General features: G+C 47.1%; 7 protein-coding genes and 1 pseudogene across 24 annotated transcripts; 7 read left to right on the forward strand and 1 right to left on the reverse strand.

The window, feature by feature from the left end:
* Window positions 1–2,725: 2,725 nt before the first annotated feature.
* Gripap1 (GRIP1 associated protein 1) lies at window positions 2,726–32,162 on the forward strand. 12 transcript variants are annotated; one of them, XM_036174165.1, is made up of 26 exons: window positions 2,726–2,800; window positions 4,734–4,800; window positions 4,940–5,001; window positions 7,009–7,035; window positions 7,766–7,873; window positions 11,319–11,469; window positions 12,343–12,527; window positions 12,720–12,767; window positions 13,376–13,407; window positions 13,502–13,549; window positions 13,671–13,770; window positions 16,254–16,331; window positions 16,541–16,633; window positions 17,319–17,453; window positions 22,630–22,725; window positions 22,989–23,201; window positions 23,332–23,445; window positions 24,452–24,529; window positions 24,635–24,730; window positions 24,853–24,909; window positions 24,995–25,094; window positions 26,151–26,281; window positions 29,012–29,134; window positions 29,277–29,370; window positions 30,402–30,556; window positions 31,598–32,162. In XM_036174165.1, the coding sequence occupies exons 1-26, from the start codon at window positions 2,759–2,761 to the stop codon at window positions 31,688–31,690; spliced, it is 2,526 nt and encodes an 841-aa protein (XP_036030058.1). In that variant the 5' UTR covers window positions 2,726–2,758; the 3' UTR covers window positions 31,691–32,162. The 12 variants fall into 12 exon arrangements, with proteins under 12 accessions (XP_036030058.1, XP_036030063.1, XP_036030062.1 ...); XM_036174161.1 differs by having other exon boundaries at window positions 2,734–2,800; window positions 4,892–5,001; window positions 16,212–16,331; XM_036174162.1 differs by having other exon boundaries at window positions 2,734–2,800; window positions 4,892–5,001.
* Window positions 21,261–21,602, forward strand: LOC118573789 (annotated as a pseudogene).
* A 3,092-nt stretch (window positions 32,163–35,254) lies between the features above and the next one.
* On the forward strand, window positions 35,255–48,025 carry Kcnd1 (potassium voltage-gated channel subfamily D member 1). The gene is made up of 6 exons (XM_036174564.1): window positions 35,255–36,531; window positions 42,449–42,611; window positions 42,708–42,791; window positions 42,878–42,976; window positions 43,871–44,121; window positions 46,616–48,025. Exons 1-6 carry the CDS (start codon window positions 35,411–35,413, stop codon window positions 46,842–46,844), a joined length of 1,947 nt encoding a protein of 648 aa, XP_036030457.1. The 5' UTR covers window positions 35,255–35,410; the 3' UTR covers window positions 46,845–48,025.
* A 2,982-nt stretch (window positions 48,026–51,007) lies between these two features.
* Window positions 51,008–83,738, forward strand: Otud5 (OTU deubiquitinase 5). 3 transcript variants are annotated; one of them, XM_036174329.1, is made up of 10 exons: window positions 51,009–52,119; window positions 52,249–52,361; window positions 64,022–64,115; window positions 75,521–75,585; window positions 75,677–75,833; window positions 75,932–76,080; window positions 80,490–80,693; window positions 82,031–82,232; window positions 82,316–82,429; window positions 82,688–83,738. In XM_036174329.1, exons 1-10 carry the CDS (start codon window positions 51,768–51,770, stop codon window positions 82,807–82,809), a joined length of 1,572 nt encoding a protein of 523 aa, XP_036030222.1. In that variant the 5' UTR covers window positions 51,009–51,767; the 3' UTR covers window positions 82,810–83,738. The 3 variants fall into 3 exon arrangements, with proteins under 3 accessions (XP_036030219.1, XP_036030221.1, XP_036030222.1); XM_036174326.1 differs by having other exon boundaries at window positions 51,008–52,361; XM_036174328.1 differs by having other exon boundaries at window positions 51,008–52,361; window positions 64,025–64,115.
* Window positions 83,739–87,116: 3,378 nt separating this feature from the next.
* Window positions 87,117–92,414, forward strand: Pim2 (Pim-2 proto-oncogene, serine/threonine kinase). Its single transcript, XM_036175465.1, has 6 exons — window positions 87,117–87,499; window positions 87,630–87,739; window positions 88,631–88,681; window positions 90,197–90,569; window positions 91,012–91,188; window positions 91,286–92,414. The coding sequence occupies exons 1-6, from the start codon at window positions 87,127–87,129 to the stop codon at window positions 91,447–91,449; spliced, it is 1,248 nt and encodes a 415-aa protein (XP_036031358.1). The 5' UTR covers window positions 87,117–87,126; the 3' UTR covers window positions 91,450–92,414.
* A 659-nt stretch (window positions 92,415–93,073) lies between these two features.
* Slc35a2 (solute carrier family 35 member A2) lies at window positions 93,074–104,807 on the forward strand. Of its 3 annotated transcripts, none has more exons than XR_004943730.1 (5): window positions 93,091–93,408; window positions 94,835–95,017; window positions 100,317–100,468; window positions 102,475–103,751; window positions 104,508–104,647. XR_004943730.1 is itself a non-coding variant. In XM_036175331.1 (5 exons), the coding sequence occupies exons 1-5, from the start codon at window positions 93,318–93,320 to the stop codon at window positions 104,533–104,535; spliced, it is 1,188 nt and encodes a 395-aa protein (XP_036031224.1). In that variant the 5' UTR covers window positions 93,091–93,317; the 3' UTR covers window positions 104,536–104,807. The 3 variants fall into 3 exon arrangements, 2 of the variants coding, with proteins under 2 accessions (XP_036031225.1, XP_036031224.1); XM_036175331.1 differs by having other exon boundaries at window positions 102,475–103,208; window positions 104,508–104,807; XM_036175332.1 differs by lacking the exon at window positions 104,508–104,647 and having other exon boundaries at window positions 93,074–93,408; window positions 103,065–104,343.
* Window positions 104,808–104,983: 176 nt separating this feature from the next.
* Pqbp1 (polyglutamine binding protein 1) lies at window positions 104,984–109,628 on the reverse strand. 3 transcript variants are annotated; one of them, XM_036175256.1, is made up of 8 exons: window positions 109,532–109,628; window positions 108,966–109,105; window positions 108,771–108,856; window positions 106,417–106,528; window positions 106,110–106,222; window positions 105,744–106,028; window positions 105,474–105,534; window positions 104,984–105,318 (listed from the first exon to the last, which is right to left on the reverse strand). In XM_036175256.1, the coding sequence occupies exons 3-8, from the start codon at window positions 108,835–108,837 to the stop codon at window positions 105,162–105,164; spliced, it is 795 nt and encodes a 264-aa protein (XP_036031149.1). In that variant the 5' UTR covers window positions 108,838–108,856; window positions 108,966–109,105; window positions 109,532–109,628; the 3' UTR covers window positions 104,984–105,161. The 3 variants fall into 3 exon arrangements, with proteins under 3 accessions (XP_036031149.1, XP_036031147.1, XP_036031148.1); XM_036175254.1 differs by having other exon boundaries at window positions 105,474–105,537; XM_036175255.1 differs by lacking the exon at window positions 108,966–109,105 and having other exon boundaries at window positions 105,474–105,537.
* Window positions 109,629–109,717: 89 nt separating this feature from the next.
* On the forward strand, window positions 109,718–117,823 carry Timm17b (translocase of inner mitochondrial membrane 17B). Its single transcript, XM_036175258.1, has 6 exons — window positions 109,718–109,819; window positions 111,439–111,538; window positions 114,599–114,662; window positions 117,032–117,160; window positions 117,240–117,350; window positions 117,447–117,823. Exons 1-6 carry the CDS (start codon window positions 109,794–109,796, stop codon window positions 117,533–117,535), a joined length of 519 nt encoding a protein of 172 aa, XP_036031151.1. The 5' UTR covers window positions 109,718–109,793; the 3' UTR covers window positions 117,536–117,823.
* The last annotated feature ends 6,024 nt before the right edge of the window (window positions 117,824–123,847 follow it).

Raw genomic sequence — 123,847 nt, forward strand, 5'->3', positions numbered from 1 at the left:
TGCCCTTTGCCTGCTTGCCCTCACCCCCCTAGCAAGTCCATTCCGTCACTGGTATCAGAGCCTCCTTCTTCAGGATTCCAGCATCTACTGAAGAACAGCTGACATATCCAGCCTCATGGACTGAGCAACTACTGGATTCTTGGATCTTCTGTTCATAGACAGCCATTGTTGGACTAGGTGGACCACAGCCTCTAAGACATTCTAATAAATCTGTTACTCTGGAGAACTCTAATACACAAGCTGAGAGAAAACATAAACTATATTACAGTAAAGCTTCAATAGCTTTAATGTACAAGAAACTCTTGAAACTTGAAGTGGGAGACCAAAAGCCAATACAGAGAATGGACAGACAATGTGAGGAAAGCCATATATTATATTATTTATTTCTGTTTGTTTATTTGTTTTGAAACATGGTCACACTCTATAGCATGGGATGGGGTGTGTGTGTGTGTGTGTGTGTGTGTGTGTGTGTGTGTGTGTGTGTTGCAGTTAGCAGAGTGGCTATTTAGCATGCACACATCCAAGGGTTTGAGTTTCTTTTTTTTTTTTTTTTTTTTTTTGGTTTTTCGAGACAGGGTTTCTCTGTGTAGTTTTGGAGCCTGTCCTGGACTAGCTCTGTAGTCCAGGCTGGCCTCAAACTCACAAAGATCTGCCTGCCTCTGCCTCCCGAGCGCTGGGATAAAAGGCGTGTGCCACCACTGCCTGGCAAGTGTTTGATTTTCATCACTGTCCAAAACCAAGCAAACAATGACGACACCACAAAAACCTCCATTAATTTTTATTGAGAAGTCCATACTCTTGGATGTGTACTGTCCCTTTTCTAGCCATCTTCTCCTCTCTCTCTCTCTCTCTCTCTCTCTCTCTCTCTCTCTCTCTGTGTGTGTGTGTGTGTGTGTGTGTGTGTGTGTTTGTGTGTGCTTAAATCTATGTTAAATCTGTTTCTTAATAAACTACAACTTTGCTTCAAAATAGGACATTAATGTCAGCTCAATAGAGCACTTGCCTAGTATGCAAGAGTCCTTGGGTTGTTCCCAGCAACACACACACACACACACACACACACACACACACACACACACACACACTATTAAAATGGCCCTTAAATATAAGGAAAAGATAATCACTCTCAAGAAGTAATAAAACATGAAGTAAGCCACACTAAAAGAATGGATAGCTCGGCGGTGGTGGCGTACACCTTTAATCCCAGCACTTGGGAGGCAGAGGCAGGTGGATCTCTGTGAGTTCCAGGCCAGCCTGGGCTACAAAGTGAGTTCCAGGACAGCAAGGACTAAACAGAGAAACCCTGTCTTTAAAAACCAAAACCAAAACCAAAACCAAAAAACAAAACACAAAAGGACTACATAGTATCTCATTTTATTTGTATGAAATTCTACTATAGACAAACTTACTCTATAAAACAGAAAGCTAAACAATGTTTCTCTGGCTGGGGATAGGGCTTGGAGGGTGGAGGGGTGGAACTTAACACAGAAGAACCTTTAAGGTGTGATGGAAGTGTTCTCTCTGTGTTGTGATGACATAGGTGTCTCAAAAGTCATAGGATGGTGGTACCCTTTAAAACGGCTGCATTTATATAGAGAGTCAGACAGCATATATCAATAAAATCCTTCCAATTACATGAGTCCTGCTTGAATATATTTCCTGCAGCAGGAAAATAATTTCATTTCTATGAGAAAATGCAACTAAACTGAGCGACCTTTTCTTTCAGATCCGAGGGGGTTAGGGTGCATTTAAATACTTGTTTCTGTTTTGGTTTCTGTGTTGGGAATCAAAACCAGAACCTTGTGCATGCTACCAAGCTCTCATCTATGGAGCTAGTTTTTGTATGTATGTATGTATGTATGTATGTATGTATGTATGTATCTATCTATCTATCTATCTATCTATCATTTATCTATCATCTATCTATGTATCTATCTATGTATCCATCCATCCATCCATCCATCCATGCATGCATGCATCCTCCATCTCTTTTCTTGGTTTTTCGAGACAGGGTTTCTCTGTGTAACTTTGCACCTTTCCTGGAACTCACGCTGTAGACCAGGCTGACCTCAAACTCACAGAGATCCACCTGGGGATTAAAGGCGTGCGCCACCACCGCCCGGCTTTGTTTTTATTTTTAATGGCATTTTCTGGGTCCTTTTTATTAACTGCTGTTCTTTCTTCTCGAAAACATTTAGCTTATCAATGACTAGATATTTTCTCTAATATGATATACATCACTGTGTTAATAAATTCATTGTCAGATCTTTAAAAAAAAATAAGGGTAGGTGGTCAAGGACTTTACGTGAGGCGGGATTCCCCTTTGGGGTCACCCGGAGGAGGGCCGGAACAAGCCCGGAGGAACCTTCCGCTTTCATTTCCACGGTTATTAAGTCACTTTCTCCTTAAAGGAGCATCGCGGAAGGGTGATTTTTTTTTTTTTTTTCTGTCGGAGGACTACTTCCCTACGGACGAGTCCACCCATGACACAGGGATAGCATAACGTCGCATAACAATGAGTAGTCTGTAAACGCTCAAAGGCCATAAAAGACGATTTACAATTTGGTGAAACATCAAAACAAAATTCTCCTGATCTTTAAGCATCATTCTCTTCTCTCCGTCTCTAAAACGCTGAACATTTGATTACGTTTCTCTCCCTTCATTCCCAGTCAGTGGTTCGCTCCGACCTTAGCACTGACAGGCCGCTCTAGCTGCGCCTGCGCACAAAGCTTGTGGGGGGGGGGGGGGGCAAAGGAATATGGCGCAAGCTCTGTCTGAAGAGGAGTTTCAACGAATGCAGGTGCCGCTCGACGTGGGCAAGACCACCCGGCTAGGAAAATGGGGGCGGGGTAGAGAGAGGTAGTGCTATAGGCGCTGAGGATTTGATTGCAATGGGCCTTGAGTATAAGGGGGTGGTCTGGAGAAGGGAAACCGAGGCTCTTAGCGGCGCCCCTATTGACTTCGAAGCTTCTATGTGGGTTCTGAAGGTTGGATTCTGTTATTCTTGTAGGGAACATAGAACGTCTTTAAGTAGGCGATACCTTTCCCAGTCCCGGGTTGGGGCGAAACCTTTGGGTCCATGTGTAAGGCATACCATTAACTGGTGATGATGTTAGACTTTGAAGGATGGGGATCCTGAGAAGAAAAATTATTTTGTGTGGAGAGAAAGGATGCGGGCATCTGGCCTTTTGCGTCATGTGTGTATGTGTGGGGAGGGGGGGTGATTTGATAGGGCAAGACCATGAACTGGTGGGAGGTGGAAAGTTTATGGGAGATACCACTAGGCCAGGGGAGTAGGGAAAGTCCATGGATCTATTCCCTAAAGTTGCTGTGCTATTGGTGGTAGTGCATCCTAAGAGGAAGGGGTATAGTTGTGTGGACTGGGGTGATTCCTTTCGATCTGGGGTGAAGAACATTCTGAGTGAGTAATACAGTTAACCCATGTTAGGGGAACAACCAGAGGATATAAAAGAATAATACTTTGGGATTTCAGGAGGGGAGCATCACTGGGTTTGGGGGAGTAGTCTGACCTGGTACTCAGACCTGTTGATTCTTTTCAGGGGCACCCTGAGAGGGAATGATAGCATTGCCCAATGAAGGGACACTTCATGAGAGAGCCTTAGTGGGAAAGACTGAAATGGGGCAACCCTAGAGTCCTGTTGGTTGGAGGCAGAAGAACTCTTGAGAGAGTAGAAGTAATTCTAGTTGCTCAGGAGCTAGGTGGCTTGATGAGGGACACTGAAGGTGTAAGAGTGAGATCAATGGGCCATAAACAGGGAAGACCACTGTAAATTGAAGAATATTCTGAATAAGATTAATTCAACTGGCCCACCCAAGGGTATTTGAGAGAGATTCTGAAGGGACATAGTGTCAACCCTATTGGATCATGACTAAGGGCATCTTGTGAAGAGTGGGTAGATACTTGAGCAAGAAAGATTTATTCCATTGGACCATGTGTGAGGAAAAAATATTGAGCTCTTTTGGAGAGGGACTTCAGTTGGCCTGGGATTTGGAGAGATGATATCTGAGTCCTGGGGAGAACAGGGCAAGAAAAATCCCCTAATAGCCAAGCCAGCCTTCTGATCTGGACCAAACCATTGTGGTGAGAGGGGTGGAGGCTGGTGCTTTGAGAGGGACATAAAAGTAGGGGTAGGGAACAGTGCATGGTTCTGAGAAGAATCAGCTTCAGGGCTCTACAAGGCTGGTAGATAAACATGCACTGTTTGAAGTGGCCCGTGCTGCACTTTCCATTACTTCTTGACTTAATGGGACTCTAACATGTTTTGAAAACCTTAGGAGTACTGCAGGACCTTGGGGGGAACATCCCCCGACTCATGAAAGTTGGGAAGGAAAAAGACCAAATTCTCTTTCCGTGAGAAAAAATTTGAAAGGCTTTCTGCCAAAGGGGCTTCCCTGTGTTCAGGGTGTTAAAGAGGTCATCCAAGATTATTTTATCCTGCATATATTGAGTCACAGGAACACATATGAACAGGAGCCCGACTATTCCAATACCCTTCAGTATGCTAATACCCTTCAGAGGCCCAGATGTGGGATGGATTAGTAGAGCAATGGGGGGGGGGGGGCCGTTGGAATGGAGCTGGACAGGGTGGAGCAACCAAGGAAACACCTAGGGGGTACCAGTCCAGTTTTTAGAGCTTGGGGGCTTGGGTGCCTCATGTGGGGGTAGGAATGCCTTCCTGATAAGTCTTTTTGTTTCTTGGCTTCTCCCAAAGACTCAGCTCCTGGAACTCCGGACAAATAACTACCAGCTTTCAGATGAACTTCGGAAAAATGGTGTTGGTGAGCCAAGAGAGTCTCATGAGATGGGGTGGTTTTTGGGGTATTGGAGGTAAAGGTTTTCCTTTAGAGGCCTGATAAGATGACCCTTCAGTTCCTTGTTACCACCTGAGGCTGAGCTTCCCTGCTTTCCCTGAACCAGAACTTGCCAGTCTTCGGCAGAAGGTCGCCTACCTGGATAAGGAGTTCAGCAAAGCTCAGAAGGTACCACCCTCCTCCTCCTCCTCCCCATCTATCCACCTCTTGCTTCCCTCTATCCATCTGACTCATTTCTCTCCCAGTGAACACCTACACTGAACCAGACCTAATGTTACATGCTGCTTTCTTACAGTCATTTGAAATTTTTTTCGCAGAAGTCTCTTCAGTTTGCTAATTTTAACCTAATCTTGCTTCTTTAATTTGTGTGTGTGTTTCTTTTGAGACAGGATCTTGCTGTGTAGCCCAGACTGGCCTTGAACTCTTGGTCATCCTGCCTCAGCCTCCCGAGTGCTGGGATTATAGGTGTATGCTGACATGCCTGGCTTTGCTTAAAATATTGATTTGTTTTAATTTATTCTTAATTCATTCTGATATCAATTGCTTATTCATTTTCATTCACTAAATTTTTTTGGGTGGTGCTACAGATCAAACCTAGGATCTCATGCATGCTAGGCAAGCTTTCCATGTTTGATCTTAGCTAAAAGGCTGAAAATTAACCTTTTTGTTGTTTATGAGATAGGGTCTCTTGAAGCCTAGGCTGCCCTTGTGTTTGCTGTGTAGCTGAAGATGGCCTTGAATTCCTGATCCTCCATTCCTCATTCTCCTGACTCCAACTCCCAAGTACTGGGATTACAGGGTTATGCCACCACACCTGGCTCTAAGCTGTCTCTGCTCTTGTGCTACATCGCCAGCTGTCATTCACTAACTTTGGCTTGAAAGGGGAATCCAGCTGTTTCCCAGGCTGGCCCCAAATTCTTGGCCTCACATTGGTCTCCTTCCTCAGCCTCTTAAGTAGCTGGATCTGTAGGCATGTACACCACATGTGGCTTCATTCATTGACCTTCAATTAGTCTTCCACTCATACTGCCTCCTTATGCTCCTACCTGTCTTGGTCCTGTTGGTGACATGAGATCAAGCCCACCTTTCAGATCCTTTAAAGATAAGGTAGAATAGAGCTAGCCTATCATGGCCCCCTAAGATAGTCTAGGTCTTTATTTTTATTCATCTTCATTGCTCTGTCCTCATGTATAATACAATGTTGCATATAGTCCATGCTGAATAAATACTTGTTGGATGAGGGGTTGGAGCTTAGCAGGTTAAGAGCACTGGCTGCTGTTGCAGAGAATCTGAGTTCCATCCTCAGTACTCAGATGGCAGCTCCCAAACGGGCTCTAACTGCACTTCTAGGAGATATGATGCCCCCTTCTAGTTTTCAAGAGCACTGCATGCACCCATACACACAAATTAACAATTTAAAACAATGTGGAGAGGCAGGCGGATCTCCGTGAGTTCGAGGCCAGCCTGGTCTACAGAGCAAGAGCCAGGACAGGCTCCAAAGCTACACAGAGAAACCCTGTCTAAAAAACCAAAAAAAAAAAAATGTGGAAGGGGAACCAACTCCATGAAGTTATGCTCTGACCTCCATGTTTAAGCTGTGCCACTGAAGTGTGTGTGTGTGTGTGTGTGCACACCCACAGTAATAATAAATAATAAATATATAAATGTTAATTTAAAATTCTTGTTGGGCGAATGATACTGTATTCAGATAATGCTGCAGTCAGGAAACTGGAGTTCTCGGCAGGGTATTGATTTCCAAAGCCTGACAATCTCTTTGGCTGCCAAGCAGAGGGACAGATGTTCCCAATAAGAGGGAAGCACTTTGAAGTGTTTGAACAGATGTAGAGATGAAGCCACAATTTACTAGCTTGGAGATCCAGGATATAAAGGGTTAAATTCTAGGACCCTATTTCCCCTCTCCCTCAAGCCCTCAAGAGCATAGAAGAAAGGAAGATTTTTTTGAGTGCTGTGGCACCAAAGTACCAGAATTCCCAGGCATTCTTCATTCCTTCTGCTGTTTCTGTGGCTTCCAGTTGTTATGCAAGTTCTGTGTTTAAACATGTTTCCATCCCCCAACACATCATTGCTCTCACTTAACACCTGCCGCGTGAGTCTCCGTAGCCCACAGAGGGTCCATTGCTGTTCACTTCAGCTCTCTTCCACCCTTCCTTTTAGGCACTAAGCAAGAGCAAGAAAGCTCAGGTAAGGGGGCCTCTGGTGGGTGAATATGTGTGCAAGACTGTCTTAGTGGGCATATTTCTGTTTGGTGGCATTGCACTGGCCTTTATCTGTGTACACCCATGTATCTGCAACTTCCTCACCGCTGTTCGTCTCTATGTCTTTGTTTTCCTGTGTTTGTCTCACACTCTGTATATTTTTTCTTGGTCCTCATGAATCTGTCTCCACCTCTGTTTCTTCTCTTCAACTTTCCCTTTGTCTCCCTTCCACCTGGTTTGGTCTCTTTCATTTCTCTTTTCTGCTTTTCTTTTCTATTTCCGACTTCTTGTTTCTCTTTTTTGCATTCTTCTATCTTCCTTGCTCATTGGCTCTCCTAAACCCCTCCTTCCCTCTTGTCTCTTTGCTATATTCTTTTCCTGTTGATACTGCTTTGTTCCTGTCTTGCTGCCTTTTCTTTCCCCTGATCCCCCTCTCATTCTGTCTTCTTTTCTCACCTCTCTGTCATTATTTCTCTTTCCCTCAACCCCTTGTCTATATCCCCCTTCCCATTTCTTCTCCCTGCTTTTCCACGTCTCTCTTGACCTCTCTGTCTCTGTCTTCTTCCCTGTATGTCTCTCTTCCTATGTATTGCCTCATTCTTCCTACCCTATCTGCTTCCTGCCCAATGCCATTTTTCTCCTTCTCTCTCCTTCTTTACCTACCTCCCCATCCTTTCTACCCCTGTTGGAGTCCTGGCCCATGTCTGCCACTGCAGGAAGTGGAGGTACTGCTGAGTGAAAATGAGATGCTGCAGGCAAAGCTGCACAGCCAGGAGGAGGACTTCCGTTTGCAGAACAGTACACTTATGGCCGAGTTCAGCAAGGTGCTGGTGCCCGGGATAGCTGAGGGGGGAAATGGGAATGGTGCACCTGTGTATGCATGGGCAAGAACCACCTAGGCCAAAAGCTCAGCAGCAGAGGGTGGACAGGGGCTGGCGCCGAGCACTGTCCATGGTGCTGAAACAGGCCTTAGCCTGTTGCTGGGGGCAGCAATTTGACAGGTGGGGCCAAACACTCATGGAATTAGATCCTTTGAGCCCTGAGTTCATTTGGTTCCTAAGCCACTCCTTTTATTTAATTCAAGTCTCCATTTGTATAATTTTGGGCTGGTGCTATGGAGCCCCAGTATGTTCTGGGGCTTTAAAGTTCTTATTGCTTACTATGGATGGAAAAGTATTTGATCTGCTCCCCTTTTCTTTCTCTTTCCTTCATCTGACATGAGTCTGGGGTTCCACTTCTTCCAGGTAATTCTTCCTGGATTGACTAATTCTATCTCCTTACTGGTTTTAATTTCCTGGCTGTTTCTAACCCTACTGGGCAGTTAGAGAGCTCATGATTTATTCTCCTACTAGTCTCCTGTATCCATGGTTGATCATTTTGTGAGTTCCAGTGTGTTTTAAGGAAAAATATGCTGTAGAAAAAATAATGTTATTTCCAAGGCTCCATCTGATGGGACTCTACTGCTTTAAAAAGAAGAGGAATGCAGTCCAACACATGTATACGATAAGAAATTGTCAGAAATAGCAAGGACAAACACACAAAGCCTTGGCATGTGACTTCACCGGCAGAATGAACTCCTGGGTTTGATCCCCAGCACTGTATAAACTGTGTGTGCTGGCACACTTGGGCAGTAGAGGCAGGACAGTCAGAAGCCTAAGATCATCCTTGGCCAGACTGAGCTACATTACAAATCAAAGAATAAAGAAAAATATTTAGAAAGCCAAAAACTTAAGACAAAATCCAGCAGAAGCCAATCTTTAAGCAGTTACAGTGCCAGGACAGATAGTTTAGCAGTCAGTGATTCTGAGTAAGGACTCTGGCTGTACCTTTTACTAACTTTGACTTTAAGCAAGTCACCTGGCCTCCTGTTTCTTGGTTCTCAAATGTTTAAAATGGAAATGGTGATGGTAGAGGCACCTGCCTCATAGGGCTTTTATGAGGATTCAGTGGGCGAATCTATGTAAGTCTCTTAAAGCCTCCTACATAGATAGTCTGAGCTATGGGAGTGTTCACTAATGACATTATCTCATTCGTTCATTTTCCCCGCTGAACTATGTCTTGACTTGTTTGTGGTGATGAAGATCTGACCCAGGGATGATGCATGCTAAGCATGTGTTCTCCCACTGTGCCACATTCCCATTCCTTTTCATACATAAGAAAATTATTAGCCAGCAGATGGCAGAGAACAAAAGAAGGTAAATGAGAAGGAAGTGTTTTATAACCAGGATCTTGGAATATGGCTCAGAGGAAGAGTGCCTGCTTAGTATGAAACATATTTGTATTCATTCTGTGTTTCATCCTCTGCTTCCACAGCCTTCTGATCTCCTTACTTCTAATTTTCTCTGCTGGTCCACTTCACTATTCCGCAGAAGTTATTCTGACCTCTAGATCTTATCCCACTTTCATTAATACCTTCTGCTATGAGCCCCTCTCCTTGGTCCCTGGAGCTTTCTGGGGGCTCTCATAACCGTTGGTAGTGTTTTTCTGCACCACCCTGGGCTCCTTCATAGTCTCCTTCCTACTCCTCTTGGTCCCTTATGGTCCTTACAGAAAGACCTGATGCTAGAGCCTGCCAAGAGATTTCATCAGCCCAGTTGTTCCTTTGACAATTAGTTAAAGGGACTGCTGTGGATTCTGTGTTCTGGAAATCAAGTTGTGAGCTGCACAGAATGCTCCTCACTCTTGGGGAACTTGCTGCTATAGTTTGCTTTCAATTGCTGTGATAAAACACTGACCAAAACCAATCTGGAGAGGAAAGAGTTTATTTGGCTTACAGTTCACAATCCATCATTGAGGGAAACCAAGTCAGGAACTGGAGGCAAGAACTGAAGCAGAGGCCATGGAGGGGATATCACTTATTAGCTGGCTCTCCATGGATCACTCAGCCTGCTTATCCACCAGACTTAACTACATACCAAGCTGATGGAGGCATTTTCTCAGTTGAGGTTTTTTTTTTTTTTTTTTTTTTTTCCCCCAGATGACCCTAGATTGTGTGAAGTTGACAAAAAAGATTGTCCAGAACACTGAGTAGGTGGGATGAGGTGGGGGTTTCTTCTATTCCTAGTCCCATTGGAATTGCTCTACATTATTCATTTACTTCTTACAATACAATTGTGAGATATTTTTAGTATCCCTTTTTAATGGATGAGGAAAATCGAGCCCCAGGGAAGTGAAGTAATTTGTCCTAAGATCACCCAGCTGGGGAATGATAGAGTAAGAATTCCTGTCCAAGAAGTCTAGTTTTGGACTCTGTTTTGTGATTCCATGTAACAAAATTAAATTTAGCCAGGCATGATGGTGGTACATGCCTGTAATCCCAGCATTTAGAAGACCGAGGTAAGATTTTTGTGTTCAAGACCTGCCTGGACTACATGGTGAGATTCTATCTTAAAAAACAACAACAACAACAAAAACCCCCACAAAATAAAATTAAGAAAACACCAACAACAAATAAATTTAATTGTGATTGATACTAGGTCAGAAATAAGTGAACAGAGAATGCTGTAGTAAAATACAAGAATTATTTTGTGTTGGCTAATCCTACTTTAAAGATGATATCTGAGTAGAGCAGTAAGATACATAGAAGCTAGTCAGGTGAAGAAATGATTGAAAGAAATGGTGTTATATCCTAGATAATAAAATAAGAAAAAAAATTGTGGGCCTCAGTAGTCTGATCTGAAAGTGAAGGCAGGGGATTGTCTTGTGAAACTATTATTTTAACCAGAATGTGAATGAACAGTGGGGCCTGCTGCATTTTATTCTCATGGCATACCTCTCCAAAGCTAAAGACTGGAAGTATAAAAACTGTAAGCTGTGTTCACTCTGGAAATGTCTTGCAAGCTGTCTGTGATGCCCCGGTTGAGAGGGACCAGGGTGGGAGTGGGGGACGGGTGTGTGTGTGTGTGTGTGTGTGTGTGTGTGTGTGTGTGTGTGTGTGTGTGTGTGTGTCAGCGGCTGTCCATGGTGCTTAACAGCTTCCATAGCAGCCTGAGGTCTTTGCATCTGAGAGGTTGGGAGTCGGCAAAGGGAAGGTTGTTCTCAGTATTCTCAACCTTTTGGACTTTGCTACTTAACAGATGTGTAAATTGGAAATTGTTTAATATCTTGGTGTCTCAGTGTCTGTATCCGCAATATATAAGAGGAACTGCTTTTTTTTGTGTGTGTGTGGCAATTTAATGAATTCTACACTGAGTGGCCGAGTGCTATTTGTGTTTTGGTGGGTACTGTTCTGATTTGCTATTTCTCTGTCATCTTTCTCCCCCTGCTCAGCTCTGCAGTCAGCTGGAGCAGCTGGAGCTGGAGAACCAACACCTGAAGGAAGGGGCTGCTGGAGCAGGAACTATTCAAGCCGGGGCTCATGTGGACGGGGAACTACTGCGGCTGCAGGCAGAGAACACAGCCTTGCAGAAGAACATGGCAGGTGCATGGAGGCCTTCCCCCATATAGGGACCTCACGTCTGGAGCAGAGCCAGCATGGATATGGTCCTCTTCTGAACTAGTGTGTGATTTTGCATTTTGGAGGGCAAGTCTAAACTTGCTCATCTACACAGTACTCGAGAATATTTGTACCAGAAAGGTGGAGCAATTTAAGAGGTTTCACTCTGCATTAGTTCAGTGTCTGGTTCTTCGCAAATCGTAGAGAACAGCAGAATGGATGTTGGAAAGGAGATAATGACTGAGCAGAGATAGAATATTGGAAAGATTCTGAGCCCCGATTGTCAATAGGGTCTGAGATGAAGGCAAAAAAGCAGCTTGATAGAGTGTGAGAAGGGTCTGACACAGGACCTTGGTGAGTAGCTGGGGCTTATGTGGTGGTGGGTTCTGGTTCCACGATCAGGAATGAGAGCAGGTACAATATGGGTAGGAACTAGGTCATATATGTAAATATGGTATGGAACATGGTAGATAAAATTTTAGAGGTTGGTGAGGCTTAAGAATTGTTTGTGACAGGCCTGAATGAAGCTTCACCTGTGGCAGGGTTCTGTGCAACCCGAGAGGCTGGAGGGTACATAGTTCTCCCTGTGTTTGAGACATAACAAGGGGCTTTAGAGACAGTTTCATTCATTATACGTTCTTTTTTCTTTCTTATTTGTATTTTTATGTATTAGTGCTCTGCGTGTATACCTGCATGCCAGAAGAGGGCATCAGATCCTATTATAGATGGTTGTGAGCCATCATGTGGTTGCTGGGAATTGAACTCAGGACCTATGGAAGAGCAGCCAGTGCTCTTAACCACTGAGCCATCTCTCCAGCTCCTCCCCCCACCATCATACATTCTTGTTCTACTCAACAGCACTGCAGGAGCGCTATGGGAAAGAGACTGTGAGATCTTCAGCTGCAAGTGAGGGCCAAGGGGATCCCCCAGGAGATGTACTCCCCCCTGCCCTGGCCCCCATGCCATTAGCAGAAGTGGAACTGAAATGGGAAATGGAGAAAGAAGAAAAGAAATTGCTCTGGGAACAGCTACAAGGCTTGGAGGTAAATTTGGGTCTCTTGGGCCTGGGATGCTGGGAGACAGCAGATGCCCTGCTCCTGCCTATGGGCCCACAGAGATGTCTGTGACATCACCATCTCATGGGCTAAAGGGAGGGGGAACGGGCAAAAGGAGAGGCCTTCCTCCATCCTTGCTGATAACAACTCCATCCCTTATCTCCCCCCCACCACCCGCAGAGCTCAAAGCAAGCTGAAACCTCCAGACTACAGGAGGAACTTGCTAAGGTGGGGTTTGCCACTGCCTGGCTTTCTCCCGACAGCAGAGGAGCATTGTGCATCCTCAGAGCTTCAATTTGATCACGTGTGAAATAGAGGCTCACAAGTCTCAGAGTTGCTTTTATTGTGGAATAAGCTAATGTGTTCTCATTCTACCTTGTGCATGGCAGGTCCCATCCCTTCTGTTTCCTCACAGCTTTGCCAATTCACCCATATAAGAATGCCCTTAGAACCTGGAGGCCCAGTGGTGAGACAGCCAATCAGGATCCTACTTTCCAGGCCTCCCCGCCTAGCTATTCTGTGATGTGGCCATTGGCCACTGCTTTGGGAACATAAATAATGGCCTTGGGAGTCCAAGGGAGCTAGCTGGAGATGGTGTTGCCGCTGCTAACTGGGCCATCAACTTGCTTAGCCCTTCTGAGACTTAGTAAATCAGACTTATAAAATCAGCAGCTCTCAGTTCTCAAGGATGTCCTGAGAATTCTGCAAGAATATCCTAAGTAAAATTCAACTTGTAGAAGGACTCAGTATGCAGTATCTGTAAATGTTATTGTTTATTTTATTTTGTCAATATTCTCATTATTATTTGTCTATACTGCTTCCTCTTTCTCCCTCAGCTCTCTGAGAAACTGAAAAAGAAACAGGAAAGGTATACTTTTCTTTGCCAGGGGTTTTGGGGCCTAGAGAGAAAGAGGGACGGACTTGCGGAAATAATGTATCTATGCCTGTCTCTCTCTGCCCAGTTTTTGCCGTCTGCAGACAGAGAAGGAGACATTATTTAATGATAGCAGGTAACGATTGGGGTTGTCAGTAGGTGGAAAAACAGAGACCATGCCCAGTCAAATTAACCAAAGACCACAGGTACAGTGATGGGAGACTGGGCCTAATGTACTCTATCCTTGACACCCCTAGAAACAAAATTGAAGAATTACAACAGCGGAAGGAAGCTGATCTCAAAGCCCAGTTGGCTCGCACCCAAAAGCTGCAGCAGGAACTTGAGGCTGCCAATCAGGTAATGGGGGCTGACTCTCAAGATTCTTGGAGTGGACAGTCTGGGGAGATATGAGGTCTTTAGAGACTGATTGGGATGTCTGAGATTTGCAAATATAGCAACCTGATAGATATGTGTAAGCCCTCTAAGAGCTAGAAAAGTGGGAACTCAGAAACCCAAGAGCCCTAGAAGTTGGGTTACGACTTTACATGAATCAGAGATCCTGAAGTGGGAGTCTAAGGACTCTGATTGTGTACCACAAATTTGTATGAGTCAGAACTTTCAATGGAGTCTGGGACCAGGAATTAGGGTGAATGTGAGCTGTGGAACTCTCCCAGTAGAAACTGGGTGATGCTGAGACCTTTCAAAGCCATGATATTGCTGGGCAGTGGTGGCGCACACTTTTAATCCCAGCACTCGGGAGGCAGAGGCAGATGGATCTCTGTGAGTTCGAGGCCAGCCCGGTCTACAGAGCTAGTCCAGGACAGGCTCCAAAGCTACAGAGAAATCCTGTCTCAAAAAACAAACAAACAAACAAACAAAAAGCCATGATATCAGCTAGGTGTAGGGGCACACTCCTTTAATCCCAGCACTTGGCAGGCAGAGGCAGGTGAATATCTGTGTGTTCAAGGCCAGCCAGAGATGTATAATGAGTCCCTGTTTCAAAATAATTTAAAAGCTGTGATATCAGTACATTGAAGACTCCTGGGGTTCAAAGACACAGGGGTTGAGTAGACACTGGACTTTCAAATATGGGGTAGTTGGAGCTGGAGGTAGAGTACAGTTGAGACCTTCAGGGTCTGGAAAGCTGTTTTGGTTCTATGATGTTAAGAAATGGGTTCAGCTGGGCAGTGATGGTGCATGCCTTTAATCCCAGCACTCGGGAGGCAGAGCCAGAGCTAGAGCCAGAGCCAGAGCCAGGCAGACCTGTGTGAGTTCAAGGCCAGCTGGGTCTACAGAGTGAGATCCAGGACAGGCACCAAAACTACACAGAGAAGCCCTGTCTCAAAAAACCAAAAGAAGGAGGAGGAGGAGGAGGAGGAGGAGGAGGAGGAGGAGGAGGAGGGGGTTCATGCTGGGCGTGATGGCACATGCCTTTAATCCCAGCACTTTGGAGGCAAAGACAGGTGGATCTCTGTGAATTTGAGGCCAGCCTGGTCTACAGAGTGAGTTCCAGAACTGGCTCTAAAGCAACACAGCAACCCTGTCTTGGAAAAAATTTTAGAAAGGGCCGGGCAGCAGTGGCACATGCCTATTGGTGAAATTATTAAGGCAACTCCATGTAGTTAAAAGGGAGGTTTATTTTGTGGGGTAACTCAAAAGTGAAGGGATAGGTAACAGGGTCTGGGAAAGGTGTAGCACAGTCCGGCGGTGTTCTCTGGAGAACTCTGCTCGGTCTACCTCCAGTGTCCAGGATCCAGGAACCAAGAGAGCCAGCACATCTAGATCGCGGGTCTTCAGGGTCCTCTCTCCACCCCGCCTTGTAGGCATGACAGTTACTGAAGCCTCAGTGGGGGTTGGAACTTCCCGATCAAAGCTGGAATGGCTACCCACTACACACGCCTTCAATCCCAGCACTCGGGAGGCAGAGCCAGGTGGATCTCTATGAGTTCGAGGCCAGCCTGGTCTACAGAGTGAGATCCAGGACAGGCACCAGAAGTACACAGAGAAACCTTGTCTCGAATAAAGAAAGAAAGAAAGGAGTGTGTTCATGTGGGGTAGGTGGTCTTGAGGTTCTGAGATCCTTGGTGAAAAGCTAAGACCTCCAAAGGCTAGAACAAAAGTTTACATGGGTATGAAGTTCCTGGGGATAAAGGCTGTCTGACTTTAAGGCATCTAAGTTTCCCCGGAGAGGAAGCAAGTCTGAAGTTTCTTGGAATGGAGGATATGGTAGTTTGTGGGGAGCAGGGCCCCTAAAAGATTGCAGTGTGAAGGCTGGAATAGATTCTGGATAAAATCCTCAGGAGCAGTTGGTGATCTAGGTCTAAAGATTCCCAGAGACAGGAAGCCAGAGTGGAAATGGAGATGGGTCAGTCTGAGGCTTCTTCAAGAGCTGGAAACTAGGAGGTCTGAGTTTGTGATCTTTATGGTCTGGGACTAGGCGTTTATCTGAAATAGGAGCCGGTTCCTAAGCTTGGGACATGGCGGTTAAGTATGTCAACAACTCCTGGTGGTTAGGGTCTGGTGATGGGTAAGAGTTACAGTCCCTGGGGGCTGAAAATCCTGGGGCTCCTCAGCTTGAATTTGGGTGGCTATGAGCCCCTCAGAAGCTAGGTTCAGGAACTTAGGTGTGTCAGAAATGCTCAGAGGCTGGCAGAGAGGGAGGGTCTGAGAGCCCTGTGCATAATAGCTTGGCATCTGGATGAACCTGAGATCTCTGAGAGCTAATTCAAGCCTCACAGGTGCCGAGAGCATGCTTTTAGGTGTTCATAGAGGGAGTCTGTCTATCTGTGTGCACCCAGGGAAGGATGAGGTCTGGAATGGGGTTACCTGACTTCCCACAGAGCTTGGCAGAGCTAAGAGATCAGCGACAGGGGGAGCGCCTGGAGCATGCGGCAGCATTACGGGCCCTACAAGATCAGGTATGTTGTACTTGGTGGGCTTGGGAGCTGGGCTTGAGGGTGGCAGCAGGCTGAGTTGGTATTTTATGGGCAAGCATGGCCCAAGGGGTCTTGCTTTTCCTAGTCCTGGTCTGTGTGTCTCTGTGTCTGTCTCCTTTCTTTCTTGGCTGCGGGTAGGTCCTGTCCCTCTGTTCTGGACCTGCTCTCACCTGTCGTGGGGGTGGGGCCAGGTGTCCATCCAGAGTGCAGATGCGCAGGAACAAGTGGAAGGGCTTTTGGCTGAGAACAATGCCTTGAGGACTAGCTTGGCTGCTCTGGAGCAGGTACAGGACACCTGGGAGCCCTTGCTGATCTCTTCCTGTTCCCTTTATCTCTCCCTGCTTTTGGTCCACATCTGGCCAGGGTGGTCTGGACCCTTTACTCTTCTGTAGTTTCTGTTTCTGTTCTTCCTTTCTGTTGGCTTCCAGCCTTCTTCTCCATCTATTCCTGCTTTGCTGGCATTCAAGTTTCTCTGTGATAAAGTGCATGAAATGTAATAATCTTAAGTGTGCATGCAGTGAATCCACTGTGTCTGTCTATTCATGTTCCTTTATAACTCTATGTAGCCACTTTCCAGAACAAGATACAGAGCATTTTTCAGTAGGCTAGAAGATCCATTTGCCCTTCTAGTCAGCATATTCTTAGAAGTAACCAGTATTCTGACCTTTAGTAACACAGATTCATGTTGCTTATTTTTTCATATAAGTGAAGTTGATGCTATTGTGTCCTTGCCTGCTTTCTGGTACTTCCATGTCTGTGAGCTTTATCAGTATGTAACATGGGTTCTTTTATCACTGCATAGTATTTTATTGCATGAATATTCCACTAACCTCCCTGCTTTTCTATTTTAAAATTTCTGTCTTTCTACCACATGCTTGTCTCTCTATCTCCCTGGAACTGGGAAGCCCAGGGGTTCCTGGGCATTAGGGTTCCCTGCACCCCATTTCCCACTATTACTACTTTCTCCAGATCCAGACGTCAAAGACACAAGAACTGAATATGCTTCGGGAACAGACCACTGAATTGGCAGCTGAGTTACAGCATCGGCAGGCTGAATATGAAGATCTTATGGGACAGAAAGATGACCTCAACTCCCAGCTCCAGGTGATGCTTCTGACCTGACTTGCAGTTTCCCGGTACTGGTGCAGTGAATTGTCCTTGAGGCATGGTGAAAAGTCTTTGGAGCCAGGGAGACCTGGATTCCTGGCTGGCTCCTTAACATCCTAGTATCTATATGTTCTGATATGGAGAATTTTACTTCTGCAAAACTGAGCTTCCTCAGTTAAAGTTTCCATTCTGGTATCATAATGTACAGATTGAATATCCTCATATGTAATATTTTTGTTTGCTTCAGATTTTGTCCCATTTGGGAATATTTGCATCTAATTACTGAGATATTTGGGGGAGGAAACCTAAATCTAAACATACCTTATGCATACAACCTGAAGGTAATTTTATAAAATATTTTTAGTGCTCCTGCTTTTTGTTTTGAGACAAGATGGAGCTCCCTATGTAGGCCTGGCTGTCCTAGTACTTGCTATTTAGACCAGGCTGGCCTTGAACTCACAGAATTCCTCCTGTCTCTGCCACATAACTGCAGAGATTAAAGCTGTGTGCCACCTAGCACTTAGACATTTTGAGAGTGACCCATCATTGGTGACCAGGTGTGGAATTCCTATATGTGGCATTATGTGCATACTTGAAAATTTTCAGATTTTAAGCCAGGTATACTGTAGTTAGAGTTTTCCTGCCTGGCCCAGTCAGGACAAATCTCTCTTACCTGCCAGTCCCACAGTCACTCAGACCCAACCAAGAAAGCACACAGAAACTTACATTGTTTAGAAACTGTATGGCCGTGGCAGGCTGCTTGTTATCTACCTTTTCTATCTTAAATTAACCCATTTCTGTTAGTCTATACTTTGCCACATGGCTTGTGGCTTACCAGTGTCTTTACATGTTGCTTTTCATGGCGGCGGTAGGCGGTCTCTCCAGCCTTCTACTTCCCAGAATCCTCTTTTCTCTTGTCCCGCCTATACTTCCTGCCTGGCCATTGGCCAATCAGAACTTTATTTACACAGAGCGATATCCACAGCACTTCCCCTTTTCTTTTTTTTTTTTTTTTTTAAGGAAGGTTTTAACTTTTACATAGTACAATTACATATAACAAAACAATTATCAAGCAAGAATTACAGTTACAATATTAAAGAAGATATCCTATCTATCTTATATTTATGAGTCTAAGGTTTTATATCTAACGTATCTTTTATCATAACTGAGGAAATTATAACTATCTAGTCTTTAACCACATCAAAGACCTCAGAAGGATATAATATTACCTGAGAAATGGGAGAAGGATGCAAGCAACTTTCGGGAGTCTTGCAGGGTAGACAGAGACAGCTGGCAGCCTGGACAGTCACCTAATGTTCCTTTGTAAAGTTGGGACATTTGTCTTTAGCCCACAGGGCTAGAGTCTCTCAGTCACTTCTCTTAGTGTCCTGTAGAATTTTTGGCAGCTTTCTCTGCGAAGCAGGAACCTGAAGGACCATTTTGTCAAGCAAAGTTCAGTGGTCACCTTTCTATGGGTCCTGTATGTCCAGTTGATCGAGCAGTCTACTGATGTGTGCTTATAATCCTAGCACTCAGGTAGCTGAGGCAGGAGGATTGCCATAAGCTTTAGGCCAATCTTGGTTACAGAGTGAATACTAGACCATCCAAAGCTATATAGTAAGACTTTGTCTGAAAGAAACAAAAAGTTTCAGGTTTGGGGTTTTAGGGTGAAGGATGCTTAGCCTGGAGAAACTAGAATAATACTGGAGTAAATAAGAAAGGAATTTGGAGGCCGGGCGGTGGAGGCGCACGCCTTTAATTCCAGCACTCGGGAGACAGAAGCAGACGGATCTCTGTGAGTTCGAGGCCAGCCTGGTCTACAGAGCGAGATCTAGACTAGGCAGGGATACATAGTGAGATCTTGTCCCAAGAGAAAAAAAGTGTAGGGCTGGTGATAGAGCTTAGTTAACACATGCACGCACAAAGCCCTGGGTTCAATCCACAGCAATGCATAAACCAGGCTCTGTGATGTACACCTAGGATCTCAGCACTTAGGAGGTAGAGACAGAAGGATCAGTTTAAGGTCATTCTAACTACATGGCAAGATCGAGGCCAGCCTGGGCTTCATGAGCAGACCTTGTATCAAAGGGGGGTGCTGGAGAGATGGTTGAGTGGGTAACAGTGCTTGCTTTGCAAGCATGAGGATCTGAGTACAGATCCCAGTGCCATGTAAAGTGTGCCCATAACTCCAATACTGGGAGAGTGGGGAGGTGATGACAGGGGGCTTGCTAGGGCCAACAACTGTGAGCCCCAGATTCAGTGAGAGACCTTGGCTCAAAGAAATAAGGTCAAAAGTGAGAGGAAGATACTCAGGATCCTCCTCTGCTCTCTGCATATATATATATATATATGTTAGGCACACAAAAGATTCCTACACACACACATACCCACATACAAGTTTAGTTTTCTCTTACATAAAACACTTAAGTAGGCACCTTGGCATGGTGGCACTCAGTATTCTGAGGCAGGAGGATTGCTATGAGTTTAAGGCCAGGCTAGGCTACAGAGTGAGACCTTGTCTCAAAAAGAAAAACAACAAAATACTAAGTAGGTTGTTCAGGGATGAATGATGGCAACGATGGTGTTTTTTTCATTTTTGTTTAATTTGAGACAGTTATTTGTTATGTAGTCCTGGCTGGCCTGGTACTCATTTTGTAGCCAAGGCTAGCCTCAAACTCCTGGCAGCCATCGTGTCTCAGCCTCCTAAGAGCTACTATTTCGGGCATGAGCCACCACACCTGTCTTGACTTATGAGCCAATCACCAGTGACCTAGGTTCTTTCTCCTTTGCTATTTTTACAGTCTTTGACACAGACTTCTAGCCTTTGCTTCCAGGATAGCTGTTGAAACTGGTTGACCTTCATGTTTACATTGTATGTGGAAGAAAAGAGGAAAGGAAGCAGTGAATAGTAAAGAGTACCTTCCTTTCTTTTAAGAACATACTCTGCTGAGTACGGTGGTTCATGCCTATCTATAATCCTAGCACTCAGAAAGCTCACACAGGGCTAGAAAGACAGCTCAGCATGGCTGGGCGGTGGTGGCGCACGCCTTTTAGTCCCAGCACTCGGGAGGCAGAGGCAGGAGAATCTCTGTGAGTTTGAGATCAACCTGGTCTCCAAAGGGAGTTCCAGGAAAGGTGCAAAGCTACACAGAGAAACCCTGTCTTGAAGAAAAAAAAAAAAAGAGCCAGGACAGCCTCCAAAGCTACAGAGAAACCCTGTCTCGAAAAACTTTAAAAAATTAAATTAAATTAAATTAAAAAAAAAAAAAGGTGGCTCAGCAGTTAAGGACACTGGCTGCTCTTCCAGGGTTCAATTCTCAGTGCCCACAGGACAGCTCATGACTGTTATAACTCAAGTTCCAGGGGAACTGATGCCTCCTTCTGGCCTCCCTGGGTACCAGGCACACATGTGGTGCACAGACATACAGGCAGGTATGTCAATACACATAAAACAGACTGAATCTAAAATAAATTAAAAATTAAAAAATAAAAAGAAAGCTAAGACAGGAGGATTGTGAATTTGAGGCCAGCCTGGGCAACACAGCAAGACAGTGTCTCAAAAACATAAAATAAAATCATAACAAGTGACATGCACCTTTATTCCAAGCTCTTGGGAGGCAGGGGCAGCTGGATCTCTATAAGCTTGAGGCCAGCCAGGGATACATAGTGAGATCCTGTCTCAAAAACAAACAAAAAAAATCATAATAATAAATTGAGAGAGAGGAAGGAGGATAAGCGTTCTCATTCTTGGCCATCTTGGAGGTTGCTCTTGGTCGGGGCCTCTCCTGCACCTAAGGCAGAATGATGGTGGCTGCAGAGAAGATGGCAGTCTCTGGAGTGGATCAACTCGAGGTTCCACTTGGTTCTGAAAAGTGGAAAGTGCATGCAACACAAGCAGACTCAGAAGATGATCCAACAGGGAGAAATGAAATTGGTCAGCCTTAGCAACAACTGCCCAGCTTCAAGGCAATCGGACATAGGATGCCATTATTCCCTGTGGGCTAAAACTGTTGTCCATCACCACCGTGGCAATAATATTGAACTGGGCACAGCAATTGGAAAATAGTACAGAGAATGTGGACTGGCTCCATTGACGCAGGTAATTCTGGTATTAGAGGCATGTCAGAACAGACTGGTGAAAAGTAAAGCAGAAAAGTGTTTCTTTAATAAAACTTACCAGAGCTTGTTCATAAAGAAAATAAACCCAGGCATGGTGTCCAATGCCTGTAATTTTAGCATTTGGTAGGTAGGGGCAGGATTAGGAGGTTAGGGTCATTTAGGCTACATAGCAAGTTTGAGATGAGGTGCTATCTCAAGAAAAAGACTTTTGACATAAGACTTTGTCTGAAAAAGAAAAAAAGGAGTGTAGCCTGGTCTGACTGAATGCACCTTTAATCCCAGCACTCAAGAAGCAGAGGCAGAAGCAGAAGCAAATGATTCCAGGCCAGCCTCGTCTACATAGAGAGTTCCAGGCAGGTCAGGAATACACAGTGAGACCCTGTCTCTTTTTTTTGTTTGTTTGTTTTTTTGTTTTTTGTTTTTTTGTTTTTTGAGACAGGGTTTCTCTGTGTAGCTTTGCACCTTTCCTGGAACTCACTCTGTAGCCCAGGCTGGCCTCAAACTCACAGAGATCTGCCTGCCTCTGCCTCCTGAGTGCTGGGATTACAGGCGTATGCCACTACCGCCTGGCGAGACTCTGTCTCAAAAAAAGAGCAAAGAATACAGAGAAACAAGAAACAAATCATGTGGCCCTACCTGTCTGTGAAGGAGGAGAGAGAAATACTTTAGATTGTCCTATTCCTAACGTAAATTCTGTTGCTAAGGGAGTGGGGACCCATAGGTACTGGGGATCAAGCAGCAGCGTCTGTCATTTTCCCATGATGATTGCGATTATAACACCCACTTTATTAGGGGGAAGGTCTACTAGAAGTGTTCGAGGGCTGGAGAGATGGCTCAGAGGTTAAGAGCACCGACTACTCTTCCAGAGGTCCTGAGTTCAATTACCAGCAACCACATGGTGGCTCACAGCCATCTGTAATGAGATCTGGTGCCCTCTTCTGGCCTGCAGTCATACATGCTGTATACATAATAAATAAATAAACCTTAAAAAAAAAGAAGTGTTGGAAATGGCTAGGGACTGCCCTCCGACTTTTCCCCTTCTTTTCTCAATTAGGAGTCATTAAGGGCCAATAGCCGGCTGCTGGAACAGCTTCAAGAAATGGGTCAGGAGAAGGAGCAGCTGACCCAGGACCTCCAGGAAGCTCGGAAGGTGGGGCTCCATGGGAAGAAGGAAAGAGATGGCTCAGTCCAGGAGGGTAGGAAGTGATAAGGCCAAATCTTGGGAATGGAAAGCAAAAGAAAATGACTTTTTTCTAAAGGATGGGTGAATAACTCAGCCAGTGTGGAGGGCCAGGGAAGAGTTCTGGCTAGTTCCTTGGGCATGGGACAGAATGGTGGTCATTTTGTGGGGTTGAGAGATGAAGTGAATTGCCTTTCTCTTGCCCCCCCCCCCCCCCCCGTCCTGGTCCCCAGACTGCTGAGAAACGGAAGGCCATGCTGGATGAGCTAGCCATGGAGACACTGCAGGAGAAGTCCCAGCACAAAGAAGAGCTGGGAGCTGTCCGTTTACGGCATGAGAAGGAGATGCTGGGGGTGCGAGCTCGTTATGAGCGTGAGCTTCGGGAGCTGCATGAGGACAAGAAACGGCAGGAGGAGGAGCTCCGGGGGCAGATTCGGGAGGAGAAGGTGGGTGGGGCAACGATGCCTCCTTTCTCCTCTCAAAGCTGAAGACCATGGTGTTGCTAGTGGGCAGGTTCGTGATATGATGGGTGCCCAGTCCTCTGCTGCTCAACTCCTCTCTGTCTTCCCCTTCCAGGCTCGAACAAGAGAATTGGAGAATCTTCAGCACACTGTGGAAGAACTTCAGGCTCAGGTACACTCCATGGATGGAGCCAAGGGCTGGTTTGAACGGCGCTTGAAGGAGGCTGAGGTGAGTCAGTGGTACCTAGTAAAGGTGCAAAGCTGGTTGGGACGCGCATGCTCTGCCTTTGTGCAGATCTGAACAGGCATTTCTTCTTCCCAGATTGTTTCTCGGCCAAAAAGTTATAAAATATTATCTTTCCTTGTTTGGCAATACATTAATTTTTACTTTAACACGACTATCTATTGCCTTTTTCTGGACAAGTCCTGACAATAATAAGAGGCAGTGTCCTGTAGCAGAGAAGAGGACACACTGGAGCCAGGTGTGACCCTAAGTTTGCATGCTGCCTGGGCCGCTCCCTAGCTGTGTGACCTTATGCAAAGCATTTCACTCTCTATGGCCCGTTTCACCTTTGGCAGAGAGCAGCATGAGGCCTTAGGTTCAATTCCTGGCAGCAAAAATATTAAGGATGAAGAAAATGCCTTACTGTAGAGATATTTTAGGAAGATTCTAGAAAATTACTTAATCTATGTACAACCATTTGAACATTCCTGGCATGCAGTGTCATTTTGTTAAATAAAGAAATATAAATGTATATCACTTGATCTACTGTGTGAATGGCGTAGGCTTCCACTTCATACTTTTGCCATAGGGCATGTGCTATTTCCTACAATATGTTTTCTGTCTGGCATGGCAGTGAGTTACCTATAAATTCTAGCACTCAATAGACTGAGGCAGGATTGAGAGTTCAAGGCCAGTGCAGTCTATATACTGAGACCTTCTCTCAAAGTAAAAAGGTGTTTTTGTCACGTCCCAAGAACTCTGCTGAAATTCACATGCCCTTGACTGGACACACCATCTTTTGGGGGCCCTGAGCAGACCTGGGACTCTTTTTTGTTTGTTTGTTTGTTTTTCAAGACAGGGTTTCTCTGTGTAGCTTTGGAGCCTGTCCTGGAACTCGATCTGTAGCCCAGGCTGGCCTGGAACTCATAGAAATCCACCTGCCTCTGCCTCCTGAGTACTGGGTTTAAAGGCGTGCGCCACCACCTACCGGCTAATCTGGGACTCTTTACAGGATTCCTTACAGCAGCAGCAACAGGAACAGGAAGAAGCTCTCAAGCTGTGCAAGGAGCAGCATGCTGCTGAGCTGAAGGTGACTGTCATGTGATGATGTTCCTGTGTCGGGGTACCAGGTATCGCTGTAGGAGAGCAGGGACTTCTTCTCAGGCAACGGTCTGAGCTGTTGTTTGCTTTGCAGGGCAAAGACAAAGAGCTACGGGATGTGCGGGATGAGCTCCAGCAGGCCCAGGAGGAACGAGATGGCCATGTGAAGACCATCAGCAGCCTGAAGCAGGTCTGTGGTATCTCTGTGGTCCCAGCCATAGCCATGGCCTAAGCTTGCAGAATGGGGTGAGGAGGGGGTCCACTGCAGGCAGCTGTGCCTTCACCTGCCAGCTGTGCCTTCTCTAACCACAGGAGGTAAAGGACACAGTGGATGGGCAACGGATCCTGGAAAAGAAGGGCAGTGCTGCGGTAAGCTAGTGAGGCCTGCGATCTCCTCCCCTCCTTTATGGAGCCCCTGGGTCACAGCTCTTACCCTCCACACACATACCTTTAGCTCAAAGACCTTAAGAGGCAGCTGCACCTGGAACGGAAACGAGCTGACAAGCTGCAGGAGCGGCTGCAGGACATCCTCACCAACAGCAAGAGCCGCTCAGGTGAGATGGCAGCATGGGTGGACCTCCCTTAGTCCTTTGTCCTGCCTGAATGCTGTCTCTTTTCTCTCTTCTGCACTGTCTCCTTGGTTTCTATTTGTCCTGGAACTTGCTCTGTAGCCCAGGATGGCCTCGAACTCACAGAGATCCGCCTGGCTCTGCCTCCCGAGTGCTGGGATTAAAGGCATGCCACACCACCGCCCGGCTCTAATGGATCTCTTAAAACAAGACAGGCGTAGAGAAAATTTGCTGTCAACCAAGGTGCTGGGAAAACCCCACTCAGCATTGCATTTTTGGAGATTCCTTTGGAGTATGGTACTAACCCTTTCCTGATACCCAGAAGCAGCATTAAGGGCAGTGTCACAAACTCAGTACCAATGTTTCCTGTTTTGTTTTTGAGACAGGGTTCTTCTGAGTTGTCCAAGATGGCCCTGAACTCCTCAGCTCAAGTAATTCACTTGCAGGCATGTACCACCATGCTCAGCAAGTGTTCAAGTGACATGGCAAAACATATAGCTCTCACCAAACCAATTTCTCACAGAGGCAGGCTTCAGCCTCCTGAAAACCTCTCATTATAACAGAGGTGTTTTGTTAATAGATTAAGAAGTGGGGGCAGATTAGAATTTTATATTATACACCTTTCTTATCTACTAGATGGGACGAAGGTCTAGGTGAATGGCTACAAGTCTGTCTCCATCTTCGTTCTGACCTTGATCTGAAGGTGTCTTTCTCTGTGGTCTGTCAGTCTCCATCATGTGCTGGCTTCCTGTCTCTGGGCTTTCCCCTGCATGTGTGTGTGCCACCACCCACTCTCGGTCTTCCTTTTTCTGCATCTAAGTTTGCGCTTTCTCCCAGCCTCATCCACTTCCCTTCTATCACTGGATATGTTTATCAACAGAGATGGCTCCTTGTTTCTTCCCGGTCCAGTCCTGGAGTTTGCTTGCCTGAATATGGCTCTCTTCCTCTTTCCATCTCTGGCAAATCTCTGCCTCTTCCTGCTAGTTCTTCCTGAGATTCCTAGGGATCTGGACTCAGGTTTCTTTTTCCTCCACTCCCCAGGCATTGAGGAGCTGGTCCTCTCTGAGATGAACTCACCAAGCCGGACTCAGACAGGGGACAGTAGTAGCATCTCCTCCTTCAGCTACCGGGAGATCTTGAAGGAGAAGGAGAGCTCAGCCATCCCAGCCAGGGTAAGGGCAAGTTTCACCTACTGAGACTAGAGTATCTCCATTTTCCCCACTTGAACTTGTCTGCTCTGACCTTCAGACAAGCATTTCTTCTCAAACTTTCTATGTGTTTCTATCTGTCTACCTATTTATCTTTCTTTCTACCATCTATCTATCTGTCTGTCTATCTATCTATCTATCTATCTATCTATCTATCTATCTATCTATCTATCTCTTTCTCTGTGTGTGTCTGTCTCTGTCCAGGCTAAGGACTGAACCTGGAGCCTCACACATACACATACATGCAGAACACATGTCAACATTTGCTGTTCTACTAAGATGCAGCCCCAGCCCCTGACACAAACATTTTGCCAACTTCTCCCCAAATTCATCAGCTTAAATTAAGGCTGATATATGGGAGACAGGCCAATCATTCTCTCTGCCCTTCATCATCTATAGGTTAATCTCACCTTCTTGTGCTGTAAAGTATAAGCATTATGGGAAGTACACCACTCATGTAGGAAGTCCCATTTTCCAACTTATTTATTATTATTTTTTGGAGACAATGTCTTGCTCTGTAGCCCTGGTTGACCTGGAACTTGCTATGTAGACCATGTAGACCTCAACCTTATAGAAGATATCTGCTTGGCCTGCCTCCTGGGTGATAGGATTAAAGGTGTGTGCCACCATGTCTGGCTATTTATTGCTTTTTTAAAAGTAGGTTTTTGACACAGAGTCTCTCTACATAGCCCCGGTTATGGAACTCACTAGGTAGACAAAACTGGCCTCAAACTCACAGAGGTCTGCCTGATTTGCCTCCCAAGTGTTGGGATTAAAGACATGTGCCACCAAGACTAGGCTTAAATAGTTTTTTTTTTACTTTTATTTTATTATTTTATGTGTATGGGTGTTCTATCAGCATGTATTGTTGTTGAGACACTACCTGCATGCAGTACTCTTAGAAGGCAGAAGAGAGTCAGGTCCCCTGGAACTGGATTTACAGACAGTTGTGAGCTGCCATGCGGGTGCTGGGAATTGAACCTGGGTCCTCTGGTAGAGCAGCCAGTGCTTTTAACTCTTGGGCCATCTCTCCATCCTTATTTATTGTTTGTTTTTTTTTTCTTTTTTTGAGATTGGATTCTTGTTATGTATCCCAGGCTGGCTTTGAATTCATAATCCTCCCGCATCAGCCTCCCAAGTACTAGGATTGTAAGCATGAGCCACTATGGCTAATTCCCTTTAGCAACTTATGCTTATCAATCATTGTTATTGCCATCCATCACACCATGTTTCCTGCCAAACACTTTATTTGGAAATTTAAATAATTATACAAATAACATGTATACATTGTGAGACTTTTTTTATGGGAATTTTTGTCTTTTTGGTTATAAACTTAGCTTTAATAGCTAAGTAATCTCTCCATCCCTGGTAGGACTTTGAAAAAATATTTTTAATTAAAAAAAATTTTATGGGGCTGGAGAAATGGCTCAGAGGTTAAGAGTACTGACTGTTGGGTTGGGGATTTAGCTCAGTGGTAGAGCGCTTGCCTAGCAAGCACAAAGCCCTGGGTTCGGTCCTCAGCTCTGAAAAAAAAAAAAAAAGAGTACTGACTGCTCCTCCAGAGGACCCGGGTTCAATTCCCAGAACCCACATGGCAGCTCACAACTGTCTGTAATGCCAGTTTCAGGGGACCCGACACCCATGGCAAAAACGCCAATGCACATTAAAATAAATTAAAAATTTTTTTTTTTACACTAGGGAGGCAAAGACAGGCAGATATCTATGAGTTCAAGGCCAGCCTGGTCTACAGAGCAAATTCCAGGACAGCCAAGGATAGAGAGGAACCCTGTCTCAAAAAAACAGAAAGTGAATGAAATTTTTTAGATTTGCTTATATGTGTGGTTTTGTACATGTATATGTGCTCACCATGTGTGTGCCTGGTGCCCACAGACGTCAAAAGTAGCATCATATTCCTAGAGCTGTATATATATATGTGTATGGTTGTGAGCCACTATATGGGTTCTGAGAATTGATTCCTGATACTCTGCATGAGCAACAAGTGCCCTTAACAACTGAACCATCTCTCCAGCCCCTTGGTGGACTTTTTTTTTTTCCAACACAGAGTTTCTCTCTGTATCCCTGGCTGTCCTGGAACTCACTCTGTAGACCAGGCTGGCCTGGAGCTCACAAAAATCCGCCTGCCTCTGCCTCCTGAGCACTGAGATTAAAGGTGTGCGCCACCACTGCCTGGCCCTCTAGTGGATTTTGAAAGTGTCCTCTTTTTTGTTTTTGTAGAAGCTAGCATTCAGTTTCAGTACTGGTTTTTGTTGTTGCTACTTGTTTGTTTTATGTCGCTGTGTCTGTTCTGACCCTGTTTTCCTGACATCAGCTGGTGGAAGAAAGCAAACCATTTGACCTGCAGGAAACATCCCACCTTTAGAGTTTTCTGCTTGCTTCTTAATGGTCCCATTTGGCTTGTTCTGCTCTTGCCTCCACTTCCTGTCATCTGGGAATTAGATGTCATTTGCTACTGGATTTCCTTTAGTCCTCTCAGTGACGCTCTTGTGGTGGTGGTGGTGGTAACACTGTCTGCCTTCCTTTAGGCCAAGGGAAATGTAAAGTTTCTGAGAGTGCCAAGTCTGGCCTGCATTAGCTCCAGCCTCAGCCTGTACTCGCCCACGTGCTTCCGGCCCTAACTCAGGTGGACGGGTGATGCTGAGGATTGCTGCACGTTCTCTCTCTTCTTTCTTATAGTCTTTGTCCAGCAGTCCTCAGGCCCAGCCCCCTCGGCCAGCAGAGCTGTCAGATGAGGAAGTGGCTGAGCTGTTTCAGAGGCTGGCCGAGACACAGCAGGAGAAGTGGATGCTGGAGGAGAAGGTGCTGTCCGTCTGCCTGCTCGTCCCCCGCATGACGTGCCCTGGGATGGGGGGGTAGGCGTGGGAAGGGTATCTGGCTGGGTCCTCCTCATGGGAGGAAACGTGAAGTTCAGCAGCCTGAGATGGAGTGGACCGTCTTGCAGGTGAAGCACCTGGAGGTGAGCAGTGCCTCTATGGCAGAGGACCTCTGCCGGAAAAGCGCCATCATTGAGACCTATGTCATGGACAGCCGGATTGGTCAGTGCTCCTTCCCCAGCCCTCACCTCGGGTGCAAACTTCACCTGCCCCCCCTTTTCCATTGTCCTTTGCTGCTACTTCTTTCTTCCTGAAACTCAGTGAAGCTACTGACAAGATCATGACCCATAGAGGGGAAGTGGGGAAGCTCTGCATTACTATCTGGCCTCGCCTTTGTACTGATGGGTTCTAACCCCTCCATTTGCTAGTGTTTTCTCTGGACTTCTCTGTCTCTTTTCTTCTCTACCCCTCTTTCTCCCCTGCTTTCTATGTCTTTATGTGGCTTTTTTTTCTGTTCCCCTACTTCATCTTCTCTTAGTAGCACTATTGTTCTATTTCCATTTTTTTTTTCAAGCTGAGGATCGAACCCGGGGCCTTGCGCTTGCTAGGCAAATGCTCTACCACTGAGCTAAATCCCCAGCCCTCTATTTCCATTTTCATTGGTTTGCTGGTTCTTTGAAACTGGATTTTGCTCTGTTGCCTTGCCTAGCCTGGTACTTGCTTTGTAACATAGGCTGGCCTCAAACTCTCAGCAATCCTGCTTGAGCCTTCTGGGTGCTGGGATTATAGGTGTGCATGCCTGCACCTAGCCATACATTTCCATTCATTGTAGCGTCATCCCTGTTCTCTTCTCTGACCTCCATGGCTATCCTTTCCTCTCCAATGTGTCTGCTACCTTCTCTCCCCTCTGTTTTATCCCTTGCTCTCAACTCTTGCCCCACTTCCTGATTTTTCCGAGTTAGTACTGTCCATTGACATGCTTTGAGGGTTTACTATGTGTTCTGTGTGCCACATGCAGGCGTATGCATGTTCCCAACACCATGAGTTAGGAATTACCTCCATTTTTCAGAGCCACATAACCAATGACAGCAGGGTTTCACATGTCAAAGCCTCTGCCCCCACCATCATACTGCTTTTCTCCCTCCCTGCCTGCCTGCTTTGTTGGCCTCCTTTCCCCCTTGGCTCTGCCTACTCTCCCCTGTCCCTACCCCTGGCTCTGCCGAGGGGGTGGTGCTCAGCCTGGACCCTTGCAGATGTGTCTGTGGCAGCAGGCCACACAGACCGAAGTGGGCTGGGCAGTGTCCTGAGAGACCTAGTGAAGCCAGGCGATGAGAACCTTCGGGAAATGAACAAGAAGCTGCAGAACATGTTGGAGGAGCAACTCACCAAGAATATGCACTTGCACAAGGCGAGTGTGGACCACCAGCCTGTCCACCTGTCCCTCCAACCACCTGCCTCCCTACCCACCCAGTCCCTGACTGTGTCCTTCCAGCTGACCCTTGTCCTCCCAACTACCACCTTCCAGTCATCTACCACCCTTTTGTGACTCCCTCTTCTACAGTCCCATCAACTTACTAGTTTAGCCTATCACTTCTCCATCTGTCCTTCTACCCACTCATCCATTCATATGTGCACTCACTGTTTATCGTCCACCTACCTTATTGCCTTGCTGTTAAACTATCATCTCCAAGTCTTCCATCCATTTCCTTTTCTTTTCTTTTCTTTTTTTTTTTTTTTTTTTTTTTTTTTTTTTTTTTTTGGTTTTTCGAGACAGGGTTTCTCTGTGTAGCTTTGCGCCTTTCCTGGAACTCACTCTATAGACCAGGCTGGCCTCTTAACTCACAGAGATCCGCCTGGCTCTGCCTCCTGAGTGCTGGGATTAAAGGCATCCACCACCACCGCCAGGCCCATCCATTTCTTAGTGCATCATTCTTTTTTGTTGTTGTTTTGTTTTTCGAGACAGGGCTTCTCTGTGTAACAGCCTGGCTGTCCTGGAACTCCCTTTGGAGACCAGGCTGGCCTCGAACTCACAGAGATCTGCCTGCCTCTGCCTCCCAAATGCTGGGATTAAAGGCATGCGCCTGATGATGCATTATCCTTTTATCTACTCATCAGTCACCCTTTTACCCACCTACTTGTCACTTGCCTATCTACCTACCTTTTTGTCCTCTACAGAGTTCATTTGTGAACCTATTGGTCTGCCATAGATCTCTGATGGGTCCACCCACACATTAATTGCCCCACCCCGACCCGAATACTCCTTCATCACTAAGGGAACCATCCCCAGGTCCCGCCTTGGAGAAGCAAGCTCACATTTGTTAGAAGAGAAGATAGCACTGGGCACTGGTTACGCATCAGTCCATCTTACTACAGAGAACACCTCATATGGCTAACAGAGCTGCCCCTTTCCTCTCCTCCTCTAGTTCCTGATGGCTTGTTTCTTTTTTAGGACATGGAAGTTCTATCCCAGGAAATTGTACGGCTCAGCAAGGAATGTGTGGGGTCCCCTGACCCAGACCTAGAATCTGGAGAAGCCAACTAAAGACCCACAGGCTGCACCTACTTCCACCCCCTCCAGAATGCTACTCACTCCCTTGGGCTGTGGTGGGAAATATGGAGGCTGGCACCAAATCTAATCGTTTGGGAGACGGACATTAAAGGGGCTGGAGGCCTGTCTATGGCTGGTGTCGATGACCCCAGTCAGAGGGTAGAGGCCCTTGGGGAGGAAGGATCCTGAGGGAAGGGCAGGGATTTTGTTGTTCTTACCCTAGCTCCTAGGGACATCTGCCTTCAACTCTGCATGAGCTCTCCCCCCCAGAGACCAACTCTTCATTTTATTTTATTTTTTAATTTATGTCTGGAAGCCTGGCTACTCTGCATTTGGGACTGGGGATGTTGGGTGGGGGTGCAGTCCATGCTCAATGTTCTAGCAATGTGTGTATGTGTGTGAGTGTGTGTGTGTGTAAAGGCTATGCAGCCAAAATACCATCTGGCCAGACGGGCCCACCCACTGACTGTCTGGTCTCATTCTTTTCAATCAAGAGGGATGTGCTGGGAGTGGGGTGGTCATTGCACTGGAATGGGGAAGGTGACCCCTGGCTACAGCTTTTCTCCTTCTGCTCTCCCCTCACCTGCTTTCTGACAGAGCTCTCCAAGGGAGTAGAGCAGACATATCTGCAGACATGTGCGTGGGTGGATATGTATAAAATGGAGGGTGTAGATGAATGAACAGAGGGCAGGATGGATAAGTGGTTAGATGGGCTGAGGGATACATAAGTGCTTGTGTGGCTGGAATAAATGCATAGGTAGATGGATGCACGGCTGGATGAATAAATGAGTAGATGAATCAGTAAGTGCCTGGGGTATAGGTAAATGGAGATACAAATGGACAGATGGATGTCTAGAGGGGCGGACAAATGGCTAAGTGGATGAATTAACTATATGGGTAGATGGGTGGATTTATGGATAGGTTGGGAGCAAACTGACATGGCTAGAGTGGAATTATGGATGGCTAAGTGAAAGGGAAGGGTAAGTTGGATGCATCCGTGCTAGGAGAAGCTATAGAGTGGATAGATGAATGGAATGGGTTGGTAAAAGGTTACCTAGAAGATGAGTGGGTAGGTGAGTAAAGGACAGGTGGGTGTGGAGAGGAACGGGTAGAATCATTGGTTGTATGAGTAGGCAAATGGTTGGGTGTAGGAATGGACAAATCAGGAGTGTGCAAAGTAAGCAAGGGAATAGCATGGATGGGTAAATGGATTGAAAGCTTAGGCAGTTCACCTTACTGCACTCTCATCCCACACCTTTAGTTACTTAGACTAGGCAGCCTGCCAGGCCTTACCTGTGCCAACCCCATTCACTTTACTTCAGTTAATGCCTGAAAGGACACTTTCAAGTTGGAATAATTCTGACAACTGAGGAAACAAAGACCCCTGATAAAGGAGACGGCAAGTCTGGCAAAGCTGGGGTTAGAACTCACAGACTTAACCCAGGGGTATTCAGTACTCTGTGTTCTGATATGCAGAAGCAGAGCCCACCATGGACAGAAAGGTGATTTGAGGGCATTGGATACAGACAGATGGAAGCCTGCTCCTTTGGCCAGGGACCTACGGGTAGGGGTGGTACCTGGATTCTCCCTATCTGTACTACCTTTGCTCTGCATCTTGCATCCCCAAACTGGAAGCTGTATACTGGAGCCCCACAATCAAAATCTGGTTTAGAAGTTGGGCTCTGCCCTATGCCCTCCCTCCCCCAGAGTGGATCTGGAGCCTGGTCATCTAGAGAAACAGCCCCACCAATCCCCCTCCCCCACCTCTCCCCGCCCTTCCACAGAAGCGGGGGGCAGGGAGGGGACACAGCACTGCATCATTCCCTGTGGCACTCCGCTCTGGGGCCATTAACAGACGCCTCCCCATCGATTGGTTCTGCTAAGTGCTGCTGATTCAGACGGGTGGGGGTGAGGGCCCCTGGGGGCAGTGGGGGTAGGAGCTGGGCACAAAGAAGGGGGAGTCCAGGAAGTAGGAGGTGGGGAGAACTGGCAAAGTTCCCTGCCACCCCCATTTTCCAGATGACGCGACTGAGGCCCAACCAGCTTTGTAAGGAGGCGGAGTCTCCCCAGGGTCTCTCTCAAGCTGTCCTAGGGGAGGGGGCTCTGGGAGCCACGGTAGCCCCTCCCTGCCTCTAGCTTCATCTCCCGACAAGCTCCAGAGGGGCGGGGAGAGAGCGCTGGAGGAGGAGGGACTCCGGCAGCTCTGCAGAGGGGCCCAGGAGCTCCGGTGTTTGGTACCCCCAGCCCCAACGCTGTTGCTGCTGCTGCAGCAGGGACACAGGTGAGGACCGCCCTGTGGGGAGAGGGAGGGGACCATCAAGAGCTCTGTCCTTGTCTTTTCCTGGTCTGGTCCCCATGCCCTAGTCCATCCTGGAACAGTCTCCAGGGGTCCCACTGGACCTTGTCCTTCCAGAGCCTCCTTCCAAGGACCCAACAGCCTCCTCCCCCTGTCTCCCACCCCGCCCCCGCCCGTGCCACCTTTCCCTCCTAGGCCCGGCCGTGAATGTTCTCCTCCTCCTCTGCTGCTGCTACTGCTGCTCCCGCTGCTGCTACTGCTGTTGCTGGGTACATACCGCCAGCCCCTCCGGAGTGTGGTTTCCTCAGACCTGCCTTCAAAGGTGGGACCCAGCCTTCTCCTGGTCTCCCCTACTAGCTTCCTGCGAGGTTCAGCAGCCCCTTCTCCTGGAAGACACACCCAACTTTCTTCCAATACCCCGCCCCCTATCCAATCTATTTTGAGGGAATCCCCTTCCTCTTTAAATAGTCTTTAGCGAGTTTCTGGTGTGCTCAGGGATCTAGACCCAACTTCAGTCCAGTTGAATATCAGCCCTTTGGGATTCCCCAGAGCGCCCCCCCCCCTTCCCCTCACCCAGAGCTCTTCAGCTGTGGACCAGGCTTCCTAAGCCCCTCCAGGCAACCTCTAGAGAGCTGCCGGCTCTCCCAGCCTCTTAAAAAATAAGCCAGTCCCATATTCCGCCTTCACTATCCCCCTTCTTTGAGTCCACTGGAGGACCCTCACCTCCCCTACCTCCCCCAGAACTCCTGTAGATTGTAGACAACATCCTCCAGGCTAGTCACTCCCCGGACACCTTTTAGCATCTTTACAACTTCCAGGCTCTATCGCCACCCTTGAGATGCTCCAGTCCCCTTTCCTGATCTGCAAGGGGGCTCCAACCCAGGTATCTTTTCCCATAAGTCTTCTGGGTGTGGACAGCCCTTCAGGCTCTTTCAAACACCTCTGGTCCCATTCTCCAACTCTCTGAATGCCTCTCCTCTTCAACTCAACTGAGGGATTACAGACCCTCCTTTAGTGGGAACTCTTGGGAGTGGGAACAACTCCCCACCTATTTCTTGGTCCCTTTGGACACCCTCAGGAATGTGTTGACACTAGAATTATCTCAGTCTAGACCTGAGGATCCTTCTTGGTACCTTTAGTACTTTAACCCCTTCTTAGTCCTTTAGACCCCCCCCAAGCTCCTGTCTGTCTCTCTAGTTCCTCCTCCTGGTTTCTCTCTCTCTCTCTCTCTCTCTCTCTCTCTCTCTCTCTCTCTCTCTCTCTCTCTCTCTCTCTCTCACACACACACACACACACACACACACCGGTTTCCTTGTCTGGGTAGCCCAGGGTCTCTCCAAGCCTCCATCATCCTGGAGATAGCCACATTCTCCTAAACATCACACCCCCAAGTCTCCGTGGGCCTGGGGAGCTGCAGGATGGCGGCAGGTGTGGCCACATGGCTACCATTTGCCCGGGCTGCAGCAGTGGGCTGGCTGCCCTTAGCCCAGCAGCCCCTGCCCCCTGCACCGGAGGTGAAGGCATCCAGAGGGGATGAGGTTCTGGTGGTGAACGTGAGTGGTCGGCGCTTTGAGACCTGGAAAAACACACTGGATCGCTACCCAGACACATTGCTGGGCAGCTCGGAGAAAGAATTCTTCTATGATGCCGAATCCGGCGAGTACTTCTTTGATCGTGACCCAGACATGTTCCGGCACGTGCTGAACTTCTATCGCACAGGCCGGCTGCACTGCCCCAGGCAAGAATGCATCCAGGCCTTTGATGAGGAGCTGGCCTTCTATGGCTTAGTACCAGAGCTTGTGGGTGACTGCTGTCTTGAAGAGTACAGGGATCGCAAGAAGGAGAACGCGGAGCGCCTAGCAGAAGACGAGGAGGCTGAGCAGGCCGGGGAAGGGCCAGCCCTTCCAGCAGGCAGCTCCCTGCGCCAGCGACTCTGGAGGGCCTTCGAAAACCCACACACAAGCACTGCAGCACTGGTTTTCTACTACGTGACTGGCTTTTTCATAGCTGTGTCGGTCATCGCCAATGTAGTGGAGACCATCCCATGCCGTGGCCCTGCACGGCGACCTACGAGAGAGCAGCCCTGTGGTGACCGCTTCCCAATGGCCTTTTTCTGTATGGACACAGCCTGTGTACTTATATTCACCGGGGAATACCTTCTGCGGCTCTTCGCCGCTCCCAGCCGTTGCCGCTTCCTGCGCAGTGTGATGAGCCTCATCGACGTGGTGGCCATCCTGCCCTACTACATTGGGCTTTTTGTGCCCAAGAATGATGATGTCTCTGGTGCCTTTGTCACCCTACGTGTGTTCCGGGTCTTCAGAATCTTCAAGTTCTCCAGACACTCCCAGGGCTTGCGGATTCTGGGCTACACCCTCAAGAGCTGTGCCTCTGAGCTGGGTTTTCTCCTCTTTTCCCTCACCATGGCCATCATCATCTTTGCCACTGTCATGTTCTATGCTGAGAAGGGCACCAGCAAGACCAACTTTACAAGCATTCCTGCTGCCTTCTGGTATACCATTGTCACCATGACCACACTTGGGTAAGTATAGACCTTGAGCTGGGCACTCTTTCTGAAACATTAGGAAGGTTAGAACATACCTCGATGGTAATGGATGTCAAAACCAGAGCCTCACATGGAGACTTCACACAGGCAGAATACGTGCTTTGCCTCTGCCCGCCACCCCACTTTTGAGACAAGGCTGTTGTGCTATGTATAGCCCAGGCTAGGTTCAAACACAGTATCTTTCTGCCTCCACTTCCCCAGTGCTGGTATATATAGGTATTACCAGCATGCTTGGCCTCTTTATCACCTCTTGAGCTCCAATTTGCTAATCTATTAAAATTCAGAAAGCTGCTGGCGGTGATGGCACACACCTTTAAACCCAGCACTTGGAAGGCAGAGGTAGATGGATCTCTGTGAGTTCGAGGCCAGCCTGGGCTACAGAGTGGGTTCCAGGAAAGGCTCCAAAGCTACACAGAGAAACTTTGTCTTGAAAAACAAACAAACAAAAAAATCAGAAAGCTGGGACTGGAGAAATGGCTCACCAGTTAAGAGTGCATACTTTGGGCTGGAGAGATGGCTCAGGGGTTAAGAGTACTGCCTGATCTTTCAGAGGTCCCGAGTTCAATTCCCAGCAACCACATGGTGGCTTACAACCATCTAAAATGAGATCTGGCGCCCTCTTTTGACATGCAGGCAGAACACTATATATACAATAAATAAATAAATCTTTTTTTAAAAAGAGTACATACTTCTTTTGCAGAGGGCCCAAGTTTAGTTCCCAGCACCCAGGTTGGCTAGCTCAACAACTACCTGTTATTCGAGATACAGGGTATCTGATGCCTCTGACCATCAATTGTGCCCATACATGCACACAGATACACACATATACATAATTTAAAATAATTTAAAAAATCATTTGTTTTTTAGTTTTGTGAGACAGAATTTAGCTATGCAACCTTGGCTGGTCTGGGACTTGCTATGCAGACCAGGCTGGCTTTGAACTCATAGAAATCTGCCCACCTCTGCCTCCAAAGTGCTGGGATTAAAGGTATGTACCACTATGCCTGGCAAAATAAATCTCTTAAAAAATTTTAGGGGGCCGTAGAGATGGCTCACTGGTTAAGAGCACTTGCTGCTCTTGCAGAGGACCCAAGTTTGGTTGCTGGCACCCCCATGGCAGCTCACAACCATCTGCAATTCCAGTTCCAGAGGATCCAGCGCCCTCTTCTGGCCTCCTCGGGCACTGAATACACGTGTTGCACCACTGTTTTACCTTTGTTACAGGGGCTGCGCTTTACATTTCTAGCAGCCCAGCTGCTAGGGGGAGTTCTGTTCCCCCAGACAGTGGCTCTGTTGCTGCTGCTACAGGCAGTTCTAACTAAATCTCTATCAGTCTAATAAAGCTGGAGATTCAAAGGCTAGGGTGAAAACCTTTGAGCCCAGAGCAACTGGCTAACTTTCTCTTTTTTTTCCGGGAAGCCACTCCCTTCCACACAGCCCCAACTAAAAAAAAAACCCGCACCAAGTTCCTCCCTGCTACTTCCTGTCAATTAACACAAATTAAACATCTTTACATAGTTATCAAATGCAGCATGAACAAATGTAACATCTTTGCCTAGTTAAACATTCCACAACAGTGCACAAATGTACATGCAGGCAAAATACACATGTAAAGTAAAATACAGTTGGTAGAGTACATTTTTTTTCTTTTTAAATTTATTTATTTATTATGTATATAGTGCACATATCCCCACAGGCCAGAAGAGGGCACCAGATCCCATTACAGATGGTTGTGAGCCACCATGTGGTTGCTGGGAATTAAACTCAGGACCTTTGGAAGGACAAGCAGTGCTCTTAACCTCTGAGCCATCTCTCCAGCCCCGGTAGAGCATACCTTTAATCCCACCACCACAGAAGTAGAGGCAGGCAGATCTCTGTAAATTCAAGGGCAGCCTGGTCTACATATCAGTTCCAGGACAGCCAGGGCTACACAAAGAGACCCGGTCTAAAAAAATTTAGAGAAGCCAGGTGTGGTAAGACCTGCTTTTAATCCTAGCATTTAGGAGGCAGAGGCAGGCAGGTCTTTGTGAGTTTGAGACCAGCCTGGACTATATAGCCAGTTCCAGCTACATAGCATGGACCTATCTTAAAAAAACGTAGAGTTATACTTAAATTTTCTAATCCCTCCAAGCTCTGACCATACCTTGATTTTTTCCATGTCAGGTTTAAAGAATTGTCTATGTTGCGCTCTCTTTTCTCTTCACACTTTCTCAGGGTCCCAGTTTCCTTCTCTTTGAGGTTGGTTTATGTTATGTAGCCCAGGTTTGCCTGAATCCAGTCCAAATTAGCCTCAGACTCAAAGCAATCGTCCTAGGTCAGCCTCCTAACTACTGGAATTATAGGCATGAGCTACCACGTTAGGTTTTTCAGTTTCTCTCTTTGTAAAGTGGGGAATGAACACTTTAAGAGGATTCAGGGATACCATGTGAGTTCTCTGAATGCTTCTGGCACAGGGTATATAGGGATATGGCTTCCAATCACCATTTTTTCCATTTTGAGCATTCATGTCATGTCTCTCAACCGTCTAGAATTATCTATTGTGTGGACACAGCCTCTGGGACATTGTGATTCCTTGATGTTTTCCAGAAGATATTCTCAGCATTACTTTTTTATTTAGATAGATTCTTACGAAGTAGGCCGAGCTGGCCTTGAACTTCCAATGGATTTGCCTTTGCTTCCTGAGTGCCTGGACTCCAAGCCTATGGCACCCACCTGGCTATATTGGTATTATTTTATTTTTTGAGACACAGTTTCTCTGTGTAGTCTTGGCTGTCCCGGAACTCACTCTGTAGACCAGGCTGGCCTCAAATTCAGAGATCTGCCTGCCTCTGCCTCCCGAGTGCTGGGATGAGTGTTATTTTTTAACTGCCAATCCCTGAGAGGAAACAGTTGAGATAGGTACAACAAATGGAATCGGCAAACTCATGATGTTCTTTCCTTGTTTGGGGACGGGCATTATTGGGGATTGAACACACGGCCTCACCACAGTGACCACAGGTCTACCCCAGCTCTCCTACTGTTTTGTTTTGTGGCAGAATCTCAGTTTGTACACCCAGGCTGCCCTCAGATTTACAGTGATCCTTTTCCTGCCTCTGTCTCCCAAATACTGGGATTATAGGCTTGTGCCACCATTCACAGCTTTCTCTCTGTCTCTTTTGCAGTATGTGAAATTTTGAAAATTATTATTGTTATATGTGTGTCTGCATGTACATGCAACAATATGCATATGGGCAATAGAGGACAGCTTTGTAGAGTTGGTCCTCTCCTCCTATCTTTACCTGGAGTCCAAGAATTTGTTTGTTTTTGTTTGTTCATTTGTTTGCTTTTCAAGATAAGGTTTCTTCCTGTAGCCCTAGGTGTCCTGGAACTCACTCTGTAGACCAGGCTGGCCTTGAACTCACAGAGATCCATCTGGCTCCACCTTTATCTTTTGAGACAGTTCTTTCATTGAACCAGCAGCTCATCCATTCAGCTAGATTAGCTGACCAGCGAGCTCCAGGGCTACGCTTATCTCTTTCCTCCAGGACTGGGATTCTAGGCACATGCCACTGATACAGCTTTTTACAAGGCTTCTAGAGATCTGAACTCAGGGCCCCATGCTTGTGTGCGCAACAGGTATTTTACTGACTGAACCACCTGCCCCGACTCCTTACAGTGTTTTCAGTGACACTGTGTGGGGTAGATTCTGTGATTCTCCTGTAGGATTAGGTAGACTGTTACTATTCAGTGTCTGTAGAAAGGATGGCTGAATTTGTTCAGTGCCTTAGTAGAAGTACAGAAGTGTCTAAAAAGTAGAGATGAATTCTGCTCAGAAGGTCATGATTGGATCAAATCACTAAATACTGAGTCCTGACAGTGAGTTAGCAGTATACGGTATCTTGATGCCTTTTGCCATATGCAGTCCTCAGAAAACTGTGACCTTAAGGTGCTCATGCCTCAGACATAAATGAGACATAGTCTGAGATGACTGTCACATAGCTAGAAACGGCCAAGTTACAGAGGCTCTGCAGCAGAGTCCTTACTGCATAGAACAAATGAAAAGGTCCGGAGATGTAGCTCAGCTCAGAGTGCTTGCCTGGCACCTACAGAGTTCTGGGTTCAATCTCCATAACTACATAAATTGAGCAGGATTACAGGTGCCCATAATCCCAGTACATAGTGAGAGGTAGAAGCAGGAGGATCAGAAGCTCATGGTCACCTCTGATACATAATAAGCTTGAGGTCTGCCTGGGATACATGAGACCTGGTCTCCACAAAGCAAACACTGCAACTCAAAAGGATAAGGAAGAGCCATCTTTTTTGTTTTTCCAGACAGGGTTTCTCTGGGTAGATCTGCCTGCCTCTGCCTCTCTAGTGGTGCGCCACCCCACTCCCTGACAGGAAGAGCCATCTTAGGGTGCAGCCTAACCAAAACTCTAGAAGTTGAAGTTGCGGAGGCTGAATTTCTCAAAGGCATTCCAATTGGTCTTGTGGTTAGAAAACTCAAAGTGTGCTGTGTGCTCCTGGGCAAATCAACTATGGCACCTTTCTGAGCTGTTTCTCTCCTCTGAGAAACAAGCCAGTAGTTGCTTCTGCTCTTCCTCCATGGGAGAAGGGAGGCTTGGAGGAAGGCAGGGTAGTTTGGAGACTCCCAACCTTTCATAGGAGGATACTTTCCAAGCTTCTTCTAGGGGATCTTTGAATGGGTCCTTCCTAAAGAATGCAGAGAAGCCAGCAAAGCCAACAGGCTAATTCTGGGATAGAGAGCCTCTCCTCTGAACTGTAGGGCGGGGCTCTCTAACCACGAAGCCAGTCCTCTACCCTAGGATCCCGTTCGGATTCCTTGTTTTCCCTTCTGCTTGGTGTTAGCAGATTTCCAGGCAACAATGATGTCCAATGCCTAGCTTAGATGGGGGTAGCAAATGGTAGAAACTGAAGGCAGGCCCACTTCTCATTTGACCTCTACTGCTGGGGACCAGGTAGGTCATTCTCCACATTTCGCATTGTTTTGTTTTTGACACAGGGTTTCTCTGTGTAGCCCTGGCTGTCCTGGACTAGCTCTGTAGACCAGGCTGGCCTGGAACTCACAGAGATCCGCCTGCCTCTACTCCCCAAGTGCTGGGATTAAAGGTGTGGACTACCATGCCTGGCCATTCTTCACATTTTGGAGATTTATTTTTACTATGTTTAAATTATGTGTGCGGTATGTGTCTGTATGTGGGTATGTGCATGTGAATGCAGGTTTCCCTGGAGTCCAGAAGAAGGTGTTGGATCTTCTGGTGCTAGAGTTACTGATAGTTGTGAGCTGAACTCTGGTCCTCTGGAATTCCTATCCAGTAAGATTTTTCTCTAGCCCCCCACTCTCTAAATTTTTCCATGTAAGGAACTGAAGCTGGGGCTAGAGAAACGACTCAGTGGTTAAAAGCACCTGCTGCTCTTCCAGAGGACCTGGGTTCAATTCCCAGCACCCACATGGTGCATCACAACTGTCTGTAACTCCAGTCCCAGTGGATCTGACACTCTCTTCTAGATGTGTGGTGTATACATACTTCCATGTAGGCAAACATTCATGCACACAAATCTTAAAAAAGGTGCGCATGATGGCGCACCCTTTAATCCACACCCTTTAATCCCTATACAGGGCAGGAGGCAGAGGCAGAGGCAGGCAGATCTCTGTGAGTTCAAGGCCAGCCTGGTCTACAGAGCCAGTTCCAGGACAGCCAGGGCTACATGGGGAAATCCTGTCTTCAAAACCAAAACCACCACCACCACAACAAACTTAAAAAGGAAGGCAGAAACTGAAGCTCAGAGAGTCTGTGTGCTTGACCAAGTTTGCAGAGTACACCAGGAGTGGGTGGGTGGAATGGGGGTACTGAACACCTCTTCAACCTTGGCCTGCTTCTGCCTTTCCCAGGTATGGAGACATGGTGCCTAGCACCATTGCTGGCAAAATTTTTGGCTCCATCTGCTCCCTTAGTGGTGTCTTGGTCATTGCTCTGCCTGTACCAGTCATTGTGTCCAACTTCAGCCGCATCTACCACCAGAACCAGCGTGCTGACAAGCGCCGAGCGCAGCAGGTAACTCCATCTCCCTTCTGAGCACTGGCATTTCTTATACCCTAAACCTGTCTGCTCCTGGCCTCACCCATCTAACCTTTCGTCTCCTCTCTGTAGAAGGTGCGCCTGGCAAGAATCCGGTTGGCAAAGAGCGGAACCACCAACGCCTTCCTGCAGTATAAGCAAAATGGGGGCCTTGAGGTGGGGAGGTGCATTTATCGGGGTTAGGGGTGAGCAGGGTTAGGAGGGAAGGTGCTCACTGCCTGTTTCTGCTCCATCTGTTCCAGGACAGTGGCAGTGGGGAGGGACAGGCGCTGTGTGTTAGGAGCCGTTCTGCTTTTGAACAGCAACACCACCATTTGCTGCACTGTCTAGAGAAGACTACGGTGAGGCCATGTAACACGATGCCACATGGCAGAGGGAGGAGGTCTTTCTGAACACCAAGCCGGTTCCCTCACTGAGATGGAAGCCTTACCACTTACCATGTGATCTCTACAATTGTCGTGTGGTGTTGCACGAATCCTAAATGGTCTTATAATAAAAACCTGGAGCCAGATATGAGGGTGAAAGCTGAAAGATCAGAGAAGCAGGGCAAGCCACAGTCACCACCTCTTACCTCACCAGCTCCTCAGCCTGAAAGAGCGCTGATCAGGTTCCTATCTTCTCCCGCCTTATATTCCTGTCTCTACCCAGCCATATCCCTTCCTGTTTCAACCTTCCTAGTGCTTCCTAGGGGACTAAGGGTGTGTGGCACCACTGCCTGGCTCTGTTTCTCTTTAAAAGTGGATTAATCACGTTGTAGCCCAGTGTGGCCTTGAACTCACAGAAATCCAGATGAATCTCTGCCTCTGCCTCCCTAGTGCTAGCTAGGATTAAAGGTGTGTGCCACCGCTGCCTGACCTCTATGGCTAACTCTGTGGCTAGTTTTGTCCTCTGATCTTCAGGCAAATTTTATTTGTTCAAAATATCACTACAGCATGTGGCTTCCTTTAATGAGCCTGAGTCTGTGGCAGAGACAGGTGATCTCAATGAGTTTCAGGCCAGCCTGATCTACATAGTGAATTTGAGGCCAGCCAAGGCTGCATAGGCTGCACCTTGTCTCAAAGAGAGAGAGAGAGAGAGAGAGAGAGAGAGAGAGAGAGAGAGAGAGAGACTGAGAGACTTCTAGGATGAGCAAGGAAAGAGAAGGGAGAGCGACTTTGTTTAAGCCAAGGTCTGGGAGTTGTATCGGTTTCCATGGCACGGGGTACCTTATGATCCTGCTTCCCTTCTGCCCACAGTGTCATGAGTTCACAGATGAGCTAACCTTCAGTGAGGCCCTTGGAGCTGTCTCACTGGGTGGTCGCACCAGCCGTAGTACCTCATTGTCTTCCCAGCCAATGGGGTCCAGCAGCCTGCTATCATCTTGCTGCCCTAGAAGGGCCAAGCGCCGAGCCATCCGCCTTGCCAACTCCACTGCCTCTGTCAGCCGTGGCAGCATGCAGGAGCTAGACACACTAGCTGGGCTTCGGAGGAGCCCTGCCCCTCAGAGGTGAGTACCTGGTTTGACCACCATTAGAAAGTGCAGAATCTGGGCTGTGGGTTTGAGATTTCATGACTGTAGGCCTAGCAAGTCAAGCCCAAACTGCTCTGTGCAAAGACCTTTAGTTTGTTTTGGAAACTCCTCATTTTTCAAAATTTTGAGACAGGGTCTTGCTTTGTTTATAGACCAAGTTGACCTGAAGCTCACGATAATTCTGCCTCAGCCATCAAGTACTAGGACTCCTACGTTACTGCACTGTGCTCTTCATTCACTCAAGTATTTACTGAGTAGCAGTAGTGACATATATTCCTGCGGCCCTGGTCATTCAGGAAGCTAAGGATCACTTGAGCTGGGGGAGTCGCTCAAATGCTAAACATTTGCCTAGTATGAAGGAAACCTTACATTCCATCCAACACACACACACACACACACACACACACACACACACACACACACACACACAGGCTTGGGGGGTGGATCCTCGTGTCCTGAAACTTAAATTCTAACAGGAAAAGACATTTAACAAGTACAAGACTTCATACTGGATCAAATATTTGGAAGTAGCAAGATGAAAAATAAATCAGGAACAGTGGCCAGAGACTTCAGAGCAGAGGATGATACAGGGGTTATTTTTAGATTATTTTTAATTATGAATCTGTGTGGGGGTATGTGCATGTGATTGTAGGTGCCCTTGGAAGCCCTAGGCTTTGGATCCCCAGGGGCAAGAGTTATAGAAGTTGTGAGCTGCCTGATGTAGGTGCTAGGAGCCAAACTCAGGTCCTCTGGAAGAGCAGTGCTCAACCACTGGGCCATCTTGCTAGCCTCGTTTTTTTTCTTTAAATTTTTTTTTTCAGATTGGGCATGGTGGCACATGCCTTTAGACCCAGAGACCTCACCCAATGTCTGTGAGTTCAAGGCCAGCCTAGTCTACATAGTGAGTTCCAGGCTAACCAGGGCTACATAGTGAGACCTGTCTCAAAAAAAAAATTATCTTTTTTAGTACTGTGAATGGAACCTAGGGTCTCACAAATGTTAGTTAAATACTCTGTCACATTTCAGGACAGGCTCTAAAGCTACAAAGACAAACCCTGTCTCGGAAAAAAAGAAAAAAAACCTCTGTCATTGAGCCATGTGCAGCTTTTTATGCAGTTTTAGTAATGTGGTCAAGCAAAGCTTTTCTGGGGCTAGAAAGATGGCTCAGCGGTTAAGAGCACTTGTTCTTGAAGAGGACTTGAGTTTGGTTCCCAGAACCCACATATGGTGGGTCACAACCACCTCTACCTCCAGTTCCAGGGGAGCTGATACCCTCTTCTGTCCTCCATTGGCACCAAGCATGCATATGGTGCATATACACACATGCAGACAAAACACTTATGCACATAAAGTAAAGGAAAATAATCTAAAAAAATTTTTTTTAAAGAAAAAAAAAAGCTTTTCTGAGATGGTGTCTGAGCCCAGGCCTAAAGGAGGCAAGGGAGTAAAGCATGGAACTAGAGGAAATACTTTCCAGGCAGTGTCCAGATGTGCAAATGCCGTGAAACCTCTTGTACATCAGAGATCTGGCAAGGAAAGTACTCTGGGTAGAGCAGGAAGTGGGGACAGACAGGAAGGACAGAATCAGAAAGGAGTGAGACTCAGGTTTAGAGATCCTAGTGTAGACTTTTTAACTTTTTGTTTGTTTCATTTGGTTTTGGAATGGGGGCTCACTATTTATATAGCCTAAGCTACCCTCAAACTCGGGGTCTGCCTGCCTTAGCCTCTTGAGTGCCAGAACTACTGGTGTGTACCGCCATTACCTGTTCCTATTATAGACCTGTGCAATAGTTTTGGCATTGTTAAGGGTAACAATAGAGGGACTAGGGAGATGGCTCTGCTTAAGAGTGCATATTGCAAGGTTGGGGATTTAGCTCAGTGGTAGAGCGCTTGCCTAGCAAGTGCAAGGCCGTGGGTTCGGTCCTCAGTTAAATAAAAAAAAAAAGAGTGTGTATTGCTCTTGCAGAGAATCTGGGTTCACATGGTGGCTCACAACCACCCATAACTCCAGTTTCAGTTTCAGGTGATTTGATGCACTGTTCTGGCCTCCTTGGGCACCAGGCATGCATGTGGTACACAGAAAAGCATGGCAAGGCCCTGGATTTACTCCCAGCATCACACAAAAAGTGTGTGTACGTGTGTGTGTGTACGTGTGTGTGTGTACATGTTCAGGCACTTTATATCATTTATTATTTCATTTGGTCTCTATAACAACCCGATGAGGTAAGGAATATTTTTATTCCCATGCTACAAAAAAAAGAGGTTTTCAGTGTGGTAAAATGTGATCACGATTTGAACCTAAGACCAGTTGACTCCAGAATGCACCTCCTTTATCATAATTGAGGATGCAGGGAGAATTTGTAGCACAATGCAAGGGCCCCAGTAGGTGCTTAATTAATGTGACAATTGGTATGGCAATTATCGAGATGACTTTTTAAAAGTATTCCATCTTCCCCACCCCTGTTCACAGCCGCTCAAGCCTCAATGCCAAGCCCCATGACAGCCTTGACCTGAACTGTGATAGCCGGGACTTCGTGGCTGCCATCATCAGCATCCCCACCCCTCCTGCCAACACGCCAGATGAGAGTCAACCTTCCTCCCCTGGTGGCGGTGGTGGTAGAAGCACCAGCACCCTCAGGAACTCTAGCTTGGGTACCCCATGCCTCCTTCCTGAGACTGTGAAGATCTCTTCTCTGTGAGGGATGGGTCTGCCCATTCAGAGGGCCTTCTTTATTCTTGGGAACTCCTTTCCAAAGCCATATTTGGGAGAGGCAAAGAGGGGCAGACCTGGGGACCCCTTATGCTCCCTGCCAAGAACTATGCAATGGAGTTTCATGGAATGGCCCATCTGGTGGGGAAGTAGCTAGGGAACGGGAAGCGCCCCTCAGTCCAGACGGTTTTCCTAATGGGAGCTGAAGCGCTGGGACTCCATAGGCCCCTGGCCTCCTTGCCCCAGCATGCTGGGACTGGCCTCTCTCCTAGCTGGCCTCTTGCATGCTTCTCCCTTGGGCCCTCAGAGGCAGGTTAAAGCTTTCTGTGGTCTGACATTTGAGGTCTGGCCTGACAAGAAGAGTTGAGAGTTCCTCTTCTCTTCGGTTGTGCTGTGCAAGTTTGAGGGTTCGGAGAAGAGAACCCCCAACTCTAATTTAGCCTCTAGGGGGCAAGCTCTCTGACCTTCACCAGGCCCAGCAATTCCCAGATTTGGAAGCTTGGAATGCAACCGTGGGCTGGCTTAATGGGCTGTGGCCTCTGTAGTGATCCACTACCCCCATGCTTTGGCTGAGGGGTCAGGCTGCTTCTCCTAACAGAGATAGCACAAACACTACCACCCCCTTTCCTGGCTGCTGGAAATGAGTTCCTGCCACCTGTCCTCTGCTGGGCCTCCAGCAAACTCTCTAGCAATAGCAGCTGCTGCTGTACCAATATGCAAAGCCTCAGACCAATTTGCTGCAGCATATACATCTGCCCTGATCAGATGGGACACATCTAACTACTCTCTTTGTGGTGTTTTTTTTCTTCGTGGGTTGGTCTGGAGTCTGGACCCGCTGAGATAAGAGACTGGCACCCAGCTAGAGCTGGGCTGGGTTTTGAGGTCATGGGCTGATTCTGTAGTCTTGGGCAGGAGTCCAGAAGTGTTGTAGGCAGAGGCCTGGGTTGTCCCTGAACCTGGGAGGGACAGAAGAGACGTCTTGATTGCCTCCTTCTCCCCTGTAATTTCCACATAGTCTTTTCTCTCGGGTCACCTTCTGGATCTGTGCTCTCAGACTGAAATCTCATATCATCTCAGGTTCCCTGTCTCCCAGCTCTGTCCCTCTGCAGCTGGCAGCTGACAAAGATGAAGTTTTCATCAGTCAATAAAACTTACGAGATGTGGACCGAGCATCTACTGACTCTGTGGATTGACTTTGAGGGCTGGGCTTGGGCTTGGGGCTAAGGACACTCTGGTCTCAATTTCTTTCAACAGTGAAGGGGCTGATGTGGGAGGTCAATGGCTAGTGATGTATTCTTGAAGATGAGGATCATGGAGAAATAAAGACGGCGGTTTGCAGAGTTGGTCTCTGTAGGCAGTGAAGAAGGCCAGAGGGTACCAAGACTGATGTATCTTGGGATTTTTTCCCCCAAGACAGAGTTTCTCTGTGTAGCCCTGGCTGTTCTGGAACTCGCTCTGTAGACCAGGCTCACCTTGAACTCACAGAGCGCTGTCTGCCTCTTCCTTCCAAGTGTTGGGATTAAAGGTGTGCGCCACCACTGCCCAGTAGTGTATCATGGATATTAATCTGTTCCAGGTCCTTCATTCACAGATGGAGAAGCCAAGATCAAGAGCAACACATACTTACTCAGAGGGGTAACTTAAGCTTCCTGATAGCAAAACCCTATAAATTTAAGCCTACTAAAATTATTTCTGAGTTTGGTATATCCCCTTTGGTCATGGATATCCCCTGCGTTTACTTCTGGATACTGGCTCCACCAGGCTAGTATGTGACTGAGCTCTGTAGAGCACTGAGAAGACAAATCTTGGATTCAGACTAACACACTTCAGTCCTTGGGTGAGAGAATCACCTTCTTTTGTGTCAGGTTGCTAATTTGAAATAGACAGTATTTTTTGTTTTTGTTGATCAAGACAGAGTTTCTTTGTGTGGCTTTGGAGCCTGTCCTGGAACTCATTCTGTAGACCAGGTTGGCCTTGAACTCGAAAGAGATCTGCCTACGTCTGCCTCCCAACTGCTGGGATTAAAGGCGTGCACCATTACTGTCCAGCCAATAATTTTTATTCATCAAATATTTATTAACTGCCCATCATGTACTAGTATTATGGTACAATGGTGGGCAAAGTGGCATTATTATATCTAATGTCCAGAGTTGAGCATGGAAGGCAGACAAGCAATTGCAATACAGTGGGGTGGAACTAAGATTGATGAATTATAGAAACATAGATGGTAAGGTAGCTTAAACTGGCGAGCTACACGGAGTTGGAGCTAGGCAAGAGATGAAAGGGTGAAAAGGCCAGTGGAGAGCACAGTGTGTCCAATGACCTGGAGGTTAGAGGTCAAGCTCAAGACCTTTGGGGAACTGAAAGTAGTTCGGTCTAGCAGGAAAGGAAAGCGCAAGGCTGAAGGGAGGGAAGTAGGCCGTTCAGGTTGCAAAAGGCCTTGCAGAAGGGGCCTTGTGGGGGGGGGGCCCGGAGACTAGGAAGCAGACAAGTCACTGAAGTTTGTAATTCAGAAGAGGAATTTTGGCCAGGGGAACTGGGGTCTGGAGAGAAAAGTCTTGGGTGCAGGAGGGCTTTTGTGGTCGATCATTTGGTAGAGGATGTTGGCCTGCAGTAGAATTGGAAAGTTGTGAAATTCCCGAGATAGAATGAGCAGGACTTGGGATTGACAGGTAAGTGGGGATTGGAGAAGAGGAAGCTGTGAAATTGTACTCTTAGGTTTCTGGTTTGGGCAATGACTGGCTGTTAAAGGAAACATGAAAGCTATTCCTACAGTGCCAGGTACATAGTTAAGTATTGGGTGAAGGCTAGTCATGAATACTATGAGTTTAGTTTTAGGTGGGCAGTGCTAAGGAGATATCCTGTAGGGAATGAGATAAATGGATCTGAAGACAACCAGACGACTAGTTGGTATAATGCTCATCAGCATTTGGCAGAAATCCCTGAACACAGAAGCCTCAGTAGATAGGAGTCCCCTCCTACTGTGAAGGGGACAGAAAACGTCACCAGGACCCACACGTACCCATATATTACTGATGCCCCTCAGAGAAAAGCTTTTGTTAAGGTTAGTATCTGAAGGGAGGAGGTTAGGTGGTCTTTCTGTTTCCCCTGAAATATATTTTGTTGGAAACAGGGTCACCATGTAGTAGTCCTGGCTAGCCTTGAACTCTCTCTAAAATTATTTTATGTGTACAGGTGTATTGTCTACATGTATGTGTTTTCATCACAAGCATAACTAGAGCAGGCTGAAGCCAAAAGAGGGTGTTGGATCCCTGGAAATGGAATTATGGACGGTTGTGAGCCACCATGTGTGTGCTGGAAATTGAACCTGGGTCCTCTGGAAAAGCAAATGCTCTTAACCACTGAGCTGTCTCTCCAGCCCCTGGCTTTGAGCTCTTGATTGTCCTGCCTGGGCCTCCAGAGCGACGATAACCCCATTTTTGATATTGCACTTTTGTTAGGAAATCTCAAAGGAGACAATTTGCACAAGGTGATACAGTTCATAGTGATCTATGTGTGCCTAGAACTGAGGATTTCCTTATACAGAATCAAAATTCAGGATCCTTCTCCTGTACTACCATAGGTTCTAATTTACATAGTACTTATTGTGTGCCAGGCGCAGAACCAGGCTATTTATTGGCCTTAATTTCTAACACATAGAAATTATTGCTATTTTACAGAGAACTGGAAATAGAGGATGGATCAGGTGATAACTGACTTGCTCCAAACACTCAAACATTAAGGGCCAAGCTAGTAGCGTCCTAGCTGCTCAATATCTAGAATTTTGCCAACACCACCGGGAGACACTCGCTGACAGCGTTGGTCCATAAACATTCTCTTTTCTGAGTAAACTAAAGGATGCGGGGGGGGGGGGGGGGGAGTGGGGAGTGGAGTGGAGATGGTGATAAAGGCCGTACTGCGCCTGTGCACTAGCCATAAGTTTGAGGAGGTCAACGTGAGGGTAAGAGGGCGGAGGTGACAAAAAGGCGTGCCTTTCCGCCAAACACTAACTATCGGTATGGTGCATGTCTGTCTAGCGGTTGGCCCATCTAAAGTGATGGACAGAATCCTTGAACCAATCACCGCGAGATTACGTTTGTTGTCAGGGTGAAGGAGGGCCCGCCTTTTCGGATTTACAGCTGGGAGGAATCGGAAGTGACGCTACAGAGGATGATACGCTCTGGGAATGTTGATATTTTCCAGTGAGTCTGAGTGAGTTCCGGATGGAATCCTTGAGAACACGAGTTGTATTGATCGCGGGGCCGACTACTCTGGTGATTCACAGTACCGATACCTGTGGGTTAGAACCTTGGGGAAAGTAAAGAACAACGCGACCGACGAAAAGAGCTAGAATCACCGCTGCAGACTTTGAAATTTGAGACGGAGACACGAGAGAGCAAGCGCTCGCCCCTGATTGGTTCGTGGGTGTTGTCAAGGCTTTACGCAGCTTCTTCAATTGGTTGGTGTCTGCAGTTGTGACCGCCGCGACAATTTTGCCCACGTACTTCCGAACAAGAGGCAGGGTTGTGTCCTGCTGCGCGTGCGCACAGCCCGGGAGGCCCCACCCGGTAGTTCAAGAACCTGTGAAGGGGCGGGGCGAAGAGGTGCTTGTTTTGGTTGTATTTCCTTTGAAGCTGATCCCGGAACAAGGTAGCAATAAGCTTGGCTGGACTTGGAGGGAGAAAAGGCTACGACAGAGTCGTCTTTGAACCATCCTATTGGACCTCACATCCGGGATCTCCTCCGGGCGTGACCTGCGTACTGCCTACAGTTCTCGAACCGGTGTCCCGAGCTCTTTATCCAGGCCTCGCTGTTCCCATCGTGCTTCGCGCACAACAGTAGCCCCCTCATCCGGGTTCTCTCCCGGCGTTCTCAGCGTCTGGTTTGCTGTGGGGTACTTGGCGGTGCGGCCATGACTATTCTCCCCAAAAAGAAGCCGCCACCTCCCGACGCCGACCCGGCCAACGAACCGCCGCCGCCCGGGCCGCTGCCCCCAGCGCCTCGACGCGGTGGGGGTGTGGGCGTGGGCGGCGGCGGCACGGGCGTGGGTGGAGGAGAGCGCGACCGTGACTCCGGCGTCGTGGGGGCTCGTCCCCGGGCTTCACCACCACCCCAGGGCCCGCTACCGGGGCCGCCTGGTGCTCTTCATCGTTGGGCACTAGCCGTGCCTCCTGGCGCAGTGGCGGGCCCTCGGCCACAGCAGGCTTCTCCACCTCCTTGTGGGGGCCCTGGTGGCCCCGGCGGCGGTCCTGGTGACACTCTTGGTGCGGCAACTGCGGGGGTGGGCGCGGCAGGGGTGGTGGTGGGCGTGGGTGGTGCCGTGGGCGTGGGCGGCTGCTGCTCGGGGCCGGGGCACAGCAAGCGGCGGCGTCAAGCTCCCGGCGTTGGCGCAGTTGGCGGGGGCAGTCCGGAACGTGAAGAGGTCGGAGCCGGCTACAACAGTGAAGACGAATATGAAGCTGCTGCGGCACGAATCGAGGCCATGGATCCTGCCACCGTCGAGCAGGTAAGGGCTGGAAGGTGAGGGGCTGACGGATAACAAAACAGCACGTGAGTCCACCAGACTGAGAAGGGACCTAAGGAAATGTTGTTTCGGATTGGTCCAAGAATCCTAGGTCTTGTTGCTGGGCCTGACATTCTTCTCTGGTGGCGAAGGCCTCATGAAAGCTCATTTCCCCGCGAGGGCTTGGTATTAGGGGCCCTAAGTATGCTAAGATACTTCAACATGAGATCTGGGGAACCCTTTTGCAGCCCATACTTGTCAGTCCTGGTCCTGGGGTCTCATCTGCATGCTTGATGGTGGGAAGCCCCCGGAGTCACAGGTAGGTTGGCTCCCTTCCCGAGAGGAAGATCTCAGGTCTCGATAAGGGACTTTGGTTTAGTGACTTAAGAGCTCTTTTCTTTAGGAGGAGTCTGAGATTTCCTCTCCAAAGAACTCAGATAAAATAGTGTCCTCAGGTAGGATCTAAGCATACCCAAGAAACCTAAACCTTTAAAGAATCTGACATTCTTCATGTAGGAAGGACCCTCTTCTTTGCAGAGTTTACGGGTCTGTTCACCAGCCTTGCCTGTGACCTCATTGGGAGTCTTAAGCATCTATCAAGGACCTAGACCTCCTTGTGGAATTGAGGGTTTAAGAGTAAACACACACTTTCAGATAGTGAGTTCCTAAGCATCCCTCCAGTGATGTGAAACTTCTTTCTGGAAGATAAAGTTCTCCAATTCTTGGAGACAGAGACCAAAACCAATACCTAGGACCAGGGACATCCTGTCTCATCCTTTCTGAGTGACATTGGTTTGAGTTTTCTATCGGTGGGCTGAGACCTGCGTCCTTGGAGCCCAGGCTCTTTGCCTTCTCCTACTCTTCAGCCAGGGACCCGAGTCTTTCTTCAAATGAGTGAGACTTAGAAGTTTGGATCACAGTTGATGTTGATGTGAAGACCTCTTTGCTTGTGGACTGGGGTTTTACAGACTAAGCTTGTGGCCTCTTCAGGAGTATGGCAGTTACAGATGTTTCAGGCAAGTGGACTTCTTCCAGATATACTTTCATTCACAGGCTGGTGTCTGTGCTCTTGGGTGGTTATATATTCTCCTAAGGATATATGTCTTACTGATTGAAATTCAATTCTGGGATTCAACATCCCGTTTTTTCCCCTTCTAAAGACTTCTCTGATTCTCTAGGGGCCGAGCTGTTAATCTCACAGGAAAAAAAAAAAACTTTCAAGTCACTAAACACAGATTAAATTCCTTGGGGGAAAAAAAATCTGAGGCTTCCCTCAGGAAGAGCTCCAGAGCTCCATCTGTCCTGGAGAACTCCCACCTATTGACTTTGCAGATGAGGTCCCAGAATCTAGCACAGAAACTATGGGCCCTGTCCAATCCCTGCCTTGGAAACTCAGCCTTAGGACATGGACTGTATGGAGACCCAGAGGTGATGTCAAAGGTCTCCTCCTAACCCTGCCTTCCAGAGCTTTCTTTTCTGGGACATGAGGTTTTCCTTAGGAACAGGAGCCCCATGCATGCTCCTGAAGATGGTGGGTAAAGGTAATGTCTGAAGTTCCTCCTCATGGAACTTGGAGTGCTCTCCAGAGACAGGATGCTATTTCCCACCAGGACTGAGTGGTGTGACTTTTCTTTGGGGGCATGGTTATGAGGTCCCTGAGGAACATGGTCTTAATTTCTTTCTAAGGGCTTTCAACATCACATCAGTTGTTTGAGGGATTGCTCTACACTTTCGGATCTGAGACCTGAATCTTTGGGGGCTGTCACCTAAGACAACCTAAGTATGTTCTTTATAGGAGTCTTTTAGGAACATAAGACTGTCTTTAGGGGGGACTTGAGGCTCAGGGACATGGGCAGGGTACAATTCTGAGGAAAATAGTTTGGGCCTCTTTCGTCTGAAACATTTCCTTTAGGGAAGGAGACTTTTTGCCTTGGGGACTGAGGTCTGAATCCTTGCTTAAGCACGTAGCTCTCCTCCCAGCACACCAGGTGATTCTCTCTCACCAGGGAGAGGATATGAAGTCATCTTCAGTATGGCCAGAGGCTTCTTCCTTTGGACAGAAGACTGGGTGTTCTTAACAGTTCCTTATCCTCAGGTCAGAGCCAAAAAGGTTGTCAGATCCTGGGAGCAGAAGCCTCTGGGAGCAGAAAAGCCTCTGGGAGCAGAAGCCTGAGGCATCCCTCAAACTGGTAGATTCTGATCCTATTTCAGTTGTTGCTTCCCACTTCCGGGGTCTTGAAATTTTCTCTCACATCCCATTTCCTTTTGTCTCATTTGTTTTCTATTTTTTTTTTTTTTGAGCTGAGGATCGAACCCAGGGCCTTGCGCGTGCTAGGCAAGTGCTCTACCACTGAGCTAAATCCCCAACCCTGTTTTCTATTTTATAGGGGGCACAGTGTGGTCTCACTTGTTCCTTTCCTGTCATTTCTGACAGAACAAATCATCATCTGGATTTGCAGATGTCAGGTCCAGGAATTATATGAATCCCTGGTTCTTGTAAAGTCTCTTTGCCTCTTACAGAGCTATACATTCCCTGTTCCAGGAACAGAGAAGGTATGTTGTTCATGAAGATGCAAAAGGCCACATTCTTAGACCCACCTGCAGTTCTGCCCTACATCCATCCTCAGAAGAACTTGGAAGTAAGATCTGATAACCTCATAAAACCTGCTCTTCCCTATGACAGGGGAGAGGCTTTCTATCCTGCTGTGGGGACAAAGGGAAGATAGAGCTACTCCTTTTCTCCCTGCCTCCCCTGGCCCAACTTTGAGCCTTTTGGAGATGAGAAGAAGGGAAGATTGGCTCTGCTACCCTGATCTTGGTCCACAGCTGTTGCTGAAGATGTTTGTAACCTCGAGGCTGGTTTGACACTGGCAGAAGGGGATGATGAGTAGTCTGATGGTGAATTTGGTCTCAGCTCTATGACTATGTTCTTCTGCTCCCTTTAGGATTCTCCAGGTATATGGGGTCAAGGTTCTGGGGAGGGAGATGATGTCAGAGAGTTCCTTTTCCAGGCATGGTCACCTGGCTGAGAGCCTGTCGACTGAAAACAATGACTTACAAGCATCCTGAGCTGGGAGACCTCACAGAGATCTTGGAGGAAGGGTATCCATGCTGAGATAGTGGAAGATGCTAGGCTTAGCAGTGCAGTCAGTGTGTCTGGGCTCCACTTCTAAGTCCGTCCAATTTTGCAAGATGAACTAATAGAGCTTCTGCTTCTGCTCTGTGCAGTTTCCTTACTCTCGTGCGCATGTGCTGAGGAGTTGTCGGTTAGCTTTGGGGTTTTAGGGATCTCAAAGCCCCCTATACCTGAAGTTGACAGTGAATAGTGGGTATCTTTTGAAGAGGAGCTGGACTCCTCCTCTTTCATCCTTGCTGCCCAGCCATAGAGGTTTGATGGGCAGGCTTTGGTATGAGGCTTAAGGATGATTGCGTGGTGCTATTGTGGCCAGCTATCAAGTTCCACAGTTGTATGTGGAAAGAATTTGGAGTTTGGAGCTGGGCAGTCTTGAGTTCAAACTCTAGTGTTAATTGTTGAACTGGTTTTATGATTATTGTAGAACTCTCATTTTAGGGCAAAAATTCATGAGGGTTATTAGAGTGGCTGGTTCTTTTTGCTAAGGATGAATAATTTGCTTCAGAACCATCTTGTTTTCTTCCCAACAGGGCTTGTCCATCCATAGTACACATCTCTTCACATTTAGAAGCTTGCCCATCTGGAATTGGGTGGTTAGCTGGTAGGAAGCAGCATATGGTTCCTGACCTGGCAACATGGATTTTAGTCCTTTTCCTTTTTCTTTTTGGTTTCTCTGTGTAGTTTTGGTGGCTATCCACCTGGCTCTGCCTCCTGAGTGCTGGGATTAAAGGCATGTGCCACCACCGCCCAGCTAGTCCTTTTTCTTTTTCTTTTTTTCTTTTTTGGTTTTTTTGAGACAGGGTTTCTTTGTGTAGTTTTGGTACCTGTCCTGGATCTCGCTCTGTAGACCAGGCTGGCCTCAAACTCACAGAGATCTGCCGGGCTCTGTCTCCCAAGTGCTGGGATCAAAAGCGTGCACCACTACTGCCCGGCTAGTCCTTTTTCTATACTATTGTGTAGTCTTTGGGCAGTTCCCTTTTCAGGATCAGTTGTGTGCGCATGCACTAGTGCTCGCTGGTGCACGCTTGCTACCTCTCTCCCTCTCCCTTTCCCTCTTTCCTAGACAGAGTTTCTCTGTGTAGCTCTAGCTGTCCTGAAATTTAGTCTGTAGACCAGGCTGGCTTCGAACTCAGAGCTCTGCCTGCCTCTGCTTCCCAAATACTAGAATTAAAGGCATGTACCACCCCACCACACCTGGCTTGGATCTTGATTTCTCTACCAATGAAATAGGTAGTGATGAGGAGGGTGGTTGGACTCATTTCACTGAAGAAAGTTGTATGTAATCTTGTCTTTAATTTCCTGTTTTACACTCTTCTGCCCTGTGTGGAATTTTATGTAGGACCCTTGGCTCTGTGGATGTTACCTTTTAGAAGATGTGCTATGATGTTTCAGCCAGTGTTGAGCTTCTTTTTTCCTGGTAGATGCTATAGATTCTTTGGTGGTTTTGTGTTTGTTTAACAGTTTTGTTGTGATGAAACTCATGTGCACAGGTTTTGAATGTGATGGCTTCCGCCTCTAATCCCATCACTTGGGAAGCTTAGGCAAGAGGATTGCCAAGAGTTTGACACCAGCCTGAGCTAGTGTTGAGATGCTGAGACAACCAAAATAAAAGTACAGTTCAGTGGCTTTCAAGATATCTACAGAATTGTACTTCTGTCATCAGTCAATTGTAGAACATCATTTTTTATACCTTTTAACCCCCACTCCAAAATTCCTTTATCTCTTTCCAGCCCCTGGCAACCCACTAATTTGTCTGGACTGATCAGCTACTCTTAAACAAGTAGAATCATATAATAATGTAGGTCCTTTGTAACTTTGCTTCTTTTGGTTAGCATGTGTTCAGAGCACATCCATGGGGTAGCATATATCAGTACTTTGTTTTTATCGCCAAATAATAGGATCTTGGGGCTTTTTAATCCCTCAGTGGCCCAGAAATAGGTTGGGGGAGTCCTTCTCTTTCTTCTATTCTGGTGGGCTTGTATGGGTCTTTAGAGAAGCAGTATGTCGGTGTTTCTCATTGGTTAGATCGCCTGTGTTTATTAGCCCTGGAGCAGAGCCAGTGTTCCTGGGTGTTTTGGGTGAGGGGGTGGTGTTGGCTCCAAGCTTGCTGGGACAAAGCTGGGAGGCCTAGAATACTAAACAGCTCTTGGCCATGGGCTCTGGGAAGACATCTGTCCAGTGCTGTTGCCATCCTTCCCTGCACCCTTCCCCCTTTATTGGCAGCTCTTTTACCCACAGGCTAGGTCAGCAACTTCCCAGGCTGAAAGGGAGGATTCCAGGCCCCTACTGCTGTTTAATTTTAACCCCCTCCTTTAGGGAAGTGGATCGTACAGAATGGGAGCTCACATGCCAAAGGAGTACTGCAAGGAGGCAGTATTGATTTCTGTGGCCTTTGTGACAACTAACCATGGACTGTGTGGCACTTTCGATGGTCACACGTTCCAAAAGGGTTTCAGTAGGCCGAAATCAAGGTGTTGGTACTTACTGGGGGGCTAGGAGAGAATCTAGACCTTTTCACTCCAATCTCTGCCTCTGTCTTCACATTGCTTTCTTTCTCTGTGAATATGTGTGTGGTTTCCCTTTCCATGTTAAGTCTTCTCCTCTCTCTGTAAAGACAGTAGTACTAGTTACTTATGACAAAAGAATCTTTTTTGTTTGTTTGTTTTTCTTTTTTTCTCCTTCCCCCCCCCCCCCTCCCAGAGCTGAGGATCGAACCCAGAGCCTTGCACTTGCTAAGCAAGCACTCTACCACTGAGCTAAATCCCCAACCCCATTTTTTTTTTTTTTGGTTTTTCCAGACAGGGTTTATTTCTGTGTAGCTTTGCGCCTTTCCTGGAACTCACTCTGTAGCCCAGGCTGGCCTCGAACTCACAGAGATCTGATTCCCTCTGCCTCCTGAGTGCTGGAATTAAAAGGGTGCGTCACTACTGCCCGGTGACAAAAGCATCTTAAGGCAGGGAATGGTTTATTGTTACTTATGGTTTGAGGTGATGTAGTCTGTCATGGTGTGGTAAGTCTGGTGGCAGGAGTGTGAGGCAGGGGTCACATTGTGTCTGCAGTCAGGAAGCAGAGAGACGAATGCTGGTACTCAGTTCACTTTCTCCTTTTCCCCTTCCCCCTTTTATTCAGCACAAGACCCCAAGCCCATGATTCCATTTGATGCTGTTTAGGGTGGGTCTTCACTCCTCAGTGAATGCTCTTGAAAATCCCTCCAAGGCACACCAAGATGTGTGTTTCCTAGGTAATTTCAAACCCATTCGAGTTGACAGGATTAGCCATCACAAGTCTACCCATTCTCAACTTGGCACCCAAACCTGTTACTTTAAAATGTTAATATTGTTTTACTACTGGTCCTCAGTGTCGCGTAGCCATCTCAAGATAGGTTAACACATTTAGTTCATTTGTAAGAGTATCCAAATCCTTAATTGTTCTAGTGTTGTTCAGAAATCTTAAATTCAAGGCCAGCTAAGGCGCTGCACACCATTAATCCAAGCACTTGAGAGGTAGAGGCAGGTCGATCTCTGAGTTCTAGGCCAGGCACAGTTAAATAGTGAGACCCTACCTCAAAAAATCTGTTCTGAGACTCAAAGTAATCTCTTCATTGTAAGTCCCTGTGAAATTAAAAAGCAAAACAAGTTGCATTATCTAATTAATTAATTAATTTATTATTATTATTTTTTTTTAAAGACAGGGTTTCTCTGTGTAGCTTTGTGCCTTTCCTGAAACTCACTCTGTAGCCCAGGCTGGACTTGAACCCATGGAGATCTGCCTGCCTCTGCCTCCCCAGTGCTGGGATTAAAAGTTGTATTATTAGCAAGGAAAGATTAGATGAAATCGAGACTGAAACTCAGCAGGGAAAACACTAAACCCTGAGTTTGTGCATTTGATAGCATCATGTATCCAACAAGCTCTGTTGCTTTGACTATATGTAGCCTCTATCTTGAGTAGCTTTACTCAGTGCCCAAAGCTTTCCTTGGCAGATGTTTCTGGCCTCTCCAATATCCTTGAGGGCACCATTGCAAGTAGGCATCACCTCCATAGCTTCATAAAATGAATTCTTTAGGGTCTTATTGCAGGAAATCTGACCCTGCCTCACACTTCCTGGTTTCATTGGCTTTCTGAAACCTTGGTGCAAGGCTGTATGATCACCTCATTGCTAAATTCTGTGCATCTGAAAAAGCAACATGATGTGGATGATGTTAAGTTATGCTACCAGCTCAAGATGTAGCCTAGCCCCCTTGGACCACAGGTGCTGTGGCCTCTGTGTGCCGCCTTGACTGAACATGAAAATACTTCTCTAGAGTGTTTTCTGTATTTTACTGTGGAGCAGCAGTTCTTCCCCCCCGCCCCCCAGACAGGGTTTGTCTGTGTAGCTTTGCGCCTTTCCTGGAACTCGCTTTGGAGACCAGGCTGGCCTCGAACTCACAGAGATCCACCTGGCTCTGCCTCCCAAGTGCTGGGATCAAAGGTGTGCACCACCACCGCCCAGCCAAGCAGCAGTTCCTAACCTGTGTGTCCTGACCCCTTTAGGGATTGCATGTCAAATATTCTGTATATCAGGTATTTACATTATGATTCATAACCATAGCAAAATCACACTTATGAAGTAGCAATGAAAATAATTTTATGGTTAGGGGAGTACATGAGGAACTGTATTCAAGGATTGCAGCATTAGGAAGGTCAAGAACCATCGGTCTAGAGACTGCTTTTTAGGCATTAGTCTTTCAAGAGTGTTTTTCAACTGAGTTTTTAGTTTTATATCCTGGAGCCTTTCCTGGGTAGGGTCTTGCCCTCAAGGCAATATATATACCATACAGGGTTTAAGGCTTTCCTTAATTGCACAAATTTCATTACACTTCTAGCCAGTTTGTCCAAACCTAAGTGTCTTCAACTTTAAGGCAGCCACATTCTTTTTCTTGTCAAACTGCATATTTATGTCCATAACTTTTTTTTTTTTTTGAGGCAGGATCTCATGTAGCCCATTCTGGTCTCAAACTAGCTATGTTGCTGATGCTGACTTTGAACTCCTGAGCCTCTTGGCTCTACCTACCAAGTGTTAGGATTATAAGGATGGGCCACTATCCCCAGTTAAAACTTCAACCTAGTTGATGTTCTTTTCTTCACCAAACTGTACATTTTCTACATCTTGAGTGTTTTCTGCTTTCTCAATGGATTAATGTAATAATAACCACAGTAAGTTATAGCTATACTACAGCCTAGAAGTTAGACTGACTTCAGATTTCCTCTAAGCAACTTTGTCCATTACTTTTTAACTCAGCACCACTCAAATGATCAGGTGGGCAGAAATGAGCCTCTAGTCCTTGTATCTAGCTGAGATCTCCTTAACCAGGACTTTATTGTTCACATTTCTGTCTGTATTCTGTTACTCCACATTCCCACCAGAATAGACTGTAAAGCTCTACTTCAGATAGTCACAGCAATGACCCCACTTCCAGGTACCAACTTTCTCATTTTTCTCTTGTTGCTGTATCAGAATACCTGCCATGAGGTTTATTTGGGGATATAGTCCATCACAGCGGGCAAGGCATGACAGTGGGAATGTGAGGCAGCTGGTCATGAAGCGAAGAACACTGTTGCCCAGCTTGCTTTTTCCTTTTGACCTTTGTATTCAGCCTGAGACCCCCCCACCTATATGATGGTGTTACCCACATTCAGGTGGTGAGGTAAACCTATTTGGAAACTCCCTGAAGGGAGAGCATTGTCCAGTCCTTTTACAAAGGCTTAGAGATAGGGAGGTGCTCTGCTCCAGGCTTGGTCTTGAACTTGTAAAGTTCAGGGTTGAGACCTGAACTTTTCAGGTTAGGGCATCACTACTGACTAAACCTACTGATAGTTAACTATTCTCCAGCACTTCCTAAACATTTTCTTCCCAAAGTGGGAGAGGGAGGGAAAGAGAGTCCTAGCTTTTTCTACTGGGTGCCAAGGCCTGTGGTTGCTTAGTGATTCATCCCCTAGATTCAGGCCTAGGAGCCATTCAGTTACCCTAAAACCCACACCCCACTTACGTAAAAGGTCTGTGTAGTCAGGCTTCTTTATTTCTAGGGACAAGCGAGAATTTCCCCAGGCCTGCGTCATTGCTCATGGTACATCATGTGTTGCTGCTATACTACTAGGCTTCGCTAGTACCTAAACCGCAGCTCCTTTCTGCCTTTGTACAATGTGGATAATGCTTCCTGCCACTTGGGGTGTGGTAAGGACAATTGAATGAGGTCACCTTTGTATCTGGCACCTGGCATGGGACAAAGCACTCGGCTAATGTGCGTTCATCTTTCCTGCTTTTCCCTGCTTAGCTGCCCAGTCTTGCTCACCTCTTTGCTTCACTGCCCACATTGCCAGGCTCTGAGCATCTCTGGTGCTGGGTGGCAGCAATGACTTTCTCATCCAGTTATCAAGCATTTCTGGAGGTCTTGGTGTCTTAATGCTTTGCCCAAGTGCCAGCCTTAGTGTCAGGGTAAGGTCTCTTTCTGTTTTGCAAAAGCCAGGGAGTGTTCATCTGTTTTGCAGTCCCACTCATACTGTGTGTGGTCGTGGCCTATTTCTCTACCCCTCCCCTAGTTTATCAGGGTAGGAACAAGTCTGATTCATTTCTCTGTCCTCGTTGTCCAGCATGTAGGTTGACTCAGATTTGGGAGATGATTAACTGGGAGCCCCTTTTCTCTTGTTGCCCTTTCTTCTATCTCCCTCGCATACCTGGGAGGATGCTCTTCTGCTCTGCACTCTCCCCTTTACCAACAGTGTGGGGTTATAGTTAAACTTTTCTCTTCTGGACGCCCTTGAATGGACTAGGCCTCATGGTTCTGGGAGATGGCTGACAGCGTGAGCAAGGATGAACTAGCTAGTGTACTAGTGCACAGCCTCCAGGGTGGGAGGAGCGAGTGCCTGGGCTGCTGGAAGGCTGTGCACCAACAGGGAAGCACATTAAAGGCTTACTGGTGCCTTTGTCATCTCTGCAAATGAAGCCACACCTTCCTGGTGTGGTGGGCCCCGAGGGTGGGGCTGCCTAGGTCTTCCCTTGTCCCTCTTCATCTTCTGCCTAGCCACTCAGCTAGCGCTCTTTGAGGTACCTCCATTGTACATCGTCTCTTTATGCTGGCTTCTTCCCCTCTTAAGTTTAGTGGTCTCCTCACCATATATGCTGTTCCAGAGCCTCTTTAGATCCTGCCAGAAGTCCTGAGTTCTTGACAGATGTGTCAAGTAGACCAAATGCTTCCCATTTTTATAACTGGTATGACAAGTTTAGGCAGCTTCCTACAACCAGGAACCAGTGCAGTAATGGAGCTGGCTGGGTTGAAAATGGGGGCTTTTCTATAGATCGAGAGTTCCAGGACAGCCAGGACTACACAGAGAAACCCTGTCTCCAACAACCAAAAAAACAACAAAAAGAAAACCAGGGCTTTAGACCTCCAGACACTCTGTCCACTCTGCCAGCGATCTCTCCTGTGTTTTTAGGGAATGGAGTATACCCATTGCCTGTAGTGGGCTGCAAAAATGGCCTTTTGTAGTCATCTTTAGCAGAGATGCTCTAAGTTCCTAGGTAGGGTAATGTCCCCTAGGAATAGACTTCATATTCTATAGTACAGCCCTGTTGCTGGGTCAAGCTGTCTGCTTCTGGCAGCCAGCAGAGGGCGTGAGGAGCCTGAGAAAGACCTGCTTCTGCTTCATTTTGAAATGGAAATGTCTTAGGCTGTCAAGGTCATTATTATTATTTTAATTTGGAAGTATGGGTTTGTATAGGTTCAATTAACCAAACCTTTGGGATCAAATGTGATTTGGAATTGAGAAAATATACAGACTTTGGAAAAGTCTCCTGGTGTTTATACTTTGTATTATATAATACTTTAGCAGAGGCTGGAGAAGTACCTTATGATCAAGTGCCTGAATGTTTCTTCATGAAAATATTTGAATATTCACCCTCAAGTAGGGTTTCTGGGTATATGTCGGTTCTGTTCAGGTTATGATGGGGCATGAATTAGATTAAGACTTTGGGTTTTTCTGTATTTCTTTCAAGTCTCTTGATGTTCAGAGCATCTGGGGATTTGGAATTTTGGATGAAGAATTGTGTATCTTTATTGGGAAAGGGGGTTAAGAAAAATCACCTATAGCACAAATACTTAGGATTATATTTATTATCTCCTTTTTTATGTTTTGTACTATATATATATATATGTTTGTGTACATTTGTATGTAAGAGACTGTGTACATGTATATAGAAATGTATTTGGACACACTTGAGGTCATACTTGGCTCTCTTTCTGCCTTACACAGTATTTCTTAGAATTTCCCGGATGTTTATAGGCTTATATTATATATATTTTAGCTAGTTATTCTCTTCAGCATCTTCCCTGGGTCAAACTTCTTAATAGAGAACCACAGTCACGGTGAATTTCCCAGTATCCTTTTTGCCAATCATCTGCTCCTCTCAGGGATTGAGGGCAGGACCTTGGGAAGGAGGTACAGGCTTCCCTGGGTACAGGTTTCCCTGTTGCTGACCTCCGGCTCTTTCCTCTAGCAGGAACACTGGTTTGAAAAGGCCTTACGGGACAAGAAAGGCTTCATCATTAAGCAGATGAAGGAGGATGGTGCCTGTCTATTCCGGGCTGTAGGTGAGTATCTGCCTTGGTCCTGCAGGCTGTGGGGCCTAAGGATATCTCTGAGCTGTGTCCCAGTTGTCAGTAGCAGCCCCTGAAACAGGGTTGAGGCATAGTCAACTGGCATGAATCTAATGTTAGTGTTTGGCCTCTGGTCTTAGATTGTGTTGAGTGAATAATAATAATTACAGCAATAGTAATGATAAAGTGACATCACTTAGAGACTAACACTATTAATACAACAGGAAACCCATCTGTCTGTCTGTCTATCTTTTTTGTTTTGTTTTTTTTGAGACAGGGTTTCTCTGTGTGGTCCTGACTGCCTTGTAGATCAGGCTGGCCTCAAACTCAGAGATCTGCCTGCTTCTGCCTCCCAAGTGCTGGGATTAAAGGCATGCACCACCACCACCTGGCATGGAAACACTTGGATTATCCCACAATTTAGGTGAACGTGGGGACTGATGTTGCTTCTACTTGTCAGATGAGAAAAGTGTCTCAGAAATGGGGAGTGACTTGCCTAGGGTTACACAAAATGTATGGTAGTCAGGATTTTATATCTGGGTTAGCCACATCACATTGTTGTCATTTTGGTATGTAAGAGTTTGTACCCAGAGTTTTCTGTGGTGTGGTCTGTTGGGGAAGGTCTCTATTCTGTGCTTGTGCCTGTGTGTGAATTTGGGTGTGGTGGCGCACGCCTTTAATCCCAGCACTCAAGGCAGAAGCAGGAGGATTTCTATGAGTTCAAGGCCAGCCTGGTCTACAGAGTGAGATCCAGGACAGCCAAGGATATATTTGTCTTGTCACACACCCAAAAAAATCTAGATCTTTACAAATTGGTTTTTTTTTTTTTTTTAGCTTGCACAAAAGCAGAGAAAATAGTGAACCCTTTCAGATGCAATCATCTAGCTTCAAAAAGTAATCAACACAGCTGAGTGATAGTTGTGCAAATTTATTGTTTGTGTTTGTCCTTTTGAGTGGCCTGCCACCCAGCTGCCAAATAAATCACACACACAGGCTTATTCTTAATTATGAATGCCCAGCCTTAGCTTGGCTTGTTGCTAGCCAACCTAACTTAAATTATCCTGTCTACCTTTTGCTTCTGGGCTTTTTCCTTTTCTTACTTTTTTTTTTTTTTAAAGATTTATTTATTTATTATGTATACAGTGTTCTGTCTGCACATATCCCCACAGGCCAGAAGAGGGCACCAGATCTCATTACAGATGGTTATGAGCCACCATGTGGTTGCTGGGAATTGAACTCAGGACCTCTGGAAGAGCAGCCAGTGCTATTAACCTCTGAGCCATCTCTCCAGCCCCCTTTTCTTACTTCTTTGTATCTTATTTTGAATCCATGACTTGCTGTGTAGCTGGGTGGCTGGCCCCTCATGTCCTCCTCCTTCTCGGGCTGCTGATTCTCCTCCCAGATCTCTCCTTCTCTTTATCTTCTCTCCTGCCTTGCTATTGGCCATTCAGCTCTTTATTAGACCATCAGGTGTTTTAGACAGGCACAGTAACACAGCTTCACAGAGTTAAACAAATGCAACATAAACAAAAGTGGCACACCTTAAAATAATATTCCCCAAGCCAGGTGGTGGTAGCACACGCCTTTAATCCCAGCACTCGGGAGGCAGAGCCAGGTGGATCTCTGTGAGTTCGAGGCCAGCCTGGGCTACAGAGCGAGTTCCAGGACAGGCACTAAAACTACACAGAGAAACCCTGTCTCAAAACAAACAAAATTCCCCAACACAGTCTTTAATCTAGGAGGCAGATGCAGGCTGATGTCTGTGAGTTCAAGGCCAGCCTGGTCTACAGAGAGTTCTAGGACAGCCAGGACTGCTATACAGAGCAACACTATGTTGAAAACACACACACACACACACACACACACACACACACACACACACACACACACACACATCATTTAACACATAGATAGCCTTGCTTTATAACTACCCTGCCTGCTCTTTCTCACTCCCCTGAAACAGTATTTTTACATTATAACTTTTGACATAGGATCATTTCATTCTTAAATATTTGTGTGTTTCTTTAACTGATACATCTTCATTGGTTTCTGTCTTTTTAACATAAGCAAAATACTGCTGTCACAACTAGCAAAATTAAATTTTTTCCCTTTTTTGAGACAGAGTCTCATTCTCTAGCCCAAGCTAGCCTGAATCTTGGAATACTCCTGCTCCAGCCTCCTAAAGAGCTAAGATTATAGGTGTGAGCCACTATGCACAGCTAAGAATGAGTATTTTTTTTAAAGATTCATTTATTATGTATACAGTGTTCTGCCTGCATGTATGCTTGCATGCCAGAAGAGGGCGCCAAATCCATTATAGATGGTTGTGAGCCACCATGTGGTTACTGGGAATTGAATTCAATCTCAGGAAGCAGTCAATGCTCTTAACCTATGAGCCATCTCTTCAGCCCAGAATTAGTAATTTTTTTTTTTTTTTGAGAGTGTCTGTCTCTGTTAGTCCTGGCTGTTCTGAAACTGTCTATGTAGACCAGGTTGGACTCAAACTTTGAGATCCACCTGCCTCTGCTGGGATTAAAGATGTGTGCTACTGCCAGGCTGGAATTAGTAATTTCTTTTCTCCTTCTTTCTTTTTCTTTTTCTTTTTCTTTTTTTTTTTTTTTTGTTTGTTTGTTTGTTTTCGAGACGGGGTTTCTGTGCCTGTCCTGGAACTTGCTCTGTAGACTAGTCTGGTCTTGAACTCACAGAGATCCACCTGGTTCTGCCTCCCCAGTGCTGGGATTAAAGGCATGTGCCACCACTGCCCGGCTAGTAACTTCTTAATACTGTCTACTAAGCCTGAGCTAGATCTTTGAGTCCCTTGTGGCTATGAATCTTTGACCAAACAAGTATTTGTGAAATCCCATACCGACTCAAGGGAGATAAGAGTGTAGCCTGTTCTCTTCCCACACCAGTGGTTCTGTCTTCCAGGGAAAATGGCTGGGAATCAAAGATCTGCCTTTTAGTTCTAGCCCTGGTTTATAACTGCTGTGTGGGTCTTAGGCTGTTTCCTCATCTGTGAAATGGTGGTGCTCCCCAGAGCTCCTTGACTTCTTTCTAGGTCTGTTCTTAGTTTCTGGGTGACCCCAATGTCTGATGTAAGCTAGACTGGATCAGGTACCACTCTTGCGTTCTTCTTTCTGGACCCTCTTTCATTAGCTGAAGAATGGGTTATAGGATTCTACTTTTTTTTGGGTTTTAGAGACAGGGTTTCTCCATGTAGTTTTGCACCTTTCCTTGAACTCACTCTGTAGCCCAGGCTGGCCTGGAACTCACAGAGATCCGCCTGCCTCTGCCTCCTGAGTGCTGGGATTACAGGCGTGCGCCACCACCGCCTGGCAGGATTCTACTTTGGTTATGATTTGATTTACTTTGATAATCTCTCAATGCTTGATACTGGTCATCATGGACTAGTAGCACTGGTAAAGCCTGGTTGCTGTTGTCAGTTTTGTCTGAGAACTATTTGTGGAATGGCTGGGACAAGTCGTTGCCTACCCCTTCTGCCAAGCAGAAACTATTCAGGTAATGGTTTCCATTGGTTTGGAGGAAAATTACAACTTTCCTACCCCTTGGACTGGAAGTCATCTTCTCCCTGGGCTATTACTAGAGAAGGACGTCGATTTGAAGGGCTCTCTGGGATAAAAGGAAGGCAGAAAATGAAAAGGTCAGGACCTGTTCGTTTCTAGGCCCTGTATTAACCTCAGGCTGGATGTAGGATAAGCAGGATTATTGTTGGGCATCTGGCCTCAGATGTTCACTGAGGCAGTTGGGGCTGTTGACCTGGTGTGAATAGTAACCTACATGAAGAGCAATTTTTTTTATGTGTGTGTGTCTATCTAGCTCCCCCTCCATTGGGACCTTCCAGTAAGGGGCCCAAAGCATACAGGAAGAGCTGACCACAGCAGGTTGAAGGCCTTTCCTTATCAGCACTATGGCTACACATTTCCCCTGACTGGGCTGTCCTCAGCTTTTCTCTGTAAAACCTCAGGAGTCCTATGGCCTCTCCCCTGAAGTATGAGGCCCCGGTCTCTAGGCCTCCTAGAGGTTTCCCTGGTGCAGTGTACACAACACATGTGCCGGGCAAGGGGACTTTGCCCCCAGGCTTTCCGTTGTCCCCCTGTTTCTAGCCTAGCATATACAGGGACAGATGGCCATCACCGTCGGCTTTCTGCAAAGGCCTGCAGGCTTTAACTTCCTACCGTGTCATAACTAGTAGAAGGAACATGAAATGGAGAGTTAGAATTGAGTGCGTTGCACATCTGTGTGGCACTGTGCTGTTGTTTCTCCGACCCTACTGTGTGCTGCACCTTCATCTGTGTGCTTCAGGCCCTCCTGAAAGTGTTCAGTCAGTATCCCATGAAGTAGAATTGGTTGAAGCTTCGAGGAGAAGGCAGAAGGTGGAGCTCAGGAGTGGAGCACTTGCCTGACATTCGGGAGGCCCTGGATTGGATGCCCAGCACCACCAGGGATGTGGGGGTGAGGGGGGTGACGGTGCTAGAATTTGATGGGAACCTTCAGATGTCCAAAGGACGGCCCTGGCTCAGTGGTTCTCAACCTGTGGGGCCTGATCCCAGCGTGAGGAATGAGTGTTTCATCGGAGTCACCTAAGACCACCAGAAAACACAGATATTTATTTACATTATGATTCATAACAGTAGCAAAATGACAGTTATGAAGTAGCAACGAAATCATCTTGTGGTTGGGGTCAGCACAGCATGAGGAACTGTATTAAAGGGTAGCAGCGTTAGGAAGGTTGAGAACCGCTGCTCCAGCTTCTTAGTTTGTCTGTTCTTTGACCTCTCTGGACTTCCTTTCTTCCAGCTAGAAGAATTTCTTCTGCCATTGCTGAGAATCTTAGGCAGGTGGTTTTCTGTCCTTTGTTTTGAACCCACTTCTCGCTGGCACCTCCTGCTAGAGACTCATGAGCATCAGTGAAGTCTTGGGTGGAGGTGGGTTTCCTGTGGCCTACCCTTCCCTGCTGTGCTCAGATAACCTCCTCCTAGAAAAGCCTCACTCCCTTTTCCTCCACTTGGCTTTGACTCAGCAGAAACATCTAGCCCCGGCCATGGCAGCGATGCTGACCTTTGGGCCAAGTCGAAGCTACATAGATGTGTCTGCAGGGGCTTCAGGAGAGAGTAGCTGGGACTTTGTGTTATGGCCCAGAAATAGTAGCCAGATCCACTTCTTCTGTTGTTTTGGTCTTGGAACATGGATCATCAGCACTGGGAAGGATGGATCTTAAATAATTTTTAAGATTTTGCTTTTTATTATTGTTTGTTTGTTTGTTTGTTTGTTTGAGACAGGGACTTAACTCTAGCCCTGTCCAGCCTAAAACTTTCTTGGAGACCAGGTGGCCTTGGCCCTTGAACTTGTGACATGCTTCCTGTCTCAGATATATTGCCATCATGCCTTGTTATTTAGTTTTGACAGCTTTTTGGTTTTGTTTTTGTTTCTTGAGATAGGGTTTTTCTGTGTAGCACAGGCTGTCCAGGAACTCATTCTGTAGACCAGGCTAGCCTTGAACTCAGAGATACGCCTACCTCTAGCCTCCCAAATTCTATGATTAAAGGCATATGCCAACCCCCTAGCCTTAGATTTGACAGCTTTATAAAATGAGAAACTGAGGCCTCACAAGAAAGCCAGGACCCTATCTTTATCTAGGTCACTCAGCCAATGTCAGAACAGCAGTGTTTGAGATTATATCAAGACACAGGAGATTTCTCTGTGCTGTTTCCTATACACCTCTCTCCATTGACCTCTCTGTGCTCAGCATCTTTTGTGTTTTCCAGTTTCCCATGGGAATCCTCAAGAGAAAAGCATAGACCTCAGATTGGGTCTGAGGTCATGTGTCTTGCCCATAGTTTGTACCTAGTGGAACAGTTGGGTGTGCATACCATCGTTCTTAATAGGTGGGTGGGACATTTTCCTGGCTCTTTTCCTTAGTGGGGCCAAGGTTCCCACAGGAGCAGGACAGTGGAGAGCAGACTAGGTTATTGTTGCCCCTTGCTGCTGTGTGTACCCATATTTGTGTGGTTTGTTTTTAGGTTCTTCACAAAAGCTATGCTTCCTTTATTAAACATACCGTGTGTGTGTGTGTGTGTGTGTGTGTGTGTGTGTGTGTGTGTGTGTGTGTGTACATCATAGAATGTTTATATGGAGGTCAGAGAAAAAATTGCGGAAATCTGTTATCTTCTTCCTTCCTTCAGTTCTGTTCTAGGATCGAACTCTGGTTGTCAGGCTTGGCGGCAGGTGCCTTTACCTCTTGAGCCATCTGCATAGCCTCCAAACTTCCTTTTTTGTCTTTAGCAGAACTTAATGGTAGGGAAGCAGTCAGACAGCAACCTGAGGAGTACGTGGTTTCCAGGTCCCTCCAAATCAAGGGAGGACCGTGTATTTACTGCTCTTTAGAAATAATCTGAGCCGGGTGGTGGTGCACACCTTTAATCCCAGCACTTGGGAGGCAGAGCCAGGTGGATCTCTTTGAGTTCAAGGCCAGCCTGGGCTACAGAGTGAGTTCCAGGACAACCAGAACTACAAAAAGAAAACCCTGTCTCAAAAAACAAAAACAAAAAAAATCTGGACTTGAACTGATGAAGTGAACTGGTTCAGACAGTAAAGGTGCTTGTTGCTGAGCCTAGCAACTCGGGTTCAATCCATAGGAGTCATGTGATGAGAGAACAGACTCCACAGGTTGTCCTCTGATCTACACATGTGCTTGGGCATGCAAATGTGCTAAATAGGTAGATAGTAAATGTAATGATAAAGTAATAAAAGAAAAGCAGGAACGGTGGCTCAGTGGTTAAGAGCATTCACAGAGTGGCTGGCAACTTTCCTTAACTCTCTACTTCCAAAGGATCCAGTGCCCTCTCCTGTTTGTGGGCATCAGGTGGCACACACATGTAGATGAAGGCAAAACTCAGAAACATACAATAAGATAATGTTTGTTGCAGGTGCGGGCCAGAATCTTTTCCCTCTGTCTTGCTTCTGCTTGTAAGTGTGGGCAAATGCAGGTTACATTTTAGGGCAGCAGAGAGAAGGATGGAACAAGTTTGTGAGAGGTGTTGGTCATCCCCTACCTATCCCTAGCAAAGGCTGGGAAGGAAGGGGCATGGGTTCCTGAGTATGCGCAGCCTCACATCTTGTCTGGTCTTCAGTCTTTCCTGATTGGTGACAAGGGCAAGTACTCACTGTATGCCGTGGTTCTGTGCTGTGAGTTGGTCATGTAGGTATTTAGTCTCAAAGGTTTCAGTCTTTTGGAGGCTCTGCAGGCTGCATGTGGGTACATATGTGCACTTGCAGGTGAGTATCTTTGTGTGTTCAGAGAAAGCAAAGTAGTGTGGTGCCTGGGGAGGACAGTTCGTGTTGAATCTGGAGAAGTGTGCACTCCCTGGGACTTGTTACCCTCCCCTTACTCCAACTGATTCCTTGTGCTAGCAGGGAACCTGGAGTAGACAGGATCAAGCCTAGCTTAGCAAAGTAAGGTGGCTGTGGGCCATGGCGTGGGGGTGGGGGGTCACCAGATGTTGGTGCCTTTCCTCCTTGGACAGCAGATGTGCGATAACTCTGTGGTCCTGAACCAGTTATGCTGTCTCTGCCTCAGTGCCTCCTCCGTCCTGCTGTGTAACTTCGGTGTGCCTTGGGTCTGGTGAGGACCAGATGAGTTGTCTGACAAGTCTGTAGTGGAACTAGTGATGTAGCACTATGCTGAGAATTTGTGAGCCCTGCTTAGAAAGGGAACAGAGGTGGAATAGAGTGGGGGAATCCCCTTCCAGCTGGACCCTGGAAGAAGAAAACAGGTGCAAATGGCCAAGTGCAATGTTAGCCAGAGGAGGACTTTCAGTTTCTGTCAAAACGGTTTCTCTGAATTCCCCTGCATTTGTGGGTCCAGTGGGCCACTATTTCTCCCACCTTGGGCCCCCCCCCAGGGAAGTCCATCCTGGCCCCCACATGCTAATAATCTGGGAGGAGGAGGAGGAAGAGGAGGAGGAGGAATAATTTTCCTAAGGACAGAGTGGTAAGGCTAGGAAAATTAGAAAGGCTAATTCGTCTTATGACGAAGGTTTTTTCCTCTCGATAGGGAGGTACTGTGTGTGTGTTTCCTCGGTCTAGAGATGGCATGTTTTATTCCATGTTAATAATTACAAAATTAAGGTATACACTGGGTTATATACTTGGAATCCTAGTTGGAGGCCAAAGAAGGAGGATTGTTGTGAGGTTGAGGCCAGCCTGGGCTACATAGAGTACTATTCCAGCCAAATGTCTAAAACTAAAAACAATGAAGGAACATCTTACAGTCAGTGTGAGATTGTGCCTTAGAAAAGCTGGGATGAGTCTCTACAAGTACTGTAACTTGCCTGTACCTAAGGACCCTACACAGAAAGCCAGTGTTACTAGTTTGATTGGAATTTGGTTGTAGAGTTTTGAACAAAGACACTGAATTCTGTAGAGAGCCAGCAGTGCTTGTAATTGAAGGGATACCCCTCCTTTCTGCATTTGGGGCTTTCCTTTGGCAGAGGAAGTGCAACAGAAATGAGGAAGGCCTTAATAAGCAATTCTCTGAGCATGCTGGCTGACTGGTGGGTAGCTTGCAGCATGATAGGAGTTGCTGTCCTCCTGACAAATGGAATGCCTGTGTTTTGTTTGTTTGGTTTGGGTGTTTGTTTGTTTGGTTTGGTTTTTTGAGACAGGGTTTCTACATAGCTCTAGCTGTCCTAGAACTTACTCTGTAGCCCAGGCTGGCCTCGAACTCAGAGATCCTCTTGCGGCTGCCTCCTGAGTGCTGGGATTAAAGGTGTGCGTCAGCACACCTGGCCTGAAGTGCCTGTTTCTTGATCACTGCTTATGCTTCAGGTACTTGACAAATCTTCCCTTGTAGTGCCATCCCCATACTGGAGATTGAACCTAGCCAGCTCCCCATGCTCTCCCGCAGATCTACCCCAGCCTCTATAGTCTAATAGCATTTTAAGTGGAGGAAGAGTTACTGTCCCCACTTTATGAATGGGTTTTATCGACCCAGAGATGAAAGGCCTTGAAAGGCTAAGAGGTGGCATGAGCTTTCTGCCAGAAAAAGGCAAGATAAAAGAGACCTGTTGTGCACCCCCCCCCTTTTCCCCAAATCTAGCATCTAGCTCTGTACCTTCTGTAGGAGATACATGGTTCCCATTCTCTCAGCCCAGCTCACTGAGCCTGGTAGCCCACCCTGTTTAACCCTTTCACTCCTATCTTAGTTCCTGTTTATGGCAGCTGCAGACTGCACTGCCTCCAAGCTTAGCCTACAGAAATAGCTAGCTCCTCCAGCAGCCCAGGCAGCCACAGCAGACTCTGTGGTCCTGGCTTCTAAGAAAGGCTGCAGCGTCACCCCCCCCCCCACCCCTAGCTAGTATGCAGGACATGTGACTTGCTGGAAGTGCTTGAGGGGGGAGTGTGGCCACAGAAGCCACATCCTTGTTTACATCAGTGAAGGGGCTACCCCTTCCTGCCTTCACAGCCCTTCTTCTCCCCCCTCAGGTGTCTGCACCTCTAGGGTGACTTGAGGCTGTTGGAGCTGCCCACTCTCTAGCTCCCGGCAGCCTTTGTTTGCATATTGCCCAGAACCCTTGTGGAGGGAGTCCGAAGGCAGGTCTTCAGAGAAAGACTCGCTGGCCTGGCGGATAGGCATGTTCCCATTCCTAGCACCCTTTCCCCTGTACCCTAAGTAAGGGGATCCTATCAGATCCGTGAGTCTCCCTCTGGGGAAACGCGGGGAAATTCCCTTTGCAAGGCAGCCAGTGAAAGTCAGCCTTGCCTAATCTTCAGACCCACGTTATGGGAGAAGAGACTCCTGCTTCCATGCCTCAGCCTATATGGCTGCTTAGCAAACTAGACCCAATTTCTTTCGCTCTATATCAATCAGGTTCTGAGCTGGCGGTGGGCTTAGGTGTGAGCCGTCCTCTGCCTTCAGTAGAGGTCTGTGTAATCAGTCTGTATTGGGTGATAGAGGGATTCTACCACTTTACACTTACTGTCCACAAGAGGTCTACAGGGTCATACATATCTGGTAGCCAGATAGTCACTTGTCTCTACTTACCTCACTAGTTACCATTTGGCAGAACTTCAGTGTTTGTCTTCCTTTTCTTCTGTTTAAAATTCTAATCATAGCTAGGTGGTTTGAAAAAAAAAAAAAAAAAAAAAAACCTCATAATGGTATGGTGGCTTTTTTTTTTTTTTTTTTTTTTTGGTGGTGGTGGTGGTGGTAGGCATTGAATGTAGAGATTTGGTTTGGTTTGAAATGGAGTCTCACTATGTGATCTAGGCTGTCTTTGACCTTGGCAATTCTCTTGACTCTCAGCCTTGATTATAGGTGTGTAATACCCTCCTTTTTTACTTTTTTAAATTTTTTTCAGTTTTTTGAGACAGGGTTTCTCTGTGTAGTTTTGGTGCCTGTCCTGGAACTCACTCTGTAGCCCATGCTGGCCTCCAACTCACAAGATCCGCCTGGTTCTCTGCCTCCAAGTGCTGGGATTAAAGGCGTGTGCAACCACCGCCACCACCCAGCTTCCTTTTTTACTTTGAATTTACAGAGGCCATCCTTACTTGTTGAGGAGACGTCCAGTTTGACATTGTCACCACAGTTCCCCTTAATAAGCCAGACTTTCCCCTTAACTTCATTGTCTTCAAGTAAAAATTGAGAAGAAAGTATAGAGTAGGTGGTTCCTGGGGCCACTTACAGGACTTAGGTTGTTGGTTTGTTTAAGGGACAAACAAATTCATTTGCCAGAAATAACTCTGATATGGCTGTACTATGCTTTTTAGAACTTTCTGTTATTGCATTTTTATTTATTGGTAGGTATGGAGATTGTGGTGGCATGCCACAGGGCACATGTAGAGGTCAGAGGACAACTTAGTTGGTTCTCTCCTTCAAACATGTGAGTCTCGGGCATCAGGCTTGGAGGAAGAGCCTTTATCCACTGAGCCATCTTGCCGGCCTTTGACTGTACAGCACTTACCTGTACACCCTTATATTCTCTCATTCTTCAACATTCTCTGACCTTGTTACTTTTTTTTTTTTTTTTTTTTTTTTTTGAGACAGGGTCTCATGTAGCCTAGGCTGGCCTTGAACTTACTCTGTGGCTGCAGATAGATGAAGAGAATCTTCTGATCATTCCACTTGCACATCCTTAGGGCTGGGATGAAAAGCATGCACCGCCACACCTGGCTGTGTGTGCATGTCGAGCACATCTTCAGCCCTTGCTTGTTATTTGTCACACACAAATGAAAGAACTCTCTGGGGCTTGCTGTAGAAGAGGGAGTTTCCCTAGTTCCTCAGGCCATCTTTCCCTTATAAATGATGCTCTGTGACTCAGAGCTCTTGTGGTAACAGCTCTGACTCCATCCTCTCCTTCCTTTTGTCCCTGTAACCCTAGCTGACCAGGTGTACGGAGACCAGGACATGCATGAGGTTGTGCGAAAGCATTGCATGGACTATCTGGTGAGACCCTGGGAGGCCTTGGGACAGGAGGGTAGGAGGGTAGGAGGGCCTCCTTTGCACACAGTCCTTAATTTTTCAATCTGTTCCACAGATGAAGAATGCTGACTACTTCTCCAACTATGTCACAGAAGACTTCACCACCTATATCAACCGGAAGAGGAAAAACAACTGCCATGGGAACCACATTGAGATGCAGGCTATGGCAGAGATGTACAACCGTCCTGTGGAGGTGTATCAATATAGCACAGGTACTTCTGTAGTGGGTAGGTGAGGGGCTGATAGTGCCTCATCAGAGCCAACCAGACTGGGTCCCCTGTGGATGCTCCCTCCTTCTCTCTCTCTGCAGAACCTATCAACACATTCCATGGGATCCATCAAAATGAAGATGAGCCCATCCGTGTCAGCTACCACCGGAACATCCACTATAATTCAGTAGTGAATCCTAACAAGGCCACTATTGGTGTGGGGCTGGGCCTACCATCATTTAAACCAGGGGTAAGTGGGTCCCTGTCCAATGGGTATTTGCTAGATACAGAGTGTTGGTTCTGCCCTTAGCCCACAAAGTGTCCTCTCTCCTCTTTGAGTCTCCCCTGAACTCTGAGCTGTTTATAAAATTAGTGAGTTCCTGTTGATCAGAAGTCATTCTGTGCCAGGTGGCAGTGGCACACGCCTTTAAATCTCAGCACTCAGGAGGCAGAGGCAGGCAGATCTCTCATCTTGTGCTTGTTGAGAGTGGCCTTTTAGGGTACCTTGGAGTGGATATCCAGGCTTCCACATGGATCTTCTCCAAGTGCATAGCAGTTTGAGACAGTTGAGGGCACAGACTTGGAATGGAACCCTGACCCACACACAGCTTAGTGGAATGGACCCTAGGGGCAGATTGTATAGGTTGGGCCAATACTGCAAGCACTTTCCACAGGCATGAGACCTAGTAAGTGCCAGAAGATGGCATTTCATTTTCCCAGCATCTACTGGCAGGCAATCATTCATTCTCATAGTGCTTTCCTCTCATCTTCCCTATTCTTTCCTCCTTCCTTTCATCTTGTCCCCTGACCCTCCCTTTCCCCTCCTCCTAAGCTGCTTTTCTGTTCCTCACCCTCCTCTCCACCCCCTCTCCTCCCGCCTCTCTGTCTTCCCTCTACCCCCTCCTGGGGATTTTGAAATCCTCTATTCAGGTTTCACTTCCTACAAACAGAAGGTGGTCCTGCCTCATCTTAAGAAACACTCTAGCATTAACATACCCTCCAACCCTTGGGGGGGGGGGGGCTTATGTTGCTATTTAATAAATTTTAGAAAAGGTTTAGATTTGCAGAATGATTGTGAGAATATTAGCGTTTCCATATGCCACATTATGATTAGCATTAATGGAGTACATTTGCCATCATTAACAAATCAATATTGACACATTAAGTAAAGACCACATTTTATTCACATTTTCTCAGTTTCTTCCTGATGAACCTTGTCTGTTCCAGGATCCTATCCAGGATGCCATCTCACATTTCATTGTCCCCTTTGACTTTTTGTGGCTTTAACAAAATGTAAAGAATTTCACTGTTTTTGTTTTGATTTGTTGACCCACTCTGTAGTTTGTCTTTTCTAGAATGTCATATATTGGGAATTATGCAATATGTATGTAGCTTTACCAGAGTGGCTCCCCCACCACCATTTAATACTATTTAAGTAAGATTCATCGCCGGGCAGTGGTGGCACACCTTTAATCCCAGCACTCGGGAGGCAGAGCCGAACAGATCTCTGTGAGTTCGAGGCCAGCCTGGTCTACAGAGTGAGATCCAGGACAGGCACCAAAACTACACAGACAAACCCTGTCTCGCAAAAACAAACAAAAAAGATTCATTTATAACTTTTCCTGGCTTGACTGTTTATTTCCTTTTTTTAAAAATCTAAATGTTTAAAAGTTTCTCTAATTAATAGACTTAATTGTTGAAAAAATTGTTTTACATTTATCTATTTCAGGTAGGGGTCTGTGGAGGTCAAAGAACAACTTGTAAGAGTCACTTCTGTCTATGGGGTTAAAACTCAGGTCATCAGGCTTGGCACAAGCGCCCTTACTCCCTGACCTATCTTGCCAACCTTCAGAATAGTTTTCTCAGTGTCTAGAGTTTCCATCTAGTCCTTTCCTCCCAAGGCACAGAGACTCTGGTACATTTGTTAGTGTTTGACCCAGTGTTAATACATTCCTATTTACCTGCCTCATCCTTCCTCTTGTTTTGATGATCTTGGGAAGTTTAAGGAGTACTGTTGAAAGGTGTTACAGGGAAATTCTCTCTCCGAACGTCGTCGTCGTCGTTATTTAAACCCAGATGAAGTCGTGTTCTTGGCAGAGTGTATCAAGAGCACATAGTAGCAGTAAGATCATGACTGTGGATGTCGTCTCTGATCATTTGGCACAAGTAGTGTTAAGTTCCCCACCTTTTCAATACCGTACTCTTAAGGAAGGAGATCTCACCTAAGGAATGAGGGTTATAGCTATGTCCCTGAAATTAAGTTAACCCAAACACAGAGACTTATTGCTAATGTCTCCAGTTAAAATCCCACCACCACATTCCTCATTCTTGCTTCCTTTCCTCCCCCCTCCCCCCCAGTAAATTCCCACTTTAAAGTTGAAAATCTTTCCCCACCACCCACCAGTCATTTACATGACTGTTATTTACGAATTCGTGTATAAGCTGGGGCAGACTCATTAACTGGACCCCCTGGAGTCCAGTGATAAGCACAGTTCTTTTTATGTTTAGTGTTACTGATTCTATTCATTTCCTAAGTGCCCGAGGCCACCACCTGCTTGTCCTTGAATACATTTGTAAGATGGTTTTGTCACTCAGGGCCTCACTTCTTAACTGATCTTTAAAAAGCGATTAGCATACATTAAGGATTAGTCTTTGTTTTGTAAAGTTCCTTGGATTTTGACCGAGGCATAACAACAAAGTGCATCTATCTTGGGCACCTAATCATTCAAACAGTTTTAGCCCCTGAAGGTTCCCCACTCTTTCTTTCCTCTCTGGCCAACTGATCCTTTATTGACTCTGTTTTTGCCTGTTTCAGAAAGTCACGTAATTGGAATCATAGTGAGTAGCCTTTGCAAAATGCTGCTTTCAGGTAGCAGTATGCATTAAGGTTCATCCATGTTTTTTCACGGCTTGTTAGCTATTTTCTTATCACTTACTGGTCCATTTGTGGAGGCACACTGTTTGTTTAATCATTCACCTATTGAAAGATGCCCTTGGTTGCTTCCAGGTTTTGATGATTATTAATAAAGCTTCTGTAAACTGCTGTGTGCAGGTTTTTGTGGGAACTTAAATTTTATGATTAGTTGTATTACTATCTGGAAGCAAGATTTTAGGATTACAAAACTATACTGTGATTTGTAAGCAACTGTCAGACTTTGTATGAAGCGGACTAATTGTGTGTGTGTGTGTGTGTGTGTGTGTGTGTGTGTGTGTGTGTTCATCACAATAAATGAAAGTTCACTTTCCCAGGAATTGGTCTTCCTACTTTTTTGTATTTTAGCCATTCTTGGGATTTTTAGGTTTACTTGAATTGATAACAATGTGTTGAGCATTGTTTTAGTGCTCTTCCCCTGAGCTATATATACCCCAGCCTGAGTATCTTTTATATATGTCCATTTGCTATCTCTGTATTTTTCTCTGTAGTTAGTCTGCTTACCTACTTTTATTTTTGTCATTTTGCAGTGCTGGAAATTAAATTTTGTTTTTGTATATGCACTCTTTATCACTGAGCTGGACCATATCTGCCTTGTTTTAAATTGGCTCAATCTAACATTTTCATACATACATTTCCCCCAGTATGCTTCATGATAGAAAATTATGTTGTACATCATTACTTAGCACACGTACACTTATGTATGGTGTGTGTGTGTGTGTGTGTGTGTGTGTGTGTGTGTGTGTGTGTGAGAGAGAGAGAGAGAGAGAGAGAGAGAGAGAGAATGATAGAATGATAGAATGATAAATGATGTTAACTTGCTGGGGGCATGGTAACACATACCTGTAATCCTTGTATTCCAGAGGCAGAGAAAGGAGAATTGTGAATTCAAAGCTAACCTGAGCTGCATACCAAGCCATTGTTTTTTGGGAAAAAAAACATTAACTAAAACTTTATGAAGCAGTATTTACACTTAATCCCTGAAATATACTTTGATGTTCTCTATTATTTCATTAGTGTCATATCGCTGGATGTGGTGGCTCACGCCTGTAATCCCAGCACTTGGGAGGCTGAAGCAGGAGGATTGCCATGAATTCCAGGCCAGCTTGGCCTACATAGTGAGTTCAAGATCAGACTGGGCCATGTAGTGAGACCCTGTCTCAGAAAACAAACAAACAAATAATGCTGTAGTATCTTAAAACTTGGCATGCAGTTCTCTCTCATACAGTGTCCTAGCACCCACACCATGCCGATACTGACCCTTCATCCCTCACATAGCCACACCCAGCCTCATACATGCTTGACTCCTGCCTCCACTCCATGTCTGTACAATTCACTTCTCTGTTCATCTTTTTCCTTTGCCCTATCTGTGACGATATGAGAAAGGTTTCAGCGTTGTGAAATAGAGCCATTACTAGGTGAGGCTTCTTTAAATTAAGGCCTAGACTGCAGAGCCCTTCCCATCCCCAGACTTAGTGCTTCACTTGAGATGTCTTGGGGTTGGGCCAGCATTTCTGACCGTAGGAATTCAGAATGCCAGATCTTATAATCTAGGCCTGCTTTGCTCCAGTTACCGATCTATGCACAGTCTGCTGAGGAGTACTTTGTAAAAATAACTTTTCCTGTGTTGTCTTTGTTAAGGCCTGTAAGCCTACCTTCCTGAGCCCATTCAGGCTCTTGCCCAGGTTCAGAGCATCACCCCTACTTCCCTGTTCCTCTCCTGGCAGTTTGCAGAGCAATCCCTGATGAAGAATGCCATAAAGACATCAGAGGAATCGTGGATCGAACAGCAAATGTTGGAAGACAAGAAACGAGCCACAGACTGGGAGGCCACAAATGAGGCCATAGAGGAGCAGGTGGCTCGAGAATCCTACCTGCAATGGCTGAGAGATCAGGAGAAACAGGCCCGCCAGGTCCGGGGACCCAGCCAGGTGGGTCATGGACTCTGTCACTGGCCTGACCAAGACCTGTTACTTCCTCTCTTTTGGTCCCTAATGAACAGGGATAAAATATGGGAGAGAGAAGCTCCCAGCCCCATCAGTAACTCATCTCGTCTTTAGTCTTGGCATCGTACCTTGGAACAGTCAACACTTGCTTTTAAGAAGTAAAGGAGAGCAGCCACCACTGCTGGTGGTACAAAGGAACAGTGGGTAGCTACAAAGACACTAGCTCTTTTGGAACCCTTTGCATGTTACGTTCTGTACTGAGGATGTAAAACCTTTTCCTTCACTGCCTTCAATGATCCTGTCTGGAGGGAGACAAGGGGGGGGGGGGGCCTGTGACCCTGACTGAAAAACCTGTAGGGGCTGGGGGTTTCAGTCAGTTGCCTTTTTAGGGTGGGGAGGAAGAAGGCAGGCATCTGAGGAGTCACAAAGGAGTTTGGAATTATTTAGATGTTTTCAAGAGCCGAATAATCTGTTCAGCAAATATTTATTGTACGCCTGCTGTGCCAGGAGCAAGAGGTCCTATTCCCAGTGTAGTGGGATACATTTGTGAACCTGCCAGGCCAAGGTCTCTGTCCTTAGGCTACACACAGTTTCTCAAAGTGAAATACAATAATCATAATGAATAAATTAGTTGGAGGTGTGGCAGATGAAAAATGGACAGTTGGTACAGGGGAAGAATGAGACCAAATGGATGCTTGGAAGTCAGTATTTAATACAGTCATCAAGGTAGGCTTCAGCAGACGAGATAAGGAAAGGCTCCCAGAAAGGGGTGTGTTAGCTGAGTATTCGGACAGAGCAAGGCCTGGGGTGAGTGCGGCACACTTGGTATAACTCGGCCATAGCCTGTAGCTGAACAGAATGTAGTGGGTGAAATCGGGGTGGTGGGACTAGGTTGGATGGTGGCTTGTGAACTCTGGGGAGGACTTTGGTTTTGCTCTGAATGAGGCAGAAACAATGAGAGGGCTGTAAAGAGAAAAAGGACTGGGGTGTGAGTCAGGACCTAAGAGGACCGCCCTGACTGCTGAGTAAAACAGTCTAAGCTAGAACGCAGAGGTAGAAGTAGGAGACCAATGAGAAGGCTCTTAAGGTAGTAAGTAGTACATGGTAAAGGAACTGTGGCGTCAGGATCTCCGAAAAGAAAGAATAGGACTTTGAATCCCGGTAAACTCCCAAGACACAGTAGTGGTTAAGAATCTGCCTGTGTTCCATTGTGATACATTAAAGCTGTACTGTAGCCAGGATTGTGGAAAGGGCAAAAGCACTCTGGCACAAGAGGATCATAGCTGGTGTAGGTCCTTATCACCTTTCCTTCCCTACTGCAGCCTCGGAAAGCCAGTGCCACATGCAGTTCAGCCACAGCAGCCGCCTCCAGTGGCCTGGAGGAATGGACTAGCCGGTCTCCACGGCAACGAAGTTCAGCCTCATCACCTGAGCACCCCGAACTGCATGCCGAACTAGGCATTAAGCCCCCCTCCCCAGGCACTGTGTTAGCTCTTGCCAAACCTCCTTCACCCTGTGCACCAGGTCAGTGATTGCTTTCAGGGTACCTGCTTGGGCTAAGAGGCTCTGCTTGGTGGGCCCTACCTCTGACTGTTCATCTGCCTCAGGTACAAGCAGTCAGTTCTCGGCAGGGGCTGACCGAGCCACCTCTCCTCTTGTGTCCCTCTACCCTGCTCTGGAGTGCCGGGCCCTCATCCAGCAGATGTCCCCCTCTGCCTTTGGTAAGCTTCCTTAGGGGATGGGCCAGCCGGAAGTTGGGAAAGCCTGGAGGATTTTTGAAAACCCTGGGCATCTTCCCAAATCAGAGGCAAGAGGGAAAATCTCAGGCCTAAAAGCTTTTGTCCACAGAGGTCGAGTAGGGTTTCACAGAGTTGAGGGATCCAGTGAGTGAGTGGGACCTGGATGGACTTTTCCAGGAATGAGGGAAGTGGGGCTGAGGAGCCCATCACCGTTTTCCTCTTCTCTCTCCTGCCCGGCAGGTCTGAATGATTGGGATGATGACGAGATCCTAGCATCGGTGCTGGCAGTTTCCCAACAGGAATACCTAGACAGTATGAAGAAAAACAAAGTGCACAGAGAGCCTCCCCCAGACAAGAGTTGATGGATACCCAGGGACTGGACACCATCCCTCAACCCCCAACTACCTGCCCTTTGATGCCACCCAACCTTCTTTGGCTTTCTTCCCTCTTGGCTTCCTTCCTTGGTTTCCTCTTTTCCACTTCCCTCTGGCTGGCCCACCCGTGCGCTCCGTCCATCTCATCCCTGCCACCACCACACTGGTCTCTGCCAGCTGATGTGCCCTATTGCCCTTTGCACAGCACCATCTCAGCATTCCACAAGGGACTCTGGAAAGGGTGCCGAAGGTAGGCGAGAGGCACACAGAGACAGACCATCTGGCAGCCAGGCAGCCCCAGAAGAGAGACACTCACACAAAGGAAGTCTTCTGTTCGTCCTTCCTTACACATCAGATAAACTTGTTACCCCTCCCCAAAAAGAATGGCAGGAAAGGCGTGAGTGGGAAATGTTCCTTCCTGGTACCCCAAGAATCTGAGCCTTCAATCTTAAATTTTTCTTTATTAAAATGTACTTTTATCTTATAAAAATCATGAAATCAAAAATGATGCCCACGGCAACACTGGTTCTGAGGGTGGCATCTCCAGTTTGGAGTCGGGCAAGCTGGTCATGGGGCATGGTGGGCAGGCAAAGAGATGGATTTCTGCTGTCTTCCGGCCTCCAGCTCCTCGGAGGGGCCGAAGATAGAGCCAGAGGAAGATGACGGGGTTGCAGGTGGCAGACTGGCTTTGGACAGGGAGACCCTGACCTTGCTGCATCCCTATTGCTTCCACAACCATAGTCTGTTGGCAATCTTGAGGTGGGGGTCTCTTTGGAGACCACGGCCACTACCCGAGATTGGAGTTTAGGGAGTGGGAGCAGCCTCTGCAGATGGGGCACCCGTGCCCTGCAGGTGATGACAAGATCCACCATCTGTAATGTCCTTGGCACAATAAAACCAAATGTCAGTTTCCCTGAGCAACTCTGTTCTGTGTGGGGCAGGGGCGGATGGGCCTCCGGGAAGGACAGTTTGGTTTGACCTGAGGTCTGCTTGTTCTCCAGTAGGTGCTGTCAGTAGCTGGGGTTCATCTTTGATCTGTTTATTAAGTTAACTTCTTGCCAGGTGCAGTCAGTATAGGTAGAAACTAACCTGGGCCACGTAACCAAGATTCTGGTTCTTAGCAGAACCAGCAACAACCAGACTCTTCTAGAACTGGGTCACACCTTTGATCCCAGCACTGGGGAGGCAGAGGCAGGTAGATCTATGACTTTCGGGCCAGCCTGCTCTACATAGTAGGGTTGCAGGCTTGCTGGGCTACACAGTGAGACGCTTTTCTCAGGAATTATAAACTTCTTCAGTATCAAGTCTACTTTGTCTGAAGCTCTACTCCCACCTACCGTAGTTCCAAATGGGAGCCTAGGGCTAAGTAAGGACTGTTGGAACTAAAGGCCATGACTGAATTATGTCTCCATTTCCACTCTCAACCCTGATAGTCATTCTTAGGATAATCTGATGGAGAAAGAAACAGTTAGCTACAGGAGTTTAGTCAAAGCGACCAGAGGTGCCCCCTGCCTGACTGGGTTTTAAGAAGCTGGAAAATGAAATGGCTAAATCTGTTTTTGTTGTCGTTTCCAAGTTCTTTTGACACCTCTGTCCATCCCTCCTAGGGTTTGTAAAGCCCAGGTTGAGAAGGCTGGCTGACCCTCCTCAGATTTTCTCAAAACAGTATTCCCCCACCATGCCTCAGTGGGGCCCCTGCAGAAGGCTGTGTGTGGTGGCCCCACAGGTGAGGGTATGGTTTGCCCAGTGGGTGGCTGCAGGGTATCTGAAATACATGGTCAAGCATGAGCATGCCAAGAGGGTTGATTTAAAATCTATCTGCATTTTCTAGCTGTGTGGCTTTGGGCTGTCTTTGAGTTTAAAGTGCCCCATCTGCAACTACAGGGGTGATTAATGTCTGCTACCTCATGCTCTCTGATTTGTGAGTATTGACAGAGAATGTGTATGGTCAATAATGTACTACTGGGAACCGTACCTGGTACAGTTTCAGAGCACAAATGTTGGGGTTATTACCAGACTTAGGGGTGGGATATTACCGTATTTTGTAAGTTTGTACCATTTGGCCTCAGCCTGCCTCTTGCTACTCTTGGCTTTTACTTGCACTTTCCCCTAACCCTGTCTTCAGCTCCCATCCTTATTTGTCTTTTAAGACAAAGGGGTCACCTGAGAAAACCCCGTGTGATCTCATTCACATTCTCCCTTCTGTCTACAACTATCCCCAATAACTGTACTAGAAATAAACTTCTGGGCTGGGGCTGTGATGCTTACTTATCTTGTTTGTTCGTGTCTTAAGATCTACCCCTGCACTAAAGCCTGTCAACCTCATAGTAAAACACCTAGTAACATTGGATGAATTAAGGGAAATTAAATGTAACTGTTAGGCTTTGTGTGTATATCTGTGCCTGTGACCACAGTGAATCTACCAGTTTCTCTGCATTTCAGTGTCTCTGGCTGAGTGTGTATGTGTCTGTGTCTGATGAGGGCTTGTTTCCAGGTGTGTCAGATGGTGACTGAGTGTGGGACGCTCGCTGCCCATGACAGTTTGTGTCTGGTATCTGAGAGAAGTGCATGTCTGCGTGGGCCTGTCACTAACGGTGCATCTGTAGTTTGTCTGGATACTTTCAGTGATAAGGCTGCACGTCTGATAGTGTGTATGTGATTGGATCTATTTTTGTAACATTGCTTATCTATGTGCTGCTCTTAGATCACTACATGCCTGCTTTGGTGTGCGTGTGTGTGTGTGTGTGTGTGTGTGTGTGTGTGTGTGTGTGTGTGAGAGAGAGAGAGAGAGAGAGAGAGAGAGAGAGAGAGAGACTGACTATATTCTTGTGACAGAATATCTGGGTCCCTCATTTCTGGGGCAGTATAAATCTTGGTATCTGGTGCTGCTGCTGCTGTGCTTGTAACAAGTTTGTCAATTTCTGGTGGGACATATGGTATAAATTGACCCCATGGGACAGTATGAGTAAAGTCATATATATCACTGAGTGTTTCTGGGATATTGTTTTCTGGGTGTATCTTCATGTGCATCTAGGTCTAGGACAAGTCCGCCTGAATATATCTGACTGTATCTTTGATGGTCCTCCCTCCCTCTATGAATGTCTGTGTTAGTATGTGACTTCCACATGCGGTTGGAGGTCAAAAAATAACTTATGGGGATTGAATACAGGTTGGCAGACTTGGTAGCAAATACCCGTTTCCTCTGAGCCATCTCACCTGCAGTTCTTTTGGTTTTAAGTCACAGTCTCATTATGTTGCCCAGTCTGACCACCTATACATGATGGTCCTCCTGACTCAGCACACAGAGTACACGGATTTCACATGTACTCCACAATGCCTAGCTTTCCATGTATATTTAGGGTTTTGTGGCTGTCTTCCTGGACATGAGGCCCTCTGGATATTTACACAGGCGTGACTGGGGCAGTTGTACCACTTCTTCAGCCTTTCAGTTCCCAACTCTTTTACAAGGAAGTTGTAGTTCACACAAGAACCAAGCTCTTGCCATTACATATTCTAGACCCACTGACTGGGTCCACGGCTAAGTATAACCAGGTTTGTGTAGGATAATGACAATTAAAAAACAAAACAAAAACACCCTCCGGGTGCCAAACTGTCGTTGACTGCCCTGCTCCCCTTGTCATGGTGGTGATAAATAAGCTATCCTTCCCTGAAGAATGGACCAGCTCTTCCATAAGGGCCTGGTTACAGTTTTGAGCAAAAGCTGACTGAACTTGGGTGAGAAAACTCTTGCTTGATAGGATCCTGCCTAGCTCCAGGCTCTGAATCTTTTTTTTTTTTTTCCCCCTCTTGAGACAAGGTTTTTCATATAACAGTCCTGGCTGTCCTGGTTCTTGCTCTGTAGACCAGGCTGGCCTTGAACTCACAGAGATCCGCCTGGCTCTGCCTCCCGAGTGCTGGGATTAAGGCGAGTGCCACCACTGCCCACCCCCCCCCCCCCGAATGAGGTTCTAGATTTTTTTAAAAGCTTGCTTGGCATAGTATCCGATCCCAAGCCTGGAAGACAAACCTGCGCCCTAGGAAAGGAGGCTGCACTATTTTTTTTAAGTGTGTACACACACCCCACCACACCAACAACCAAAACAAACGGGTTGTCGCAAAGGGATTCCCAGAACCTGTTCGAGCGTGCGTGAGTGCGTGTGCGCGCGCGCGCGCGCGCGCGAGTCTGTGCGTGTGTGTTTGCGGGCGCGCGACCGCCCCCGCCCCCACATTTGCATACAGTCCCCGCCTCCGCGGAGGAACCTGCCGTGTATTTGCATAAGGGGCACTTGAAACGTTGATGGTGGCATGCAAATAAGGACTGGCTCCGATTGGCCGGGGTACAGCAGGTGCCGCGTCCGGATTGATCAAAGCCAGGTGGGCGGGGCTGTCGCGCAGGGCGACTCTCCGGGAGGCGCGTGCCCCGGCTCAGTAGCATTGGGGCTGGCGCGCGCGACGAATCTTAACGCTGCGCGGTCTGCGGGCGCTTCCGGGCCACCAGATTCCCTGCCTTCCACCCTGGCGCCCCCCAGCCCTGGCTCTCCGGCCGCTCTGCCCCGGGCATCCACGCCCTGCGGGCTCAGCGGATTCAGCGGGCTCAATCTACGCAGCGCCTCCTCCATGTTGACCAAACCTCTGCAGGGGCTTCCTTCGCCCCCTGTGACCCCCACGCAGCCTCCAGGTGAGCGCAGCCTCCCGTAACACAAGCAGGTTGGGTGGACTGGAATGGTGGATACCGGTGTGGGGGCGAGAGAGTCACGGCTGGGACCAGAGTACACCGCCACCCTGACTTCTCGCCTCCGCTTGCGTAGGTGGCAAGAATCGGGCAGCTTTCGAGGCCGAATACCGACTTGGCCCCCTCCTGGGTAAGGGAGGCTTTGGCACCGTCTTCGCGGGACACCGCGTCACGGATAGACGTCAGGTATCCCCCTACAGGGGTTCTGGGAGGGTCAGGTGTTTGGGCGAAGGATGGTGGTAGGGGTGGCGGGGACGGAGATGCCAGTTGCTCCAGTGGGGAGCCTGCAAATGTGTAGTAGAGTCATAAGGAGCAGGGTTGCTATGTGTGTGAGTGCTCGCGCTTGTCTGCAGTTCAGGTGGGTATGAGGGTGGGCAGAATTCTGGAAGACTGGGTATTCCTACTGAGAAGGGGGCATATCTTCAGGACTCGACCCCAAGATCCACGGAATTTGCGTGCGTGCGTGCGTGCGTGTGTGTGTGTGTGTGTGTGTGTGTGTGTGTGTCTGTGTGTGTGTCTGTGTGTGTGTCTGTGTGTGCGTATGTGTGTCTGGGAAAGTGGTTTTTTTTTTAAGTAGGTGTTAAGTGTGGAGTCGTGAGAACAAGAATCCAGATACAGGGTTGTTGTGTCCTGGAGATGGGTAGGATGATGGAGGACGGCTTGCGATGTCAAAAAACTTAGAATTTGAATGTGGGGATTTGGGTCAATGGTGGATCTTTTGTCCACCATTCACAAGCACTGAGTTCAATACCAACATCACGGGGTTTTTTTTGGGGGGGAGGTGTAGGGAGACAGTGGGAAAGAGAGAAAACAAAAGACAAAAAAACTCCGTTCTGAATTTCAGGGGGGTCTTCATGCTTTCCTGACAAGAGCTCAGGAGTAAAGATGTTAGCTGGCTGGAGTGAACTTGCTTCTGGGGACTTCAGAGTGCTGGATAGGCGTTCGAGCTCCAGTGGGTGTGATATGTATGAGAACTGGAAATACCAGAGTGCAGAGATTGGAATTAGGCAGAGGGTCTAGATTGAGTAGAGAGTCTGGGATCACCGGCTGGCCCCCTTATCTCAGCATTTTTTCTAGGTGGCCATCAAAGTAATCTCCCGGAACCGTGTGCTTGGCTGGTCCACCGTGGTGAGTGTCTTTGGTGTACGTCATGACCCGTGGACTCCATCACCGAACTCACCTCCTGATTTTTTTTCTAGGGGATATATGATTCCCTGGGCCCTGAAACCGTGAGAACCCCACCAGCCTGTGTTTACTGCCTTTATGTGATAGTACTGATTTCACCTCAATTTCCCCAGAGCTCTTGATTCTCCTCTCAAACTCTCCTTTTGCATCCTTCTTCCAAACACGGCTTCTGGGGCTGTTCACAGGACATGCTGGTGGGGAAGGAGGGGCCTAGGTCACTGGTTGTCATGGTGATGCTGGCTGCTTCTCTCCTGCCACCCGGAGAACGCTAACGGACATCAGGGCGGGTCTGGGCAAATTGTAGGTAAGAGAGCTCCCCCTGGCGTGCATTTCAGACAGTCTATGCCGGCCCTGGGTCGGAGAGGGAGGGTGAGCCTGCGCAGTAACTGAATTTGCTTCTCCGTGAGAAAACCTGTCTGCGACTGTGCAAGTTAGTGGGCCTGTAAAGGGCCTCACCTGAGGCAGCAAGACCCTTCGCACTGCCTGTTCAGGTTGGGGGTGGGGGTGGTGGCATTATTGAGTTGTGCTAGTTGATTAGAAAGACCGACAAAACATTTTATTCATTAAATGTTTGCTTTGTGCCAGGTCCTTTGCAATTAATCACAGTAAGCTGTTTTGAACAAATGAAAGCCAGGATCGGTGGTGCACACCTGTAATCCCAACATTCAAGCAGCTAGGATTTTGGGGAATTTGAGGCCAGCTTGGGCTACATGGCAAGATCCTGTCTCAAAAATGAGACAAAATTTAAAAGCCAGAGAACAGCCATGCAGTGGCATCATTATAGGCACTTTGCAAAGTACATTTATTAGAATTCACTATGTACTAGATCTCTTCTACTAACTGCTCTTGTCTAGCATACTGAGTCTTACTCTGTTACTGGGCGCTGCTGGTCCCTCAACACTATACATTAGTAGTATTTAACTATTTTTCAGTGCTAGCCCCTCTTTGCTGTACTTCCATTTACAAACATTTATGGAGTATCTAGTGTGCATAAAACCTGCCCTGATCTGGATGTTGGCTAACAAGACAGGCAAATATACCTCATGATTGATAGTGCTTATGGGGAGGGGACTTAAATTAGAAAACACTTTGAAAGCCAGGCATGGTGGTGCACACTTTAGTCCCAGCACTCTGGAGGTAGAGGCAGGTGGATCTCTTGAGTTCCAGGCCAGCTTGGTCTATGTACAGTTCCTGTCTCAAACTCCCTCCCTGCTAAAAAGAAAACACTTCAACTTGTTCAAATATTTACTGAGCTGCTACACGCCAGATGTATATGGTCTCTGCTTATTCACTCCAATGGGTTTGAGCCTTTGAGAGGACACTGAGGTCTAGGAAGGGAAATGGCTTGCTAACGGCCAAAATCAGTGCTCTGAAAATAGACTTTAATATATTGACAATAGGGCTACAGACTTAACATCTACCTTCTTTTTTTTCCCCCCTTTTCATTTCCCACCCCAGTCAGACTCAGTCACTTGTCCACTTGAGGTAGCACTGCTGTGGAAGGTGGGCGAAGGCAATGGGCATCCAGGTGTGATACGCCTGCTTGACTGGTTTGAGACACCAGAGGGCTTCATGCTGGTCCTTGAGCGGCCTATGCCCGCCCAGGATCTTTTTGACTACATCACGGAGAAGGGCCCACTGGGTGAAAGCCGTAGCCGCAGCTTCTTTACCCAAGTAGTGGCAGCTGTCCAGCACTGCCATGCCCGTGGAGTTGTCCATCGTGATATCAAGGATGAGAACATCCTGATAGACCTGTGCCGTGGTTGTATTAAGCTCATTGATTTTGGTTCTGGTGCCCTGCTGCATGATGAACCGTACACAGACTTTGATGGTAAGGCTTTTCTTCCCTACAATTTATAGTGGGAGGGCTGTTTTTAATCTTTAATTCTTCTGGTTTTTGAGCTTTAGTATTGGGTTGTCCTTGTAACCTTTGACCTATATTGTCCCCTTTAAGGTTCTTGATTCTCAAGCCTAGATCTCGGATAAAGTTCATCTTACAGTTCCTTAACCTTCTGGGCTCTTATTTTTTAGTGTGGTGATCTTGTTAGTTGGTTTTTTTGTTTGAGTTTGCTTTTGGTGAGGTGATCTGTTAACTTGGAAGTGCTCTTTTTAAGCTATTTCGCTGCTGACAAGACTCTGCTATTAAATTTGAATCGTTACTGCTCCCACAAGCAGATACTCTCCTTTAATTCACAGTTCACAATTGTAGGGGGGACACAGGGGTTGAGGAAGGGCATCATCAAAGAAAGATCTAATCCTTGGCTTGTGTGCAGGGACCAGGGTGTATAGCCCTCCAGAATGGATCTCTCGACACCAGTACCATGCCCTCCCAGCGACTGTCTGGTCACTAGGTGTCCTCCTCTATGACATGGTCTGTGGGGACATTCCCTTCGAGAGGGACCAGGAGATTCTAGAGGCTGAGCTCCACTTCCCTGCTCATGTCTCCCCAGGTGAGGCCCGCACTGACCCTAGCCAACAGGCCTCCTTCCTCCCAGGACTGGGGACCCTTTGCTGACTGCTAATCTCCTCTGCTTCTTATCCCCACAGATTGCTGTGCCCTAATCCGCCGGTGCCTGGCCCCTAAACCCTGTTCCCGACCCTCACTGGAGGAGATTCTACTGGACCCTTGGATGAAAACACCAGCTGAAGAAGCACCCATCAATCCCTCCAAAGGAAGCCCCAACCCCTTACCCTGGTCCCTGCTTCCCTAGGCCCAGCCAGGCTCTCTGGTTGGAATCCCATGGTCATGCTACAGGGATAGATGGACATCTGTTGACCTGGTTATACAGGTTGTTAAAAATCCAGTATTACTAAGGTCAGGGAATAAGGATCAGGGGTCAGAAGATAGCCAAGTCTGCCCAGTTCCTACCCCATTCCTGTGAAGGAGCTCTCCTCCCTGAACCTGCGGTCCCTTGTTTGGGAGGGGAGTTACTTGTTTCTTGTTCTGTCAAGGATGTTTATTTGGTTGGATTCCTTCCCTTCTGGGCCCTAAGATTCTTATTCTGACATTGTAGTCCCTACACTGGCACCTCCTATACTACTACACAAACTTAGACACTTAGTTCAAATGCTCTCACTCGGGCAAGGGTGCTTTCCTTAAAATACCCCAGCAGCTCTTTAGCAAAAGGGCCCTTACCCTGGGATCGCATTCCGCTGCTGCTTGCCTGCCTTAGACCAGAAAATAATTATTCTGGGGAAGGTAATGCCCTATTAAGCCCTATTAATTAGTATCCCAGTGCTTTTTGTTTCTTTTTTTTTCTTTTTTTTCTTTTGTTTATTTATTTTAATTTTATTTTTATTTTTTTTGGTGAGGGGACCCTACTGTTATCCCAAGTGCTCTTATTCTGGTGAGAAGAACCTTACTTCCATAATTTGGGAAGGAATGGGAGATGGACATCATCGGACACCACCAGAGACTAGGATGGGATGGATGGTTTTGGGGGGATGGAATGGAGGAAATAAGTCTTACTGTTTGTTCTCCTGGGGTCCCCCCTCTCCAACTTTTGCTGCCTCCTCCTGAGCCAGGATTGTCCAGTGGCTAACTGTAAATATGTGCTGGAGGTAGGAGAGCTGCAGGTGTGCCCTCCTGTCCCTTCTCCCCCTGCCTGGATTATTTAAAAAGCCATGTGTGGAAACCTATTTAATTAATAAATAATGAAGTCACAAGTGGAGCATATACTGAATGCTGAGTTTAGGGGACCGCTGGAGAAGAATCTCGAAGAAAAACCCAGTCAGAGAGCTGGGCCTGTTTGACGGTTCTTGTTTTGTTTTTAGATGGGATCTTTTGAAACCTAAGCTAGCCACAGACTTGGAGTGCTGGGATTTACTTGCACAAAAATAAATTCCAGGCTCCACCTGGAATCTTTCTAGCACTTTCTGTGTAGCTCTTAACTTTAAATCTTAATTTTGTCTATGCTTTCATGCTCCTCCTTTGTATCTTCCTCAACTCCCCTCCCTAGGTTTCTCTAATCCTGGCGTCAATTGTTCTGAATCCTGCTCCTCATTTTCCTTTATTATGGTGACTAGCCCAACCTACTCTAGTTCAACAGTGGACCTAGCCTCTGGCTTGTGGCTCGCTTGTCCCGCCTTCTCGAAAGTCCGGTTCCTCCCAGTTGGCCTACGGCCCCCTTAGAGGGCGGGACCTGGCTGGGAGATGGGAATAAAACTGAGTTTCTGATGGGAGAAGGGTGGTGCCATCTGAGGGTTCCAATAAAAAGCCGAGATGGCGTAGCAACGGAACCAATGAGAGCACGGGGCGGTTTGGGCAGGTGGTATGGACAGTCGGGGTCAGTAAGGCGGGCAAGTGGGAGGTGTGGGCCGGGTCTGGTGTCGCGAGCGGGCCAATAGAGCTGTGTAAAAGCTGCGGGAGACGGGGTCTGCGGCACCCTGGGTCTCCAGTTTTGACGAAATTTGGGAAGCCCGAAACCACCATTTTAGAATTAGGCTCGGAACGGGCTAAGTACACCACCTTCCAGCCCCAGCTAATGCCCCGCCCTCCACTCCGGAGGTCCGGAAGCGGACGTGATGGATACGGAAGTAGCCTGCTGTTGCCGAGGGGACGGGACGGGCAGATGCCAACATGGCAGCGGTTGGGGTTGGCGGATCCACCACGGCGGCGGGGCCAGGGGCCGTGTCTGCGAGTGCGCTGGAACCTGGGTCCGCAACAGCGGGTGAGATGACCTGAGGCTGAGCAGTTGGCCGGGCGGAGGTCGGGATCCTTAGGGGTGGAGTGATCCTTGATTCAAGTGACAGCGGCATCTCGTGTGAACGGATCTACGTGTGTGTGTGTGTGTGTGTGTGTGTGTGTGTGTGTGAGAAAGAGAGAGAGAGAGAGAGAGAGAGAGAGAGAGAGAGAGAGAGAGAGAGAGAGAGAGAGAGAGAGAATGAATGTTGTGGGATGAAGGGAGGAGAGAACAGACCATTGTAGGTTGCAGATAGGAATCGGTCGTTTTATTGGTGTATGTGTTGGCGGGGTCACTGGACTTGGAAATAAAGACTGTTATGTGTAGGGAATTTCCTTTGAGGAGGCTAAGACCACTGAGAATGTTCTGGGGGTGTGCACAATCCTTAACTGCAGAAGGGAGAGACGATTCTGGGGTGGGAGTTTTTCCTTATAGGAGGGAGAGACGATTCTTAGGGTGGTGGCTTCTTCCTTATAAAGGGACCTTATAAATTGTCAGGGTGGGGCACATCCTTGTATGACTAGTGGATCCATTTTGAGCATGAGACTGTCCTTCATTACATGGAGAGAATGTTCTGGGGATCTGCCATCCAAATGGAGATAGTTCTATTTATGTTGAGTGGGAAGGTTTCTTCCTTATAGGTCAGGAAGAGAACATTCTGAGGGTGCCAAGTCCTATATAGCAGAGAGAGCTCATTGTGAGTGTGGCTAGAACAAAGAATTATTCTTTGGCTGGGAGGAGGGTGTGCAGCAGAGAGAGGATGGACTATATGGAGTAGGGAAGGATTTCCTTGTGTGATTAAAGTAATCAGACCATTGGGTAACCATTATATGAAATGGGAAAGTAGGACAATCCTTAGGAGGTGGACATCTTAAACAATTGTCCCATTCATTATATTGGGCTATTATTCCATTTATGGGACAGTCCTTCAAGTAGAAACATCACTTCATATAAATCCTCAATTTACTCATCCACAAAATGGGATGTTTCAAAGTACCTTCAGAGAGCAAATGATGGGAATCCATGTAAATCCCTTAGTGCAGTGATAGGCATACTGTAAGCATTCAATAACTAAGGGGGAATGCTCTGAGGAAGAGTTGCTTCCTGGGGGAGGGAAAAGTGAATATGTGTGTCCAGGGCCTGCCCAGGTCATTTCCTCACACCTTAGCAAGGATTTCAGATTAAGAGCTGGCTAGAGTGGTTCCCACTTCTCCCTGTCTGACACATTCGCCAGTAGCTGAGGGTGTGGAATCAGGTAGGGAATTAGACTCTCACTGAGTCAGGGTGGGCAGGCAGAGGAAGTTCCTGTGGCTGAGAGGTTTTTGATTGAGAAAAGAGGGGTGAGGTGGGTGGCTGTACCCCACCCCCAGCAACTTCTGACCCTATCCTTCTATGTTCCTTCCACTCCCTACAGCTCACCGGCGCCTCAAGTACATATCCTTAGCTGTGCTGGTGGTCCAGAATGCCTCCCTCATCCTTAGCATCCGATATGCTCGCACACTGCCTGGGGACCGCTTCTTTGCCACCACTGCTGTAGTCATGGCTGAAGTGCTCAAAGGTGTCACCTGTCTCCTGCTGCTCTTCGCACAGAAGAGGGGTATGAGTCAGGGAAGGGGTTGGTTGGTCTGATTCCCTGTGTGTAAGCGCACCTGGGAGCTTTGTTTGCTGGGAGAGTATACTGGTATGTCCAAAACTGCTTGGAGAGTGTGTAAGTGCATCTACGCTTCCTTGCCACTCCAGCTGTGTGAAGTTGCATCACCGCTTGTGTATCCCATACACCTGGGAACTGCAATAGTGAGATAGTCTGTCCACAAGGCAACAGAATACTCAGGGTGATTCAGAGATTTAACTTTATCCTATGGAAGCCAAGTGTGGTGACGCATTGCCTATCGTAACAACACTTGGAAGGTGGAGGCAGGAAGATCAGGAGCTCAATAACATGGGAAGTTCAAGGCTAGCCTGGGCTACATGTAAGCCAAGTATTGTGGCACATGCCTATAGTAACAGCACTTGGAAGGTAGAAGCTGGACGATCAGGTGCTCAGGATAACATAGGGAGTTCAAGGCTAGCCTGGGCTACATGTAAGCCAAGTATGGTGGCACATGCCTATAGTAACAGCACTTGGAAGGTGGAAGCTGGAAGATCAGGAGCTCAGGATAACATAGGAAGTTCAGGATAACACAGGAGCTATATGTGACCCTGTCTCAAAAAAAGAAAGAAAGAAAGAAAGAAAAACTTTGTAAAATGGAGAATCCCATTTTACACACACACACACACACACACACACACACAATCAGAAAGAATAATAAAATATGAAAACCCCGCACATTACCCAGGTTGTCAATTCTCAATTCCTGGCCAGCCTGTTATGAAGCAGCATTGGCGCTCACTGCTATCTATTTATCTTTTACATAGCTGCACCTTTATAGGAGCAGCTGGCTGGAGTGTCACGTACTTGTCACCACAGCTGATCAGCATACCAAAGCAGATCATCAACTAACTCCATGCATTCAAGGCTACCTTGAGCAACACTTAATGCTCCCATGCTTCAAAACAAGCAAGAAATAAATGAAAGGATAATACCTAGAGTTGGGGGTTTTAGTAGCTTAGTTCATAGAGTGCTTGCCTAGCATACATAAAGCTCCGGGTTTGATACCCAGTTGTGATAAGTGCCTATAATCTAAGGCAGAAGGATCAGAAGTTCAAGGTCATCTTTGAATACATAGTGAGTTCAGGGATGGCTTGAACTATCTGAAACACTATCTCAAAAAGGAAGCGTAATGAAGATCATACATGATAAAATAATAAAGCTGGGTATGGTGGTTCATACCGGTAATCCCAGCATGCAGGAGGCAGGAAGATCATAAATTCCAAGTCTTCCTGGGCTGAAGCAAGATCCTGTCTCAAAACAAACAAAAAATCCAGACTACCAATGAACAAAACAAAGCCAAGACCTGATGGTGCAGGCCTGTAATCTCAGCTACTTGAGAAGCTGAGGCAGGAAGACCGTAAGTTCAGTACTAGCTTGGTCAACTTTGTAAGACCCGGTCTCCAAATAAAACATAGGATTGGCAAGATAGCTCAGCTGGTGAAGGCTCTTGGCATGACAGCCTGCTCTATCCCCAGGACCCATGATGGAAAGAGAGAACTGACTTCTGCCTCTAAATTGTCCTTTGACCTCTGTAATTGCACCATGGAATGTGCATGCCCATACTCACACACATCACACATCATTACAAATAAAGGACCGGAAATGTAGCTCAGCTGTAGAGCACTTGCCTAGCTTGTTCAGGACAATGGGTTCAATTCCCAGTACCATACAAGATGGCTTTTATGAGTAAAATGCTTGCTGTGCAATAATGAAGGCTTAGTTTAAGCTCCAGAACCCCATAAAACTCAGGCATAGTAGCATGCATCTAATCCCAGCTCACCTTTGTGAGTTCAGGGACAGGCAGATGGTGTGGGCTCCCTGACCAGCCAATCTAGCCGAAATATCCAGCCCTGTCTCAAAAAATAAGGTGGAGAGAACTGGAGAGATAGCTCAGCATAGTTAAGAGCACAGTCCTGCTCTTGCAGAGGCTGATTTCTGTTCTTAGCACCTATGTTCAGATGGCTCACAGCCTCCCATAATTCCAGTTCCAGAGGATCCAATGCCTATGGCTTCCACAGGCACCTTTATACATGTATAAAGACACAACATATATGCATAATTTTTTAAAAACCTTAAAAAAGCGGGGCAGTGGTGGTGCACACCTTTAATCCCAGCGCTCAGGAGGCAGAGGCAGTTGGATCTCTGTGAGTTCGAGGCCAGCCTGGGCTACAGAGCAAAATCCAGGACAAGCACCAAAGATACACAGAGAAACCCTGTCTCCAAAAACAAAAACAAAAAAACCTTAAAAAATAAAATAAGGTGGAGTTTGGGAGATGGTTCACCAGAAGACCCATATTCTATTCTCTGCACCCATACGGTGGCTAAGATTTGTTGATCCAGTTCCAAGGGATCTGACACTCTCTTCTGGCCTCTGTGGGCCATGCCCACATGGTACACAACTATGCCTGCATACATATGTGCACAAACACTCCTACACATAAAAGAAAAAGGGACCTTAAGCTGGGCGGCTGTGGCACCCCAGCACTTGGGAGGCAGATCCAAGTGGATGGCTGAGTTCAATGCCATCCTAGTCTACAGAGCGAAGTCCAGGACAGGCACCAAAACTACACAGAGAAACCCTGCCTTGAAAAAACAAAAACAAACAAATTAAACAAAAAAGGAAGAAATCTTAAAAAAGTAAGGTGGAAATGAGAGAGGAAAACCCCCAACATCAGCCTGTCTTCCACATGTGCACACATAAAATCAGAGACCCAAAAGATTTATAGTGCCTTCTTTTGTTTTAGTTTTTCAAGACAGTTTGTGTACCCCTGGCTGTCCTAGAACTCTGTAGACCAGGCTGGCCTTGAACTCAGAGATCTGCCTGCCTTCCAAGTGCTGGGATTAAAGGCGTGTGCTGCCACCACCCAGCAGCAATAGCTTATCTCCACAATTTATTATTATTATTATTACTATTATCATTAATTTTTGAAGTGGGCATCCATGTGCTATGCTTGCATGTGGAAGTCAGTATACAACTTAAAAGAATTGAATCTCTCCCTCCTTCCTATGAGTCTTGGAGATGGAATTCATGTTATCAGGCTTGGCAGCAAGCACCTTTACCGTGATGCGCCATCTTGCTGGTCCTATTTTGATTTTCTGAGATAGTCTCAGGTTGCCAAGGCTGTTTTTTTAACTGCGCTTGATTTTGAACTCCTGATCTTCTTGCCTTTGCCTCCCCAAATTTTAGGATTATAGGGATACAGCACCGTGATGATCCCCAATTTTAATTCGTTTGCCTACCTGGCCTGCTCTCCCTTTCCTTCTTTGAGACAAGATCTCACTCCCTGTGCTACCTAGACCAATCTTACACTCAAACTGTTGGGCTAAAATGGTCCTCCTACCTCAGCCTCTGGCATAGCTTGTGCTACAGATCCAGGCATGTCATCGTGTCTGCTCAGTCTGCTTTTCCTTGAACTAGTCAGTGATAACGTAGCCATCAGTGTCGAACACTTGCTCGGCATGTGCTGAAGCCCTAGGGGCCATCTCCATCTCTACAAAAGGCAAAGCTCTTATGTGCTTGTGATCCTGGCACTGGAATAAGAGGCTTTCCTCAGCTGTACAGTAAAGCTTTGTCTGAAAAAACAAAATAACCAGCAGCCTAACCCTAACCTGATGCCGAGCTCGCGGTAGACCTGGGTTTTGAGTTTTCCACTTGTGTGTGTGAATAGCCACATACTCCTCCACAGAAACATGAATGAGCTTTTGTAGGGTGTGCAGTTATAGCTGGGCAGGACTTGTGATGTGTTTTGAGGTACATACATCACGTTACCTTTTTAACACCTGGAAAATACGAGGTGAAACTCCATTAATTACTACTGAAATAAGTGCTATGATGGGCAGGGGAGAATTTTATGGATCAGCGTCAGACAGGCATTCCTAGGACCCTGTGCAGTGGTTGTGAAGATCTTCTAGGGGTGACTGTCCTCAGGTAGAACCTAAAAGATGAATTCATCCTTGGATCCATAGCAAGTTCAAGGCCAGTCTGGGTTACATGAAATCTGTCTAAACAAAATAATAATAGTAAGATGTAGGGCTGGGTGTATAAATCAGTTGGTAGAACATGTGCTTAACACACATGGGGGTCTTGAATTTAATCAAGACCAAAAATAAAAATGTGGTGAGTTTTACATAGGCCTTATTACATAGGAAATGATGCTCAGTTAATTAGTTGGAGAAATTCTTAACCAGACTTCTACTTAATGGTCAAGACTGCAAAGCCTGGTGTGGTAGCACACACCTTTAATCATAGCACTTGGGAGACAGAGGCAGCTGGGTCTCTGTGAGTTCAAGACCAGTCTTGGCTACAAAGTGAGACCATGTCTCCCCCCCACCCCCAAACAAAAAGACTGCATTCATCTGGGCATGTTGGTGCATACTCAGGAGGCTGAGGCAGGAGGATGGAGGAGAATTTGAGGCCAGCCCAGGCTCCATTGAGAGACTGGGTTTTGAGAAGACTGCGTTCATCCATAGGGCAAGGGCAGCTTATTGTGTCTAGGGCTGAGAAAAAGATCTGTTCAGTGGGAAATGGATTCTGTCCTCAAGTGGCTCATGGACCATTAAGGAGCTAGGATGTCTAAAAGCCTTGGGTTGGATGTGTAGCCCAGTGGTGTGTGAGGCCCTGGGTATAACCACAAAACAAACAAAGTCTAAAACCTCCCTTCTGAGAGATAATTGTATATCCCTGCCCAGGAACCTAGAAGCTCTTTGTTGTCACACGCTTCTGGTTACTGATGATTATTTCATTGTACAGACCTGTCAAGTGCTTGTCCTAAATGGGCTTATGCCAGGGAGCTAGCTCTCAGGTGGGTGAAATGTGGTTGATTAGCAGGCATAGTGGGATAGATAATAGCTTTGTGACCATTGTTTTTCTTTTCTTACAGTGTTGGGATAGAACCTGGGGACACATCTGCTAGGCAAACACCCCACCACTGAACTATATATATCCCTATTACCCTTTGCACCCATCAAGTTGAGTAGCAGAAAGGCTTTTTTTTTGAGACAATGTCTCACTCTGTAGCCCAGGCTAGCCTCAAACTAACCAGATCCGCCTGCCTCTGCCTCCGGAGTGCCAGGATAAAAGGCGTGCGCCGCCACGCCAAACTCAATTCTCACTGGCTCTGTTGTACTTGTGTAGTGTGAGCTGCTAGGAGGGAAGAGACCTTGAGTGGTGATGGAAGTAGGACTGGGAGGGACAGAGAGGAGCCAAGCCTGGGCCCAGCGCTCAGCAGACCCTCCTCCTGCATAGGTAATGTGAAGCACCTAGTTCTCTTCCTCCATGAGGCTGTCCTGGTGCAGTATGTGGACACACTCAAGCTCGCGGTGCCGTCTCTCATCTATACCTTGCAGAATAACCTCCAGTATGTCGCCATCTCCAACCTGCCAGCCGCCACTTTCCAGGTGAGCCCCCAGCCCAGCAGAGCTCCAGGGGGCCTGGGGGAGGGAGATATAGCTGGGACGAGGGAGGTGGTCTGCAGAGCGCAGGAACTATGTCACTTTCAGAATGTTCTTGGAATGCCCTCAACGTTGGCTTCCGTATGTGTCGAAATTGGGAATGGGCGGGGGGATGCTGGGATAACGGAAAATATGCCTGTGGCCAGACATGGTGGCATATACCTGCAAACTCATCGCTCAGGAGGCTGAAGCAGGAGGATTTGGAATTTGAGGACTTCGTAAAGAAACTAGCCAGATGGTGGTAGCAAACGCCTTTAATCCCAGCACTCAGGAGGCAGAGGCAGGTGGATCTCTGTGAGTTCGAGGCCAGCCTGGTCTCCAAAGTGAGTTCCAGGAAAGGTGCAAAGCTACACAGAGAAACCTTGTCTTAAAACAAACAAACAAACAAACAAAAAAAACAAAATAATAAAAAAAGAAGATGCTCTTCTGCAGGACCCAGGTTCGATTCCCAGCACCACATGGCAACTCACAACCATTTGTATCCCCATTTTCAGAGGATCTGATGCCCCCTTCACCTCCAAAGGCACTAGCCATGCATGTGGTGCACAGATATTCATGCAGGCAAAACATCTGTACACTCAAAGAAATACCTGGAAAGAATCCTTGAGTGCTTAGTGATAAGGCTATGGCATCTGTGGATAGTCTTGTATACAAAAGGTTGATTAAAGGTCCTAGATACTACAGCAAGGTTGCCTGGGTTCAAATCCCAGTGCTGCTGCTTTCTAACCATGGGAGGGGGGTGTCAATCACTTACCTTTCTCTGCCCATCCTTATTTTATTTTATTATTTCATCTTGTTTTCTTTAGACAAGGTCTTATTGTCTTGTTATGTAATATGCTGTGATCCTCGGGCCTCAACCACTCAAGTGTTGGGATTATAGGTGTGTGGCAGCAGGCCCTGTTAATGAGGAGCTAGGGACCGAACCTAACACTTTGTGCCTGCTAAGCAAAACTACCAGCTAAGCTATGTCTTCAGCTTTATTTTCTGTTTGGTTTGTGAGACAGGATCAGTCTAGCCTTGAACTCATGATTCTTACTCCACCTCCTAAGTGTTGTGATTTCAGTCATGGGCCACCAGGTCTAGTTTTCTCATCATTAAATTGCAGGTTATAGTGGTGTTCGGTTCCAAGGTAGTTGTGAAGATTAAATGCACTATTTCTGATGGAGTGCCCAGACCCAAGCTGGATACATAGTAACCAAGAAGTATTTTCTGGCTTTGTTGTGGTTGATTCATTTGTCTGAAGACTTCCTTCATCACAAAGCTTTCTGTTTATTCATCACCTACTTGAAGGTGTTTTACATACATCAGCTTTACTTTATAGAGATAATGCCAGGCCTCAGAGAGGACAGGTGATTTGTCCCTGTCACATAGCTGGGAAAATAGGATTGGGTTGTAGATTTGGGTGTGGCCTGGGACATTATGGCACAGCTACCTTTTTGTAACTCATTGGGAGGTTCTTTGTTGAGATGATTTCGAGCCCAGACTGGCCTCTGACTCTACATAACCAAGGATGAATTTCTGATCCTCCCGCCTCCATTCCCCGAGTGCTGGGATTACAGGTGTATGCCACTGCACCTGGTAGCAATATGTGTATGCTAGGTGAGCTCTTTACCAATTGGACTACATCCCTAGCTATCTAGGAGGGTCTTTGGGAACTACTTAGCCACAAATTAGTCAGTAGTCAGTGATTGGTTAATTTTTTATTGTTATTTATTTATTTATTGGTTTTTCGAGACAGGGTTTCTCTGTGTAGTTTTGGTTCCTGTCCTCGAACTCCCTAGTGCTGGGATTAAAGGCATGCACCATCGCTGCCTGGCTGGTTAATTTCATTGCCATGGACTCCACCTTATCCTTTTCATTGTCTGAAGGCCCACGGTGGGTGCTGTCCCCCAGCCCTTGCACTTTCTGGGAGTTGGGGCCGGCCCTCAGTGCCTTTCCTACACAACTTGCAGGTGACGTATCAGCTGAAGATCCTGACTACGGCACTGTTCTCCGTGCTCATGTTGAACCGCAGCCTCTCACGCCTGCAGTGGGCCTCTCTGCTGCTGCTCTTCACTGGTGTTGCCATTGTCCAGGCACAGCAAGCTGGTGGGGGTGGCCCACGGCCACTGGATCAGAATCCCGGGGCAGGACTAGCAGCTGTTGTGGCCTCCTGTCTCTCCTCAGGCTTCGCAGGGGTATACTTTGAGAAGATCCTCAAAGGCAGTTCAGGTTCTGTGTGGCTGCGCAACCTACAGCTAGGCCTCTTTGGCACAGCACTGGGCCTGGTGGGGCTCTGGTGGGCTGAGGGCACTGCTGTGGCCCGTCGAGGCTTCTTCTTTGGGTACACACCGGCTGTCTGGGGTGTGGTACTAAATCAAGCCTTTGGTGGGCTACTGGTGGCTTTTGTTGTCAAGTATGCTGACAACATCCTCAAGGGCTTTGCCACCTCCCTGTCCATTGTGCTCTCCACTGTTGCCTCCATTCGCCTCTTTGGCTTCCACCTGGACCCATTATTTGCCCTGGGCGCTGGGCTTGTCATTGGTGCCGTCTACCTCTACAGCCTTCCCCGAGGTGCAGTCAAAGCCATAGCTTCTGCTTCTGCCTCCGCCTCTGGGCCCTGCATTCACCAGCAGCCTCCTGGGCAGCCACCACCACCGCAGCTGTCTTCTCGAGGAGACCTCATCACGGAACCCTTTCTGCCAAAGTCAGTGCTGGTGAAGTGAGAGCTGGTGGTGGTTGGGGGAGCCAGGGGAGGGGGTTGGGCTGGAGGGGGTTGGGCTGCTGCAGGTTCAAAGTTGTTGCCAGGGCCTGACTCTTGTGGGGCTCGAGGGTTGTTTTTCTCCCATCCTTCTAGAGGGATATGAAACTAGGACCGAATGGCACATGAACCTTCCTGGTACATGGATTCCCCTCTCCTGAAGGAGCTTTATAGAGCTGCTTTCTCTGGCTCAGGCTAACCTCTTTGGGAAAAGGGTTGGGGTACTGCTATTCCAGGCTTTTCCCCACGACCCTCTGCTGGAGATGTCCTGTCTCTCATGCCTGGGACAGTTCATCCCAGCCATCCAGCAGACTGGACAAAAGCCCTGCAGTTCTTCAGTAACGACTAATGACTACTCGTGGGGTTCCATTTCCTATTCTATGAGGCCTTCTCTCCTGCACCATCACCCTGGATCATATCAACAGCTTGGTCTCTGATGTGGCTTTGGGGCAGTTTCCCTGCTACAGAGACCTTGAAGATCAGCCTGTTGTAAGTGCCTGGAGTGAGGAGAGAGGCACAAGCTGAGAATTTTGCATCAGTTCATCTGGGGGAGGGTGCAATAAGCACCATTCACTTTTCAGAGTTTGGGGATCTGTGATATAATCAGATGAATGATCCAGAGTGTTGGGGAAATGGGGAGGGGAGGTCCCTGAAGTGGCTGAATCTCGTGTACTTGAAGAGAAAGAGGAAAGGTTCTCTTCTGAAACGTCCGCAGAGGGAAAGTGAAGCTGCCAATCCCACTCTTGCAGCCCCACTGGCTGTTTAAAACACCCTTACTTCATGGTGGCTGTCAGAATTGACGAATCATGGAACCTGCACCCCTGTGCTCCCCAAAGCTTATTAACTCCTTAACTGTAACCCAGATGTGTATGCGTGTGTATGTGTATGTGTGTCTGTGTCCGCATAAATACATGCATGGGAGGTGCCTGGGCTGTCTTTGCTATTTGTAAATAGGGCCACTGGATCTTTATTTTTGATTAATTTGTTCTGATTTTTTTTGGGGGGGGCGTTGTTTTCTAAGGAACTGTAATGAACCTATGTCAGGATACCCAATGCCAAATAAAGATGTTGTATTTATTTAGTCCATGTGTAGCTTTCTGACCCAGGGGCCCGCTCTCTCCACACAAGCCCCATTATTAACCCCAGATTCCCTAGCTTACTGTTACCACCCTCGCTTGCTCAGGAAACCCAGCTGCCAGCCCAGCCCAGCTTTCTGTTTCTCTTTCCTTCCCGTTTCCACCACAGGTTGCTCACCAAGGTGAAGGGTTCGTAGCTGCTGGAATTGAAGACGCTGGCCTGCCTTCGATCTCCCTTCTTGCCCTGGCCCAGCTGGGACTAAACTCTATATCAGTATTAGGGGTGAGGTAGACATGGGAACCCCCTGTCCCCACCAACCCTGCCCCACATAGGGCTGACCTGACTAACCTCTGTTAATGGGCCCACCTCAACTCCTGCTATCTTTGCAGTATTTCTTAGGTGAGTTTCTGCAAATAAAGTGTGTTTTGCATCTTGTCAAGTTGGGTTGGAAAGCCTGGAACGAATGAAGAAAGGAAACACTCAAGCCTCATGGATCTGATCCACACAAAAAAGCTTTTATTAAAAACAATAAGGGGGTCGGGCAGTGGTGGCGCACGCCTTTAATCCCAGCACTCGGGAAGCAGAGGCAGGCGGATCTCTGTGAGTTCAAGGCCAGCCTGGTCTACAGAGTGAGATCCAGGACAGGCTCCAAAGCTACACAGAAACTCTGTCTCAAAAAAACAAAAAACCAATAAAGGGGCCAGGAGTATAGCTCATTGGTGGAATAATTGCTCAGCATGTGCAAAGCTCTGGGTCCTATCTCTAGAGCGACAAAGACAAAAGACAGAAAGGCAAAGTGCCAAAGCTCCCGGGGACAAAGGTTCAGTCCTGCTGTTTGGTTCGGGAGGCCTCGGCGTTGGCGCGGAGCACGGCCCCTGGGGAAGGGTATGGGCGCTGCTGGAAGAGGGGCCCGGCTGCAGTTGTATCTGCGCCTGTCTTGGCCTCATTCCTCTTGGGTAGTCCTGTTGACCATGTGCCCCTGGGGACAACGGAGAATTAGAGGACAGGAAAAGGGTGTAGTGGACACCCCCCACCTGCCCAAGAAAAGAATGGGAAGAAATACAAGAGGAGGCTACTGTTCACAGGTATAGCGACAATCATGAAATAAGAGGATTGGCAGGGGGGTTCACTTACCGGGGTGCATCTGAGTATGAGCTGGGGTCCATGGGGTCTAATTCTTCATCTTTCCGGCTCACTGCTATAGAAATAAGTCGCTGGTCAAATTCTTCCCCTGAGGCCCAAGGAGCCCCTGATCATTGAGCCCCTTCGCCCAGGAAAACAGTGGTGCCAGTGGCTGCCATGACCGACAGCACACTTCTCCAGGAGCCCAGGTCTAGGCATGCGCTACATTCTGTGCCCTGCTACCTCACTTGACTCATCCAAGTCCCAACCTGATCTGCTTACCCTTCTTACTCTTGGGGTAAGGAGCCAGCTCTTCTCTGCGATGGTGGCGCCGGTCTTTCCCATCTTCCCGCTCTGCCTTGTCATAGCCCCGGTCCCGATCTCGTTCCCTGTCCCGATCTCTCTCTCTCTCCACTTTGTCATAGCTCCGCTCTCGATCCCGGTCAGACTTCTCATGGTTTCGTTCTGCCTTGTCATGGCTCCTGTCTGGCTTCTCGTGACTTCGGTCTGGCTTCTCATGATTTCTGTCCAACTTCTCATGATTCCGGTCCAACTTGTCCTCAGCATCTGTGGTAACACAGAAGTCCTGAAAAGCCCCTCTCTGAGACTGCAGGCATCACTAAGACGCCCCTGCATTTGCCAACTCACCTGTATTACTGTTCCTGAGTTTCTTGGCAGATTTGGTAACGACAAAGTTGGGGTCATGTGGTGAGAGCCACGACACGAGGTCTGTCTCCACATTCCAGTAGTAAGGGAGTCCACTGTGGGCAGGGAGAGGGAAGGGAGTGTCAGCACACATAGCTGTCCCTTATACCAACTGTCTCCCTCCCCAACTTCTGCTTAGATCTGCCCCATGGCGCCACATGCAGATCTCTTTCTTATGGAACCCACAATAAGGGATTAACACAGGAGGGGAAAGTCGGCCGTCCCTCCTGCCTCATGGTGGTAGGCTCACCAAGAAGGGTCAAACACTTTGTACCAACTCGGTGGCAGACCCTCTAACCGGGTGGCCTCATAGTCAACAGGATCATCGTCATAGTCCTCAGCAATAATCTCTTCCTCTGGCTCTGGAAGAACAGGGAAAGAGAAAAGTAATTTAAGAACCTGAGGGATCTCTTTCTATACCCAGGGCCTGGGGCTATAACCACTCACATCTATACCATTGCATGTGGAAGACATAGAGGCGTGTGTTGAGTTGATACAGAATCTTCAAAAACTAACCAATTCCTGAGTTCAGATACCACATGGCCACGTATCATCTAAACCTACTTAAATGACATGAGTTTGAAAAGCAGTGGGGAGGGGTTTGCCTAAAAATAATGGCTCATCTATTCACCTTCTGAATTGTGATAGGTTTCTGAGTCATGTATAGCAAGGAATTAGTCCAAATAGTGCTCTGAATCTACTTCTAAGGGCTGACATATAGTAAGCCTGCAACAAGATGTCTGGTGATAGAAGAAATATTATCAGCCCAATGCCTGGCAATCAGTAGGTCCATAACAGATTCCAGTTGTGGGTATAACAATAAAATACATATGCCATGCCAAGTGGTGGTGGCACACGCCTTTAATTGCAGTGCTCAGAAGGCAGAGGCAGGAGGATCTCTATGAGCTACAGAACCAGTTCCAGGACAGCCAAGGCTACACACAGAGAAACACTGTCTTGAAAAAAAAATATGCACATGCCAGCCCAGTGACACCAAAAGAGGTGCTATTGCTAATATACATACTATCAGCAGTGGGCTCAGTATGCAAAAGAAACACCAATGATGTGGGGTTTGCCTGAAACTCTGGATTCATACCCTAGCACCACCCCCCAAAAATGATCATTATCAGCACTATTAGACACAAAGTCTGTGGCTGGCCCAAAGTATCATATAATAGACGTCAGTTAGCCATACAACATTATAATGCACTTTCCGGTTCCTAACACACCATATAGGTTAAAACTCATGCCAGAGCCAGGCAGCACAGGCCTTTAATCTCAGCACTCAGGAGGCAGACCTGATCTCTGTGAGTTATCTGTGAGTTAGAGGCCAGCCTGGTCTATAGAGCGAGATCTAGGACAGCTCCAAAGCTACACAGAGAAACCCTGTCTCAAAAATAAAAAAAAAAAAGCCAGATTTTATTATTATTGGCAATGTGTAATTAGCATCTAGTAATACAGTAAACCTAATTGATAGATGATTATTTTAGTCTATTAGCATAACATATGTGCCAGGTACTTAGCCCCAAATAAATGTTAATAGGTTATAATGCCCATTACCACTTACATATGCTGAGTTTAACCACAAAACATCAACACCCTGCCACTGTATTTGAAACATAGACTGCAGGATATATGATTCTTATCAAATAAATACTGGCCTAGTGTGATAGTGCACACCTTTAAACCCAGCATTAGGGAAGCAGAAACAGGCAGATCTCTGTGAATTCAAAGCCAACCTGATCTACATAATGAGTTCCAGGCCTGCCAGAAATACAGAGTGAGACCATGTCTCAAGCATTAATTAATGACCAAGTAGTCACCCCCTTTGAATTTATTTTAATCATTTTCTGGTGTGTGTATTAAAAAGAAAAAACTACCTGGCCTGGAATTCACTATGTAAACCAGGCTGTTATCTGTAATCCTTTTTGCCTGTCTCTGCAGTACTGGGATTACAGATGCATGTCATTATCCTAGCTTTTTATTTTTCCAAGACAGAGTTCCTGGCTGTCCTGGAACTCTCTTTTAAACCAGGCCCAGGCTGGCCTCGAACTCAGAGATCCTCCTGCCTCTGCCTCCCGAGTGCTGGGTTTTAAAGGAGTACACCACTGCCACCGGGTCTGCTTAGCTTTATTTTTGAAGACTGGGTCTCACCAAGTTGCCATGGCTGGCCTTGATCTCCTGGGCTCAAGCCATCTTCATATCTCGGCCTCCTAAGTAGCTGAGACTATTGGTACATGGCACCATGCCCATTTGATTCATGAATTAAATTAATTCATATAGTACTTACCAGGCAGTAGTAATGGATATCAGGAGATTATATTGACATTGAGATGCCTGCCAGGCCGTGCAAGATATCAAGTATCAACAATAAAGCCTGTCAAGTAGATGTACCTCAATAGTAGAGCACATTCAAGAACTTGGGTTTGACCCCAGCAACGCAAGGGAGGAAAGGTGTGTGCTTTGGGGCTGAGGATGATGATAGAGCACCTGCTTGGCATGCACCTGGGTTCGATGGGGGGGGAGGCTGAAGAGGAGGGGTAAAGAACAGAATAACAGACGGCTGGCACAGGGTAGAAGATCATCTGTTATTAGCTTTCTCACCGGGCTCCAGATGTTTGAGGATGCCCCTCTTTGCCAAGCGGCTCTGCAGTGCAACAGGGAGCGGCATTGTGCGTTGCTGACCAGTCCTAGGAATCAACAGACAGTACTGAAGGGCAGATCCGATAAACATTTCAGTCAGGATATCGAGTAACCATGCACCACACTACAGCGTGGGCTCATCTGACCCCCACTTACCTAACTGCACCAGTAGCTGGAAGGGCAGAACAAAAATGAGTGCTAAAAGATGAACGCGAACCGGGCGGCGGTGACGCACACTTTTAATCCCAGCACTCGGGAGGCAGAGCCGGGTGGATCTCTGTGAGTTCCAAGCTGATCTACAGAGCGAGATCCAGTACAGGCTCCAAAGCTACACAGAGGAATCCTATCTTGAAAATGCCCCCCAAAACAAAGATGAAGGCGATACGTGACAGAATGGTCGGGACTACTACCACCATCACTCACTAACCGGGGGGCACCGGGGACCGGATACACTGAAGACCCAGTTCCTCTCCAGGCCAAGGCTCCACCCAATCACCAGAGGGATCAAGTGTATCACACCCGCAACCCACAAATGGGATCACCCAACGTTCCTCTAAGTCAGCACAGTGGGAGGAACCAAGGCGCTGGGATAGGGGCGCAGAAATGCCAACACCCTCTCCACCTTTCAAAGAAAGCTCCCATGCCGGCGTTACCAGCACAGCTATACAGACGATCAAAGTCTGTCACCCTGGCCTCCTCTCCCTCTTTGTCACTATGCTTACCAATCTCGAAGGGATCTTCTTTCAAAGCACAAACCGCTCCCCACACGTCTCAGAGGCAGTTAACTGGTCGACTCCAGCGCTTGAAGTGAACGGATGTGGCCAGCCCGGCTAGCCAATAAGAATGCGCCTTCGGCCTTACGTAAGCAGGGAAAACCAATTGTTTCCTTGGCCTGCGTACGACGCCCCCGCGCCTGTGGGCGTTTCTGAGGAGGGGGAGTGGCTCGTCTATGCGACTGACGGCTCCAGGCCAGACGCTGGCGCCATGGAGGAGTATGCTCGCGAACCTTGGTACGGCCATGGGCACAGGCTTCGGGACAGTCCCTGCGACGCCCAGGCCAACGACGGGAGGCGGGCGGGGAAGGCAAGGCTACATTGCCAAGTCCCTGACGCGGGAAGCTTAGAAACTTCACTGCCTCAGCGCGTCCGCCATGGCTCCTCCCACTCGGACTTCGTTAAAAAGCGCCACAGTGGAGTTGTCCCTGGAGGTGCAGTGTGGGACAATCCACCGCACTGTTCCCCTGACTGTTCTCCCAGACCCCTTTTGTGAGCCAAAAGAGAAACGCTGGGCAGATCCATTCCAGCAGCGGGGGAGGAGAGGCGTGGAGCCAAACCCCACAGGGTTTCCTCCCCTGGCTTTTCCCAGACTGGATTTGACTCCGGATAGGGCATGTATGAACTCACTGTAGGCTAAGAGGTGGGGGCATGAGCCGCCTCAAGGTCTTTTGTTTTTTCCGTTCAGGGCTTCCTTGGACATGCTTTTTTTTTTTTTTTTTTTTTTTTTTTTTTTTTTTTTTTGGTCAGAGAACAGAGTGTCACCCTGTTCTGCTTTACTTAATCCTAGCTAGTTAACACTGTTGAAACCTGCCAACTCTTTGTACCGGTGAAACCGTTTGATTTTTCTTTTTTTTTCTTTTTCTTTTTTTGGTTTTTTTCGAGACAGGGTTTCTCTGTGTAGCTTTGCGCCTTTCCTGGAGCTTGCTCCGTAGACCAGGCTGGCCTCGAACTCACAGACATCCCCATGGCTCTGTCTCCCGAGTGCTGGGATTAAAGGTGTGTGCCACCGACGCTTGGCCTGTTTGATTTTTGATAGCAACAAAACAGTTTGATTGATGCTTGGCTGTACTCGAGAGTACTATTCTGCCAGTAATAATCCCAGCATTTGGAAGGTTCTGTGGTGAGACAACTCCCCCACTCTCAAAAAGAAAAAGAAGTACTATTTTTCCCACTTTAGTGACACAGATTTACAGATGTTTTAGGTATTATTTGTTTATTGGTTTTGAGACAGAATCTTACTATATAGCCCTGGCTGGCCTGGAACCCTGAGTGGACTAGACTGACTTCAAAACACACAGATCCACCTGCCTCTGGAGTACTGGGATTAAAGGCGTGTACCACCAGACTCAGGGGATAAATTCATATTCTCTCTCTCTCTCTCTCTCTCTCTCTCTCTCTCTCTCTCTCTCTCTCTCTTTCTCTCTCTCTCTTGGTTTTTCGGGACAGGGTTTCTCTTATGTATCCCAGGCTGTCCTAGAACTTGCTTTGTAGACCAGGCTGGCCTTGAACTCAGATCTGTCAGCTTCTGCCTCCCAAGTACTGGGATAAAAGGCATGTACCGCCACTGCCTGGCTATATAAACTTTCTTTTTGGGTTAGATTCTCCATTTATACCCCAGGTTGGACTCCAACTGGTGATTCTCCTGCCTCAGCTTCCCAAGTATTGTGATGACAGATATGTGGAACCATGCCTGGCTTTCATTTCTGGCTTTATGGATTTATAAAAACTGTCAGAACTAATTTGTTATTATCTTAGGTGTTTCTTTTCAGTCATGAACTTCTCAAGTTCCAAAGAGCCCCAGCCTGGCAGGGCAGCATCTCACATTAACCCAATCTTTTCCTTCCTGCTTGCAGCCCATGGCGAATTGTGGATGATTGCGGTGGAGCCTTCACTATGGGTGTCATTGGTGGTGGAGTCTTCCAGGCTATCAAGGGCTTTCGCAATGCCCCTGTTGTGAGTTGAGCCTTACCCCAGTGGTGTGGGAGTCTGCAGTCTTGCTGCTCTGAACACACTCATTTTATTACTTGTTCATCTACTGCATGCTGGGCCTATGTCCTGGATCTAAGATTTGAGGGACTCTGTTTTTCACCTGTCTAGCTGGAGCTCTGTGGAAATGCTCTGCTGTCAGAAATGGTCTTAGGGACTAGGAGTATATATAGGTGGGGTTTTTTGTTGGGATGACAATCAGCTCTGTTCCACCAGCCACTTCCCAAATAACCACTCAGAGACTTATTAATTATAAATGTTTGGCCAATAACTCAGGCTTATTGCTAACTAGCACTTACAACTTAAATTAACCCATTTTTATTAATCTATGTGCTGCCCTGAGGCTCTGGGCTTTTACCTCTCCATCATATCCTACTTCCTTTTTATCTGGCTTGTGATTCCTCTGACTCTGCCCTCCTTCTTCCCAGCATTCTCTCTGCCCCCAAAATCCTACCTAGCCATCAGGCAATCAGCTTTTTATTAACAATGAGAGCAATACATATTTACAGTATACAAAGATTGTTCCACAGCAAGTATATAGAGTAGTTGGTTAAGCAAGAGAGAGAGGTCCTTAGTTTATTCCTCTACATCAAAAGAAAAAGAAAAAGGTTAGCATCAAATCTTAAATGTGTATGCAACATAGGTTTTACCTCAAAACAGACTCTGGGTTAAAAGCCTCTATATGGGATAAGGACAGGAGTTTGACAAAGAGAACAGCCTTTAAATTGAATGGGGGGGGGGGCGTTTTTAATATATTTCTGACTCATCCTCCAAGGGCCCCTCCCCTTGGCGCTCTCATTAGATGTCACTGTTTTAAAAGCAGTTATGAGGAGGGGCTGGAGATAAGGCTCAGTGGATAAGAATACTTGGCTTTGCAAGCATGAGGGTCTGAGTTTGATTCCCCAACATCTATGTAAAAGCCAGGCATGAGCCAGGCAGTGGTGGCGCACACCTTTAATCCCAGCACTCGGGAGGCAGAGGCAGGTGGATCTCTGTGAGTTCAAGGCCAGCCTGGTCTCCAAAGGGAGTTCCAGGAAAGGCACAAAGCTACATAGAGAAACCCTGTCTTGAATTAAAAAACAAAAAAAAAAAACAGGCATACATGGCTGCCTGTACCTATATCCCCAGCATTAGAGGAGGTGGGGCACAAGATGGCATATCCCAAGAGCTTGCTGGCCAGTCAGCCTAGCTGGAAGTGGAGCTTCTGGTTCAGTGAGACAAAAAGCAATAGAGGAAAACCCCTAATGTCCTGCTATGACCTCCACATGTTCACACACCTGCACATTCATTTGTATATACCACACAGACACACAGACTTTCGGTTTGGTTTGTTTTGAGACAGTGTTTCTCTGTGTAACCCTGGCTATCCTGGAGCTTGCTCGGTAGACCAAGCTGGCTTCAAACTCATAGGGATCCACCTGCCTCTGCTTCTCTAAGTGCTGGGATTAAATGTGTGCTCCACCACCACCCAGAGTAACTTCGTTATTTTTAATTTTTGCAGAGCCTCATACCTAAAAGGTTGCCTTGAACTGGGGCTAGAGAGATGGCTCAGAGGTTAAGAGCACTGGCTACTTACTGCTCCAGAGGTCCTGAGTTCAATTCCCAGCAACCACATGGTGGCTCATAACCACCTGTAATGAGATCTGGTGCCCTCTTCTGGCCTGCAGGCATACATGCAGGCAGAACACTGTATACATAATAAATAAATCTTAGAAAAAAAGATTGCCTTGAATCTCGGAGACAATTGGGCTTAGACTTGTGAGCTTTACTATAAGACTATAGAGACCCTTAAAGATGGGCAGGATGCCTGTTCCTCTATGAAATGGATATGAGCCTTTCGGGATATATTAGTTACTTTTCTGTTGTGATACAACCCATAATGAATAGAAGAAAGAGTTTATGTGGGCTTAGAGTTGCAGAGGGATGAGTCAATCGTGATGAGGAGGTATGGTAACAAGGAGCGTGGCTGCCAGCGTGAGAGAGAAGCTGAGAGCTCAGAGCTCACATCCTCAACAGCAAGCATGAAACAGAGAATGAACTGAAAATAGGCGAGGCTTTAAGACTGCTTCTCAAGCGTCTGAATGCTGGGACTGTAATACAGCTCCTCATGTTATCATGCTCCCCAAGCATACAATTATTTTCAGTGCTACTTCCGAACTGTCATTCTGCTAGTTATGAATCGTATTGTACATAACTGTTTTCGGATGGTCTTAGGCAACCCCTATGAACTTCACAGGGGTCTCAACCCCCAGGTTGAGAGCTATTGTTCTATAGTACATTTTGCTGTCTGAAGCTGTCTTGCTTATTTCCTTAGCATCTGTCTCTGCCACTACTGTGTGCACTCACTCTGGGAGGGTAGGGACCCCATCTCCATAACTGCTTTTAAAACAGTGACATCTAATGAGGGCGCCAAGGGTAGGGGGCCTCAGAGGAATAGGCAGAAATATATTAAAAGAGCCCTCATTCAATTTAAAGGCTGTTCTCTTTGTCAAACTCCTTGTTCCATATAGAGGTTTTTAACCCAGAGTCTGTTTTGAGGTATGTTTCTTTCTTTAAAAAAAAAAAAAAAGATTTATTTATTTGTTATGTATACAGAAGAGGGCACCAGATCTCATTACAGATGGTTGTGAGCCACCATGTGGGTGCTGGGAATTGAACTCAGGACCTCTGGAAGAGCAGCCAGTGCTCTTAACCTCTGAGCCATCCCTCCAGCCCGAGGTACGTTTCTTGATATGCCGCCCCTGCATATAGAATGAAGCCTGGCACAGCAGACCTGCTCATGTGTATTGAATGAACGAGTGAACAGATTCATAAAACTCTCTGGTTGCTGCTGTGCTTCCGCCAGCTTTCCCATGCCTTCCTCTCTCTTTGATGCAGTGCTTGGAGTCAAAGAACCCTGGGTCTTGCTCATTCGAGGCAAGGGCTCTGCCACTAAGAAGCCCAGCACCACCCCTTCGTATGTAGGCTAGAACCCCTGCCTTGCCAGAGGTCTTACCCTACCCTGATTCCTTTGCTTGCTTTCTACAGGGAATTCGACACCGCTTCAGAGGTAGTGTCAACGCTGTGAGGATTCGAGCACCCCAGATTGGAGGTGAGGAGATTGGGGGAACTTAAAGACATGGTAGCAACATTGAAAGCAGTTGATTCTTTGAGGCTAGACTATAAGTTAGAGGTCCAAATTTCTAACCCAAAGTCTGACTAGAACTTTCTGGAGTGGTGACATTTCCCAGCAGTTTAATATTGAAAGGGCGCGATTATGTATTCTGTAGTTTATTTATTTTGAGACCAGGTCTTTCTACATAGCACTGGCTGGCCTGGAACTTTCTTTGTAGACCAGGCTGGTCTTGAACTCAGAGCGATCCACCTGCCTCTCGCCTCCCAAATACTGGGATTAAAGGCATGCACCGCCAAGCCTGGGGTAGTCTGCAGTTTAAATCTAGGTCCTGGCTCTTCCCAGTTAGCATACTTCCTCCAAACCTCATCTGATAATGATAGCATTGACTATCCAATAGGTAGTTTTTGCTTTTGGTTTTTGGTTTTTCAAGACAGGGTTTCTCTGTGTAGCTTTGGAATCTGTCCTGGAACTCACTCTGTAGTCCAGGCTGGCCTCAAACTCACAGAGATCCACCTGCCTCTGCCTCTCAAGCACTGGGATCAAAGGCATGTGCCACCACTGCCCGGCCCAATAGGTAGTTTTAAAGTTAACTCACATAGTACTTAGTAAGTGCTAGTTACTATGGTAAACCCATTGACAATCTTAACGAATTTAAAGTTGCAGAAGTCAACAATAGTACCTCAGATAAGTACTAGAAAACAGTAAGCCCTCAATAAACATTTTAACTACAGGTTGAGTATCCCTATCCAAAATGCTTGAGACCAGAAGTATCTCACATTTCAGAAAATTCTGGATTTTATAGTATTTGAAAATGCATAATAAGATATTTTAGGAATGAGACCCAAGTCTAAACACAAAATTGACTTGTGTTTTATATGCACCTTACTTATGTATCTTGAATATCTTTGTTTTTGAAACAGATCTTACTCTATAGCCCAGGCTAGCTTCAAACTTAAGGTAATCCTTCTGCCTCAGCCTCATAAGTGCTGAGATTACAGATGTGAGCCACTGCCAGCTCTTTTTAAATATATATATATTTATTTTGAGATATTGAGACTTGAACCTATAACCTCCAGCATGTCAGGCAAACACTCTATCACCAATTTTGTCTCTAGCCTTAAAGTGCTTATACACTATAGACATATATGTATATACTTTTTCTTGTCTTGTTCTAGGACAGGCTCCAAAGCTACACAGAGAAACCCTGTGTTGAAAAAAAAAAGACTGTCCTTGGCTACATAGCAAGCTTTGAGGCCAGCCTTGACTATATGAGATACTGTCTCAAAAGAAGGAGAGATGGAGGTCTCAGGGCTGAGGATGTGACCCAGTGATAAATATTTGACTGACATGTAGGAAACTCAGTTCCATTCCCCACCACCAACAACAAAACAAAAAGAACAAACAGAGGGGTCTTTCTATGCTGTCCAGGCTGGTGTCAAACTCTTGATCTTGCCTTCCGTAGCTCCTTGGCCTCCCATGTAGCTGAGACTATAGTTGCATGCCTCCTGCTTTGTATTTTTTTTTTCTAGACAGGGTTTCTCTGTGTAGCTTTGCGCCTTTCCTGGAACTCACCCTGTAGCCCAGGCTGGCCTTGAACTCACAGAGATCCGCCTGCCTCTGCCTCCTGAGTGCTGGGATTAAAGGCGTGCGCCACCCCAACCAGCTTTCTCTTGCGTTTTTACTGTTTCATGTCACATGAGGTCGGGTATGGAATTTTCTGTGGCTGCTCTCATGACCATGCTCAAAAGGTTGTAGGTTTTGAAGCATTTTGGATTTCTAGATTGTGAACGATATTTAAAGGGTGGAAGTTGCTTCATTGAATGCTGTGTGAAATGTTAATCTGCTTGTATCCTTTTGCCAACTAAAAGTGAAAGATTTTGATGACAGCTACAGAGCTGTTTTTTTTTGGGGGGGGAGACTCTTCACAGTGGGAAAGATGGAGTGGTCCATAGGGGTCTCTACCTGTCTCTATGTCTGGACTTTCTTCCCGTTGTATTTGGTGTTGAGGTTGGAACCCACGGCTTTCTACAGGCTCTGTGACTCTCCCAACCCACTTTTGTGAGACAGGCCTTCACTGCATGACTGTCTAATTCTTTCCACTGCTCCTGCCCTTTGCAGCCTCCCAGGTGCTGGGATTATTCCAGTCATGGTTGGTTGGCTGGTTGGTTGGTTAGTTGGGGTGTGTTTGTGGGTATGTGTATATATTTGGCTGGGAATCACCATAGGCAAGCGCTCTACCACTGAGCCACATCTTTAGTCCCAGCAGCCCCTTTCTTGACCAGTCCTCAGACCTTGGAAGTTCGCAGACGTTGAGATCTACTGATGAGGACTCTCTCCCCCTACAGGTAGCTTTGCAGTGTGGGGAGGCCTGTTTTCTACCATTGACTGTGGCCTTGTACGGCTGCGGGGCAAGGAGGACCCCTGGAACTCCATCACCAGCGGAGCGTTGACTGGAGCAGTACTGGCTGCACGCAGTGCGTACTTCCGCCCCCAGTCCCCACTCCTTTGCCTGGTCTGCCTGCCCTCCCTCAGCTCTGTCTCTCTGCCTCCCAGGTGGTCCGCTGGCGATGGTGGGCTCTGCGATGATGGGGGGCATCCTGTTGGCCCTCATCGAGGGTGTTGGCATCCTTCTCACTCGCTATACTGCCCAGCAATTCCGCAATGGTGAGGACCTGGTGGGCAATGGTCAGGGAGAGTCAGGAAGCACTGTCAGCCTTCTCCATTCTTCCTTGCCTCATTACCTCATTCTCCCTTCTCCAGCACCCCCGTTCTTGGAGGACCCCAGCCAGCTAACCCCTAAAGAGGGAGCTCCGGCCCCAGGTTATCCCAACTACCAGCAGTACCACTGAGGAAGCCGCTGCCTGCCCCTGCCACCGTGGGAGCTACTCCTCAGTTCCCTCCCGGATGATCTACCTCCAAGGGAGGACTGGTTCCTACACAGCCCTGAGACCCTCCAGAGAGGGCCTCTATTCGACTCCCTTGTTCTGTGGTAGGGGTGGGGAATACCCCAGCAGCCTTGTCACCTGGGTCCCCTTTTTGTCTCTCAGGGCACCCCAGCCTCACACATGTAACAGTCTCTCATCCCAGATCCTCCGTGTGGCACCCTGATGAATGTTTAAAGCCAGTTTTGAAATGTCTGTGTATGCACTTCTTAGTCATCCAGAGGACCCTCTCCTCAAGAGAAGCGGCTTGGAAGTCCAGGACTTGGTGTTCCACAGTGAATGGGTTCTAGTGAGGATTTTTTACAGGGTAGTGGGGGAAAGAACCAAGATCTCACTATGTTGTCCAGGATGGACTTGAACTTGTGTGATGCTCCCACACCCAGCCTCTAGTACAGGGTTACAGAATGAATGAGCAAGTGAGGTAAGGTTCACAAAGATATGAATTAGGCGCATGAATAAGCATGGTTAGAGGCCGAGTGATACATCTAGCAAACAGGAGCAGGCTTGGGGGAGATCAGGAACTCAAGGATTGTTGGGTGTAGGCCATGCGTACATATTCCTGACTCCTAAACCCCCTTGCATAAGCTCCCCTTATAGAGACTGGGAAATGAGCCCTAAAAAGGCTTTTCTGAATACCATTCTATTTTTTTAAAGTCCATTTACAAAAAAAAAAAAAAAAAAAAAAAAAAAAAACCAAACAAACAAAAACCAAATCCAGCCAGGTGATGGTGGTAAACGCCTTTAATCCCAGTATTTCGGAGGCAGAGGAGGCAGGCGGATCTTTGAGTTCAAGGGCAGCTCTACAAAGCAAGTTTCAGGACAGCCAGGACTACACAGAGAAACCCTGTCTCAAAAACAAAACAAAAAACAAATAAAAAAGAAATCCGGGTTGGGGATTTAGCTCAGTGGTAGAACGCTTGCCTAGCAAGCACAAGGCCCTGGGTTCTATCCTCAGCTCAAAAAAAAAAAAAATCCATTCGGCTTTATACTAGCTCTGGCTGTCTGGGATAGAGGTCCAGGCACCAGGGAGACTGCTTTCTCAAAAAGAGGGCTCTGTGTTAGTCTCCTGTTGCTTCTTGTGCTTGGTAGTGTCTACATTTTTTTTTTTTTTTACATTTGCTGGCTTTTGTTACTGTTCTTAATTACATCTTAAATTGTTTTTTGGTTTTTGGGTGGTTTTTTTTGGTTTTTGTTTTTTTGAGACAGGCTTTCTCTGTGTAGCTTTGCACCTCTCTTGGAACTCACTTGGTAGCGGGCTGGCCTCGAACTCACAGAGATCCGCCTGCCTCTGCCTCCCGAGTGCTGGGATTAAAGGCGTGCGCCACCACCACCCAGCTTAAATTGTTTATTTAAATGTTTTCATACAATACATTTTGGGAGTATTTTCCCTTCTCCAACACTACCAGATCTTCCCCACCTCCTTGTCTATTTAACTTTATGCCTTTTTGGTTTGTGAGACAGGGTCTCACTATGTAGACCTTACTGTCCTGGAGTCTGTTTTGTAGACCAGACTGGCCTCGAACTCAGAGATCTGCCTGTCTTCTGCCTCCAGAGTTCTAGTTTAAAGGCCTGTGCTTCTACACCTGGCTTGCTGTTTGTTTTTTAAGACAGGGACTCAGGTAGCCCAGGCTGGCCTCCAACTTGCTATGTAACAATGGCTTGTCCTGTAAACTGATCCTCCTGCCTCAGCCTCCTAAGGGCTGTGGTCACAGATGTGTGCTACCACACCAGTTCTGGTTTGTTTTTAGACAGGTTCTCATTAGTGTAGTCTAGATTCACCTTGAACTTCTAATCCTTCTACCTCCCAAATGCTGGAATTACAGATTTTTTTATTTTATTTTTGGTTTTTCGAGACAGGGTTTCTCTGTGTAGCTTTGCACCTTTCCTGGAACTCACTTTGTAGACCAGGCTGGCCTTGAACTCACAGAGATCCGCCTACCTCTGCCTCCCAGTGCTGGGATTAAAGGCGTGTGCCACCAACGCCCAGCCAGATTTTTTAAAAAGACTAATTTATTGGTGGTGGGGGGTGGTTTACACATGCTATAGTGTATGTACAGGTCAGAGGACCGCTTTCCGGGGTTGGATCTCCTTTTACCATGTTGGTTTCCAGGGTCAAATTCAGGTAATAAGGCTCTGTGGCAACTCAGTTATTTGATTTTTAAAGGTGACCACAATGTATACAGAAATGAGTCTCATTTGGGGAGAGGAGAGGTATGGGAAAGATTATCCTGGATGGACATCTCCCAAGCTCTGTCATTCTCTGCAAACCTCTTAAGTAGATGGGATAAACATTGTCTCTACTGGGGTCCAAATGCCTTATGGAGGCACAGAAATTTCCAGAGAACTGGGTTTGTTTCCACTGAGACTACTACAGTGCAGATGGGCTCATGGATGATATATAAATACTACAAGGAGATGGAAACATTCTTCCATATAAAACTGGTGCACCTGGAGACAAAGGTGCAGTCCTTAGGGTCTCTGAAAGTCCCACCAAGAGCCTGGTGGCCCTCAGTAATGGTCCTGCTTGAACAACTCATTGCCTAGCAATGCCTGGTCACTCTATCAACTGCCCTGGGAAGGGAAAGATGGGTTGGGGTTTGCAGATTTGCACTGCACCCAATTAGAACCCAGCCATGCAGCCTTTGTGAGCTGGGAACTTCAGCTGCAGTGCTCTGATGGACAAGATTCTATCATACTCTGAATATCAGGGCTCCTCCTGTGGTACACACACACACACACACACCCTTTAGCCTTTGGGGAATAAACTCCCCAGTGCAGATCTAAGCTTGCCACCTGCCGGGGTTTCACAAGCTGAATCCCACTACCAATTCCCCTGAGAGACAGGGACCATACCCCACCCCTTCCCGTCTTTCTATGCTCCCTAAGACTGCTATAGACTCTCACTGAGTATCTGTCTGGGCATTGTTACATCAAACCCTTATGAATTGCCTGGCTCTTGCCAGCCTGCAGACTTGATCTGGACTGGCCTCAAGTCTCGCCCCTCTCCATTAAAGTATCAGCCCTCTGGGGAACATCCATGCTCCAGGAGGTTCACCTTCTCTAACCCTAGGATCCAGTTCCCAGTTTCCACCACCAGGGTGCAGCTCGACCTTTGCAGCTTGGAAGTGGTTCTCTCAGCTCGCTCTGCCGGATGCGTGGCTTAACTGCACTTGGGGACCTTCGACTCTTGTCTTCCTGGCCCAGCAAGGACATTGACTGGTTTCTGTGCAAAAGAGCAGACCCAGATTCCCAGGCTTGGCGAATCCCTACAAAAGGGATTTTGTGCTGCTAAAATCTTAAGTTTGAAATGAAGAGAAAGATGGATGAAAAGGGAAAGAAAGAGGAGAGAAAGTAAAACAAGCCTCAGGTGAGAATTGTGAGGCGGCTTAGGACCCTAGGGGGATGGGGTGTGTGTGCAGAGACCCAGAAAAGGCAGGAGTAGACACAGAGTAAAGAGAGACATTACAAAACAGGAGAAAATCCTCATGGTTATCCCACAGATGATTGATAGCCAGAATATACAAAGAACTAAAGACAAATAAAGGGCTGGAGAGATGGCTCAGTGGTTAAGAGCACTGCCTATTCTTCCAGAGGACCTGGGTTCAATTCCCAGCACCCACATGGCAGCTCACAACTGTCAGGAACTCCTGTTCCAGGGGACCCAACACCCTTATACAGACATACAAGCAGGCAAAACACCAATGCACATAAAATAAAAATAAATTATTTTTAAAAATCAAGCCCCCAAAGAATAAATAATACAATCAGTAAATGGCAAATGAACTAGGCAGAAACTTCTTAAAAGAAGCACAAATGGCTAGTAATTGTGAAAAGTTCAACATCTTGGCAGGCTGATGGTCTTTTATGTACTCTGGAGCCAGAGGCAGGCAGATCTCTGTGAGTTTGAGACAAGCCCGGTCTACATAATGAGAGCCTGTCTAAACAAAAAGGGGGGGAGGAGTTCAACATCCTTAGCTATCAGGAAAAGCAAATCAAAATGACATTGAGAGCCCATCTTTCTGAAATACAAATTGCTGTCATCAAATGGTAAGGGTACAGGGGATGAGAGAGGCGCTCTACAGTATTGGTGGGAATATAATAGAAATCAGTAGAAGGTTTTCTCAAAACAACAACATAACTAAAAATAGACCTACCGTACGACTCAGCTCTACTACTCCTGGTATATTCTTAAAGGACTCAACATACCACAAAGATACCTGCACGTCCATATATGTTGCAGCACAATTCACAGTGAGCTGTTAGGGAATCTTCTTAGATCCCTGTCAGCAGGAGAAGAGAAAGAATGTGTGTGTGTGTGTGTGTGTGTGTGTGTGTGTGTGTGTGTGTGTGTGTAAATACAAATGGAGTAGTATTCATCTGTAAACGAAACTATGTGCCTTGTAGGAAAATGGATGGGAACTGAAATGTTAAGAAAAATAAGCCAGGACAAGTCTTCAGTGTTTTCTCTCTTGTGCAGAATCCAAACAAAAAGACAATATGAACTTGGGGGACTATTAGGGAAGAGGATAGGGAGCGGGGAGAGGAGTTGGCCAGGGAGAGTACTAAAGGAAGGGTACAGGATCCAAGCATGTTACTTGCATATTTGCAAAAGTCACAGTAACTCCTATGAGGTTTTTTTTTCTGTGCAATTCATATCCACTAAAAAGGGAAAAGAAAGCCATAGGAAAAACAATGCAAGAAGGGAGCTGTGAAAACTGAAGAAGAGCAAGTTGAGGGAGGTCACAGTGGGAGGCATAGAGGTGCTTGCTTGCCCTCTGGATTCCAGGGCTGGACTCAGTCTGTCAGGTCTCTTCTTGCACATGCTCACCAAGAATGGTGGCACACACCTTTTATCCTAGCGTTCAGGAGGCAGAGGCAGGTGGAGCTATGTGAGGCTGAGGCCAGTTTCACACCAGCCAGAGCTGCCTAGACTCTGTCTCAAAAAAGAAAGTTATAAAAACCTAGAGCCTTGCACTAGACAGGTGCTTTCCCGCGACCTGTGTACCCTAGCCGCTCACCTAATTCCTCAACTCCTTTATACTTGCCTGTTTCTGTCTAGGATTTCTGAGGCTTTCCTTCAGTTTATTCTCTCCCGAAGCTTCCCCCATTGCCTTTCTGCTCTACCTCTGCCTCCTTCCCCTTTCTCGAGCTTGCTTCTCCCAGGCTGGTGGCTCTCACAGTCGCTGTGTGTCCTGCATCTGCTAACTTACAGGAAGGGCTAGAAAGACGCTGGCCTGATCGATCACTCAGCAGGTAAAGGTACTTGCCACCAAGCCTGAAGACTTATGTTCAATTCCCCAGGACCCATGTAGTGGAAAGAGAGAACCAGCTCCCCCAAGTTGTCTTCTCATGTCTACACGAGTGTGGTAGCATATGCTCGCGTGCACACACATAAATAAATGTAAAAATGATCTTTGTAATCATTGGAAAGAGAGAGAGGGAATCAAGGAAGAGCAATAGGGTCTACCACTTGTCTCTGGAGTGAGAGTCGCCCTATCCACATGCTCAGGGGAAAGACACTGAAGGGCTAGACACAGGAAAATAAGATGGTGGGGGAGTGGAGGGTGGGAGGCAGAAGAACAGGGGGAAGTAACAGGGAAACTAGATGTCATGAGCACCCAGATGCTGGAGAGACTGAGGCAGGTTTCAAGCATTCTACCAGCTGAGCTATACCCCCAACTTTAATAGCTTTTAAAAGTGTTCGTTTAAAAATTGTCATAAGATAGACATAAGCTGAAATTTAACATTTTAATCATCCTGAGAATATAGGAAGAAAACCTGATTCAGATTCTCCTATACTCTCAGTTAACAATTAGAATAGAAAACTTGTGACCAGGTTCTGACATTACAAATAATACTGCTCTGAACATAGTTGAGCAAGTGTGGATAAAGAAAATGTGGCACATATACACAATGGAGTACTACAGTTGAAAAAAAAAGTAAAAAAAACAATGACAGCATGAAATTTGCAGGCAAGTGGATGGAACTAGAAAATATCATCCTGAGTGAGGTAACCCAGACTCAGAAGGACAAACATAGTGTGTACTCACTCATAAGTGGATACTAGATGTAAAGCAAAGGATAACCAGACTCCAACCCACAGCTCTAGAGAAGCTAGCTAGTAAGGAGGACCCTAAGAGGACATGGAATGCCCTGGGAAGGGGAAATAGATGAGATCTCCATGAGTAAACTGGGGATGAGGGGTGGACAATGGAGGGT

Source organism: Onychomys torridus, chromosome X, assembly GCF_903995425.1.
Source record: "Onychomys torridus chromosome X, mOncTor1.1, whole genome shotgun sequence".
NCBI lineage: Eukaryota > Metazoa > Chordata > Mammalia > Rodentia > Cricetidae > Onychomys > Onychomys torridus.

Bases quoted from the DNA above. Each gene is read 5' to 3' on its own strand.
- Gripap1 (XM_036174161.1), top strand. From the start codon at position 2,759: ATGGCGCAAGCTCTGTCTGAAGAGGAGTTTCAACGAATGCAG. The intron at 16,332-16,540 runs GTATGTTGTACT...GGGTGGGGCCAG, and splicing joins TACGGGCCCTACAAGATCAG to GTGTCCATCCAGAGTGCAGA. The intron at 25,095-26,150 runs GTGAGATGGCAG...TCCACTCCCCAG, and splicing joins CAACAGCAAGAGCCGCTCAG to GCATTGAGGAGCTGGTCCTC.
- Kcnd1 (XM_036174564.1), top strand. From the start codon at position 35,411: ATGGCGGCAGGTGTGGCCACATGGCTACCATTTGCCCGGGCTGCAGCA. The intron at 42,612-42,707 runs GTAACTCCATCT...TCCTCTCTGTAG, and splicing joins ACAAGCGCCGAGCGCAGCAG to AAGGTGCGCCTGGCAAGAAT. The intron at 42,792-42,877 runs GTGGGGAGGTGC...CATCTGTTCCAG, and splicing joins AGCAAAATGGGGGCCTTGAG to GACAGTGGCAGTGGGGAGGG.
- Otud5 (XM_036174326.1), top strand. From the start codon at position 51,768: ATGACTATTCTCCCCAAAAAGAAGCCGCCACCTCCCGACGCCGACCCG. The intron at 75,834-75,931 runs GTACTTCTGTAG...CTCTCTCTGCAG, and splicing joins GGTGTATCAATATAGCACAG to AACCTATCAACACATTCCAT. The intron at 80,694-82,030 runs GTGGGTCATGGA...TCCCTACTGCAG, and splicing joins AGGTCCGGGGACCCAGCCAG to CCTCGGAAAGCCAGTGCCAC.
- Pim2 (XM_036175465.1), top strand. From the start codon at position 87,127: ATGCAAATAAGGACTGGCTCCGATTGGCCGGGGTACAGCAGGTGCCGC. The intron at 88,682-90,196 runs GTGAGTGTCTTT...TTCCCACCCCAG, and splicing joins TGCTTGGCTGGTCCACCGTG to TCAGACTCAGTCACTTGTCC. The intron at 90,570-91,011 runs GTAAGGCTTTTC...GCTTGTGTGCAG, and splicing joins ACCGTACACAGACTTTGATG to GGACCAGGGTGTATAGCCCT.
- Slc35a2 (XM_036175331.1), top strand. From the start codon at position 93,318: ATGGCAGCGGTTGGGGTTGGCGGATCCACCACGGCGGCGGGGCCAGGG. The intron at 93,409-94,834 runs GTGAGATGACCT...CACTCCCTACAG, and splicing joins ACCTGGGTCCGCAACAGCGG to CTCACCGGCGCCTCAAGTAC. The intron at 103,209-104,507 runs GTCAGTGCTGGT...TTTCCACCACAG, and splicing joins ACGGAACCCTTTCTGCCAAA to GTTGCTCACCAAGGTGAAGG.
- Pqbp1 (XM_036175255.1), bottom strand. From the start codon at position 108,837: ATGCCGCTCCCTGTTGCACTGCAGAGCCGCTTGGCAAAGAGGGGCATC. The intron at 106,223-106,416 runs GTGAGCCTACCA...CCCTGCCCACAG, and splicing joins AAAGTGTTTGACCCTTCTTG to TGGACTCCCTTACTACTGGA. The intron at 105,319-105,473 runs GTAAGTGAACCC...CGTTGTCCCCAG, and splicing joins TCATACTCAGATGCACCCCG to GGGCACATGGTCAACAGGAC.
- Timm17b (XM_036175258.1), top strand. From the start codon at position 109,794: ATGGAGGAGTATGCTCGCGAACCTTG. The intron at 109,820-111,438 runs GTACGGCCATGG...TCCTGCTTGCAG, and splicing joins GAGTATGCTCGCGAACCTTG to CCCATGGCGAATTGTGGATG. The intron at 111,539-114,598 runs GTGAGTTGAGCC...TGCTTTCTACAG, and splicing joins GCTTTCGCAATGCCCCTGTT to GGAATTCGACACCGCTTCAG.